The sequence below is a fragment of the Dromaius novaehollandiae genome, chromosome 22 (genome assembly GCF_036370855.1).
Source record: "Dromaius novaehollandiae isolate bDroNov1 chromosome 22, bDroNov1.hap1, whole genome shotgun sequence".
Lineage (NCBI taxonomy): Eukaryota > Metazoa > Chordata > Aves > Casuariiformes > Dromaiidae > Dromaius > Dromaius novaehollandiae.
Window position 1 is genome coordinate 2,743,793 of NC_088119.1, and position 144,179 is coordinate 2,887,971.

The following is a 144,179-nucleotide window of genomic DNA, read 5'->3' on the forward strand; positions in this document are numbered from 1 at the left end:
CGCTGGACACTAAATTTTGAGGCACTGAGTCTGCTGTGACCTCACAAGCAGAGCCAGCAGGGGACACTGGACACTAAACTATGAGGCACTGAGGCTGCTGTGACGTCACAAGCACAGCCAGCAGCCATGAGCCTGCCACTGGCCTAGGAGGCATTCAGGTTTCTGTGACCTCAGAAGCACAGCCAGCAGCCATGAGCCTGATACCGTCATAGGAGGCACTGAGGCTGCTGTGACGTCACAAGCACAGCCAGCAGCCATGAGCCTGCCACGGGCCTAGGAGGCACTGAGGCTGCTGTGACCTCACAAGCACAGCCAGCACCCAGGAGCCTGATATTGGCCTGGGAGGCACTGAGGCTGCTGTGACCTCACAAGCACAGCCAGCAGGGGGTGCTGGACACTAAACTATGAGGCACTGAGTCTGCTGTGACCTCACAAGCACAGCCAGCAGCCATGAGCATGCCACTGGCCTAGGAGGCACTGAGGCTTCTGTGACCTCAGAAGCAGAGCCAGCAGCCATGAGCCTCATACTGGCCTAGGAGGCACTGAGGCTGCTGTGACCTCACAAGCACAGCCAGCAGCCATGAGACTGCCCCTGGCTTCAGAGGCACTGAGGCTGCTGTGACCTCACAAGCACAGCCAGCAGCCATGAGCCTGACACTGGCCTGTGAGGCACTCAGGCTGCTGTGACGTCACAAGCACAGCCAGCAGCCATGAGCCTGCCACGGGCCTAGGAGGTACTCAGGCTGTTGTGACGTCACAATCACAGCCAGCAGCCATGAGCCTGATATTGGCCTGGGAGGCACGGAGGCTGCTGTGACCTCACAAGCACAGCCAGTAGGGGGCAATGGACACTAACCTACGAGGTACTGAGTCTGCTGTGACCTCACAAGCACAGCCAGCAGGGGACGCTGGACACTAAACGATGAGGCACTGAGGCTGCTGTGACCTCACAAGCAGAGCCAGCAGGGGACGCTGGACACTAAACAGTGAGGCACTGAGGCTGCTGTGACCTCACAAGCACAGCCAGCAGCCATGAGCCTGCCACTGGCCTAGGAGGCATTCAGGCTGCTGTGACCTCAGAAGCACAGCCAGCAGACATGAGCCTGATACTGGCCTGTGAGGCACTGAGGCTGCTGTGACGTCACAAGCACAGCCAGCAGCCATGAGCCTGATACTGGCCTAGGAGGCACTGAGGCTGCTGTGACCTCACAAGCACAGCCAGCAGGGGGCGCTGGACACTAACCTATGAGGCTCTGAGTCTGCTGTGACCTCACAAGCACAGCCAGCAGCCATGAGCCTGATACTGGCCTATGAGGCACTGAGGCTGCTGTGACCTCACAATCACAGCCAGCAGCCATGAGCCTGCCACTGGCCTAGGAGGCATTCAGGCTTCTATGACCTCAGAAGCACAGCCAGCAGCCATGAGCCTGATACCGGCATAGGAGGCACTGAGGCTGCTCTGACCTCACAAGCACAGCCAGCTGCCATGAGCCTGCCACGGGCCTAGGAGGCACTGAGGCTGCTCTGACGTCACAAGCACAGCCAGCAGCCAGGAGCCTGATATTGGCCTGGGAGGCACTGAGGCTGCTGTGACCTCACAAGCACAGCCAGCAGGGGGCGCTGGACACTAAACGATGAGGCACTGAGTCTGCTGTGACCTCACAAGCAGAGCCAGCAGGGGTCGCTGGACACTAAACAATGAGGCACTGAGGCTGCTGTGACCTCACAAGCACAGCCAGCAGCCATGAGCCTGCCACTGGCCTAGGAGGCATTCAGGCTGCTGTGACCTCAGAAGCACAGCCAGCAGCCATGAGCCTGATACTGGCCTAGGAGGCACTGAGGCTACTGTGACCTCACAAGCACAGCCAGCAGGGGGCACTGGACACTATCTTTTGAGGCACTGAGTCTGCTGTGACCTCACAAGCACAGCCAGCAGCCATGAGCCTGACACTGGCAGAGGAGGCACTGAGGCTGCTGTGACCTCACAAGCACAGCCAGCAGGGGGCACTGGAGATAATCTATCAGGCACTGAGTCTGCTGTGACCTCACAAGCACAGCCAGTAGGGGGCACTGGACACTAACCTATGAGGCACTGAGTCTGCTGTGACCTCACAAGCAGAGCCAGCAGGGGACGCTGGACACTAAACAATGAGGCACTGAGGCTGCTGTGAGCTCACAAGCACAGCCAGCAGCCATGAGCCTGCCACTGGCCTGGGAGGCAATGAGGCTGCTGTGACCTCACAAGCACAGCCAGCAGCCATGAGCCTGATACTGGCATGTGAGGCACTGAGGCTGCTGTGACCTCACAAGCACAGCCAGCAGCCATGAGCATGACACTGGCAGAGGAGGCACTGAGGCTGCTGTGACGTCACAAGCACAGCCAGCAGCCATGAGCCTGATACTGGCCTAGGAGGCACTGAGGCTGCTGTGACGTCACAAGCACAGCCAGCAGGGGACGCTGGACACTAAACTGTGAGGCACTGAGGCTGCTGTGACCTCACAAGCACAGCCAGCAGCCATGAGCCTGCCACGGCCTAGGAGGCACTCAGGCTGCTGTGACGTCACAAACACAGCCAGCAGCCAGGAGCCTGATATTGGCCTGGGAGGCCCTGAGGCTGCTGTGACCTCACAAGCACAGCCAGCAGCCATGAGCCTGATACTGGCCTAGGAGGCACTGAGGCTGCTGTGACGTCACAAGCACAGCCAGCAGGGCACGCTGGACACTAAACTGTGAGGCACTGAGGCTGCTGTGACCTCACAAGCACAGCCAGCAGCCATGAGCCTGATACTGGCCTGGGAGGCACTGAGGCTGCTGTGACCTCACAAGCACAGCCAGCAGGGGGCACTGGACACTAACCTATGAGGCACTGAGTCTGCTGTGACCTCAGAAGCAGAGCCAGCAGGGGACGCTGGACACTAAACGATGAGGCACTGAGGCTGCTGTGACGTCAGAAGCACAGCCAGCAGCCATGAGCCTGCCACTGGTCTAGGAGGCATTCAGGCGTCTTTGACCTCTGAAGCACAGCCAGCAGCCATGAGCCTGACACTGGCAGAGGAGGCACTGAGGCTGCTGTGACCTCACAAGCACAGCCAGCAGGGGGCACTGGAGAAAATCTATCAGGCACTGAGTCTGCTGTGACATCACAACCACAGCCAGTAGGGGGCGATGGACACTAATCTATGAGGCACTGAGGCTGCTGTGACCTCACAAGCACAGCCAGCAGCCATCAGACTGCCACTGGCAGAGGAGGCACTGAGGCTTCTGTGACCTCACAAGCACAGCCAGCAGCCATGAGCCTGCCACTGGCCTCAGAGGCACTGAGGCTGCTGTGATGTCACAAGCACAGCCAGCAGCCATGAGCCTGATACTGGCCTGTGAGGCACTGAGGCTGCTGTGACCTCACAAGCACAGCCAGCAGCCATGAGGCTGATACTGGCCTGGGAGGCACTGAGGCTGCTGTGACCTCACAAGCACAACCAGCAGCCATGAGACTGCCACTGGCCTCAGAGGCACTGAGGCTGCTGTGACCTCACAAGCACAGCCAGCAGCCATGAGCCTGCCACTGGCCTAGGAGGCATTCAGGCTGCTGTGACCTCACAAGCACAGCCAGCAGCCATGAGCCTGATACTGGCGTAGGAGGCACTGAGTCTGCTGTGACCTCACAAGCACAGCCAGCAGGGGGCGCTGCACACTGGCTTTTGAGGCACTGAGTCTGCTGTGACCTCACAAGCAGAGCCAGCAGGGGACGCTGGACACTAAACTATGAGGCACTGAGGCTGCTGTGAGCTCACAAGCACAGCCAGCAGCCATGAGCCTGCCACTGGCCTGGGAGGCAATGAGGCTGCTGTGACCTCACAAGCACAGCCAGCAGCCATGAGCCTGATACTGGCATGTGAGGCACTGAGGCTGCTGTGACCTCACAAGCACAGCCAGCAGCCATGAGCATGACACTGGCAGAGGAGGCACTGAGGCTGCTGTGACGTCACAAGCACAGCCAGCAGCCATGAGCCTGATACTGGCCTAGGAGGCACTGAGGCTGCTGTGACGTCACAAGCAGAGCCAGCAGGGGACGCTGGACACTAAACTGTGAGGCACTGAGGCTGCTGTGACCTCACAAGCACAGCCAGCAGCCATGAGCCTGCCACGGCCTAGGAGGCACTGAGGCTGCTGTGACCTCACAAGCACAGCCAGCAGCCAGGAGCCTGATATTGGCCTGGGAGGCCCTGAGGCTGCTGTGACCTCACAAGCACAGCCGATAGGGGTCGCTGGACACTAAACTATGAGGCACTGAGTCTGCTGTGACCTCACAAGCACAGCCAGCAGCCATGAGCATGCCACTGGCCTAGGAGGCACTGAGGCTTCTGTGACCTCAGAAGGAGAGCCAGCAGCCATGAGCCTGATACTGGCCCAGGAGGCACTGAGGCTGCTGTGACGTCACAAGCACAACCAGCAGCCATGAGACTGCCACTGGCTTCAGAGGCACTGAGGCTGCTGTGACCTCACAAGCACAGCCAGCAGCCATGAGCATGGCACTGGCAGAGGAGACACTGAGGCTGCTGTGACGTCACAAGCACAGCCAGTAGCCATGAGCATGGCACTGGCAGAGGAGGCACTGAGGCTGCTGTGACCTCACAAGCACAGCCAGTAGGGCTGTGCGCGATGGACACTAACCTATGAGGTACTGAGGCTGCTGTGACCTCACAAACAGGGCCAGCAGCCATGAGCCTGATACTGGCCTAGGAGGCACTGAGGCTGCTGTGACCTCACAAGCACAGCCGGCATGGGTCGCTGGACACTAAACTATGAGGCACTGAGTCTGCTGTGATATCACAAGCACAGCCAGCAGCCATGAGCATGCCACTGGCCTAGGAGGCACTGAGGCTTCTGTGACCTCAGAAGGAGAGCCAGCAGCCATGAGCCTGATACTGGCCTAGGAGGCACTGAGGCTGCTGTGACGTCACAAGCAAAACCAGCAGCCATGAGACTGCCACTGGCTTCAGAGGCACTGAGGCTGCTGTGACCTCACAAGCACAGCCAGTAGCCATGAGCATCGCACTGGCAGATGAGGCAGTGAGGCTGCTGTGACGTCACAAGCACAGCCAGTAGCCATGAGCATGGCACTGGCAGAGGAGGCACTGAGGCTGCTGTGACGTCACAAGCACAGCCAGCAGCCATGAGCATGGCACTGGCAGAGGAGGCACTGAGGCTGCTGTGACGTCACAAGCACAGCCAGTAGCCATGAGCATGGCACTGGCAGAGGAGGCACTGAGGCTGCTGTGACCTCACAATCACAGCCAGTAGGGCTGTGCGCGATGGACACTAACCTATGAGGTACTGAGGCTGCTGTGACCTCACAAGCAGGGCCAGCAGCCATGAGCCTGATACTGGCCTAGGAGGCACTGAGGCTGCTGTGACCTCACAAGCACAGCCAGCAGGGGGCAGTGGAGATAATCTATCAGGCACTGAGTCTGCTCTGATCTCACAAGCACAGCCAGCAGTGGGCGATGGACACTAAACTATGAGGCACTGAGTCTGCTGTGACCTCACAAGCAGAGCCAGCAGGGGATGCTGGACACTAAACAATGAGGCACTGAGTCTGCTGTGACCTCACAAGCACAGCCAGCAGCCATGAGCCTGCCACTGGCCTAGGAGGCATTCAGGCTGCTGTGACCTCAGAAGCACAGCCAGCAGCCATGAGCCTGATACTGGCCTAGGAGGCACTGAGGCTGCTGTGACGTCACAAGCACAGCCAGCAGCCATGAGCATGGCAGTGGCAGAGGAGTCACTGAGGCTGCTGTGACGTCAAAAGCACAGCCAGCAGCCATGAGCCTGACACTGGCCTGTGAGGCACTGAGTCTGCTGTGACCTCACAAGCAGAGCCAGCAGGGGACGCTGGACACTAAACTATGAGGCACTGAGGCTGATGTGACCTCACAATCACAGCCAGCAGCCATGAGCCTGCCACTGGCCTAGGAGGCATTCAGGCTTCTGTGACCTCACAAGCACAGCCAGCAGCCATGAGACTGCCACTGGCCTCAGAGGCACTGAGGCTTCTGTGACTTCACAAGCACAGCCAGCAGCCATGAGACTGACACAGGCCTAGGAGGCACTCAGGCTGTTGTGACGTCACAAGCACAGCCAGCAACCAGGAGCCTGATATTGGCCTGTGAGGCACTGAGTCTGCTGTGACCTCACAAGCAGAGCCAGCAGGGGACGCTGGACACTAAACTATGAAGCACTGAGGTTGATGTGACCTCACAATCACAGCCCGCAGCCATGAGCCTGCCACTGGCCTGGGAGGCAATGAGGCTGCAGTGATCTCAGAAGCACAGCCAGCAGCCATGAGCCTGATACTGGCCTGTGAGGCACTGAGGCTGCTGTGACCTCACAAGCACAGCCAGCAGCCATGAGCATGGCAGTGGCAGAGGAGGCACTGAGGCTGCTGTGACGTCACAAGCAGAGCCAGCAGGGGACGCTGGACACTAAACTGTGAGGCACTCAGGCTGCTGTGACCTCACAAGCACAGCCAGCAGCCATGAGCATGGCACCATCCACGGAGACACTGAGGCTGCTGTGACCTCACAAGCACAGCCAGCTGCCATGAGCATGGCACTGGCAGAGGAGGCACTGAGGCTGCTGTGACTTCACAAGCACAGCCAGCAGCCATGAGCCTGATACTGGCCTAGGAGGCACTGAGGCTGCTGTGACCTCACAAGCACAGCCAGCAGCCATGAGCCTGCCACGGCCTGTGAGATACTCAGGCTGCTGTGACCTCACAAGCACAGCCAGCAGCCATGAGCATGACACTGGCAGAGGAGGCACTGAGTCTGCTGTGACCTCACAAACACAGCCAGCTGCCATGAGCATGGCACTGGCAGAGGAGGCACTGAGGCTGCTGTGACCTCACAAGCACAGCCAGCAGCCATGAGCATGGCACTGTCCACGGAGACACTGAGGCTGCTGTGACCTCACAAGCACAGCCAGCAGGGGGCGCTGGAGAAAATCTATCAGGCACTGAGTCTGCGGTGACCTCACAAGCACAGCCAGTAGGGGGAGATGGACACTAACCTAGGAGGCACTGAGTCTGCTGTGACCTCACAATCACAGCCAGCAGCCATGAGACTGCCACTGGCAGAGGAGGCACTGAGGCTGCTGTGACCTCACAAGCACAGCCAGCAGCCATGAGACTGCCACTGGCCTAGGAGGCACTGAGGCTGCTGTGACCTCACAAGCACAGCCAGCAGCCAGGAGCCTGATATTGGCTGGGAGGCACTGAGGCTGCTGTGACCTCACAAGCACAGCCAGTAGGGGGCGATGGACACTAACCTATGAGGTACTGAGTCTGCTGTGACCTCACAAGCAGAGCCAGCAGGAGACGCTGGACACTAAACGATGAGGCACTGACTCTGCTGTGACCTCACAAGCAGAGCCAGCAGGGGACGCTGGACACTAAACGATGAGGCACTGAGGCTGCTGTGACCTCACAATCACAGCCAGCACCCATGAGCCTGCCACTGGACAGAGAGGCACTGAGGCTACTGTGACCTCACAAGCACAGCCAGCAGGGGACGCTGGACACTAAATTTTGAGGCACTGAGTCTGCTGTGACCTCACAAGCAGAGCCAGCAGGGGACGCTGGACACTAACCTATGAGGCACTGAGGCTGCTGTGACGTCACAAGCACAGCCAGCAGCCATGAGCCTGCCACTGGCCTATGAGGCATTCAGGTTTCTGTGACCTCAGAAGCACAGCCAGCAGCCATGAGCCTGATACCGTCATAGGAGGCACTGAGGCTGCTGTGACGTCACAAGCACAGCCAGCAGCCATGAGCCTGCCACGGGCCTAGGAGGCACTGAGGCTGCTGTGACCTCACAAGCACAGCCAGCACCCAGGAGCCTGATATTGGCCTGGGAGGCACTGAGGCTGCTGTGACCTCACAAGCACAGCCAGCAGGGGGTGCTGGACACTAAACTATGAGGCACTGAGTCTGCTGTGACCTCACAAGCACAGCCAGCAGCCATGAGCATGCCACTGGCCTAGGAGGCACTGAGGCTTCTGTGACCTCAGAAGCAGAGCCAGCAGCCATGAGCCTCATACTGGCCTAGGAGGCACTGAGGCTGCTGTGACCTCACAAGCACAGCCAGCAGCCATGAGACTGCCCCTGGCTTCAGAGGCACTGAGGCTGCTGTGACCTCACAAGCACAGCCAGCAGCCATGAGCCTGACACTGGCCTGTGAGGCACTGAGGCTGCTGTGACCTCACAAGCACAGCCAGCAGTCATGAGCCTGCCACGGGCCTAGGAGGTACTCAGGCTGTTGTGACGTCACAATCACAGCCAGCAGCCATGAGCCTGATATTGGCCTGGGAGGCACGGAGGCTGCTGTGACCTCACAAGCACAGCCAGTAGGGGGCAATGGACACTAACCTACGAGGTACTGAGTCTGCTGTGACCTCACAAGCACAGCCAGCAGGGGACGCTGGACACTAAACGATGAGGCACTGAGGCTGCTGTGACCTCACAAGCAGAGCCAGCAGGGGACGCTGGACACTAAACAGTGAGGCACTGAGGCTGCTGTGACCTCACAAGCACAGCCAGCAGCCATGAGCCTGCCACTGGCCTAGGAGGCATTCAGGCTGCTGTGACCTCAGAAGCACAGCCAGCAGACATGAGCCTGATACTGGCCTGTGAGGCACTGAGGCTGCTGTGACGTCACAAGCACAGCCAGCAGCCATGAGCCTGATACTGGCCTAGGAGGCACTGAGGCTGCTGTGACCTCACAAGCACAGCCAGCAGGGGGCGCTGGACACTAACCTATGAGGCTCTGAGTCTGCTGTGACCTCACAAGCACAGCCAGCAGCCATGAGCCTGATACTGGCCTATGAGGCACTGAGGCTGCTGTGACCTCACAATCACAGCCAGCAGCCATGACCCTGCCACTGGCCTAGGAGGCATTCAGGCTTCTATGACCTCAGAAGCACAGCCAGCAGCCATGAGCCTGATACCGGCATAGGAGGCACTGAGGCTGCTCTGACCTCACAAGCACAGCCAGCTGCCATGAGCCTGCCACGGGCCTAGGAGGCACTGAGGCTGCTCTGACGTCACAAGCACAGCCAGCAGCCAGGAGCCTGATATTGGCCTGGGAGGCACTGAGGCTGCTGTGACCTCACAAGCACAGCCAGCAGGGGGCGCTGGACACTAAACGATGAGGCACTGAGTCTGCTGTGACCTCACAAGCAGAGCCAGCAGGGGTCGCTGGACACTAAACAATGAGGCACTGAGGCTGCTGTGACCTCACAAGCACAGCCAGCAGCCATGAGCCTGCCACTGGCCTAGGAGGCATTCAGGCTGCTGTGACCTCAGAAGCACGGCCAGCAGCCATGAGCCTGATACTGGCCTAGGAGGCACTGAGGCTGGTGTGAGCTCACAAGCACAGCCAGCAGCCATGAGCATGGCAGTGGCAGAGGAGTCACTGAGGCTGCTGTGACGTCAAAAGCACAGCCAGCAGCCATGAGCCTGACACTGCCCTGTGAGGCACTGAGTCTGCTGTGACCTCACAAGCAGAGCCAGCAGGGGACGCTGGACACTAAACTATGAGGCACTGAGGCTGCTGTGACCTCACAAGCACAGCCAGCAGCCATGAGCCTGCCACTGGCCTAGGAGGCATTCAGGCTTCTGTGACCTCACAAGCACAGCCAGCAGCCATGAGACTGCCACTGGCCTCAGAGGCACTAAGGCTGCTGTGACTTCACAAGCACAGCCAGCAGCCATGAGACTGACACAGGCCTAGGAGGCACTCAGGCTGTTGTGACGTCACAAGCACAGCCAGCAGCCAGGAGCCTGATACTGGCCTGGGAGGCACTGAGGCTGCTGTGACCTCACAAGCACAGCCAGTAGGGGGCGATGGACACTAACCTAAGAGGTACTGAGGCTGCTGTGACCTCACAAGCAGAGCCAGCAGGGGACGCTGGACACTAAACTATGAAGCACTGAGGCTGATGTGACCTCACAATCACAGCCCGCAGCCATGAGCCTGCCACTGGCCTGGGAGGCAATGAGGCTGCAGTGATCTCAGAAGCACAGCCAGCAGCCATGAGCCTGATACTGGCCTGTGAGGCACTGAGGCTGCTGTGACCTCACAAGCACAGCCAGCAGCCATGAGCATGGCAGTGGCAGAGGAGGCACTGAGGCTGCTATGACGTCACAAGCACAGCCAGCAGCCATGAGCCTGATACTGGCCTGTGAGGCACTGAGGCTGCTGTGACCTCACAAGCAGAGCCAGCAGGGGACGCTGGACACTAAACTGTGAGGCACTGAGGCTGCTGTGACGTCACAAGCACAACCAGCAGCCATGAGCATGGCACCATCCACGGAGACACTGAGGCTGCTGTGACCTCACAAGCACAGCCAGCTGCCATGAGCATGGCACTGGCAGAGGAGGCACTGAGGCTGCTGTGACTTCACAAGCACAGCCAGCAGCCATGAGCCTGATACTGGCCTCGGAGGCACTGATGCTGCTGTGACCTCACAAGCACAGCCAGCAGCCATGAGCCTGCCACGGCCTGTGAGACACTGAGGCTGCTGTGACCTCACAAGCACAGCCAGCAGCCATGAGCATGACACTGGCAGAGGAGGCACTGAGGCTGCTGTGACCTCACAAGCACAGCCAGTAGGGGGCGATGGACACTAACCTAGGAGGCACTGAGTCTGCTGTGACCTCACAAGCACAGCCAGCAGCCATGAGACTGCCACTGGCAGAGGAGGCACTGAGGCTGCTGTGACCTCTCAAGCACAGCCAGCAGCCATGAGACTGCCACTGGCCTCAGAGGCACTGAGGCTTCTGTGACGTCACAAGCACAGCCAGCAGCCATGAGCCTGATATTGGCTGGGAGGCACTGAGGCTGCTGTGACCTGACAAGCACAGCCAGCAGCCATGAGCCTGATACTGGCCTATGAGGTACTGAGTCTGCTGTGACCTCACAAGCAGAGCCAGCAGGGGACGCTGGACACTAAACGATGAGGCACTGACTCTGCTGTGACCTCACAAGCAGAGCCAGCAGGGGACGCTGGACACTAAACGATGAGGCACTGAGGCTGCTGTGACCTCACAATCACAGCCAGCACCCATGAGCCTGCCACTGGCCAGAGAGGCACTGAGGCTACTGTGACCTCACAAGCACAGCCAGCAGGGGACGCTGGACACTATCTTTTGAGGCACTGAGGCTGCTGTGACCTCACAAGCACAGCCAGCAGGGGGCACTGGAGATAATCTATCAGGCACTGAGTCTGCTGTGACCTCACAAGCACAGCCAGTAGGGGGCACTGGACACTAACCTATGAGGCACTGAGTCTGCTGTGACCTCACAAGCAGAGCCAGCAGGGGACGCTGGACACTAAACAATGAGGCAATGAGGCTGCTGTGACCTCACAAGCAGAGCCAGCAGCCATGAGCCTGCCACTGGCCTGGGAGGCAATGAGGCTGCTGTGACCTCACAAGCACAGCCAGCAGCCATGAGCCTGATACTGGCATGTGAGGCACTGAGGCTGCTGTGACCTCACAAGCACAGCCAGCAGCCATGAGCATGACACTGGCAGAGGAGGCACTGAGGCTGCTGTGACGTCACAAGCACAGCCAGCAGCCATGAGCCTGATACTGGCCTAGGAGGCACTGAGGCTGCTGTGACCTCACAAGCACAGCCAGCAGGGGGCACTGGAGAAAATCTATCAGGCACTGAGTCTGCTGTGACATCACAACCACAGCCAGTAGGGGGCGATGGACACTAACCTATGAGGCACTGAGGCTGCTGTGACCTCACAAGCACAGCCAGCAGCCATCAGACTGCCACTGGCAGAGGAGGCACTGAGGCTTCTGTGACCTCACAAGCACAGCCAGCAGCCATGAGCCTGATACTGGCCTGTGAGGCACTGAGGCTGCTGTGACCTCACAAGCACAGCCAGCAGCCATGAGGCTGATACTGGCCTGTGAGGCACTGAGGCTGCTGTGACCTCACAAGCACAACCAGCAGCCATGAGACTGCCACTGGCCTCAGAGGCACTGAGGCTGCTGTGACGTCACAAGCACAGCCAGCAGCCATGAGCCTGCCACTGGCCTAGGAGGCATTCAGGCTGCTGTGACCTCACAAGCACAGCCAGCAGCCATGAGCCTGATACTGGCGTAGGAGGCACTGAGTCTGCTGTGACCTCACAAGCACAGCCAGCAGGGGGCGCTGCACACTGGCTTTTGAGGCACTGAGTCTGCTGTGACCTCACAAGCAGAGCCAGCAGGGGACGCTGGACACTAAAGAATGAGGCACTGAGGCTGCTGTGAGCTCACAAGCACAGCCAGCAGCCATGAGCCTGCCACTGGCCTGGGAGGCAATGAGGCTGCTGTGACGTCACAAGCACAGCCAGCAGCCATGAGCCTGATACTGGCCTGTGAGGCACTGAGGCTGCTGTGACCTCACAAGCACAGCCAGCAGCCATGAGCATGACACTGGCAGAGGAGGCACTGAGGCTGCTGTGACGTCACAAGCACAGCCAGCAGCCATGAGCCTGATACTGGCCTAGGAGGCACTGAGGCTGCTGTGACGTCACAAGCACAGCCAGCAGGGGACGCTGGACACTAAACTGTGAGGCACTGAGGCTGCTGTGACCTCACAAGCACAGCCAGCAGCCATGAGCCTGCCACGGCCTAGGAGGCACTGAGTCTGCTGTGACGTCACAAGCACAGCCAGCAGCCAGGAGCCTGATATTGGCCTGGGAGGCCCTGAGGCTGCTGTGACCTCACAAGCACAGCCGGCAGGGGTCGCTGGACACTAAACTATGAGTCACTGAGTCTGCTGTGACCTCACAAGCACAGCCAGCAGCCATGAGCATGCCACTGGCCTAGGAGGCACTGAGGCTTCTGTGACCTCAGAAGGAGAGCCAGCAGCCATGAGCCTGATACTGGCCCAGGAGGCACTGAGGCTGCTGTGACGTCACAAGCACAACCAGCAGCCATGAGACTGCCACTGGCTTCAGAGGCACTGAGGCTGCTGTGACCTCACAAGCACAGCCAGCAGCCATGAGCATGGCACTGGCAGAGGAGACACTGAGGCTGCTGTGACGTCACAAGCACAGCCAGTAGCCATGAGCATGGCACTGGCAGAGGAGGCACTGAGGCTGCTGTGACCTCACAAGCACAGCCAGTAGGGCTGTGCGCGATGGACACTAACCTATGAGGTACTGAGGCTGCTGTGACCTCACAAACAGGGCCAGCAGCCATGAGCCTGATACTGGCCTAGGAGGCACTGAGGCTGCTGTGACCTCACAAGCACAGCCGGCAGGGGTCGCTGGACACTAAACTATGAGGCACTGAGTCTGCTGTGATCTCACAAGCACAGCCAGCAGCCATGAGCATGCCACTGGCCTAGGAGGCACTGAGGCTTCTGTGACCTCAGAAGGAGAGCCAGCAGCCATGAGCCTGATACTGGCCTAGGAGGCACTGAGGCTGCTGTGACGTCACAAGCACAACCAGCAGCCATGAGACTGCCACTGGCTTCAGAGGCACTGAGGCTGCTGTGACCTCACAAGCACAGCCAGCAGCCATGAGCATCGCACTGGCAGAGGAGGCACTGAGGCTGCTGTGACGTCACAAGCACAGCCAGTAGCCATGAGCATGGCACTGGCAGAGGAGGCACTGAGGCTGCTGTGACCTCACAAGCACAGCCAGCAGCCATGAGCATGGCACTGGCAGAGGAGGCACTGAGGCTGCTGTGACGTCACAAGCACAGCCAGTAGCCATGAGCATGGCACTGGCAGAGGAGGCACTGAGGCTGCTGTGACCTCACAATCACAGCCAGTAGGGCTGTGCGCGATGGACACTAACCTATGAGGTACTGAGGCTGCTGTGACCTCACAAGCAGGGCCAGCAGCCATGAGCCTGATACTGGCCTAGGAGGCACTGAGGCTGCTGTGACCTCACAAGCACAGCTGGCAGGGGTCGCTGGACACTAAACTATGAGGCACTGAGTCTGCTGTGACCTCACAAGCACAGCCAGCAGCCATGAGCATGCCACTGGCCTAGGAGGCACTGAGGCTTCTGTGACCTCAGAAGGAGAGCCAGCAGCCATGAGCCTGATACTGGCCTAGGAGGCACTGAGGCTGCTGTGACGTCACAAGCACAACCAGCAGCCATGAGACTGCCACTGGCTTCAGAGGCACTGAGGCTGCTGTGACCTCACAAGCACAGCCAGTAGCCATGAGCATCGCACTGGCAGAGGAGGCACTGAGGCTGCTGTGACGTCACAAGCACAGCCAGTAGCCATGAGCATGGCACTGGCAGAGGAGGCACTGAGGCTGCTGTGACCTCACAAGCACAGCCAGCAGCCATGAGCATGGCACTGGCAGAGGAGGCACTGAGGCTGCTGTGACGTCACAAGCACAGCCAGTAGCCATGAGCATGGCACTGGCAGAGGAGGCACTGAGGCTGCTGTGACCTCACAATCACAGCCAGTAGGGCTGTGCGCGATGGACACTAACCTATGAGGTACTGAGGCTGCTGTGACCTCACAAGCAGGGCCAGCAGCCATGAGCCTGATACTGGCCTAGGAGGCACTGAGGCTGCTGTGACCTCACAAGCACAGCTGGCAGGGGTCGCTGGACACTAAACTATGAGGCACTGAGTCTGCTGTGACCTCACAAGCACAGCCAGCAGCCATGAGCATGCCACTGGCCTAGGAGGCACTGAGGCTTCTGTGACCTCAGAAGGAGAGCCAGCAGCCATGAGCCTGATACTGGCCTAGGAGGCACTGAGGCTGCTGTGACGTCACAAGCACAACCAGCAGCCATGAGACTGCCACTGGCTTCAGAGGCACTGAGGCTGCTGTGACCTCACAAGCACAGCCAGTAGCCATGAGCATCGCACTGGCAGAGGAGGCACTGAGGCTGCTGTGACGTCACAAGCACAGCCAGTAGCCATGAGCATGGCACTGGCAGAGGAGGCACTGAGGCTGCTGTGACCTCACAAGCACAGCCAGCAGCCATGAGCATGGCACTGGCAGAGGAGGCACTGAGGCTGCTGTGACCGCACAAGCACAGCCAGTAGCCATGAGCATGGCACTGGCAGAGGAGGCACTGAGTCTGCTGTGACCTCACAATCACAGCCAGTAGGGCTGTGCGCGATGGACACTAACCTATGAGGTACTGAGGCTGCTGTGACCTCACAAGCAGGGCCAGCAGCCATGAGCCTGATACTGGCCTAGGAGGCACTGAGGCTGCTGTGACCTCACAAGCACAGCCAGCAGGGGGCAATGGAGATAATCTATCAGGCACTGAGTCTGCTGTGAGCTCACAAGCACAGCCAGCAGGGGGCGATGGACACTAAACTATGAGGCACTGAGGCTGCTGTGACCTCACAAGCACAGCCAGCAGTGGACGCTGGACACTAAACTATGAGGCACTGAGGCTGCTGTGACCTCACAAGCACAGCCAGCAGCCATGAGCCTGATACTGGCCTGTGAGGCACTGAGGCTGCTGTGACCTCACAAGCACAGCCAGCAGCCATGAGACTGCCACTGGCCTGTGAGGCACTGAGGCTGCTGTGACCTCTCAAGCACAGCCAGCAGCCATGAGCATTGCACTATCCACGGAGAGACTGAGGCTGCTGTGACCTCACAAGCGGAGCCAGCACGGGGCTCTGGACAGCAACTTTTGAGGCACTGAGTCTGCTGTGACCTCACAATCACAGCCAGCAGGGGTCGCTGGACACTAAACTATGAAGCACTGAGGCTGATGTGACCTCACAATCACAGCCAGCAGCCATGAGCCTGCCACTGGCCTAGGAGGCACTGAGGCTGCTGTGATCTCAGAAGCACAGCCAGCAGCCATGAGCCTGATACTGGCCTAGGAGGCATTGAGGCTGCTGTGACCTCACAAGCACAGCCAGCAGCCATGAACCTGATACTGGCCTGTGAGGCACTGAGGTTGGTGTGACCTCACAAGCACAGCCAGCAGGGGGCACTGGACACTAAACTATGAGGCACTGAGGCTGCTGTGACCTCACAAGCAGAGCCAGCAGGGGACGCTGGACACTAAACTGTGAGGCACTGAGGCTGCTGTGACCTCACAAGCACAGCCAGCTGCCATGAGCCTGATACTGGCCTGTGAGGCACTGAGGCTGCTGTGACCTCACAAGCACAGCCAGCAGCCATGAGCATGGCAGTGGCAGAGGAGTCACTGAGGCTGCTGTGACGTCAAAAGCACAGCCAGCAACCATGAGCCTGACACTGCCCTGTGAGGCACTGAGTCTGCTGTGACCTCACAAGCAGAGCCAGCATGGGACGCTGGACACTAAACTATGAGGCACTGAGGCTTCTGTGACCTCACAATCACAGCCAGCAACCATGAGCCTGCCACTGGCCTAGGAGGCATTCAGGCTTCTGTGACCTCACAAGCACAGCCAGCAGCCATGAGACTGCCACTGGCCTCAGAGGCACTGAGGCTGCTGTGACCTCACAAGCACAGCCAGCAGCCATGAGACTGACACAGGCCTAGGAGGCACTCAGGCTGCTGTGACGTCACAAGCACAGCCAGCAGCCAGGAGCCTGATATTGGCCTGTGAGGCACTGAGGCTGCTGTGACCTCACAAGCACAGCCAGTAGGGGGCGATGGACACTAACCTAAGAGGTACTGAGGCTGCTGTGACCTCACAAGCAGAGCCAGCAGGGGACGCTGGACACTAAACTATGAAGCACTGAGGCTGATGTGACCTCACAATCACAGCCCGCAGCCATGAGCCTGCCACTGGCCTGGGAGGCAATGAGGCTGCAGTGACCTCACAAGCACAGCCAGCAGCCATGAGCCTGATACTGGCCTGTGAGGCACTGAGGCTGCTGTGACCTCACAAGCACAGCCAGCAGCCATGAGCATGGCAGTGGCAGAGGAGGCACTGAGGCTGCTGTGACGTCACAAGCACAGCCAGCAGCCATGAGCCTGATACTGGCCTAGGAGGCACTGAGTCTGCTGTGACCTCACAAGCACAGCCAGCAGCCATGAGCATGGCACCATCCACGGAGACACTGAGGCTGCTGTGACCTCACAAGCACAGCCAGCAGCCATGAGCATGGCACTGGCAGAGGAGGCACTGAGGCTGCTGTGACTTCACAAGCACAGCCAGCAGCCATGAGCCTGATACTGGCTTAGGAGGCACTGAGGCTGCTGTGACCTCACAAGCACAGCCAGCAGCCATGAGCCTGCCACGGCCTGTGAGACACTCAGGCTGCTGTGACCTCACAAGCACAGCCAGCAGCCATGAGCATGACACTGGCAGAGGAGGCACTGAGTCTGCTGTGACCTCACAAACACAGCCAGCTGCCATGAGCCTGCCACTGGACTAGGAGGCATTCAGGCTGCTGTGACCTCACAAGCACAGCCAGCAGCCATGAGCCTGATACTGGCCTAGGAGGCACTGAGGCTGCTGTGACCTCACAAGCACAGCCAGCAGCCATGAGACTGCCACTGGCCTAAGAGGCACTGAGGCTGCTGTGACCGCACAAGCACAGCCAGCAGCCATGAGCCTGACACTGGCCTGGGAGGCACTGAGGCTGGTGTGAGCTCACAAGCACAGCCAGCAGGGGGCACTGGACACTAACCTATGAGGCACTGAGGCTGCTGTGACCTCACAAGCACAGCCAGCAGCCATGAGCCTGCCACTGGCCTAGGAGGCATTCAGGCTTCTGTGACCTCAGAAGCACAGCCAGCAGCCATGAGCCTGGTACAGGTCTAGGAGGCACTGAGGCTGCTGTGACCTCACAATCACAGCCAGCAGCCATGAGCCTGCCACTGGCCTAGGAGGCATTCAGGCTTCTGTGACCTCAGAAGCATAGCCAGCAGCCATGAGCCTGATACCGGCCTATGAGGCACTGAGGCTGCTCTGACCTCACAAGCACAGCCAGCAGCCATGAGCCTGCCACGGGCCTAGGAGGCACTGAGGCTGCTGTGACCTCACAAGCACAGCCAGCAGCCATGAGCCTGATATTGGCCTGGGAGGCACTGAGGCTGCTGTGACCTCACAAGCACAGCCAGCAGGGGGCGCTGGACACTGAACGATGAGGCACTGAGTCTGCTGTGACCTCACAAGCACAGCCAGCAGGGGTCGCTGGACAATAAACTATGAGGCACTGAGTCTGCTGTGACCTCACAAGCACAGCCAGCAGCCATGAGCATGCCACTGGCCTAGGAGGCACTGAGGCTTCTGTGACCTCAGAAGCACAGCCAGCAGCCATGAGCCTGCCACTGGCCTAGGAGGCACTGAGGCTGCTGTGATCTCAGAAGCACAGCCAGCAGCCATGAGCCTGATACTGGCCTAGGAGGCATTGAGGCTGCTGTGACCTCACAAGCACAGCCAGCAGCCATGAACCTGATACTGGCCTGTGAGGCACTGAGGTTGGTGTGACCTCACAAGCACAGCCAGCAGGGGGCACTGGACACTAAACTATGAGGCACTGAGGCTGCTGTGACCTCACAAGCAGAGCCAGCAGCCATGAGCCTGCCACTGGCCTAGGAGGCATTCAGGCTGCTGTGACCTCAGAAGCACAGCCAGCAGCCATGAGCCTGATACTGGCCTAGGAGGCACTGAGGCTGCTGTGACGTCACAAGCACAGCCAGCAGCCATGAGCATGGCAGTGGCAGAGGAGTCACTGAGGCTGCTGTGACGTCAAAAGCACAGCCAGCAACCATGAGCCTGACACTGCCCTGTGAGGCACTGAGTCTGCTGTGACCTCACAAGCAGAGCCAGCATGGGACGCTGGACACTAAACTGTGAGGCACTGAGGCTGCTGTGACCTCACAATCACAGCCAGCAACCATGAGCCTGCCACTGGCCTAGGAGGCATTCAGGCTTCTGTGACCTCACAAGCACAGCCAGCAGCCATGAGACTGCCACTGGCCTCAGAGGCACTGAGGCTGCTGTGACCTCACAAGCACAGCCAGCAGCCATGAGACTGACACAGGCCTAGGAGGCACTCAGGCTGCTGTGACGTCACAAGCACAGCCAGCAGCCATGAGCCTGATATTGGCCTGTGAGGCACTGAGGCTGCTGTGACCTCACAAGCACAGCCAGTAGGGGGCGATGGACACTAACCTAAGAGGTACTGAGGCTGATGTGACCTCACAATCACAGCCCGCAGCCATGAGCCTGCCACTGGCCTGGGAGGCAATGAGGCTGCAGTGACCTCACAAGCACAGCCAGCAGCCATGAGCCTGATACTGGCCTGTGAGGCACTGAGGCTGCTGTGACCTCACAAGCACAGCCAGCAGCCATGAGCATGGCAGTGGCAGAGGAGGCACTGAGGCTGCTGTGACGTCACAAGCACAGCCAGCAGCCATGAGCCTGATACTGGCCTAGGAGGCACTGAGTCTGCTGTGACCTCACAAGCAGAGCCAGCAGGGGACGCTGGACACTAAACTGTGAGGCACTCAGGCTGCTGTGACCTCACAAGCACAGCCAGCAGCCATGAGCATGGCACCATCCACGGAGACACTGAGGCTGCTGTGACCTCACAAGCACAGCCAGCTGCCATGAGCATGGCACTGGCAGAGGAGGCACTGAGGCTGCTGTGACTTCACAAGCACAGCCAGCAGCCATGAGCCTGATACTGGCCTAGGAGGCACTGAGGCTGCTGTGACCTCACAAGCACAGCCAGCAGCCATGAGCCTGCCACGGCCTGTGAGACACTCAGGCTGCTGTGACCTCACAAGCACAGCCAGCAGCCATGAGCATGACACTGGCAGAGGAGGCACTGAGTCTGCTGTGACCTCACAAACACAGCCAGCTGCCATGAGCCTGCCACTGGACTAGGAGGCATTCAGGCTGCTGTGACCTCACAAGCACAGCCAGCAGCCATGAGCCTGATACTGGCCTAGGAGGCACTGAGGCTGCTGTGACCTCACAAGCACTGCCAGCAGCCATGAGACTGCCACTGGCCTAAGAGGCACTGAGGCTGCTGTGACCGCACAAGCACAGCCAGCAGCCATGAGCCTGACACTGGCCTGGGAGGCACTGAGGCTGGTGTGAGCTCACAAGCACAGCCAGCAGGGGGCACTGGACACTAACCTATGAGGCACTGAGGCTGCTGTGACCTCACAAGCACAGCCAGCAGCCATGAGCCTGCCACTGGCCTAGGAGGCATTCAGGCTTCTGTGACCTCAGAAGCACAGCCAGCAGCCATGAGCCTGGTACAGGTCTAGGAGGCACTGAGGCTGCTGTGACCTCACAATCACAGCCAGCAGCCATGAGCCTGCCACTGGCCTAGGAGGCATTCAGGCTTCTGTGACCTCAGAAGCATAGCCAGCAGCCATGAGCCTGATACCGGCCTATGAGGCACTGAGGCTGCTCTGACCTCACAAGCACAGCCAGCAGCCATGAGCCTGCCACGGGCCTAGGAGGCACTGAGGCTGCTGTGACCTCACAAGCACAGCCAGCAGCCATGAGCCTGATATTGGCCTGGGAGGCACTGAGGCTGCTGTGACCTCACAAGCACAGCCAGCAGGGGGCGCTGGACACTGAACGATGAGGCACTGAGTCTGCTGTGACCTCACAAGCACAGCCAGCAGGGGTCGCTGGACAATAAACTATGAGGCACTGAGTCTGCTGTGACCTCACAAGCACAGCCAGCAGCCATGAGCATGCCACTGGCCTAGGAGGCACTGAGGCTTCTGTGACCTCAGAAGCACAGCCAGCAGCCATGAGCCTGATACTGGCCTAGGAGGCCCTGAGGCTGCTGTGACCTCACAAGCACAACCAGCAGCCATGAGACTGCCCCTGGCTTCAGAGGCACTGAGGCTGCTGTGACCTCACAAGCACAGCCAGCAGCCATGAGACTGCAACTGGCCTCGGATGCACTGAGGCTGCTGTGACCTCACAAGCACAGCCAGCAGCCATGATACTGACACTGGCCTGTGAGGCACTGAGGCTGCTGTGACGTCACAAGCACAGCCAGCAGCCATGAGCCTGCCACGGGCCTAGGAGGCACTCAGGCTGTTGTGACGTCACAAGCACAGCCAGCAGCCAGGAGCCTTATATTGGCCTGGTAGGCACTGAGGCTGCTGTGACCTCACAAGCACAGCCAGCAGCCATGAGACTGCCACTGGACTAGGAGGCATTCAGGCTGCTGTGACCTCACAAGCACAGCCAGCAGCCATGAGCCTGATACTGGCCTAGGAGGCACTGAGGCTGCTGTGACCTCACAAGCAGAGCCAGCAGGGGACGCTGGACACTAAACTGTGAGGCACTGAGGCTGCTGTGACCTCACAAGCAGAGCCAGCAGCCATGAGCCTGATACTGGCCTGGGAGGCACTGAGGCTGCTGTGACCTCACAAGCACAGCCAGCAGGGGGCACTGGACACTAACCTATGAGGCACTGAGTCTGCTGTGACCTCAGAAGCAGAGCCAGCAGGGGACGCTGGACACTAAACGATGAGGCACTGAGGCTGCTGTGACCTCAGAAGCACAGCCAGCAGCCATGAGCCTGCCACTGGTCTAGGAGGCATTCAGGCGTCTTTGACCTCTGAAGCACAGCCAGCAGCCATGAGCCTGACACTGGCAGAGGAGGCACTGAGGCTGCTGTGACGTCACAAGCACAGCCAGCAGGGGGCACTGGAGAAAATCTATCAGGCACTGAGTCTGCTGTGGCATCACAACCACAGCCAGTAGGGGGCGATGGACACTAACCTATGAGGCACTGAGGCTGCTGTGACCTGACAAGCACAGCCAGCAGCCATGAGACTGCCACTGGCAGAGGAGGCACTGAGGCTTCTGTGACCTCACAAGCACAGCCAGCAGCCATGATACTGCCACTGGCCTCAGAGGCACTGAGGCTCCTGTGATGTCACAAGCACAGCCAGCAGCCATGAGCCTGATACTGGCCTGTGAGGCACTGAGGCTGCTGTGACCTCACAAGCACAGCCAGCAGCCATGAGCCTGATACTGGCCTGTGAGGCACTGAGGCTGCTGTGACCTCACAAGCACAACCAGCAGCCATGAGACTGCCACTGGCAGAGGAGGCACTGAGGCTGCTGTGACCTCACAAGCACAGCCAGCAGCCATGAGCCTGCCACTGGCCTAGGAGGCATTCAGGCTGCTGTGACCTCACAAGCACAGCCAGCAGCCATGAGCCTGATACTGGCGTAGGAGGCACTGAGTCTGCTGTGACCTCACAAGCACAGCCAGCAGGGGGCGCTGCACACTGGCTTTTGAGGCACTGAGTCTGCTGTGACCTCACAAGCAGAGCCAGCAGGGGACGCTGGACACTAAACTGTGAGGCACTGAGGCTGCTGTGACCTCACAATCACAGCCACCAGCCATGAGCCTGCCACTGGCCTAGGAGGCATTCAGGCTTCTGTGACTTCAGAAGCACAGCCAGCAGCCATGACCCTGACACTGGCCTAGGAGGCATTCAGGCTGCTGTGACCTCACAAGCACAGCCAGCAGCCATGAGCATGGCACCATCCACGGAGACACTGAGGCTGCTGTGACCTCACAAGCACAGCCAGCACCCATGAGCATGGCACTGGCAGAGGAGGCAGTGAGGCTGCTGTGACCTCACAAGCACAGCCAGCAGGGGGCACTGGACACTATCTTTTGAGGCACTGAGTCTGCTGTGACCTCACAAGCACAGCCAGCAGCCATGAGCCTGACACTGGCAGAGGAGGCACTGAGGCTGCTGTGACCTCACAAGCACAGCCAGCAGGGGGCACTGGAGATAATCTATCAGGCACTGAGTCTGCTGTGACCTCACAAGCACAGCCAGTAGGGGGCACTGGACACTAACCTATGAGGCACTGAGTCTGCTGTGACCTCACAAGCACAGCCAGTAGGGGGCACTGGACACTAAACAATGAGGCACTGAGGCTGCTGTGAGCTCACAAGCACAGCCAGCAGCCATGAGCCTGCCACTGGCCTGGGAGGCAATGAGGCTGCTGTGACCTCACAAGCACAGCCAGCAGCCATGAGCCTGATACTGGCATGTGAGGCACTGAGGCTGCTGTGACCTCACAAGCACAGCCAGCAGCCATGAGCATGGCAGTGGCAGAGGAGGCCCTGAGGCTGCTGTGACGTCACAAGCACAGCCAGCAGCCATGAGCCTGATACTGGCCTAGGAGGCACTGAGGCTGCTGTGACGTCACACGCACAGCCAGCAGGGGACGCTGGACACTAAACTGTGAGGCACTGAGGCTGCTGTGACCTCACAAGCACAGCCAGCAGCCATGAGCCTGCCACGGCCTAGGAGGCACTCAGGCTGCTGTGACGTCACAAGCACAGCCAGCAGCCAGGAGCCTGATATTGGCCTGGGAGGCACTGAGGCTGCTGTGACCTCACAAGCACAGCCGGCAGGGGTCGCTGGACACTAAACTATGAGGCACTGAGTCTGCTGTGACCTCACAAGCACAGCCAGCAGCCATGAGCATGCCACTGGCCTAGGAGGCACTGAGGCTTCTGTGACCTCAGAAGGGGAGCCAGCAGCCATGAGCCTGATACTGGCCTAGGAGGCACTGAGGCTGCTGTGACGTCACAAGCACAACCAGCAGCCATGAGACTGCCACTGGCTTCAGAGGCACTGAGGCTGCTGTGACCTCACAAGCACAGCCAGCAGCCATGAGCATGGCACTGGCAGAGGAGGCACTGAGGCTGCTGTCACGTCACAAGCACAGCCAGTAGCGATGAGCATGGCACTGGCAGAGGAGGCACTGAGGCTGCTGTGACCTCACAAGCACAGCCAGTAGGGCTGTGCGCGATGGACACTAACCTATGAGGTACTGAGGCTGCTGTGACCTCACAAACAGGGCCAGCAGCCATGAGCCTGATACTGGCCTAGGAGGCACTGAGGCTGCTGTGACCTCACAAGCACAGCCGGCAGGGGTCGCTGGACACTAAACTATGAGGCACTGAGTCTGCTGTGACCTCACAAGCCCAGCCAGCAGCCATGAGCATGCCACTGGCCTAGGAGGCACTGAGGCTTCTGTGACTTCACAAGCACAGCCAGCAGCCATGAGCCTGATACTGGCCTAGGAGGCACTGAGGCTGCTGTGACGTCACAAGCACAACCAGCAGCCATGAGACTGCCACTGGCTTCAGAGGCACTGAGGCTGCTGTGACCTCACAAGCACAGCCAGTAGCCATGAGTATCGCACTGGCAGAGGAGGCACTGAGGCTGCTGTGACGTCACAAGCACAGCCAGTAGCCATGAGCATGGCACTGGCAGAGGAGGCACTGAGGCTGCTGTGACCTCACAAGCACAGCCAGCAGCCATGAGCATGGCACTGGCAGAGGAGGCACTGAGGCTGCTGTGACGTCACAAGCACAGCCAGTAGCCATGAGCATGGCACTGGCAGAGGAGGCACTGAGGCTGCTGTGACCTCACAAGCACAGCCAGTAGGGCTGTGCGCGATGGACACTAACCTATGAGGTACTGAGGCTGCTGTGACCTCACAAGCAGGGCCAGCAGCCATGAGCCTGATACTGGCCTAGGAGGCACTGAGGCTGCTGTGACCTCACAAGCACAGCCGGCAGGGGTCGCTGGACACTAAACTATGAGGCACTGAGTCTGCTGTGACCTCACAAGCACAGCCAGCAGCCATGAGCATGCCACTGGCCTAGGAGGCACTGAGGCTTCTGTGACCTCAGAAGGAGAGCCAGCAGCCATGAGCCTGATACTGGCCTAGGAGGCACTGAGGCTGCTGTGACGTCACAAGCACAACCAGCAGCCATGAGACTGCCACTGGCTTCAGAGGCACTGAGGCTGCTGTGACCTCAGAAGCACAGCCAGTAGCCATGAGCATCGCACTGGCAGAGGAGGCACTGAGTCTGCTGTGACGTCACAAGCACAGCCAGTAGCCATGAGCATGGCACTGGCAGAGGAGGCACTGAGTCTGCTGTGACCTCACAAGCACAGCCAGCAGCCATGAGCATGGCACTGGCAGAGGAGGCACTGAGGCTGCTGTGACGTCACAAGCACAGCCAGTAGCCATGAGCATGGCACTGGCAGAGGAGGCACTGAGGCTGCTGTGACCTCACAATCACAGCCAGTAGGGCTGTGCGCGATGGACACTAACCTATGAGGTACTGAGGCTGCTGTGACCTCACAAGCAGGGCCAGCAGGGGGCAATGGAGATAATCTATCAGGCACTGAGTCTGCTGTGAGCTCACAAGCACAGCCAGCAGGGGGCGATGGACACTAAACTATGAGGCACTGAGGCTGCTGTGACCTCACAAGCACAGCCAGCAGGGGGCAATGGAGATAATCTATCAGGCACTGAGTCTGCTGTGAGCTCACAAGCACAGCCAGCAGGGGGCGATGGACACTAAACTATGAGGCACTGAGGCTGCTGTGACCTCACAAGCACAGCCAGCAGGGGACGCTGGACACTAAACTATGAGGCACTGAGGCTGCTGTGACCTCACAAGCACAGCCAGCAACCATGAGCCTGATACTGGCCTGTGAGGCACTGAGGCTGCTGTGACCTCACAAGCACAGCCAGCAGCCATGAGACTGCCACTGGCCTGAGATGCACTGAGGCTGCTGTGACCTCTCAAGCACAGCCAGCAGCCATGAGCATGGCACTATCCACGGAGACACTGGGGCTGCTGTGACCTCACAAGCGGAGCCAGCACGGGGCTCTGGACACCAACTTTTGAGGCACTGAGTCTGCTGTGACCTCACAATCACAGCCAGCAGGGGTCGCTGGACACTAAACTATGAAGCACTGAGGCTGATGTGACCTCACAATCACAGCCAGCAGCCATGAGCCTGCCACTGGCCTAGGAGGCACTGAGGCTGCTGTGATCTCAGAAGCACAGCCAGCAGCCATGAGCCTGATACTGGCCTAGGAGGCATTGAGGCTGCTGTGACCTCACAAGCACAGCCAGCAGCCATGAACCTGATACTGGCCTGTGAGGCACTGAGGTTGGTGTGACCTCACAAGCACAGCCAGCAGGGGGCACTGGACACTAAACTATGAGGCACTGAGGCTGCTGTGACCTCACAAGCAGAGCCAGCAGCCATGAGCCTGCCACTGGCCTAGGAGGCATTCAGGCTGCTGTGACCTCAGAAGCACAGCCAGCAGCCATGAGCCTGATACTGGCCTAGGAGGCACTGAGGCTGCTGTGACGTCACAAGCACAGCCAGCAGCCATGAGCATGGCAGTGGCAGAGGAGTCACTGAGGCTGCTGTGACGTCAAAAGCACAGCCAGCAACCATGAGCCTGACACTGCCCTGTGAGGCACTGAGTCTGCTGTGACCTCACAAGCAGAGCCAGCATGGGACGCTGGACACTAAACTATGAGGCACTGAGGCTGCTGTGACCTCACAAGCACAGCCAGCAACCATGAGCCTGCCACTGGCCTAGGAGGCATTCAGGCTTCTGTGACCTCACAAGCACAGCCAGCTGCCATGAGCATGGCACTGGCAGAGGAGGCACTGAGGCTGCTGTGACTTCACAAGCACAGCCAGCAGCCATGAGCCTGATACTGGCCTCGGAGGCACTGAGGCTGCTGTGACCTCACAAGCACAGCCAGCAGCCATGAGCCTGCCACGGCCTGTGAGACACTGAGGCTGCTGTGACCTCACAAGCACAGCCAGCAGCCATGAGCATGACACTGGCAGAGGAGGCACTGAGGCTGCTGTGACCTCACAAGCACAGCCAGTAGGGGGCGATGGACACTAACCTAGGAGGCACTGAGTCTGCTGTGACCTCACAATCACAGGCAGCAGCCATGAGACTGCCACTGGCAGAGGAGGCACTGAGGCTGCTGTGACCTCACAAGCACAGCCAGCAGCCATGAGACTGCCACTGGCCTCAGAGGCACTGAGGCTTCTGTGACGTCACAAGCACAGCCAGCAGCCAGCAGCCTGATATTGGCTGGGAGGCACTGAGGCTGCTGTGACCTGACAAGCACAGCCAGCAGCCATGAGCCTGATACTGGCCTATGAGGTACTGAGTCTGCTGTGACCTCACAAGCAGAGCCAGCAGGGGACGCTGGACACTAAACGATGAGGCACTGACTCTGCTGTGACCTCACAAGCAGAGCCAGCAGGGGACGCTGGACACTAAACGATGAGGCACTGAGGCTGCTGTGACCTCACAATCACAGCCAGCACCCATGAGCCTGCCACTGGCCAGAGAGGCACTGAGGCTACTGTGACCTCACAAGCACAGCCAGCAGGGGACGCTGGACACTATCTTTTGAGGCACTGAGGCTGCTGTGACCTCACAAGCACAGCCAGCAGGGGGCACTGGAGATAATCTATCAGGCACTGAGTCTGCTGTGACCTCACAAGCACAGCCAGTAGGGGGCACTGGAGATAATCTATCAGGCACTGAGTCTGCTGTGACCTCACAAGCAGAGCCAGCAGGGGACGCTGGACACTAAACAATGAGGCACTGAGGCTGCTGTGAGCTCACAAGCACAGCCAGCAGCCATGAGCCTGCCACTGGCCTGGGAGGCAATGAGGCTGCTGTGACCTCACAAGCACAGCCAGCAGCCATGAGCCTGATACTGGCATGTGAGGCACTGAGGCTGCTGTGACCTCACAAGCACAGCCAGCAGCCATGAGCATGACACTGGCAGAGGTGGCACTGAGGCTGCTGTGACGTCACAAGCACAGCCAGCAGCCATGAGCCTGATACTGGCCTAGGAGGCACTGAGGCTGCTGTGACGTCACAAGCACAGCCAGCAGGGGACGCTGGACACTAAACTGTGAGGCACTGAGGCTGCTGTGACCTCACAAGCACAGCCAGCAGCCATGAGCCTGCCACGGCCTAGGAGGCACTGAGTCTGCTGTGACGTCACAAGCACAGCCAGCAGCCAGGAGCCTGATATTGGCCTGGGAGGCCCTGAGGCTGCTGTGACCTCACAAGCACAGCCAGCAGCCATGAGCCTGATACTGGGCTAGGAGGCACTCAGGCTGCTGTGACGTCACAAGCACAGCCAGCAGGGCACGCTGGACACTAAACTGTGAGGCACTGAGGCTGCTGTGACCTCACAAGCACAGCCAGCAGCCATGAGCCTGATACTGGCCTGGGAGGCACTGAGGCTGCTGTGACCTCACAAGCACAGCCAGCAGGGGGCACTGGACACTAACCTATGAGGCACTGAGTCTGCTGTGACCTCAGAAGCAGAGCCAGCAGGGGACGCTGGACACTAAACGATGAGGCACTGAGGCTGCTGTGACGTCAGAAGCACAGCCAGCAGCCATGAGCCTGCCACTGGTCTAGGAGGCATTCAGGCGTCTTTGACCTCTGAAGCACAGCCAGCAGCCATGAGCCTGACACTGGCAGAGGAGGCACTGAGGCTGCTGTGACCTCACAAGCACAGCCAGCAGGGGGCACTGGAGAAAATCTATCAGGCACTGAGTCTGCTGTGACATCACAACCACAGCCAGTAGGGGGCGATGGACACTAACCTATGAGGCACTGAGGCTGCTGTGACCTCACAAGCACAGCCAGCAGCCATCAGACTGCCACTGGCAGAGGAGGCACTGAGGCTTCTGTGACCTCACAAGCACAGCCAGCAGCCATGAGCCTGATACTGGCCTGTGAGGCACTGAGGCTGCTGTGACCTCACAAGCACAGCCAGCAGCCATGAGGCTGATACTGGCCTGGGAGGCACTGAGGCTGCTGTGACCTCACAAGCACAACCAGCAGCCATGAGACTGCCACTGGCCTCAGAGGCACTGAGGCTGCTGTGACCTCACAAGCACAGCCAGCAGCCATGAGCCTGCCACTGGCCTAGGAGGCATTCAGGCTGCTGTGACCTCACAAGCACAGCCAGCAGCCATGAGCCTGATACTGGCGTAGGAGGCACTGAGTCTGCTGTGACCTCACAAGCACAGCCAGCAGGGGGCGCTGCACACTGGCTTTTGAGGCACTGAGTCTGCTGTGACCTCACAAGCAGAGCCAGCAGGGGACGCTGGACACTAAACAATGAGGCACTGAGGCTGCTGTGAGCTCACAAGCACAGCCAGCAGCCATGAGCCTGCCACTGGCCTGGGAGGCAATGAGGCTGCTGTGACCTCACAAGCACAGCCAGCAGCCATGAGCCTGATACTGGCATGTGAGGCACTGAGGCTGCTGTGACCTCACAAGCACAGCCAGCAGCCATGAGCATGACACTGGCAGAGGAGGCACTGAGGCTGCTGTGACGTCACAAGCACAGCCAGCAGCCATGAGCCTGATACTGGCCTAGGAGGCACTGAGGCTGCTGTGACGTCACAAGCACAGCCAGCAGGGGACGCTGGACACTAAACTGTGAGGCACTGAGGCTGCTGTGACCTCACAAGCACAGCCAGCAGCCATGAGCCTGCCACTGGCCTAGGAGGCACTGAGTCTGCTGTGACGTCACAAGCACAGCCAGCAGCCAGGAGCCTGATATTGGCCTGGGAGGCCCTGAGGCTGCTGTGACCTCACAAGCACAGCCGGCAGGGGTCGCTGGACACTAAACTATGAGGCACTGAGTCTGCTGTGACCTCACAAGCACAGCCAGCAGCCATGAGCATGCCACTGGCCTAGGAGGCACTGAGGCTTCTGTGACCTCAGAAGGAGAGCCAGCAGCCATGAGCCTGATACTGGCCCAGGAGGCACTGAGGCTGCTGTGACGTCACAAGCACAACCAGCAGCCATGAGACTGCCACTGGCTTCAGAGGCACTGAGGCTGCTGTGACCTCACAAGCACAGCCAGCAGCCATGAGCATGGCACTGGCAGAGGAGACACTGAGGCTGCTGTGACGTCACAAGCACAGCCAGTAGCCATGAGCATGGCACTGGCAGAGGAGGCACTGAGGCTGCTGTGACGTCACAAGCACAGCCAGTAGGGCTGTGCGCGATGGACACTAACCTATGAGGTACTGAGGCTGCTGTGACCTCACAAACAGGGCCAGCAGCCATGAGCCTGATACTGGCCTAGGAGGCACTGAGGCTGCTGTGACCTCACAAGCACAGCCGGCAGGGGTCGCTGGACACTAAACTATGAGGCACTGAGTCTGCTGTGATCTCACAAGCACAGCCAGCAGCCATGAGCATGCCACTGGCCTAGGAGGCACTGAGGCTTCTGTGACCTCAGAAGGAGAGCCAGCAGCCATGAGCCTGATACTGGCCTAGGAGGCACTGAGGCTGCTGTGACGTCACAAGCACAACCAGCAGCCATGAGACTGCCACTGGCTTCAGAGGCACTGAGGCTGCTGTGACCTCACAAGCACAGCCAGTAGCCATGAGCATCGCACTGGCAGAGGAGGCACTGAGGCTGCTGTGACGTCACAAGCACAGCCAGTAGCCATGAGCATGGCACTGGCAGAGGAGGCACTGAGGCTGCTGTGACCTCACAAGCACAGCCAGCAGCCATGAGCATGGCACTGGCAGAGGAGGCACTGAGGCTGCTGTGACGTCACAAGCACAGCCAGTAGCCATGAGCATGGCACTGGCAGAGGAGGCACTGAGGCTGCTGTGACCTCACAATCACAGCCAGTAGGGCTGTGCGCGATGGACACTAACCTATGAGGTACTGAGGCTGCTGTGACCTCACAAGCAGGGCCAGCAGCCATGAGCCTGATACTGGCCTAGGAGGCACTGAGGCTGCTGTGACCTCACAAGCACAGCTGGCAGGGGTCGCTGGACACTAAACTATGAGGCACTGAGTCTGCTGTGACCTCACAAGCACAGCCAGCAGCCATGAGCATGCCACTGGCCTAGGAGGCACTGAGGCTTCTGTGACCTCAGAAGGAGAGCCAGCAGCCATGAGCCTGATACTGGCCTAGGAGGCACTGAGGCTGCTGTGACGTCACAAGCACAACCAGCAGCCATGAGACTGCCACTGGCTTCAGAGGCACTGAGGCTGCTGTGACCTCACAAGCACAGCCAGTAGCCATGAGCATCGCACTGGCAGAGGAGGCACTGAGGCTGCTGTGACGTCACAAGCACAGCCAGTAGCCATGAGCATGGCACTGGCAGAGGAGGCACTGAGGCTGCTGTGACCTCACAAGCACAGCCAGCAGCCATGAGCATGGCACTGGCAGAGGAGGCACTGAGGCTGCTGTGACCGCACAAGCACAGCCAGTAGCCATGAGCATGGCACTGGCAGAGGAGGCACTGAGTCTGCTGTGACCTCACAATCACAGCCAGTAGGGCTGTGCGCGATGGACACTAACCTATGAGGTACTGAGGCTGCTGTGACCTCACAAGCAGGGCCAGCAGCCATGAGCCTGATACTGGCCTAGGAGGCACTGAGGCTGCTGTGACCTCACAAGCACAGCCAGCAGGGGGCAATGGAGATAATCTATCAGGCACTGAGTCTGCTGTGAGCTCACAAGCACAGCCAGCAGGGGGCGATGGACACTAAACTATGAGGCACTGAGGCTGCTGTGACCTCACAAGCACAGCCAGCAGTGGACGCTGGACACTAAACTATGAGGCACTGAGGCTGCTGTGACCTCACAAGCACAGCCAGCAGCCATGAGCCTGATACTGGCCTGTGAGGCACTGAGGCTGCTGTGACCTCACAAGCACAGCCAGCAGCCATGAGACTGCCACTGGCCTGTGAGGCACTGAGGCTGCTGTGACCTCTCAAGCACAGCCAGCAGCCATGAGCATTGCACTATCCACGGAGAGACTGAGGCTGCTGTGACCTCACAAGCGGAGCCAGCACGGGGCTCTGGACACCAACTTTTGAGGCACTGAGTCTGCTGTGACCTCACAATCACAGCCAGCAGGGGTCGCTGGACACTAAACTATGAAGCACTGAGGCTGATGTGACCTCACAATCACAGCCAGCAGCCATGAGCCTGCCACTGGCCTAGGAGGCATTGAGGCTGCTGTGACCTCACAAGCACAGCCAGCAGCCATGAACCTGATACTGGCCTGTGAGGCACTGAGGTTGGTGTGACCTCACAAGCACAGCCAGCAGGGGGCACTGGACACTAAACTATGAGGCCCTGAGGCTGCTGTGACCTCACAAGCACAGCCAGCAGCCATGAGCCTGCCACTGGCCTAGGAGGCATTCAGGCTGCTGTGACCTCAGAAGCACAGCCAGCAGCCATGAGCCTGATACTGGCCTAGGAGGCACTGAGGCTGCTGTGACGTCACAAGCACAGCCAGCAGCCATGAGCATGGCAGTGGCAGAGGAGTCACTTAGGCTGCTGTGACGTCAAAAGCACAGCCAGCAACCATGAGCCTGACACTGCCCTGTGAGGCACTGAGTCTGCTGTGACCTCACAAGCAGAGCCAGCATGGGACGCTGGACACTAAACTATGAGGCACTGAGGCTGCTGTGACCTCACAATCACAGCCAGCAACCATGAGCCTGCCACTGGCCTAGGAGGCATTCAGGCTTCTGTGACCTCACAAGCACAGCCAGCAGCCATGAGACTGCCACTGGCCTCAGAGGCACTGAGGCTGCTGTGACCTCACAAGCACAGCCAGCAGCCATGAGACTGACACAGGCCTAGGAGGCACTCAGGCTGCTGTGACGTCACAAGCACAGCCAGCAGCCAGGAGCCTGATATTGGCCTGTGAGGCACTGAGGCTGCTGTGACCTCACAAGCACAGCCAGTAGGGGGCGATGGACACTAACCTAAGAGGTACTGAGGCTGCTGTGACCTCACAAGCAGAGCCAGCAGGGGACGCTGGACACTAAACTATGAAGCACTGAGGCTGATGTGACCTCACAATCACAGCCCGCAGCCATGAGCCTGCCACTGGCCTGGGAGGCAATGAGGCTGCAGTGACCTCACAAGCACAGCCAGCAGCCATGAGCCTGATACTGGCCTGTGAGGCACTGAGGCTGCTGTGACCTCAAAAGCACAGCCAGCAGCCATGAGCATGGCAGTGGCAGAGGAGGCACTGAGGCTGCTGTGACGTCACAAGCACAGCCAGCAGCCATGAGCCTGATACTGGCCTAGGAGGCACTGAGTCTGCTGTGACCTCACAAGCAGAGCCAGCAGGGGACGCTGGACACTAAACTGTGAGGCACTCAGGCTTCTGTGACCTCACAAGCACAGCCAGCAGCCATGAGCATGGCACCATCCACGGAGACACTGAGGCTGCTGTGACCTCACAAGCACAGCCAGCTGCCATGAGCATGGCACTGGCAGAGGAGGCACTGAGGCTGCTGTGACTTCACAAGCACAGCCAGCAGCCATGAGCCTGATACTGGCCTAGGAGGCACTGAGGCTGCTGTGACCTCACAAGCACAGCCAGCAGCCATGAGCCTGCCACGGCCTGTGAGACACTCAGGCTGCTGTGACCTCACAAGCACAGCCAGCAGCCATGAGCATGACACTGGCAGAGGAGGCACTGAGTCTGCTGTGACCTCACAAACACAGCCAGCTGCCATAAGCCTGCCACTGGACTAGGAGGCATTCAGGCTGCTGTGACCTCACAAGCACAGCCAGCAGCCATGAGCCTGATACTGGCCTAGGAGGCACTGAGGCTGCTGTGACCTCACAAGCACAGCCAGCAGCCATGAGACTGCCACTGGCCTAAGAGGCACTGAGGCTGCTGTGACCGCACAAGCACAGCCAGCAGCCATGAGCCTGACACTGGCCTGGGAGGCACTGAGGCTGGTGTGAGCTCACAAGCACAGCCAGCAGGGGGCACTGGACACTAACCTATGAGGCACTGAGGCTGCTGTGACCTCACAAGCACAGCCAGCAGCCATGAGCCTGCCACTGGCCTAGGAGGCATTCAGGCTTCTGTGACCTCAGAAGCACAGCCAGCAGCCATGAGCCTGGTACAGGTCTAGGAGGCACTGAGGCTGCTGTGACCTCACAATCACAGCCAGCAGCCAGGAGCCTGCCACTGGCCTAGGAGGCATTCAGGCTTCTGTGACCTCAGAAGCATAGCCAGCAGCCATGAGCCTGATACCGGCCTATGAGGCACTGAGGCTGCTCTGACCTCACAAGCACAGCCAGCAGCCATGAGCCTGCCACGGGCCTAGGAGGCACTGAGGCTGCTGTGACCTCACAAGCACAGCCAGCAGCCATGAGCCTGATATTGGCCTGGGAGGCACTGAGGCTGCTGTGACCTCACAAGCACAGCCAGCAGGGGGCGCTGGACACTGAACGATGAGGCACTGAGTCTGCTGTGACCTCACAAGCACAGCCAGCAGGGGTCGCTGGACAATAAACTATGAGGCACTGAGTCTGCTGTGACCTCACAAGCACAGCCAGCAGCCATGAGCATGCCACTGGCCTAGGAGGCACTGAGGCTTCTGTGACCTCAGAAGCACAGCCAGCAGCCATGAGCCTGATACTGGCCTAGGAGGCCCTGAGGCTGCTGTGACCTCACAAGCACAACCAGCAGCCATGAGACTGCCCCTGGCTTCAGAGGCACTGAGGCTGCTGTGACCTCACAAGCACAGCCAGCAGCCATGAGACTGCAACTGGCCTCGGATGCACTGAGGCTGCTGTGACCTCACAAGCACAGCCAGCAGCCATGATACTGACACTGGCCTGTGAGGCACTGAGGCTGCTGTGACGTCACAAGCACAGCCAGCAGCCATGAGCCTGCCACGGGCCTAGGAGGCACTCAGGCTGTTGTGACGTCACAAGCACAGCCAGCAGCCAGGAGCCTGATATTGGCCTGGGAGGCCCTGAGGCTGCTGTGACCTCACAAGCACAAACAGCAGGGGGCGATGGACACTAACCTATGAGGTACTGAGGCTGCTGTGACCTCACAAGCAGAGCCAGCAGGGGACGCTGGACACTAAACGATGAGGCACTGAGGCTGCTGTGACCTCACAAGCACAGCCAGCAGCCATGAGCCTGCCACTGGACTAGGAGGCATTCAGGCTGCTGTGACCTCACAAGCACAGCCAGCAGCCATGAGCCTGATACTGGCCTAGGAGGCACTGAGGCTGCTGTGACCTCACAAGCACAGCCAGCAGCCATGAGACTGCCACTGGCCTAAGAGGCACTGAGGCTGCTGTGACCGCACAAGCACAGCCAGCAGCCATGAGCCTGATACTGGCCTGGGAGGCACTGAGGCTGGTGTGAGCTCACAAGCACAGCCAGCAGGGGGCACTGGACACTAACATATGAGGCACTGAGTCTGCTGTGACCTCACAAGCACAGCCAGCAGCCATGAGCCTGCCACTGGCCTAGGAGGCATTGAGGCTTCTGTGACCTCAGAAGCACAGCCAGCAGCCATGAGCCTGGTACAGGTCTAGGAGGCACTGAGGCTGCTGTGACCTCACAAGCACAGCCAGCAGCCAAGAGCCTGATACTGGCCTGTGAGGCACTGTGTCTGCTGTGACCTCACAAGCACAGCCAGCAGCCATGAGCCTGATACTGGCCTAGGAGGCACTGAGGCTGCTGTGACGTCACAAGCACAGCCAGCAGGGGACGCTGGACACTAAACTGTGAGGCACTGAGGCTGCTGTGACCTCACAAGCAGAGCCAGCAGCCATGAGCCTGATACTGGCCTGGGAGGCACTGAGGCTGCTGTGACCTCACAAGCACAGCCAGCAGGGGGCACTGGACACTAACCTATGAGGCACTGAGTCTGCTGTGACCTCAGAAGCAGAGCCAGCAGGGGACGCTGGACACTAAACGATGAGGCACTGAGGCTGCTGTGACCTCAGAAGCACAGCCAGCAGCCATGAGCCTGCCACTGGTCTAGGAGGCATTCAGGCGTCTTTGACCTCTGAAGCACAGCCAGCAGCCATGAGCCTGACACTGGCAGAGGAGGCACTGAGGCTGCTGTGACGTCACAAGCACAGCCAGCAGGGGGCACTGGAGAAAATCTATCAGGCACTGAGTCTGCTGTGGCATCACAACCACAGCCAGTAGGGGGCGATGGACACTAACCTATGAGGCACTGAGGCTGCTGTGACCTGACAAGCACAGCCAGCAGCCATGAGACTGCCACTGGCAGAGGAGGCACTGAGGCTTCTGTGACCTCACAAGCACAGCCAGCAGCCATGATACTGCCACTGGCCTCAGAGGCACTGAGGCTCCTGTGATGTCACAAGCACAGCCAGCAGCCATGAGCCTGATACTGGCCTGTGAGGCACTGAGGCTGCTGTGACCTCACAAGCACAGCCAGCAGCCATGAGCCTGATACTGGCCTGTGAGGCACTGAGGCTGCTGTGACCTCACAAGCACAACCAGCAGCCATGAGACTGCCACTGGCAGAGGAGGCACTGAGGCTGCTGTGACCTCACAAGCACAGCCAGCAGCCATGAGCCTGCCACTGGCCTAGGAGGCATTCAGGCTGCTGTGACCTCACAAGCACAGCCAGCAGCCATGAGCCTGATACTGGCGTAGGAGGCACTGAGTCTGCTGTGACCTCACAAGCACAGCCAGCAGGGGGCGCTGCACACTGGCTTTTGAGGCACTGAGTCTGCTGTGACCTCACAAGCAGAGCCAGCAGGGGACGCTGGACACTAAACTGTGAGGCACTGAGGCTGCTGTGACCTCACAATCACAGCCACCAGCCATGAGCCTGCCACTGGCCTAGGAGGCATTCAGGCTTCTGTGACTTCAGAAGCACAGCCAGCAGCCATGACCCTGACACTGGCCTAGGAGGCATTCAGGCTCCTGTGATCTCACAAGCACAGCCAGCAGCCATGAGCATGGCACCATCCACGGAGACACTGAGGCTGCTGTGACCTCACAAGCACAGCCAGCAGCCATGAGCATGACACTGGCAGAGGAGGCACTGAGGCTGCTGTGACGTCACAAGCACAGCCAGCAGGGGGCACTGGACACTATCTTTTGAGGCACTGAGTCTGCTGTGACCTCACAAGCACAGCCAGCAGCCATGAGCCTGACACTGGCAGAGGAGGCACTGAGGCTGCTGTGACCTCACAAGCACAGCCAGCAGGGGGCACTGGAGATAATCTATCAGGCACTGAGTCTGCTGTGACCTCACAAGCACAGCCAGTAGGGGGCACTGGACACTAACCTATGAGGCACTGAGTCTGCTGTGACCTCACAAGCACAGCCAGTAGGGGGCACTGGACACTAAACAATGAGGCACTGAGGCTGCTGTGAGCTCACAAGCACAGCCAGCAGCCATGAGCCTGCCACTGGCCTGGGAGGCAATGAGGCTGCTGTGACGTCACAAGCACAGCCAGCAGCCAGGAGCCTCATACTGGCATGTGAGGCACTGAGGCTGCTGTGACCTCACAAGCACAGCCAGCAGCCATGAGCATGGCAGTGGCAGAGGAGGCCCTGAGGCTGCTGTGACGTCACAAGCACAGCCAGCAGCCATGAGCCTGATACTGGCCTAGGAGGCACTGAGGCTGCTGTGACGTCACAAGCACAGCCAGCAGGGGACGCTGGACACTAAACTGTGAGGCACTGAGGCTGCTGTGACCTCACAAGCACAGCCAGCAGCCATGAGCCTGCCACGGCCTAGGAGGCACTCAGGCTGCTGTGACGTCACAAGCACAGCCAGCAGCCAGGAGCCTGATATTGGCCTGGGAGGCACTGAGGCTGCTGTGACCTCACAAGCACAGCCGGCAGGGGTCGCTGGACACTAAACTTTGAGGCACTGAGTCTGCTGTGACCTCACAAGCACAGCCAGCAGCCATGAGCATGCCACTGGCCTAGGAGGCACTGAGGCTTCTGTGACCTCAGAAGGGGAGCCAGCAGCCATGAGCCTGATACTGGCCTAGGAGGCACTGAGGCTGCTGTGACGTCACAAGCACAACCAGCAGCCATGAGACTGCCACTGGCTTCAGAGGCACTGAGGCTGCTGTGACCTCAGAAGCACAGCCAGTAGCCATGAGCATCGCACTGGCAGAGGAGGCACTGAGTCTGCTGTGACGTCACAAGCACAGCCAGTAGCCATGAGCATGGCACTGGCAGAGGAGGCACTGAGTCTGCTGTGACCTCACAAGCACAGCCAGCAGCCATGAGCATGGCACTGGCAGAGGAGGCACTGAGGCTGCTGTGACGTCACAAGCACAGCCAGTAGCCATGAGCATGGCACTGGCAGAGGAGGCACTGAGGCTGCTGTGACCTCACAATCACAGCCAGTAGGGCTGTGCGCGATGGACACTAACCTATGAGGTACTGAGGCTGCTGTGACCTCACAAGCAGGGCCAGCAGGGGGCAATGGAGATAATCTATCAGGCACTGAGTCTGCTGTGAGCTCACAAGCACAGCCAGCAGGGGGCGATGGACACTAAACTATGAGGCACTGAGGCTGCTGTGACCTCACAAGCACAGCCAGCAGGGGGCAATGGAGATAATCTATCAGGCACTGAGTCTGCTGTGAGCTCACAAGCACAGCCAGCAGGGGGCGATGGACACTAAACTATGAGGCACTGAGGCTGCTGTGACCTCACAAGCACAGCCAGCAGGGGACGCTGGACACTAAACTATGAGGCACTGAGGCTGCTGTGACCTCACAAGCACAGCCAGCAACCATGAGCCTGATACTGGCCTGTGAGGCACTGAGGCTGCTGTGACCTCACAAGCACAGCCAGCAGCCATGAGACTGCCACTGGCCTGAGAGGCACTGAGGCTGCTGTGACCTCTCAAGCACAGCCAGCAGCCATGAGCATGGCACTATCCACGGAGACACTGGGGCTGCTGTGACCTCACAAGCGGAGCCAGCACGGGGCTCTGGACACCAACTTTTGAGGCACTGAGTCTGCTGTGACCTCACAATCACAGCCAGCAGGGGTCGCTGGACACTAAACTATGAAGCACTGAGGCTGATGTGACCTCACAATCACAGCCAGCAGCCATGAGCCTGCCACTGGCCTAGGAGGCACTGAGGCTGCTGTGATCTCAGAAGCACAGCCAGCAGCCATGAGCCTGATACTGGCCTAGGAGGCATTGAGGCTGCTGTGACCTCACAAGCACAGCCAGCAGCCATGACCCTGGCACTGGCAGAGGAGGCACTGAGGTTGGTGTGACCTCACAAGCACAGCCAGCAGGGGGCACTGGACACTAAACTATGAGGCACTGAGGCTGCTGTGACCTCACAAGCAGAGCCAGCAGCCATGAGCCTGCCACTGGCCTAGGAGGCATTCAGGCTGCTGTGACCTCAGAAGCACAGCCAGCAGCCATGAGCCTGATACTGGCCTAGGAGGCACTGAGGCTGCTGTGACGTCACAAGCACAGCCAGCAGCCATGAGCATGGCAGTGGCAGAGGAGTCACTGAGGCTGCTGTGACGTCAAAAGCACAGCCAGCAACCATGAGCCTGACACTGCCCTGTGAGGCACTGAGTCTGCTGTGACCTCACAAGCAGAGCCAGCATGGGACGCTGGACACTAAACTATGAGGCACTGAGTCTGCTGTGACCTCACAAGCACAGCCAGCAGGGGGCACTGGAGATAATCTATCAGGCACTGAGTCTGCTGTGACCTCACAAGCACAGCCAGTAGGGGGCACTGGACACTAACCTATGAGGCACTGAGTCTGCTGTGACCTCACAAGCACAGCCAGTAGGGGGCACTGGACACTAAACAATGAGGCACTGAGGCTGCTGTGAGCTCACAAGCACAGCCAGCAGCCATGAGCCTGCCACTGGCCTGGGAGGCAATGAGGCTGCTGTGACCTCACAAGCACAGCCAGCAGCCATGAGCCTGATACTGGCATGTGAGGCACTGAGGCTGCTGTGACCTCACAAGCACAGCCAGCAGCCATGAGCATGGCAGTGGCAGAGGAGGCCCTGAGGCTGCTGTGACGTCACAAGCACAGCCAGCAGCCATGAGCCTGATACTGGCCTAGGAGGCACTGAGGCTGCTGTGACGTCACAAGCACAGCCAGCAGGGGACGCTGGACACTAAACTGTGAGGCACTGAGGCTGCTGTGACCTCACAAGCACAGCCAGCAGCCATGAGCCTGCCACGGCCTAGGAGGCACTCAGGCTGCTGTGACGTCACAAGCACAGCCAGCAGCCAGGAGCCTGATATTGGCCTGGGAGGCACTGAGGCTGCTGTGACCTCACAAGCACAGCCGGCAGGGGTCGCTGGACACTAAACTATGAGGCACTGAGTCTGCTGTGACCTCACAAGCACAGCCAGCAGCCATGAGCATGCCACTGGCCTAGGAGGCACTGAGGCTTCTGTGACCTCAGAAGGGGAGCCAGCAGCCATGAGCCTGATACTGGCCTAGGAGGCACTGAGGCTGCTGTGACGTCACAAGCACAACCAGCAGCCATGAGACTGCCACTGGCTTCAGAGGCACTGAGGCTGCTGTGACCTCACAAGCACAGCCAGTAGCCATGAGCATCGCACTGGCAGAGGAGGCACTGAGGCTGCTGTGACATCACAAGCACAGCCAGTAGCCATGAGCATGGCACTGGCAGAGGAGGCACTGAGGCTGCTGTGACCTCACAAGCACAGCCAGCAGCCATGAGCATGGCACTGGCAGAGGAGGCACTGAGGCTGCTGTGACGTCACAAGCACAGCCAGTAGCCATGAGCATGGCACTGGCAGAGGAGGCACTGAGGCTGCTGTGACCTCACAAGCACAGCCAGTAGGGCTGTGCGCGATGGACACTAACCTATGAGGTACTGAGGCTGCTGTGACCTCACAAGCAGGGCCAGCAGCCATGAGCCTGATACTGGCCTAGGAGGCACTGAGGCTGCTGTGACCTCACAAGCACAGCCGGCAGGGGTCGCTGGACACTAAACTATGAGGCACTGAGTCTGCTGTGACCTCACAAGCACAGCCAGCAGCCATGAGCATGCCACTGGCCTAGGAGGCACTGAGGCTTCTGTGACCTCAGAAGGAGAGCCAGCAGCCATGAGCCTGATACTGGCCTAGGAGGCACTGAGGCTGCTGTGACGTCACAAGCACAACCAGCAGCCATGAGACTGCCACTGGCTTCAGAGGCACTGAGGCTGCTGTGACCTCAGAAGCACAGCCAGTAGCCATGAGCATCGCACTGGCAGAGGAGGCACTGAGTCTGCTGTGACGTCACAAGCACAGCCACTAGCCATGAGCATGGCACTGGCAGAGGAGGCACTGAGGCTGCTGTGACCTCACAAGCACAGCCAGCAGCCATGAGCATGGCACTGGCAGAGGAGGCACTGAGGCTGCTGTGACCTCACAAGCACAGCCAGTAGCCATGAGCATGGCACTGGCAGAGGAGGCACTGAGGCTGCTGTGACCTCACAATCACAGCCAGTAGGGCTGTGCGCGATGGACACTAACCTATGAGGTACTGAGGCTGCTGTGACCTCACAAGCAGGGCCAGCAGGGGGCAATGGAGATAATCTATCAGGCACTGAGTCTGCTGTGAGCTCACAAGCACAGCCAGCAGGGGGCGATGGACACTAAACTATGAGGCACTGAGGCTGCTGTGACCTCACAAGCACAGCCAGCAGGGGGCAATGGAGATAATCTATCAGGCACTGAGTCTGCTGTGAGCTCACAAGTACAGCCAGCAGGGGGCGATGGACACTAAACTATGAGGCACTGAGGCTGCTGTGACCTCACAAGCACAGCCAGCAGGGGACGCTGGACACTAAACTATGAGGCACTGAGGCTGCTGTGACCTCACAAGCACAGCCAGCAACCATGAGCCTGATACTGGCCTGTGAGGCACTGAGGCTGCTGTGACCTCACAAGCACAGCCAGCAGCCATGAGACTGCCACTGGCCTGAGAGGCACTGAGGCTGCTGTGACCTCTCAAGCACAGCCAGCAGCCATGAGCATGGCACTATCCACGGAGACACTGGGGCTGCTGTGACCTCACAAGCGGAGCCAGCACGGGGCTCTGGACACCAACTTTTGAGGCACTGAGTCTGCTGTGACCTCACAATCACAGCCAGCAGGGGTCGCTGGACACTAAACTATGAAGCACTGAGGCTGATGTGACCTCACAATCACAGCCAGCAGCCATGAGCCTGCCACTGGCCTAGGAGGCACTGAGGCTGCTGTGATCTCAGAAGCACAGCCAGCAGCCATGAGCCTGATACTGGCCTAGGAGGCATTGAGGCTGCTGTGACCTCACAAGCACAGCCAGCAGCCATGAACCTGATACTGGCCTATGAGGCACTGAGGTTGGTGTGACCTCACAAGCACAGCCAGCAGGGGGCACTGGACACTAAACTATGAGGCACTGAGGCTGCTGTGACCTCACAAGCAGAGCCAGCAGCCATGAGCCTGCCACTGGCCTAGGAGGCATTCAGGCTGCTGTGACCTCAGAAGCACAGCCAGCAGCCATGAGCCTGATACTGGCCTAGGAGGCACTGAGGCTGCTGTGACGTCACAAGCACAGCCAGCAGCCATGAGCATGGCAGTGGCAGAGGAGTCCCTGAGGCTGCTGTGACGTCAAAAGCACAGCCAGCAACCATGAGCCTGACACTGCCCTGTGAGGCACTGAGTCTGCTGTGACCTCACAAGCAGAGCCAGCATGGGACGCTGGACACTAAACTATGAGGCACTGAGGCTGCTGTGACCTCACAAGCACAGCCAGCAACCATGAGCCTGCCACTGGCCTAGGAGGCATTCAGGCTTCTGTGACCTCACAAGCACAGCCAGCAGCCATGAGACTGCCACTGGCCTCAGAGGCACTGAGGCTGCTGTGACCTCACAAGCACAGCCAGCAGCCATGAGACTGACACAGGCCTAGGAGGCACTGCGTCTGCTGTGACCTCACAAGCAGAGCCAGCAGGGGACGCTGGACACTAAACTGTGAGGCACTGAGGCTGCTGTGACCTCACAAGCACAGCCAGCAGCCATGAGCATGGCACCATCCACGGAGACACTGAGGCTGCTGTGACCTCACAAGCACAGCCAGCTGCCATGAGCATGGCACTGGCAGAGGAGGCACTGAGGCTGCTGTGACTTCACAAGCACAGCCAGCAGCCATGAGCCTGATACTGGCCTAGGAGGCACTGAAGCTGCTGTGACCTCACAAGCACAGCCAGCAGCCATGAGCCTGCCACGGCCTGTGAGACACTCAGGCTGCTGTGACCTCACAAGCACAGCCAGCAGCCATGAGCATGACACTGGCAGAGGAGGCACTGAATCTGCTGTGACCTCACAAACACAGCCAGCTGCCATGAGCATGGCACTGGCAGAGGAGGCACTGAGGCTGCTGTGACCTCACAAGCACAGCCAGCAGCCATGAGCATGGCACTGTCCACGGAGACACTGAGGCTGCTGTGACCTCACAAGCACAGCCAGCAGCCATGAGCCTGACACTGGCAGAGGAGGCACTGAGGCTGCTGTGACCTCGCAAGCACAGCCAGCAGGGGGCACTGGAGAAAATCTCTCAGGCACTGAGTCTGCTGTGACCTCACAAGCACAGCCAGTAGGGGGCGATGGACACTAACCTAGGAGGCACTGAGTCTGCTGTGACCTCACAATCACAGCCAGCAGCCATGAGACTGCCACTGGCAGAGGAGGCACTGAGGCTGCTGTGACCTCACAAGCACAGCCAGCAGCCATGAGACTGCCACTGACCTCAGAGGCACTGAGGCTGCTGTGACCTCACAAGCACAGCCAGCAGCCATGAGACTGCCACTGACCTCAGAGGCACTGAGGCTGCTGTGACCTCTCAAGCACAGCCAGTAGGGGGCGATGGACACTAACCTATGAGATACTGAGTCTGCTGTGACCTCACAAGCAGAGCCAGCAGGGGACGCTGGACACTAAACGATGAGGCACTGACTCTGCTGTGACCTCACAAGCAGAGCCAGCAGGGGACGCTGGACACTAAACGATGAGGCACTGAGGCTGCTGTGACCTCACAATCACAGCCAGCACCCATGAGCCTGCCACTGGCCAGAGAGGCACTGAGGCTACTGTGACCTCACAAGCACAGCCAGCAGGGGGCGCTGGACACTAAATTTTGAGGCACTGAGTCTGCTGTGACCTCACAAGCAGAGCCAGCAGGGGACGCTGGACACTAAACTATGAGGCACTGAGGTTGCTGTGACGTCACAAGCACAGCCAGCAGCCATGAGCCTGCCACTGGTCTAGGAGGCATTCAGGTTTCTGTGACCTCAGAAGCACAGCCAGCAGCCATGAGCCTGACACCGTCATAGGAGGCACTGAGGCTGCTGTGACGTCACAAGCACAGCCAGCAGCCATGAGCCTGCCACGGGCCTGTGAGGCACTGAGGCTGCTGTGACCTCTCAAGCACAGCCAGCACCCAGGAGCCTCATATTATCCTGGGAGGCACTGAGGCTGCTGTGACCACACAAGCACAGCCAGCAGGGGGTGCTGGACACTAAACTATGAGGCACTGAGTCTGCTGTGACCTCACAAGCACAGCCAGCAGCCATGAGCATGGCACTGGCAGAGGAGGCACTGAGGCTTCTGTGATATCACAATCACAGCCAGCAGCCATGAGCATGGCAGTGGCAGAGGAGGCACTGAGGCTGCTGTGACCTCACAAGCACAGCCAGCAGCCATGAGCCTGATACTGGCCTGTGAGGCACTGAGGCTGGTGTGAGCTCACAAGCACAGCCAGCAGCCATGAGCCTGATACTGGCCTGAGAGGCACTGAGGCTGCTGTGACCTCACAAGCACAGCCAGCAGCCATGAGCCTGCCACGGCCTGTGAGACACTCAGGCTGCTGTGACCTCACAAACACAGCCAGCTGCCATGAGCATGGCACTGGCAGAGGAGGCACTGAGGCTGCTGTGACCTCAGAAGGAGAGCCAGCAGCCATGAGCCTGATACTGGCCTAGGAGGCACTGAGGCTGCTGTGACGTCACAAGCACAACCAGCAGCCATGAGACTGCCACTGGCTTCAGAGGCACTGAGGCTGCTGTGACCTCACAAGCACAGCCAGCAGCCATGAGCCTGCCACTGGCCTAGGAGGCATTCAGGCTGCTGTGACCTCACAAGCACAGCCAGCAGCCATGAGCATGGCACTGGCAGAGGAGGCACTGAGGCTGCTGTGACCGCACAAGCACAGCCAGTAGCCATGAGCATGGCACTGGCAGAGGAGGCACTGAGGCTGCTGTGACCTCACAATCACAGCCAGTAGGGCTGTGCGCGATGGACACTAACCTATGAGGTACTGAGGCTGCTGTGACCTCACAAGCAGGGCCAGCAGCCATGAGCCTGATACTGGCCTAGGAGGCACTGAGGCTGCTGTGACCTCACAAGCACAGCCAGCAGGGGGCACTGGAGATAATCTATCAGGCACTGAGTCTGCTGTGAGCTCACAAGCAGAGCCAGCAGGGGACGCTGGACACTAAACTAGGAGGCCCTGAGGCTGCTGTGACCTCACAATCACAGCCAGCAGCCATGAGCCTGCCACAGGGCTAGGAGGCATTCAGGCTTCTGTGACCTCACAAGCACAGCCAGCAGCCATGAGACTGCCACTTGTCTCAGAGGCACTGAGGCTGCTGTGACTTCACAAGCACAGCCAGCAGCCATGAGACTGACACAGGCCTAGGAGGCACTCAGGCTGTTGTGACGTCACAAGCAGAGCCAGCAGCCAGGAGCCTGATATTGGCCTGTGAGGCACTGAGGCTGCTGTGACCTCACAAGCACAGCCAGTAGGGGGCGATGGACACTAACCTAAGAGGTACTGAGGCTGCTGTGACCTCACAAGCAGAGCCAGCAGGGGACGCTGGACACTAAACTATGAAGCACTGAGGCTGATGTGACCTCACAATCACAGCCCGCAGCCATGAGCCTGCCACTGGCCTGGGAGGCAATGAGGCTGCTGTGACCTCAGAAGCACAGCCAGCAGCCATGAGCCTGATACTGGCCTAGGAGGCACTGAGGCTGCTGTGACGTCACAAGCACAGTCAGCAGCCATGAGCATGGCAGTAGCAGAGGAGTCACTGAGGCTGCTGTGATGTCACAAGCACAGCCAGCAGCCATGAGCCTGCCACTGGCCTAGGAGGCATTCAGGTTTCTGTGACCTCAGAAGCACAGCCAGCAGCCATGAGCCTGATACCGTCATAGGAGGCACTGAGGCTGCTGTGACCTCACAAGCACAGCCAGCACCCAGGAGCCTGATATTGGCCTGGGAGGCACTGAGGCTGCTGTGACCTCACAAGCACAGCCAGCAGGGGGTGCTGGACACTAAACTATGAGGCACTGAGTCTGCTGTGACCTCACAAGCACAGCCAGCAGCCATGAGCCTGATACTGGCCTGTGAGGCACTGAGTCTGCTGTGACGTCACAAGCACAGCCAGCAGCCATGAGGCTGATACTGGCCTAGGAGGCAATGAGGGTGCTGTGACCTCACAAGCACAGCCAGCAGCCATGAGCCTGATACTGGCCTACGAGGCACTGAGGCTGCTGTGACCTCACAATCACAGCCAGCAGCCATGAGCCTGCCACTGGCCTAGCAGGCATTCAGGCTTCTATGACCTCAGAAGCACAGCCAGCAGCCATGAACCTGATACCGGCATAGGAGGCACTGAGGCTGCTCTGACCTCACAAGCAGAGCCAGCAGCCATGAGCCTGCCACGGGCCTAGGAGGCACTGAGGCTGCTCTGACGTCACAAGCACAGCCAGCAGCCATGAGCCTGATATTGGCCTGGGAGGCACTGAGGCTGCTGTGACCTCACAAGCACAGCCAGCAGGGGGCGCTGGACACTAAACGATGAGGCACTGAGTCTGCTGTGACCTCACAAGCACAGCCAGCAGGGGTCGCTGGACAATAAACTATGAGGCACTGAGTCTGCTGTGACCTCACAAGCACAGCCAGCAGCCATGAGCATGCCACTGGCCTAGGAGGCACTGAGGCTTCTGTGACCTCAGAAGCAGAGCCAGCAGCCATGAGCCTGATACTGACCTAGGAGGCACTGAGGCTGCTGTGACCTCACAAGCACAACCAGCAGCCGTGAGACTGCCCCTGGCTTCAGAGGCACTGAGGCTGCTGTGACCTCACAAGCACAGCCAGCAGCCATGAGACTGCAACTGGCCTCGGATGCACTGAGGCTGCGGTGACCTCACAAGCACAGCCAGCAGCCATGATACTGACACTGGCCTGTGAGGCACTGAGGCTGCTGTGACGTCACAAGCACAGCCAGCAGCCATGAGCCTGCCACGGGCCTAGGAGGCACTCAGGCTGTTGTGACGTCACAAGCACAGCCAGCAGCCAGGAGCCTGATATTGGCCTGGGAGGCACTGAGGCTGGTGTGACCTCACAAGCACAAACAGCAGGGGGCGATGGACACTAACCTATGAGGTACTGAGGCTGCTGTGACCTCACAAGCACAGCCAGCAGGGGACGCTGGACACTAAACTGTGAGGCACTGAGGCTGCTCTGACCTCACAAGCACAGCCAGCAGCCATGAGCCTGATACTGGCCTGTGAGGCACTGAGGCTGCTGTGACCTCACTAGCACAGCCAGCAGGGGGCACTGGACACTAACCTATGAGGCACTGAGTCTCCTGTGACCTCAGAAGCAGAGCCAGCAGGGGACGCTGGACACTAAACGATGAGGCACTGAGGCTGCTGTGACCTGAGAAGCACAGCCAGCAGCCATGAGCCTGCCACTGGACTAGGAGGCATTCAGGCTGCTGTGACCTCACAAGCACAGCCAGCAGCCATGAGCCTGATACTGGCCTAGGAGGCACTGAGTCTGCTGTGACCTCACAAGCACAGCCAGCAGCCATGAGACTGCCACTGGCCTAAGAGGCACTGAGGCTGCTGTGACCGCACAAGCACAGCCAGCAGCCATGAGCATGGCACTATTCACGGAGACACTGAGTCTGCTGCGACCTCACAAGCAGAGACAGCAGGGGGCGCTGGACACCAACTTTTTAGGCACTGAGTCTGCTGTGACCTCACAATCACAGCCAGCAGGGGACGCTGGACACTAAACTATGAAGCACTGAGGCTGCTGTGACCTCACAAGCACAGCCAGCAGCCATGAGCCTGCCACTGGCCTAGGAGGCCCTGAGGGTGCTGTGACCTCAGAAGCACAGCCAGCAGCCATGAGCCTGATACTGGCCTAGGAGGCACTGAGGCTGCTGTGACCTCAGAAGCACAGCCAGCAGCCATGAGCATGGCAGTGGCAGAGGAGGCACTGAGGCTGCTGTGACGTCACAAGCAGAGCCAGCAGCCATGAGCCTGATACTGGCCTGTGAGGCACTGAGGCTGCTGTGACCTCAGAAGCACAGCCAGCAGGGGGCGCTGGACACTAACCTATGAGGCACTGAGGCTGATGTGACCTCACAAGCACAGCCAGCAGCCATGAGCATGGCATTGGCCTAGGAGGCATTCAGGCTGCTGTGACCTCAGAAGCACAGCCAGCAGCCATGAGCCTGATACTGGCCTGTGAGGCACTGAGGCTGCTGTGACCTCACAAGCACAGCCAGCAGCCATGAGACTGCCACTGGCAGAGGAGGCACTGAGGCTGCTGTGACCTCACAAGCACAGCCAGCAGCCACGAGCCTGATACAGGCCTAGGAGGCACTGAGTCTGCTGTGACCTCACAAGCAGAGCCAGCAGGGGGCGCTGCACACTAACCTATGGGGCACTGAGTCTGCTGTGACCTCACAATCACAGGCACCAGGGGACGCTGTACACTAACTTTTGAGGCACTGAGTCTGCAGTGACGTCACAAGCACAGGCAGCAGCCATGAGCCTGATACTGGCAGAGGAGGCACTCAGGCTGCTGTGACGTCACAAGCACAGCCAGCAGCCATGAGCATGGCAGTGGCCTCAGAGGCACTGAGGCTGCTGTGACCTCACAAGCACAGCCAGCAGCCAGGAGCCTGATATTGGCCTGGGAGGCACTGAGGCTGCTGTGACCTCACAAGCACAGCCACCAGGGGGCGCTGGACACTAACTTATGAGGCACTGAGTCTGTTGTGACCTCAGAAGCAGAGCCACCAGGGTACGCTGGACACTTACCTATGAGGCACGGAGGCTGCTGTGACCTCACAAGGACAGCCAGCAGCCATGAGCCTGCACTGGCCTAGGAGGCATTCAGGCTGCTGTGACCTCAGAAGCACAGCCAGCAGCCATGAGCCTGCCACGGGCCTAGGAGGCACTGAGGCTGCTGTGACCTCACAAGCACAGCCAGCAGCCATGAGCCTGCCACTGGCCTCAGAAGCACTGAGGCTGCTGTGACCTCACAAGCAGAGCCAGCAGCCATGAGCCTGCCATGGGCCTAGGAGGCACTCAGGCTGCTGTGACGTCACAAGCACAGCCAGCAGCCATGACCCTGGCACTGGCAGAGGAGGCACTGAGTCTGCTGTGACCTCACAAGCACAGCCAGTAGGGGGCGCTGCACACTAAGTTTTCCAGGCACTGACTCTGCTGTGACCTCACAAGCAGAGCCAGCACCCAGGAGCCTGATATTGGCCTGGGAGGCACTGAGGCTGCTGTGACCTCACAAGCACAGCCAGCACCCAGGAGCCTGACATTGGCCTGGGAGGCACTGAGGCTGCTGTGACCTCACAAGCACAGCCAGCAGGGGGTGCTGGACACTAAACTATGAGGCACTGAGTCAGCTGTGACCTCACAAGCACAGCCAGCAGCCATGAGCATGCCACTGGCCTAGGAGGCACTGAGGCTGCTGTGACCTCACAAGCACAACCAGCAGCCATGAGACTGCCCCTTGGCTTCAGAGGCACTGAGGCTGCTGTGACCTCACAAGCACAGCCAGCAGCCATGAGACTGCAACTGGCCTCGGATGCACTGAGGCTGCTGTGACCTCACAAGCACAGCCAGCAGCCATGATACTGACACTGGCCTGTGAGGCACTGAGGCTGCTGTGACCTCACAAGCACAGCCAGCAGCCATGAGCATGGCACGGGCCTAGGAGGCACTCAGACTGTTGTGACGTCACAAGCACAGCCAGCAGCCAGGAGCCTGATATTGGCCTGGGAGGCACTGAGGCTGCTGTGACCTCACAAGCACAAACAGCAGGGGGCGATGGACACTAACCTATGAGGTACTGAGGCTGCTGTGACCTCACAAGCAGAGCCAGCAGGGGACGCTGCACACTAAACGATGAGGCACTGAGTCTGCTGTGACCTCACAAGCAGAGCCAGCAGGGGACGCTGGACACTAAACAGTGAGGCACTGAGGCTGCTGTGACCTCACAAGCACAGCCAGCAGCCATGAGCCTGCCACTGGCCTAGGAGGCATTCAGGCTGCTGTGACCTCAGAAGCACAGCCAGCAGCCATGAGCCTGATACTGGCCTGTGAGGCACTGAGTCTGCTGTGACGTCACAAGCACAGCCAGCAGCCATGAGCCTGATACTGGCCTAGGAGGCAATGAGGGTGCTGTGACCTCACAAGCACAGCCAGCAGCCATGAGCCTGATACTGGCCTACGAGGCACTGAGGCTGCTGTGACCTCACAATCACAGCCAGCAGCCATGAGCCTGCCACTGGCCTAGCAGGCATTCAGGCTTCTATGACCTCAGAAGCACAGCCAGCAGCCATGAACCTGATACCGGCATAGGAGGCACTGAGGCTGCTCTGACCTCACAAGCACAGCCAGCAGCCATGAGCCTGCCACGGGCCTAGGAGGCACTGAGGCTGCTCTGACGTCACAAGCACAGCCAGCAGCCATGAGCCTGATATTGGCCTGGGAGGCACTGAGGCTGCTGTGACCTCACAAGCACAGCCAGCAGGGGGCGCTGGACACTAAACGATGAGGCACTGAGTCTGCTGTGACCTCACAAGCACAGCCAGCAGGGGTCGCTGGACAATAAACTATGAGGCACTGAGTCTGCTGTGACCTCACAAGCACAGCCAGCAGCCATGAGCATGCCACTGGCCTAGGAGGCACTGAGGCTTCTGTGACCTCAGAAGGAGAGCCAGCAGCCATGAGCCTGATACTGACCTAGGAGGCACTGAGGCTGCTGTGACCTCACAAGCACAACCAGCAGCCGTGAGACTGCCCCTGGCTTTAGAGGCACTGAGGCTGCTGTGACCTCACAAGCACAGCCAGCAGCCATGAGACTGCAACTGGCCTCGGATGCACTGAGGCTGCGGTGACCTCACAAGCACAGCCACCAGGGGGCGCTGGACACTAACTTATGAGGCACTGAGTCTGTTGTGACCTCAGAAGCAGAGCCACCAGGGTACGCTGGACACTTACCTATGAGGCACGGAGGCTGCTGTGACCTCACAAGGACAGCCAGCAGCCATGAGCCTGCACTGGCCTAGGAGGCATTCAGGCTGCTGTGACCTCAGAAGCACAGCCAGCAGCCATGAGCCTGCCACGGGCCTAGGAGGCACTGAGGCTGCTGTGACGTCACAAGCACAGCCAGCAGCCATGAGCCTGCCACTGGCCTCAGAAGCACTGAGGCTGCTGTGACCTCACAAGCAGAGCCAGCAGCCATGAGCCTGCCATGGGCCTAGGAGGCACTCAGGCTGCTGTGACGTCACAAGCACAGCCAGCAGCCATGACCCTGGCACTGGCAGAGGAGGCACTGAGTCTGCTGTGACCTCACAAGCACAGCCAGTAGGGGGCGCTGCACACTAAGTTTTCCAGGCACTGACTCTGCTGTGACCTCACAAGCAGAGCCAGCACCCAGGAGCCTGATATTGGCCTGGGAGGCACTGAGGCTGCTGTGACCTCACAAGCACAGCCAGCACCCAGGAGCCTGATATTGGCCTGGGAGGCACTGAGGCTGCTGTGACCTCACAAGCACAGCCAGCAGGGGGTGCTGGACACTAAACTATGAGGCACTGAGTCAGCTGTGACCTCACAAGCACAGCCAGCAGCCATGAGCATGCCACTGGCCTAGGAGGCACTGAGGCTGCTGTGACCTCACAAGCACAACCAGCAGCCATGAGACTGCCCCTTGGCTTCAGAGGCACTGAGGCTGCTGTGACCTCACAAGCACAGCCAGCAGCCATGAGACTGCAACTGGCCTCGGATGCACTGAGGCTGCTGTGACCTCACAAGCACAGCCAGCAGCCATGATACTGACACTGGCCTGTGAGGCACTGAGGCTGCTGTGACCTCACAAGCACAGCCAGCAGCCATGAGCATGGCACGGGCCTAGGAGGCACTCAGACTGTTGTGACGTCACAAGCACAGCCAGCAGCCAGGAGCCTGATATTGGCCTGGGAGGCACTGAGGCTGCTGTGACCTCACAAGCACAAACAGCAGGGGGCGATGGACACTAACCTATGAGGTACTGAGGCTGCTGTGACCTCACAAGCAGAGCCAGCAGGGGACGCTGCACACTAAACGATGAGGCACTGAGTCTGCTGTGACCTCACAAGCAGAGCCAGCAGGGGACGCTGGACACTAAACAGTGAGGCACTGAGGCTGCTGTGACCTCACAAGCACAGCCAGCAGCCATGAGCCTGCCACTGGCCTAGGAGGCATTCAGGCTGCTGTGACCTCAGAAGCACAGCCAGCAGCCATGAGCCTGATACTGGCCTGTGAGGCACTGAGTCTGCTGTGACGTCACAAGCACAGCCAGCAGCCATGAGCCTGATACTGGCCTAGGAGGCAATGAGGGTGCTGTGACCTCACAAGCACAGCCAGCAGCCATGAGCCTGATACTGGCCTACGAGGCACTGAGGCTGCTGTGACCTCACAATCACAGCTAGCAGCCATGAGCCTGCCACTGGCCTAGCAGGCATTCACTCTTCTATGACCTCAGAAGCACAGCCAGCAGCCATGAACCTGATACCGGCATAGGAGGCACTGAGGCTGCTCTGACCTCACAAGCACAGCCAGCAGCCATGAGCCTGCCACGGGCCTAGGAGGCACTGAGGCTGCTCTGACGTCACAAGCACAGCCAGCAGCCATGAGCCTGATATTGGCCTGGGAGGCACTGAGGCTGCTGTGACCTCACAAGCACAGCCAGCAGGGGGCGCTGGACACTAAACGATGAGGCACTGAGTCTGCTGTGACCTCACAAGCACAGCCAGCAGGGGTCGCTGGACAATAAACTATGAGGCACTGAGTCTGCTGTGACCTCACAAGCACAGCCAGCAGCCATGAGCATGCCACTGGCCTAGGAGGCACTGAGGCTTCTGTGACCTCAGAAGGAGAGCCAGCAGCCATGAGCCTGATACTGACCTAGGAGGCACTGAGGCTGCTGTGACCTCACAAGCACAACCAGCAGCCGTGAGACTGCCCCTGGCTTCAGAGGCACTGAGGCTGCTGTGACCTCACAAGCACAGCCAGCAGCCATGAGACTGCAACTGGCCTCGGATGCACTGAGGCTGATGTGACCTCACAAGCACAGCCAGCAGCCATGATACTGACACTGGCCTGTGAGGCACTGAGGCTGCTGTGACCTCACAAGCACAGCCAGCAGCCATGAGCATGGCACGGGCCTAGGAGGCACTCAGACTGTTGTGACGTCACAAGCAGAGCCAGCAGCCAGGAGCCTGATATTAGCCTGGGAGGCACTGAGGCTGCTGTGACCTCACAAGCACAAACAGCAGGGGGCGATGGACACTAACCTATGAGGTACTGAGGCTGCTGTGACCTCACAAGCACAGCCAGCAGGGGACGCTGGACACTAAACTGTGAGGCACTGAGGCTGCTGTGACCTCACAAGCACAGCCAGCAGCCATGAGCCTGATACTGGCCTGTGAGGCACTGAGGCTGCTGTGACCTCACTAGCACAGCCAGCAGGGGGCACTGGACACTAACCTATGAGGCACTGAGTCTCCTGTGACCTCAGAAGCAGAGCCAGCAGGGGACGCTGGACACTAAACGATGAGGCACTGAGGCTGCTGTGACCTGAGAAGCACAGCCAGCAGCCATGAGCCTGCCACTGGACTAGGAGGCATTCAGGCTGCTGTGACCTCACAAGCACAGCCAGCAGCCATGAGCCTGATACTGGCCTATGAGGCACTGAGGCTGCTGTGACCTCACAAGCACAGCCAGCAGCCATGAGACTGCCACTGGCCTAAGAGGCACTGAGGCTGCTGTGACCGCACAAGCACAGGCAGCAGCCATGAGCCTGATACTGGCCTGGGAGGCACTGAGGCTGGTGTGAGCTCACAAGCACAGCCAGCAGGGGGCACTGGACACTAAACTATGAGGCACTGAGGCTGCTGTGACCTCACAAGCACAGCCAGCAGCCATGAGCCTGCCACTGGCCTGGGAGGCATTGAGGCTTCTGTGACCTCAGAAGCACAGCCAGCAGCCATGAGCCTGGTACAGGTCTATGAGGCACTGAGGCTGCTGTGACCTCACAAGCACAGCCAGCAGCCATGAGCCTGATACTGGCCTGTGAGGCACTGAGGCTGCTGTGACCTCACAAGCAGAGCCAGCAGGGGACGCTGGACACTAAACTATGAGGTACTGAGGCTGCTGTGACGTCACAAGCACAGCCAGCAGCCATGAGCCTGCCACTGGCCTCGGAGGCATTCAGGCTGCTGTGACCTCAGAAGCACAGCCAGCAGCCATGAGCATGGCACGGGCCTAGGAGGCATTCAGGCTGCTGTGACCTCACAAGCACAGCTAGCAGCCAGGAACCTGATATTGGCCTGGGAGGCACTGAGGCTGCTGTGACCTCACAAGCACAGCCAGCAGGGGGCGCTGGACACTAACCTATGTGGCACTGAGTCTGCTGTGACCTCACAAGCACAGCCAGCATCCATGAGACTGCCACTGGCCTGAGAGACACTGAGGCTGCTGTAACGTCACAAGCACAGCCAGCAGCCATGAGCATGGCACTATCCACGGAGACACTGAGTCTGCTGTGACCTCACAAGCAGAGCCAGCAGGGGGCGCTGGACACCAACTTTTGAGGAACTGAGTCTGCTGTGACCTCGAAATCACAGCCAGCAGGGGACGCTGGACACTAAATCATGAAGCACTGAGGCTGACGTGACCTCACAATCACAGCCAGCAGCCATGAGCCTGCCACTGGCCTAGGAGGCATTCAGGCTTCTGTGACCTCAGAAGCACAGCCAGCAGCCATGAGCCTGATACTGGCCTAGGAGGCACTGAGGCTGCTGTGACCTCACAAGCACAGCCAGCAGCCATGAGCATGGCAGTGGCAGAGGAGGCACTGAGGCTGCTGTGACGTCACAAGCAGAGCCAGCAGCCATGAGCCTGATATTGGCCTGTGAGGCACTGAGGCTGCTGTGAGCTCACAAGCACAGCCAGTAGGGGGCGATGGACACTAGCCTAGAAGGCACTGAGGCTGCTGTGACCTCACAAGCACAGCCAGCAGCCATGAGCCTGCCACGGCCTAGGAGGCATTCAGGCTGCTGTGACGTCACAAGCACAGCCAGCAGCCAGGAGCCTGGTACTGGCCTCAGAGGCACTGAGGCTGCTGTGACCTCACAAGCACAGCCAGCAGGGGACGCTGGACACTAAACGATGAAGCACTGAGGCTGATGTGACCTCACAATCACAGCCAGCAGCCATGAGCCTGCCACGGGCCTAGGAGGCACTCAGGCTGCTGTGACCTCAGATGCACAGCCAGCAGCCATGAGCATGGCACTGGCAGAGGAGGCACTGAGGCTGCTGTGACCTCACAAGCACAGCCAGCAGGGGGGGCTGAACACTAACTTTTGAGGCACTGAGTCTGCTGTGACCTCACAAGCACAGCCAGCAAGGGGCGCTGGACACTAAACTATGACGCACTGAGGCTGCTGTGACCTCAGAAGCACAGCCAGCAGCCATGAGAATGGCACTATCCACAGAGTCACTGAGGCTGCTGTGACCTCACAAGCACAGCCAGCAGCCATGAGCCTGCCACTGGCCTAGGAGGCATTCAGGCCTCTGTGACCTCAGAGGCACAGCCAGCAGCCATGAGCCTGATACTGGCCTAGGAGGAACTGAGGCTGCTGTGACCTCACAAGCACAGCCAGCATCCATGAGACTGCCACTGGCCTCAGAGGCACTGAGGCTGCTGTGACCTCACAAGCACAGCCAGCAGCCATGAGCATGGCACTATTCACGGAGACACTGAGTCTGCTGCGACCTCACAAGCAGAGACAGCAGGGGGCGCTGGACACCAACTTTTTAGGCACTGAGTCTGCTGTGACCTCACAATCACAGCCAGCAGGGGACGCTGGACACTAAACTATGAGTCACTGAGGCTGCTGTGACCTCACAAGCACAGCCAGCAGCCATGAGCCTGCCACTGGCCTAGGAGGCCCTGAGGCTGCTGTGACCTCAGAAGCACAGCCAGCAGCCATGAGCCTGATACTGGCCTAGGAGGCACTGAGGCTGCTGTGACCTCAGAAGCACAGCCAGCAGCCATGAGCATGGCAGTGGCAGAGGAGGCACTGAGGCTGCTGTGACGTCACAAGCAGAGCCAGCAGCCATGAGCCTGATACTGGCCTGTGAGGCACTGAGGCTGCTGTGACCTCAGAAGCACAGCCAGCAGGGGGCGCTGGACACTAACCTATGAGGCACTGAGGCTGATGTGACCTCACAAGCACAGCCAGCAGCCATGAGCATGGCATTGGCCTAGGAGGCATTCAGGCTGCTGTGACCTCAGAAGCACAGCCAGCAGCCATGAGCCTGATACTGGCCTGTGAGGCACTGAGGCTGCTGTGACCTCACAAGCACAGCCAGCAGCCATGAGACTGCCACTGGCAGAGGAGGCACTGAGGCTGCTGTGACCTCACAAGCACAGCCAGCAGCCACGAGCCTGATACAGGCCTAGGAGGCACTGAGTCTGCTGTGACCTCACAAGCAGAGCCAGCAGGGGGCGCTGCACACTAACCTATGGGGCACTGAGTCTGCTGTGACCTCACAATCACAGGCACCAGGGGACGCTGTACACTAACTTTTGAGGCACTGAGTCTGCAGTGACGTCACAAGCACAGGCAGCAGCCATGAGCCTGATACTGGCAGAGGAGGCACTCAGGCTGCTGTGACGTCACAAGCACAGCCAGCAGCCATGAGCATGGCAGTGGCCTCAGAGGCACTGAGGCTGCTGTGACCTCACAAGCACAGCCAGCAGCCAGGAGCCTGATATTGGCCTGGGAGGCACTGAGGCTGCTGTGACCTCACAAGCACAGCCACCAGGGGGCGCTGGACACTAACTTATGAGGCACTGAGTCTGTTGTGACCTCAGAAGCAGAGCCACCAGGGTACGCTGGACACTTACCTATGAGGCACGGAGGCTGCTGTGACCTCACAAGGACAGCCAGCAGCCATGAGACTGCACTGGCCTAGGAGGCATTCAGGCTGCTGTGACCTCAGAAGCACAGCCAGCAGCCATGAGCCTGCCACGGGCCTAGGAGGCACTGAGGCTGCTGTGACCTCACAAGCACAGCCAGCAGCCATGAGCCTGCCACTGGCCTCAGAAGCACTGAGGCTGCTGTGACCTCACAAGCAGAGCCAGCAGCCATGAGCCTGCCATGGGCCTAGGAGGCACTCAGGCTGCTGTGACGTCACAAGCACAGCCAGCAGCCATGACCCTGGCACTGGCAGAGGAGGCACTGAGTCTGCTGTGACCTCACAAGCACAGCCAGTAGGGGGCGCTGCACACTAAGTTTTCCAGGCACTGACTCTGCTGTGACCTCACAAGCAGAGCCAGCAGGGGACGCTGGACACTAAAGCAGGAGGCACTGAGGCTGCTGTGACCTCACAAGCACAGCCAGCAGCCATGAGACTGCCACTGGCCTGAGAGGCACTGTGTCTGCTGTGACGTCACAAGCACAGCCAGCAGCCATGAGCATGGCACTATCCACGGAGACACCGAGTCTGCTCTGACCTCATAAGCAGGGCCAGCAGGGGACGCTGGACACGAACTTTTGAGGCACTGAGGCTGCTGTGACCTCACAAGCACAGCCAGCAGGGGTCGCTGGACACTAAACTATGAAGCACTGAGTCTGCTGTGACCTCACAAGCACAGCCAGCAGCCATGAGCCTGCCACTGGCCTAGGAGGCACTGAGGCTGCTGTGACGTCACAAGCACAGCCAGCAGCCATGAGCATGGCAGTGGCAGAGGATGCACTGAGGCTGCTGTGACCTCACAAGCACAGCCAGCAGCCATGAGCCTGATACTGGCCTGGGAGGCACTGAGGCTGCTGTGACCTCACAAGCACAGCCAGCAGGGGACGCTGGACACTAAACTATGAGGCACTGAGGCTGCTGTGACCTCAGAAGCACAGCCAGCAGCCATGAGCCTGCCACTGGCCTAGGAGGCATTCAGTCTGCTCTCACATCAGAAGCACAGCCAGCAGCCATGAGCCTGATACTGGCCTCGGAGGCACTGAGGCTGCTGTGACGTCACAAGCACAGCCAGCAGCCATGAGCATGGCAGTGGCAGAGGAGCCACTGAGGCTGCTGTGACCTCAGAAGCACAGCCAGCAGCCATGAGCCTGCCACGGGCCTAGGAGGCACTCAGGCTGCAGTGACGTCACAAGCACAGCCAGCGGCCATGAGCATGGCCCTGGCAGAGGAGGCACTGAGGCTGCTGTGACCTCACAATCACAGCCAACAGCCATGAGCCTGTCACTGGCAGAGGAGGCATTCAGGCTTCTGTGACCTCAGAAGCACAGCTAGCAGCCATGAGCCTGACACTGGTCTAGGAGGCATTCAGGCTGCTGTGACCTCACAAGCACATCCAGCAGCCATGAGCCTGCCACTGGCCTGAGAGGCACTGATTCTGCTGTGACCTCACAAGCAGAGCCAGCAGGGGACGCTGGACACTAAACTATGAGGCACTGAGGATGGTGTGACCTCACAATCACAGCCAGCAGCCATGAGCCTGCCACTGGCCTAGGAGGCATTTAGGCTTCTGTGACCTCAGAAGCACAGCCAACAGGCATGAGCCTGACACTGTCCTAGGAGACACTGACGTTGCTGTGACCTCACAGCACAGCCAGCAGCCATGAGTATGGCACTGGTAGGGGAGGCACTGAGGCAGCTGTGACCTCACAAGCACAGCCAGCAGCCAGGAGCCTGATACTGGCCTGTGAGGAACTGAGGCTGCTGTGACCTCAGAAGCACAGCCAGCAGGGGACACTGGACAATAAACTATTAGGCACTGAGGCTGCTGTGACCTCACAATCACATCCAGCAGCCATGAGCCTGCCACAGGGCTAGGAGGTATTCAGGCTTCTATGACCTCACAAGCACAGCCAGCAGCCATGAGCATGGCACTGGCAGAGGAGGCACTGAGGCTGCTGTGACCTCAGAAGCACAGCCAGCAGTCAAGGGTATCATACTGGCCTAGGAGGCACTGAGGCTGCTGTGACCTCAGAAGCACAGCCAGCAGCCAGGAGCCTGATACTGGCCTAGGAGGCACTGAGGCTGCTGTGACTTCACAAGCACGGCCAGCAGCCATGAGCCTGCCACTGGCCTAGGAGGCACTGAGGCTGCTGTGACCTCACAAGCACAGCCAGCAGCCATGAGCCTGCCACTGGACTAGGAGGTATTCAGGCTTCTGTGACCTCAGAAGCACAGCCAGCAGCCATGAGCCTGACACTGGCCTAGGAGACACTGACGTTGCTGTGAACTCACAAGCACAGCCAGCAGCCATGAGTATGGCACTGGCAGAGGAGGCACTGAGGCTGCTGTGACCTCAAAAGCACAGCCAGCAGCCATGAGCCTGATACTGGCCTGTGAGGCACTGAGGCTGCTGTGAGCTCACAAGCAGAGCCAGCAGGGGGCGCTGGACACTAACTTTTGAGGCACTGAGTCTGCTGTGACCCCGCAAGCACAACCAGCAGTGGACACTGGACACTAAACTATGAGGCACTGAGGCTGCTGTGACCTCACAATCACAGCCAGCAGCCATGAGACTGACACAGGGCTAGGAGGCAATCAGACTGCTGTGACCTCACAAGCACAGCCAGCAGCCATGAGACTGCCACTGGACTCAGAGGCACTGAGTCTGCTGTGACCTCACAAGCACAGCCAGCAGCCATGAGCATGGCACTTTCCACGGAGACACTGAGGCTGCTGTGACCTCAGAAGCACAGCCAGCAGCCATGAGCCTGACACTGGCAGAGGAGACACTGGGGCTGCTGTGACCTCACAAGCACAGCCAGCAGGGGGTGATGGACACTAAGTTTTGAGGCACTGAGTCTGCTGTGACCTCACAAGCACAGCCAGCAGCCATGAGACTGCCACGGGCCTAGGAGGCACTGAGGCTGCTGTGACCTCACAAGCACAGCCAGCAGCCATGAGCATCACACTGGCCTAGGAGGCACTGAGGCTGCTGTGACGTCACAAGCACAGCCAGCAGCCATGAGCCTGATATTGGCCTGGGAGGCACTGAGGCTGCTGTGACCTCACAAGCACAGCCAGCAGCCATGAGACTGCCCCTGGACTCAGAGGCACTGAGGTTGCTGTGACCTCACAAGCACAGCCAACAGCCATGAGCATGGCACGGGCCTAGGAGGCACTGTGTCTGCTGTGACCTCAGAAGCACAGCCAGCAGCCATGAGCATGGCACTATCCACGGAGACACTGAGGCTGGTGTGACCTCACAAGCAGAGCCAGCAGGGGGCGCTGGACTCCAACTTCTGAGGCACTGAGTCTGCTGTGACCTCACAAGCACAGCCAGCAGGGGACGCTGGACACTAAACTATGAAGCACTGAGGCTGATGTGACCTCACAATCACAGCCAGCAGCCATGAGCCTGCCACTGGCCTAGGAGGCCCTGAGGCTGCTGTGACCTCAGAAGCACAGCCATCAGCCATGAGCCTGATACTGGCCTAGGAGGCACTGAGGCTGCTTTGACCTCACAAGCACAGCCAGCAGCCATGAGCCTGGCACGGGCCTAGGAGGCACTGAGTCTGCTGTGACGTCACAAGCACAGCCAGCAGCCATGAGCATGGCACTGGCAGAGGAGGCACTGAGGCTGCTGTGACGTCACAATCACAGCCAGCAGCCATGAGCCTGATACTGGCCTAGGAGGCACTGAGGCTGCTGTGACGTCACAAGCACAGCCAGCAGCCATGAGCATGGCACTGGCAGAGGAGGCACTGAGGCTGCTGTGACCTCACAATCACAGCCAGCAGCCATGAGCCTTACACTGGCCTGTGCGGCACTGAGTCTGCTGTGACCTCACAAGCACAGCCAGCAGCCATGACCCTGGCACTGGCAGAGGATGCACTGAGGCTGCTGTGAGCTCACAAGCAGAGCCAGCAGGGGGGGCTGGACACTAACTTTTGAGGCACTGAGGCTGCTGTGACCTCACAAGCAGAGCCAGCAGGGAACGCTGGACACTAAACGATGAGGCACTGAGGCTGCTGTGACCTCACAAGCACAGCCAGCAGCCATGAGCATGGCACTATCCACGGAGACACTGAGTCTGCTGTGACCTCACAAGCAGAGCCAGCAGGGGGCGCTGGACTCCAACTTCTGAGGCACTGAGTCTGCTGTGACCTCACAAGCACAGCCAGCAGGGGACGCTGGACACTAAACTATGAAGCACTGAGGCTGATGTGACCTCACAATCACAGCCAGCAGCCATGAGCCTGCCACTGGCCTAGGAGGCCCTGAGGCTGCTGTGACCTCAGAAGCACAGCCAGCAGCCATGAGCCTGATACTGGCCTGTGAGGCACTGAGGCTGCTGTGACCTCACAAGCACAGCCAGCAGCCATGAGCATGGCACCATCCACGGAGACACTGAGGCTGCTGTGACCTCACAAGCACAGCCAGCAGCCATGAGCCTGACACTGGCAGAGGAGGCACTGAGGCTGCTGTGACCTCACAAGCACAGCCAGCAGCCATGAGCCTGACATTGGTCTAGGAGGCACTGAGGATGCTGCGACCTCACAAGCACAGCCAGCAGCCAGGAGCCTGATATTGGCCTGGGAGGCACTGAGGCTGCTGTGACGTCACAAGCACAGCCAGCAGGGGGCGATGGAGACTAACCTATGAGGCACTGAGTGTGCTGTGACGTCACAAGCACAGCCAGCAGCCATGAGCATGCCACTGGCAGAGGAGGCATTCAGGCTTCTGTGACCTCACAAGCATAGCCAGCAGCCATTAGCCTGATACTGGCCTAGGAGGCACTCAGCCTGCTGTGATCTCACAAGCACAGCCAGCAGCCATGAGTCTGATATTGGCCTAGGAGGCACTGAGTCTGCTGTGACGTCACAAGCACAGCCAGCAGCCATGCGCATGGCACTGGCAAAGGAGGCACTGAGGCTGCTGTGACCTCACAATCACAGCCAGCAGCCATGAGCCTGCCACTGGCCTAGGAGGCGTTCAGGCTTCTGTGACCTCAGAAACAAAGCTAGCAGCCATGACCCTGACACTGGTCCAGGAGGCATTCAGGCTGCTGTGACCTCAGAAGCACATCCAGCAGCCATGAGCATGATACTGGCCTGAGAGGCACTGAGGCTGCTGTGACCTCACAAGCACAGCCAGCAGGGGGTGCTGGACACTAACTTTTGAGGCACTGAGTCTGCTGTGACCTCACAAGCACAGCCAGCAGCCATGGGACTGCCACTGGCAGAGGAGGCACTGAGGCTGCTGTGACCTCACAAGCACAGCCAGCAGCCATGAGACTGCCACGGCCCTAGGAGGCACTGAGGCTGCTGTGACATCACAAGCACAGCCAGCAGCCATGAGCATGGCACTGGCAGAGGAGGCACTGAGGCTGCTGTGACCTCACAAGCACAGCCAGCAGCCATGCGCCTGCCACTGGCCTAGGAGGCGTTCAGGCTTCTGTGACCTCAGAAGCAAAGCTAGCAGCCATGACCCTTACACTGGTCCAGGAGGCATTCAGGCTGCTGTGACCTCACAAGCACATCCAGCAGCCATGAGCATGATACTGGCCTGAGAAGCACTGAGGCTGCTGTGACCTCACAAGCACAGCCAGTAGGGGGAGCTGGACACTAAATTTTGAGGCACTGAGTCTGCTGTGACCTCACAAGCACAGCCAGCAGCCATGAGACTGCCACGGCCTTAGGAGGCATTCAGGATGCTGTGACCTCACAAGCACAGCCAGCAGACAGGAGCCTGATATTGGCCTGAGAGGCACTGAGCCTGCTGTGACCTCACAAGCACAGCCAGCAGCCATGAGCCTGCCACTGGCCTAGGAGGCACTGAGGCTTCTGTGACGTCACAAGCACAGCCAGCAGCCATGAGCCTGATACTGGCCTGTGAGGCACTGAGGCTGCTGTGACGTCACAAGCACAGCCAGCAGGGTGCGCTGGAGACTAAGTTTTGAGGTACTGAGTCTGCTGTGAGCTCACAAGCAGAGCCAGCAGGGGATGCTGGACACTAAAGTATGAGGCACTGAGGCTGCTGTGACCTCACAATCACAGCCAGCAGCCATGAGCCTGCCACTGGCCTAGGAGGCATTCAGGCTGCTGTGACCTCAGAAGCACAGCCAGCACCCATGAGCATGGCACGGTCCTAGGAGGCATTCAGGCTGCTGTGACCTCACAAGCACAACCAGCATCCATGAGACTGCCACTGGCCTGAGAGGCACTGAGGCTGCTGTGACGTCACAAGCACAGCCAGCAGCCGTGAGCATGGCACTATCCACGCAGTCACTGAGTCTGCTGTGACCTCACAAGCAGAGCCAGCAGGGGGCGCTGGACTCCAACTTTTGAGGCACTGAGTCTGCTGTGACTTCACAAGCCGAGCCAGCAGGGGACACTGGACACTAAACTATGAAGCACTGAGGCTGATGTGACCTCACAATCACAGCCAGTAGCCATGAGCCTGCCACTGGCCTAGGAGGCACTGAGGCTGCTGTGACCTCAGAAGCACAGCCAGCAGCCATGAGCATGGCACTATCCACGGAGACACTGAGTCTGCTACGACCTCACAAGCAGAGGCAGCAGGGGGCGCTGGACACCAACTTTTGAGGCACTGAGTCTGCTGTGACCTCACAATCACAGCCAGCAGGGGACGCTGGACACTAAGCTATGAAGCACTGAGGCTGGTGTGACCTCACAAGCACAGCCAGCAGCCATGAGCCTGCCACTGGCCTAGGAGGCACTGAGGCTGCTGTGACCTCAGAAGCACAGCCAGCATCCATGAGCCTGATACTGGCCTAGGAGGCACTGAGGCTGCTGTGACCTCACAAGCACAGCCAGCAGCCATGAGCATGGCACTGGCAGAGGAGGCACTGAGGCTGCTGTGACCTCACAAGCACAGCCAGCAGCCATGAGCCTGCCACGGGCCTAGGAGGCACTCAGGCTGCTGTGACATCACAAGCACAGCCAGCAGCCATGAGCCTGATACTGGCCTAGGAGGCACTGAGGCTGCTGTGACCTCACAATCACAGCCAGTAGGGGGTGCTGCACCCTAACTTTTGAGGCACTGAGTCTGGTGTGACCTCAGAAGCAGAGCCAGCAGGGGGCGCTGGACACTAAACTATGAGGCACTGAGGATGGTGTGACCTCACAAGAACAGCCAGCAGCCATGAGCCTGCCACTGGCCTAGGAGGCATTCAGGCCTCTGTGACCTCAGAAGCACAGTCAGCAGCCATGAACCTGACACTGTCCTAGGAGACACTGACGTTGCTGTGACCTCAGAAGCACAGCCAGCAGCCATGAGTATGGCACTGGCAGAGGAGGCACTGAAGCTGCTGTGACGTCACAAGCACAGCCAGCAGCCATGAGCCCGCCACTGGCCTGTGAGGCACTGAGGCTGCTGTGAGCTCACAAGCAGAGCCAGCAGGGGACGCTGGACACTAACTTTTGAGGCACTGAGTCTGCTGTGACCCCGCAAGCACAGCCAGCAGCCATGAGACTGACACAGGGCTAGGAGGCATTCAGACTGCTGTGACCTCACAAGCACAGCCAGCAGCCATGAGACTGCCACTGGACTCAGAGGCAGTGAGTCTGCTGTGACCTCACAAGCACAGCCAGCAGCCATGAGCATGGCACTATCCACGGAGACACTGAGGCTGCTGTGACCTCAGAAGCATAGCCAGCAGCCATGAGCCTGACACTGGCAGAGGAGACACTGGGGCTGCTGTGACCTCACAAGCACAGCCAGCAGGGAGTGATGGACACTAAGTTTTGAGGCACTGAGTCTGCTGTGACCTCACAAGCACAGCCAGCAGCCATGAGACTGCCACTGGCCTAGGAGGCACTGAGGCTGCTGTGACCTCACAAGCACAGCCAGCAGCCATGAGCATCACACTGGCCTAGGAGGCACTGAGGCTGCTGTGACGTCACAAGCACAGCCAGCAGCCATGAGCCTGATATTGGCCTGTGAGGCACTGAGGCTGCTGTGACCTCACAAGCAGAGCCAGCAGGGGGCGCTGGACTCCAACTTCTGAGGCACTGAGTCTGCTGTGACCTCACAAGCACAGCCAGCAGGGGACGCTGGACACTAAACTATGAAGCACTGAGGCTGCTGTGACGTCACAATGACAGCCAGCAGCCATGAGCCTGCCACTGGCCTAGGAGGCCCTGAGGCTGCTGTGACCTCAGAAGCACAGCCAGCAGCCATGAGCCTGATACTGGCCTAGGAGGCACTGAGGCTGCTGTGACCTCACAAGCACAGCCAGCAGCCATGAGCATGGCACGGGCCTAGGAGGCACTGAGTCTGCTGTGACGTCACAAGCACAGCCAGCAGCCTTGAGCCTGATACTGGCCTGTGAGGCACTGAGGCTGCTTTGACCTCACAAGCACAGCCAGCAGGGGACGCTGCACACTAAACTATGAGGCACTGAGGCTGCTGTGACCTCAGAAGCACAGCCAGCAGCCATGAGCCTGCCACTGGCCTAGGGGGCATTCAGGTTTCTGTGACCTCAGAAGCACAGCCAGCAGCCATGAGCCTGATACTGGCCTAGGAGGCATTCAGGTTTCTGTGACCTCAGAAGCACAGCCAGCAGCTATGAGCCTGATACTGGCCTGGGAGGCACTGAGGCTGCTGTGACCTCACAAGCACAGCCAGCAGCCATTAGCCTGATACTGGCCTAGGAGGAACGGAGGCTGCTGTGACCTCACAAGCACAGCCAGCAGCCATGAGCATGGCACTGGCAGAGGAGGCACTGAGGCTGCTGTGACCTCAGAAGCACAGCCAGCAGCCATGAGCCTGCCACGGGCCTAGGAGGCACTCAGGCTGCTGTGACGTCACAAGCACAGCCAGCAGCCATGAGCATGGCACTGGCAGAGGAGGCACTGAGGCTGCTGTGACGTCACAATGACAGCCAGCAGCCATGAGCCTGCCACGGGCCTCGGAGGCACTCAGGCTGCTGTGACGTCACAATCACAGCCAGCAGCCATGAGCATGGCACTGGCAGAGGAGGCACTGAGGCTGCTGTGACCTCAGAAGCACAGCCAGCAGCCATGAGCCTGCCACTGGCCTCAGAAGCACTGAAGCTGCTGTGACCTCACAAGCACAGCCAGCAGCCATGAGCCTGCCACGGGTCTAGGAGGCACTGTGTCTGCTGTGACGTCACAAGCACAGCCAGCAGCCATGACCCTGGCCCTGGCAGAAGAGGCACTGAGTCTGCTGTGACCTCACAAGCACAGCCAGTAGGGGGCGCTGCACACTAACTTTTGAGGCACTGAGTCTGCTGTGACCTCACAAGCAGAGCCAGCAGGGGACGCTGGACACTAAACTAGGAGGCCCTGAGGCTGCTGTGACCTCACAAACACAGCCAGCAGCCATGAGACTGCCACTGGGCTGAGAGGCACTGAGGCTGCTGTGACCTCACAAGCACAGCCAGCAGCCATGAGCATGGCAGTGGCAGGGGAGGCACTGAGGCTGCTGTGACCTCACAAGCACAGCCAGCAGGGGACGCTGGACAGTAAACTATGAGGCACTGAGGCTGCTGTGACCTCAGAAGCACAGCCAGCAGCCATGAGCCTGACACCGGCATAGGAGGCACTCAGGCTGCTGTGACCTCACAAGCACAGCCAGCAGCCATGAGCATGGCAGTGTCAGAGGAGGCACTGAGGCTGCTGTGACCTCACAAGCAGAGCCAGCAGGGGACGCTGGACACTAAACTATGAGGCACTGAGGCCGCTGTGACTTCACAATGACAGCCAGCAGCCATGAGCCCGCCACTGGCCTAGGAGGCATTCAGCCTGCTGTGACCTCAGAAGCACAGCCAGCAGCTATGAGCCTGATACTGGCCTGGGAGGCACTGAGGCTGCTGTGACCTCACAAGCACAGCCAGCAGCCATGAGCATGGCAGTGGCAGAGGAGGCACTGAGGCTGCTGTGACCTCACAAGCACAGCCAGCAGCCATGAGCCTGCCACGGGCCTAGGAGGCACTCAGGCTGCTGTGACGTCACAAGCACAGCCAGCAGCCATGACCCTGGCACTGGCAGAGGAGGCACTGAGGCTGCTGTGACCTCACAAGCACAGCCAGCAGGGGGCGCTGCAGACTAACTTTTGAGGCACTGAGGCTGGTGTGACCTCAGAAGCACAGCCAGCAGCCATGAGCCTGACACTGGCCTAGGAGGCATTCAGGCTGCTGTGACGTCACAAGCACAGCCAGCAGATATGAGCCTGACACTGGCCTAGGAGGCACTGAGGCTGCTTTGACCTCAGAAGCACAGCCAGCAGCCATGAGCATGGCAGTGGCAGAGAAGGCACTGAGGCTGCTGTGACCTCACAAGCAGAGCCAGCATGGGGCGTTGGACACTAAATTTTGAGGCACTGAGTCTGCTGTGACCTCACAAGCAGAGCCAGCAGCCATGAGACTGCCACGGCCCTAGGAGGCATTCAGGCTGCTGTGATGTCACAAGCACAGCCAGCAGACAGGAGCCTGATATTGGCCTGAGAGGCACTGAGCCTGCTGTGACCTCACAAGCACAGCCAGCAGCCATGAGCCTGATACTGGCCTGTGAGGCACTGAGGCTGCTGTGATTTCACAAGCAGAGCCAGCAGGGGGCGCTGGAGACTAAGTTTTGAGGCACTGAGTCTGCTGTGACCTCACAAGCAGAGCCAGCAGGTAATGCTGGACACTAAAGTATGAGGCACTGAGGCTGCTGTGACCTCACAATCACAGCCAGCAGCCATGAGCCTGCCACTGGCCTAAGAGGCATTCAGGCTGCTGTGACCTCAGAAGCACAGCCAGCACCCATGAGCATGGCACGGTCCTAGGAGGCATTCAGGCTGCTGTGACCTCACAAGCACAGCTAGCAGCCAGGAACCTGATATTGGCCTGGGAGGCAATGAGGCTGCTGTGACCTCACAAGCACAGCCAGCAGGGGGTGGTGGACACTAACATATGAGGCACAGAGTCTGCTGTGACCTCACAAGCACAGCCAGCAGCCATGAGACTGCCACTGGCCTGAGAGGCACTGAGGCTGCTGTGACGTCACAAACACAGCCAGCAGCCATGAGCATGGCACTATCCACGGAGACACTGAGTCTGCTGTGACCTCACAAGCAGAGCCAGCAGGGGGCGCTGGACACCAACATTTGAGGCACTGAGTCTACTGTGACTTCACAAGCAGAGCCAGCAGGGGACACTGGACACTAAACTATGAAGCACTGAGGCTGATGTGACCTCACAATCACAGCCAGTAGCCATGAGCCTGCCACTGGCCTAGGAGGCACTGAGGCTGCTGTGACCTCAGAAGCACAGCCAGCAGCCATGAGCATGGCACTGGCAGAGGAGGCACTGAGGCTGCTGTGACCTCACAAGCACAGCCAGCAGGGGGCGTTGAACACTAACTTTTGAGGCACTGAGTCTGCTGTGACCTCACAAGCACAGCCAGCAGGGGACGCTGGACACTAAACTAGGAGGCACTGAGGCTGCTGTGACCTCACAAGCACAGCCAGCAGCCATGAGCATGGCACTATCCACGGAGACACTGAGTCTGCTGCGACCTCACAAGCAGAGGCAGCAGGGGGCGCTGGACACCAACTTTTGAGGGACTGAGTCTGCTGTGACCTCACAATCACAGCCAGCAGGGGTCGCTGGACACTAAACTATGAAGCACTGAGGCTGCTGTGACCTCACAATCACAGCCAGCAGCCATGAGCCTGCCACTGGCCTAGGAGGCCCTGAGGCTGCTGTGACCACACAAGCACAGCCAGCAGCCATGAGCCTGCCACTGGCCTAGGAGGCCCTGAGGCTGCTGTGACCTCAGAAGCACAGCCAGCAGCCATGAGCCTTATACTGGCCTAGGAGGCACTGAGGCTGCTGTGACCTCACAAGCACAGCCAGCAGCCATGAGCATGGCACTGGCAGAGGAGGCACTGAGGCTGCTGTGACGTCACAATCACAGCCAGCAGCCATGAGCATGGCACTGGCAGAGGAGGCACTGAGGCTGCTGTGACGTCACAATGACAGCCAGCAACCATGAGCCTGCCACGGGCCTCGGAGGCACTCAGGCTGCTATGACGTCACAAGCACAGCCAGCAGCCATGAGCATGGCAGTGGCAGAGGAGGCACTGAGGCTGCTGTGACCTCACAAGCACAGCCAGCAGCCATGAGCCTGCCACGGGCCTAGGAGGCACTCAGGCTGCTGTGACGTCACAAGCACAGCCAGCAGCCATGAGCATGGCACTGGCAGAGGAGGCACTGAGTCTGCTGTGACCTCACAAGCACAGCCAGCAGCCATGAGCCTGCACTGGCCTAGGAGGCATTCAGGCTGCTGTGACCTCAGAAGCACAGCCAGCAGCCATGAGCCTGCCACGGGCCTAGGAGGCACTGAGGCTGCTGTGACCTCACAAGCACAGCCAGCAGCCATGAGCCTGCCACTGGCCTCAGAAGCACTGAGGCTGCTGTGACCTCACAAGCACAGCCAGCAGCCATGAGCCTGTCACGGGCCTAGGAGGCACTCAGGCTGCTGTGACCTCACAAGCACAGCCAGTAGGGGGCGCTGCACACTAACTTTTGAGGCACTGAGGCTGCTGTGACCTCACAAGCAGAGCCAGCAGCCATGAGCCTGACACTGGCCTGAGAGGCACTGAGGCTGCTGTGACCTCAGAAGCACAGCCAGCAGCCATGAGCATGGCAGTTGCAGAGGAGGCACTGAGGCTGCTGTGACCTCACAAGCACAGCCAGCAGGGGACACTGGACACTAAACTATGAGGCACTGAGGCTGCTGTGACCTCAGAAGCACAGCCAGCAGCCATGAGCCTGCCACTGGCCTAAGAGGCACTGAGGCTGCTGTGACCTCACAAGCACAGCCAGCAGCCATGAGCATGGCAGTGGCAGAGGAGGCACTGAGGCTGCTGTGACCTCACAAGCACAGCCAGCAGGGGACGCTGGACACTAAACGATGAGGCACTGAGGCCGCTGTGACCTCAGAAGCACAGCCAGCAGCCATGAGCCCGCCACTGGCCTAGGAGGCATTCAGCCTGCTGTGACCTCAGAAGCACAGCCAGCAGCTATGAGCCTGATACTGGCCTGGGAGGCACTGAGGCTGCTGTGACCTCACAAGCACAGCCAGCAGCCATGAGCATGGCAGTGGCAGAGGAGGCACTCAGGCTGCTGTGACGTCACAAGCACAGCCAGCAGCCATGAGCATGGCACTGGCAGAGGAGGCACTGAGGCTGCTGTGACCTCACAAGCACAGCCAGCAGGGGGCGCTGCAGACTAACTTTTGAGGCACTGAGGCTGGTGTGACCTCAGAAGCAGAGCCAGCAGCCATGAGCCTGACACTGGCCTACGAGGCATTGAGGCTGCTGTGACCTCACAATCACAGCCAGCAGCCATGAGCCTGACACTGGTCTAGGAGGCATTCAGGCTGCTGTGACGTCACAAGCACAGCCAGCAGCCATGAGCCTGATACTGGCCTAGGAGGCACTGAGGCTGCTTTGACCTCACAGGCACAGCCAGTAGGGGACGCAGCACACTAACCTATGAGGCACTGAGTCTGCTGTGACCTCACAAGCAGAGCCACCAGGGGACGCTGGACACTAAACGATGAGGCACTGAGGCTGCTGTGACCTCACAAACACAGCCAGCAGCCATGAGACTGCCACTGGCCTGAGAGGCACTGAGGCTGCTGTGACCTCAGAAGCACAGCCAGCAGCCATGAGCATGGCAGTGGCAGAGGAGGCACTGAGGTTGCTGTGACCTCACAAGCACAGCCAGCAGGGGACGCTGGACACTAAACTATGAGGCACTGAGGCTGCTGTGACCTCAGAAGCACAGCCAGCAGCCATGAGCCTGCCACTGGCATAGGAGGCACTCAGGCTGCTGTGACCTCACAAGCACAGCCAGCAGCCATGAGCATGGCAGTGTCAGAGGAGGCACTGAGGCTGCTGTGACCTCACAAGCAGAGCCAGGAGGGGACGCTGGACACTAAACTATGAGGCACTGAGGCTGCTGTGACCTCAGAAGCACAGCCAGCAGCCATGAGCCTGACACTGGCCTAGGAGGCATTCAGCCTGCTGTGACCTCAGAAGCACAGCCAGCAGCTATGAGCCTGATACTGGCCTGGGAGGCACTGAGGCTGCTGTGACCTCACAAGCACAGCCAGCAGCCATGAGCATGGCAGTGGCAGAGGAGGCACTGAGGCTGCTGTGACCTCACAAGCACAGCCAGCAGCCATGAGCCTGCCACGGGCCTAGGAGGCACTCAGGCTGCTGTGACGTCACAAGCACAGCCAGCAGCCATGAGCATGGCACTGGCAGAGGAGGCACTGAGTCTGCTGTGACCTCACAAGCACAGCCAGCAGGGGGCGCTGCAGACTTACTTATGAGGCACTGAAGCTGGTGTGACCTCACAAGCAGAGCCAGCAGCCATGAGCCTGACACTGGCCTAGGAGGCATTCAGGCTGCTGTGACGTCACAAGCACAGCCAGCAGCCATGAGCCTGACACTGGCCTAGGAGGCACTGAGGCTGCTGTGACCTCACAAGCACAGCCAGCAGCCATGAGCATGGCAGTGGCAGAGGAGGCACTGAGGCTGCTGTGACCTCACAAGCAGAGCCAGCATGGGGCGCTGGACACTAAACTATGAGGCACTGAGTCTGCTGTGACCTCACAAGCACAGCCAGCAGCCATGAGCCTGCCACTGGCCTAGGAGGCATTCAGGCTGCTGTGACCTCAGAAGCACAGCCAGCAGCCATGAGCATGGCACTATCCACGGAGACACTGAGTCTGCTGTGACCTCACAAGCACAGCCAGCAGGGGGCGTTGGACACCAACTTTTGAGGCACTGAGTCTGCTGTGACTTCACAAGCAGAGCCAGCAGGGGACACTGGACACTAAACTATGAAGCACTGAGGCTGATGTGACCTCACAATCACAGCCAGTAGCCATGAGCCTGCCACTGGCCTAGGAGGCACTGAGGCTGCTGTGACCTCAGAAGCACAGCCAGCAGCCATGAGCATGGCACTGGCAGAGGAGGCACTGAGGCTGCTGTGACCTCACAAGCACAGCCAGCAGGGGGCGTTGAACACTAACTTTTGAGGCACTGAGTCTGCTGTGACCTCACAAGCACAGCCAGCAGGGGACGCTGGACACTAAACGATGAGGCACTGAGGCTGCTGTGACCTCACAAGCACAGCCAGCAGCCATGAGCATGGCACTATCCACGGAGACACTGAGTCTGCTGCGACCTCACAAACAGAGGCAGCAGGGGGCGCTGGACACCAACTTTTGAGGCACTGAGTATGCTGTGACCTCACAATCACAGCCAGCAGGGGACGCTGGACACTAAACTATGAAGCACTGAGGCTGATGTGACCTCACAAGCACAGCCAGCAGCCATGAGCCTGCCACTGGCCTAGGAGGCCCTGAGGCTGCTGTGACCTCAGAAGCACAGCCAGCAGCCATGAGCCTGATACTGGCCTAGGAGGCACTGAGGCTGCTGTGACCTCACAAGCACAGCCAGCAGCCATGAGCATGGCACTGGCAGAGGAGGCACTGAGGCTGCTGTGACCTCACAAGCACAGCCAGCAGCCATGAGCCTGCCACGGGCCTAGGAGGCACTGAGGCTGCTGTGACCTCACAAGCACAGCCAGCAGCCATGAGCATGGCAGTGGCAGAGGAGGCACTGAGGCTGCTGTGACCTCACAAGCACAGCCAGCAGCCATGAGCCTGCCACGGGCCTAGGAGGCACTCAGGCTGCTGTGACGTCACAAGCACAGCCAGCAGCCATGAGCATGGCACTGGCAGAGGAGGCACTGAGGCTGCTGTGACGTCACAAGCACAGCCAGCAGCCATGACCCTGGCACTGGCAGAAGAGGCACTGAGTCTGCTGTGACCTCACAAGCACAGCCAGTAGGGGGCGCTGCACACTAACTTTTGAGGCACTGAGTCTGCTGTGACCTCACAAGCAGAGCCAGCAGGGGACGCTGGACACTAAACTAGGAGGCACTGAGGCTGCTGTGACCTCACAAACACAGCCAGCAGCCATGAGACTGCCACTGGCCTGAGAGGCACTGAGGCTGCTGTGACCTCACAAGCACAGCCAGCAGCCATGAGCATGGCAGTGGCAGAGGAGGCACTGAGTCTGCTGTGACCTCACAAGCACAGCCAGCAGGGGACGCTGGACACTAAACTATGAGGCACTGAGGCTGCTGTGACCTCAGAAGCACAGCCAGCAGCCATGAGCCTGCCACTGGCATAGGAGGCACTCAGGCTGCTGTGACCTCACAAGCACAGCCAGCAGCCATGAGCATGGCAGTGGCAGAGGAGGCACTGAGGCTGCTGTGACCTCACAAGCAGAGCCAGCAGGGGACGCTGGACACTAAACTATGAGGCACTGAGGCTGCTGTGACGTCACAATGACAGCCAGCAGCCATGAGCCCGCCACTGGCCTAGGAGGCATTCAGCCTGCTGTGACCTCAGAAGCACAGCCAGCAGCTATGAGCCTGATACTGGCCTGGGAGGCAGTGAGGCTGCTGTGACCTCACAAGCACAGCCAGCAGCCATGAGCATGGCAGTGGCAGAGGAGGCACTGAGGCTGCTGTGACCTCACAAGCACAGCCAGCAGCCATGAGCCTGCCACGGGCCTAGGAGGCACTCAGGCTGCTGTGAAGTCACAAGCACAGCCAGCAGCCATGAGCATGGCACTGGCAGAGGAGGCACTGAGGCTGCTGTGACCTCACAAGAACAGCCAGCAGGGGGCGCTGCAGACTAACTTTTGAGGCACTGAGGCTGGTGTGACCTCAGAAGCAGAGCCAGCAGCCATGAGCCTGACACTGGCCTAGGAGGCATTCAGGCTGCTGTGACCTCACAATCACAGCCAGCAGCCATGAGCCTGACACTGGTCTAGGAGGCATTCAGGCTGCTGTGACCTCACAAGCACAACCAGCAGCCATGAGCCTGATACTGGCCTAGGACGCACTGAGGCTGCTGTGACGTCACAATCACAGCCAGCAGCCATGAGCATGGCACTGGCAGAGGAGGCACTGAGGCTGCTGTGACCTCACAAGCAGAGCCAGCAGGGGACGCTGGACACTAAACTATGAGGCACTGAGGCTGCTGTGACCTCAGAAGCACAGCCAGCAGCCATGAGCCCGCCACTGGCCTAGGAGGCATTCAGCCTGCTGTGACCTCAGAAGCACACCCAGCAGCTATGAGCCTGATACTGGCCTGGGAGGCACTGAGGCTGCTGTGACCTCACAAGCACAGCCAGCAGCCATGAGCATGGCAGTGGCAGAGGAGGCACTGAGGCTGCTGTGACCTCACAAGCACAGCCAGCAGCCATGAGCCTGCCACGGGCCTAGGAGGCACTCAGGCTGCTGTGACGTCACAAGCACAGCCAGCAGCCATGAGCATGGCACTGGCAGAGGAGGCACTGAGGCTGCTGTGACCTCACAAGCACAGCCAGCAGGGGGCGCTGCAGACTAACTTTTGAGGCACTGAGGCTGGTGTGACCTCACAAGCAGAGCCAGCAGCCATGAGCCTGACACTGGCCTAGGAGGCATTCAGGCTGCTGTGACGTCACAAGCACAGCCAGCAGCCATGAGCATGGCACTGGCCTCAGAGGCACTGAGGCTGCTGTGACCTCACAAGCACAGCCAGCAGCCATGAACATGGCAGTGGCAGAGGAGGCACTGAGGCTGCTGTGACCTCACAAGCAGAGCCAGCATGGGGCGCTGGACACTAAATTTTGAGGCACTGAGTCTGCTGTGACCTCACAAGCAGAGGCAGCAGCCATGAGACTGCCACGGCCCTAGGAGGCATTCAGGCTGCTGTGACCTCACAAGCACAGCCAGCAGACAGGAGCCTGATATTGGCCTGAGAGGCACTGAGCCTGCTGTGACCTCACAAGCACAGCCAGCAGCCATGAGCATGGCACTATCCACGGAGACACTGAGTCTGCTGTGACCTCACAAGCACAGCCAGCAGCCATGAGCCTGATACTGGCCTGTGAGGCACTGAGGGTGCTGTGACGTCACAAGCACAGCCAGCAGGGGGCGCTGGAGACTAAGTTTTGAGGCACTGAGTCTGCTGTGACCTCACAAGCAGAGCCAGCAGGTAATGCTGGACACTAAAGTATGAGGCACTGAGGCTGCTGTGACCTCACAATCACAGCCAGCAGCCATGAGCCTGCCACTGGCCTAGGAGGCATTCAGGCTGCTGTGACCTCAGAAGCACAGCCAGCACCCATGAGCATGGCACGGTCCTAGGAGGAATTCAGGCTGCTGTGACCTCACAAGCACAGCTAGCAGCCAGGAACCTGATATTGGCCTGGGAGGCAATGAGGCTGCTGTGACCTCACAAGCACAGCCAGGAGGGGGCGGTGGACACTAATATATGAGGCACAGAGTCTGCTGTGACCTCACAAGCACAGCCAGCAGCCATGAGACTGCCAGTGGCCTGAGCGGCACTGAGGCTGCTGTGACGTCACAAGCACAGCCAGCAGCCATGAGCATGGCACTATCCACGGAGACACTGAGTCTGCTGTGACCTCACAAGCAGAGCCAGCAGGGGGCGCTGGACACCAACTTTTGAGGCACTGAGTCTGCTGTGACCTCACAAGCAGAGCCAGCAGGGGACACTGTGCACTAAACTATGAAGCACTGAGGCTGATGTGACCTCACAATCACAGCCAGCAGCCATGAGCCTGCCACTGGCCTAGGAGGCACTGAGGCTGCTGTGACCTCAGAAGCACAGCCAGCAGCCATGAGCATGGCACTGGCAGAGGAGGCACTGAGGCTGCTGTGACCTCACAAGCACAGCCAGCAGGGGACGCTGGACACTAAACTAGGAGGCACTGAGGCTGCTGTGACCTCACAAACACAGCCAGCAGCCATGAGCATGGCACTATCCACGGAGACACTGAGGCTGGTGTGACCTCACAAGCAGAGGCAGCAGGGGGCGCTGGACACCAACTTTTGAGGCACTGAGTCTGCTGTGACCTCACAATCACAGCCAGCAGGGGACGCTGGACACTAAACTATGAAGCACTGAGGCTGATGTGACCTCACAAGCACAGCCAGCAGCCATGAGCCTGCCACTGGCCTAGGAGGCACTGAGGCTGCTGTGACCTCAGAAGCACAGCCAGCAGCCATGAGCCTGATACTGGCCTAGGAGGCACTGAGGCTGCTGTGACCTCACAAGCACAGCCAGCAGCCATGAGCATGGCACTGGCAGAGGAGGCACTGAGGCTGCTGTGACGTCACAATCACAGCCAGCAGCCATGAGCCTGCCACGGGCCTAGGAGGCACTCAGGCTGCTGTGACGTCACAAGCACAGCCAGCAGCCATGAGCATGGCACTGGCAGAGGAGGCACTGAGGCTGCTGTGACCTCACAATGACAGCCAGCAGCCATGAGCCTGCCCCGGGCCTCGGAGGCACTCAGGCTGCTGTGACGTCACAAACACAGCCAGCAGCCATGAGCATGGCACTGGCAGAGGAGGCACTGAGGCTGCTGTGACCTCACAAGCACAGCCAGCAGCCATGAGCCAGCACTGGCCTAGGAGGCATTCAGGCTGCTGTGACCTCACAAGCACAGCCAGCAGCCATGAGCCTGCCACGGGCCTAGGAGGCACTGAGGCTGCTGTGACCTCACAAGCACAGCCAGCAGCCATGAGTCTGATACTGGCCTGGGAGGCACTGAGGCTGCTGTGACCTCACAAGCACAGCCAGCAGCCATGAGCCTGCCACGGGTCTAGGAGGCACTCAGGCTGCTGTGACGTCACAAGCACAGCCAGCAGCCATGACCCTGGCACTGGCAGAAGAGGCACTGAGTCTGCTGTGACCTCACAAGCACAGCCAGTAGGGGGCGCTGCACACTAACTGTTGAGGCACTGAGTCTGCTGTGACCTCACAAGCAGAGCCAGCAGGGGACGCTGGACACTAAACTAGGAGGCACTGAGGCTGCTGTGACCTCACAAACACAGCCAGCAGCCATGAGACTGTCACTGGCCTGAGAGGCACTGAGGCTGCTGTGACCTCACAAGCACAGCCAGCAGCCATGAGCATGGCAGTGGCAGAGGAGGCACTGAGGCTGCTGTGACCTCACAAGCACAGCCAGCAGGGGACGCTGGACACTAAACTATGAGGCACTGAGGCTGCTGTGACCTCAGAAGCACAGCCAGCAGCCATGAGCCTGCCACTGGCATAGGAGGCACTCAGGCTGCTGTGACCTCACAAGCACAGCCAGCAGGCATGAGCATGGCAGTGTCAGAGGAGGCACTGAGGCTGCTGTGACCTCACAAGCAGAGCCAGCAGGGGACGCTGGACACTAAACTGTGAGGCACTGATGCTGCTGTGACGTCACAATGACAGCCAGCAGCCATGAGCCCGCCACTGGCCTAGGAGGCATTCAGCCTGCTGTGACCTCAGAAGCACAGCCAGCAGCTATGAGCCTGATACTGGCCTGGGAGGCAGTGAGGCTGCTGTGACCTCACAAGCACAGCCAGCAGCCATGAGCATGGCAGTGGCAGAGGAGGCACTGAGGCTGCTGTGACCTCACAAGCACAGCCAGCAGCCATGAGCCTGCCACGGGCCTAGGAGGCACTCAGGGTGCTGTGACGTCACAAGCACAGGCAGCAGCCATGAGCATGGCACTGGCAGAGGAGGCACTGAGGCTGCTGTGACCTCACAAGCACAGCCAGCAGGGGGCGCTGCAGACTAACTTTTGAGGCACTGAGGCTGGTGTGACCTCAGAAGCAGAGCCAGCAGCCATGAGCCTGACACTGGCCTAGGAGGCATTCAGGCTGCTGTGACCTCACAATCACAGCCAGCAGCCATGAGCCTGACACTGGTCTAGGAGGCTTTCAGGCTGCTGTGACGTCACAAGCACAGCCAGCAGCCATGAGCCTGATACTGGCCTAGGAGGCACTGAGGCTGCTGTGACCTCACAAGCAGAGCCAGCAGCCATGAACCTGATACTGGCCTGTGAGGCACTGAGGCTGCTGTGACCTCACAAGCAGAGCCAGCATGGGGCGCTGGACACTAAATTTTGAGGCACTGAGTCTGCTGTGACCTCACAAGCAGAGCCAGCAGCCATGAGACTGCCACGGCCCTAGGAGGCATTCAGGCTGCTGTGATGTCACAAGCACAGCCAGCAGACAGGAGCCTGATATTGGCCTGAGAGGCACTGAGCCTGCTGTGACCTCACAAGCACAGCCAACAGCCATGAGCATGGCACTATCCACGGAGACACTGAGTCTGCTGTGACCTCACAAGCACAGCCAGCAGCCATGAGCCTGAAACTGGCCTGTGAGGCACTGAGGCTGCTGTGACGTCACAAGCACAACCAGCAGGGGGCGCTGGAGACTAAGTTTTGAGGCACTGAGTCTGCTGTGACCTCACAAGCAGAGCCAGCAGGTAATGCTGGACACTAAAGTATGAGTCACTGAGGCTGCTGTGACCTCATAATCACAGCCAGCAGCCATGAGCCTGCCACTGGCCTAGGAGGCATTCAGGCTGCTGTGACCTCAGAAGCACAGCCAGCACCCATGAGCATGGCACGGTCCTAGGAGGCATTCAGGCTGCTGTGACCTCACAAGCACAGCTAGCAGCCAGGAACCTGATATTGGCCTGGGAGGCAATGAGGCTGCTGTGACCTCACAAGCACAGCCAGCAGGGGGCGGTGGACACTAACATATGAGGCACAGAGTCTGCTGTGACCTCACAAGCACAGCCAGCAGCCATGAGAATGGCACTATCCACGGAGACACTGAGTCTGCTGTGACCTCACAAGCAGAGCCAGCAGGGGGCGCTGGACACCAACTTTTGAGGCCCTGAGTCTGCTGTGACTTCACAAGCAGAGCCAGCAGGGGACACTGGACACTAAACTATGAAGCACTGAGGCTGATGTGACCTCACAATCACAGCCAGTAGCCATGAGCCTGCCACTGGCCTAGGAGGCACTGAGGCTGCTGTGACCTCAGAAGCACAGCCAGCAGCCATGAGCATGGCACTGGCAGAGGAGGCACTGAGGCTGCTGTGACCTCAGAAGCACAGCCAGCAGGGGGCGTTGAACACTAACTTTTGAGGCACTGAGTCTGCTGTGACCTCACAAGCACAGCCAGCAGGGGACGCTGGACACTAAACTAGGAGGCACTGAGGCTGCTGTGACCTCACAAGCACAGCCAGCAGCCATGAGCATGGCACTATCCACGGAGACACTGAGTCTGCTGCGACCTCACAAGCAGAGGCAGCAGGGGGCGCTGGACACGAACTTTTGAGGCACTGAGTCTGCTGTGACCTCACAATCACAGCCAGCAGGGGACGCTGGACACTAAACTATGAAGCACTGAGGCTGCTGTGACCTCACAAGCACAGCCAGCAGCCATGAGCCTGCCACTGGCCTAGGAGGCCCTGAGGCTGCTGTGACCTCAGAAGCACAGCCAGCAGCCATGAGGCTGATACTGGCCTAGGAGGCACTGAGGCTGCTGTGACCTCACAAGCACAGCCAGCAGCCATGAGCATGGCACTGGCAGAGGAGGCACTGAGGCTGCTGTGACGTCACAATGACACCCAGCAGCCATGAGCCTGCCACGGGCCTCGGAGGCACTCAGGCTGCTGTGACGTCACAAGCACAGCCAGCAGCCATGAGCATGGCACTGGCAGAGGAGGCACTGAGGCTGCTGTGACCTCACAAGCACAGCCAGCAGCCATGAGCCTGCACTGGCCTAGGAGGCATTCAGGCTGCTGTGACCTCAGAAGCACAGCCAGCAGCCATGAGCCTGCCACGGGCCTAGGAGGCACTGAGGCTGCTGTGACGTCACAAGCACAGGCAGCAGCCATGAGCCTGCCACTGGCCTCAGAAGCACTGAGGCTGCTGTGACCTCACAAGCACAGCCAGTAGCCATGACCCTGGCACTGGCAGAACAGGCACTGAGTCTGCTGTGACCTCACAAGCACAGCCAGTAGGGGGCGCTGCACACTAACTTTTGAGGCACTGAGTATGCTGTGACCTCACAAGCAGAGCCAGCAGGGGACGCTGGACACTAAACTAGGAGGCACTGAGGCTGCTGTGACCTCACAAACAAAGCCAGCAGCCATGAGACTGCCACTGGGCTGAGAGGCACTGAGGCTGCTGTGACCTCACAAGCACAGCCAGCAGCCATGAGCATGGCACTGGCAGAGGAGGCACTGAGGCTGCTGTGACCTCACAAGCACAGCCAGCAGGGTACGCTGGACACTAAACTATGAGGCACTGAGGCTGCTGTGACCTCAGAAACACAGCCAGCAGGCATAAGCCCGCCACTGGCTTAGGAGGCATTCAGCCTGCTGTGACCTCAGAAGCACAGCCAGCAGGTATGAGCCTGATACTGGCCTGGGAGGCACTGAGGCTGCTGTGACCTCACAAGCACAGCAAGCAGCCATGAGCATGGCACTGGCAGAGGAGGCACTGAGGCTGCTGTGACCTCACAAGCACAGCCAGCAGGGGGCGCTGCAGACTAACTTTTGAGGCACTGAGGCTGGTGTGACCTCAGAAGCACAGCCAGCAGCCATGAGCCTGACACTGGCCTAGGAGGCACTGAGGCTGCTGTGACCTCACAAGCACAGCCAGCAGCCATGAGCATGGCAGTGGCAGAGGAGGCACTGAGGCTGCTGTGACGCCACAATGACAGCCAGCAGCCAGGCGCCTGCCACGGGCCTAGGAGGCACTCAGGTTTCTGTGACCTCACAAGCACAGCCAGCAGCCATGAGCATGGCACTGGCAGAGGAGGCACTGAGGCTGCTGTGACCTCACAAGCACAGCCAGTAGGGGGCGCTGGACACTAACCTTTGAGGCACTGAGTCTGCTGTGACCTCACAAACAGAGCTAGCAGCCATGAGACTGCCACGGCCCTAGGAGGCATTCAGGCTGCTGTGATGTCACAAGCACAGCCAGCAGACAGGAGCCTGATATTGGCCTGAGAGGCACTGAGGCTGCTGTGACCTCACAAGCACAGCCAGCAGCCATGAGCATGGCACTATCCACGGAGACACTGAGTCTGCTGTGACCTCACAAGCACAGCCAGCAGCCATGAGCCTGAAACTGGCCTGTGAGGCACTGAGTCTGCTGTGACGTCACAAGCACAACCAGCAGGGGGCGCTGGAGACTAAGTTTTGAGGCACTGAGTCTGCTGTGACCTCACAAGCAGAGCCAGCAGGTAATGCTGGACACTAAAGTATGAGGCACTGAGGCTGCTGTGACCTCACAATCACAGCCAGCAGCCATGAGCCTGCCACTGGCCTAGGAGGCATTCAGGCTGCTGTGACCTCAGAAGCACAGCCAGCACCCATGAGCATGGCACGGTCCTAGGAGGCATTCAGGCTGCTGTGACCTCACAAGCACAGCTAGCAGCCAGGAACCTGATATTGGCCTGGGAGGCAATGAGGCTGCTGTGACCTCACAAGCACAGCCAGCAGGGGGCGGTGGACACTAACATATGAGGCACAGAGTCTGCTGTGACCTCACAAGCACAGCCAGCAGCCATGAGACTGCCACTGGCCTGAGAGGCACTGAGGCTGCTGTGACCTCACAAGCACAGCCAGCAGCCATGAGCATGGCACTATCCACGGAGACACTGAGTCTGCTGTGACCTCACAAGCAGAGCCAGCAGGGGGCGCTGGACACCAACTTTTGAGGCCCTGAGTCTGCTGTGACTTCACAAGCAGAGCCAGCAGGGGACACTGGACACTAAACTATGAAGCACTGAGGCTGATGTGACCTCACAATCACAGCCAGTAGCCATGAGCCTGCCACTGGCCTAGGAGGCCCTGAGGGTGCTGTGACCTCAGAAGCACAGCCAGCAGCCATGAGCATGGCACTGGCAGAGGAGGCACTGAGGCTGCTGTGACCTCAGAAGCACAGCCAGCAGGTGGCGTTGAACACTAACTTTTGAGGCACTGAGTCTGCTGTGACCTCACAAGCACAGCCAGCAGGGGACGCTGGACACTAAACTAGGAGGCACTGAGGCTGCTGTGACCTCACAAGCACAGCCAGCAGCCATGAGCATGGCACTATCCACGGAGACACTGAGTCTGCTGCGACCTCACAAGCAGAGGCAGCAGGGGGCGCTGGACACCAACTTTTGAGGCACTGAGTCTGCTGTGACCTCACAAGCACAGCCAGCAGCCATGAGCCTGCCACTGGCCTAGGAGGCCCTGAGGCTGCTGTGACCTCAGAAGCACAGCCAGCAGCCATGAGCCTGATACTGGCCTAGGAGGCACTGAGTCTGCTGTGACCTCACAAGCACAGCCAGCAGCCATGAGCATGGCACTGGCAGAGGAGGCACTGAGGCTGCTGTGACGTCACAATCACAGCCAGCAGCCATGAGCCTGCCACGGGCCTAGGAGGCACTCAGGCTGCTGTGACCTCACAAGCACAGCCAGCAGCCATGAGCATGGCAGTGGCAGAAGAGGCACTGAGGCTGCTGTGACGTCACAATGACACCCAGCAGCCATGAGCCTGCCACGGGCCTCGGAGGCACTCAGGCTGCTGTGACGTCACAAGCACAGCCAGCAGCCATGAGCATGGCACTGGCAGAGGAGGCACTGAGGCTGCTGTGACCTCACAAGCACAGCCAGCAGCCATGAGCCTGCACTGGCCTAGGAGGCATTCAGGCTGCTGTGACCTCAGAAGCACAGCCAGCAGCCATGAGCCTGCCACGGGCCTAGGAGGCACTGAGGCTGCTGTGACGTCACAAGCACAGGCAGCAGCCATGAGCCTGCCACTGGCCTCAGAAGCACTGAGGCTACTGTGACCTCACAAGCACAGCCAGCAGCCATGACCCTGGCACTGGCAGAACAGGCACTGAGTCTGCTGTGACCTCACAAGCACAGCCAGTAGGGGGCGCTGCACACTAACTTTTGAGGCACTGAGTCTGCTGTGACCTCACAAGCAGAGCCAGCAGGGGACGTTGGATACTAAACTAGGAGGCACTGAGGCTGCTGTGACCTCACAAACACAGCCAGCAGCCATGAGACTGCCACTGGGCTGAGAGGCACTGAGGCTGCTGTGACCTCACAAGCACAGCCAGCAGCCATGAGCATGGCAGTGGCAGAGGAGGCACTGAGGCTGCTGTGACCTCACAAGCACAGCCAGCAGGGGACGCTGGACACTAAACTATGAGGCACTGAGGCTGCTGTGACCTCAGAAACACAGCCAGCAGGCATAAGCCCGCCACTGGCTTAGGAGGCATTCAGCCTGCTGTGACCTCAGAAGCACAGCCAGCAGGTATGAGCCTGATACTGGCCTGGGAGGCACTGAGGTTGCTGTGACCTCACAAGCACAGCCAGCAGCCATGAGCATGGCACTGGCAGAGGAGGCACTGAGGCTGCTGTGACCTCACAAGCACAGCCAGCAGGGGGCGCTGCAGACTAACTTTTGAGGCACTGAGGCTGGTGTGACCTCAGAAGCACAGCCAGCAGCCATGAGCCTGACACTGGCCTAGGAGGCACTGAGGCTGCTGTGACCTCACAAGCACAGCCAGCAGCCATGAGCATGGCAGTGGCAGAGGAGGCACTGAGGGTGCTGTGACGCCACAATGACAGCCAGCAGCCAGGCGCCTGCCACGGGCCTAGGAGGCACTCAGGTTTCTGTGACCTCACAAGCACAGCCAGCAGCCATGAGCATGGCACTGGCAGAGGAGGCACTGAGGCTGCTGTGACCTCACAAGCACAGCCAGCAGGGGGCGCTGGACACTAACCTTTGAGGCACTGAGTCTGCTGTGACCTCACAAGCAGAGCCAGCAGCCATGAGACTGCCACGGCCCTAGGAGGCATTCAGGCTGCTGTGATGTCACAAGCACAGCCAGCAGACAGGAGCCTGATATTGGCCTGAGAGGCACTGAGCCTGCTGTGACCTCACAAGCACAGCCAGCAGCCATGAGCATGGCACTATCCACGGAGACACTGAGTCTGCTGTGACCTCACAAGCACAGCCAGCAGCCATGAGCCTGATACTGGCCTGTGAGGCACTGAGGCTGCTGTGACGTCACAAGCACAGCCAGCAGGGGGCGCTGGAGACTAAGTTTTGAGGCACTGAGTCTGCTGTGACCTCACAAGCAGAGCCAGCAGGTAATGTTGGACACTAAAGCATGAGGCACTGAGGCTGCTGTGACCTCACAATCACAGCCAGCAGCCATGAGCCTGCCACTGGCCTAGGAGGCATTCAGGCTGCTGTGACCTCAGAAGCACAGCCAGCACCCATGAGCATGGCACGGTCCTAGGAGGCATTCAGGCTGCTGTGACCTGACAAGCACAGCTAGCAGCCAGGAACCTGATATTGGCCTGGGAGGCAATGAGGCTGCTGTGACCTCACAAGCACAGCCAGCAGCCATGAGCCTGATACTGGCCTGTGAGGCACTGAGGCTGCTGTGACGTAACAAGCACAGCCAGCAGGGGGCGCTGGAGACTAAGTTTTGAGGCACTGAGTCTGCTGTGACCTCACAAGCAGAGCCAGCAGGTAATGCTGGACACTAAAGCATGAGGCACTGAGGCTGCTGTGACCTCACAATCACAGCCAGCAGCCATGAGCCTGCCACTGGCCTAGGAGGCATTCAGGCTGCTGTGACCTCAGAAGCACAGCCAGCACCCATGAGCATGGCACGGTCCTAGGAGGCATTCAGGCTGCTGTGACCTCACAAGCACAGCTAGCAGCCAGGAACCTGATATTGGCCTGGGAGGCAATGAGGCTGCTGTGACCTCACAAGCACAGCCAGCAGGGGGCGGTGGACACTAAACTGTGAGGCACAGAGTCTGCTGTGACCTCACAAGCACAGCCAGCAGCCATGAGACTGCCACTGGCCTGAGAGGCACTGAGGCTGCTGTGACCTCACAAGCACAGCCAGCAGCCATGAGCATGGCACTATCCACGGAGACACTGAGTCTGCTGTGACCTCACAAGAAGAGCCAGCAGGGGGCGCTGGACACCAACTTTTGAGACACTGAGTCTGCTGTGACTTCACAAGCAGAGCCAGCAGGGGACACTGGACACTTAAATATGAAGCACTGAGGCTGATGTTACCTCACAATCACAGCCAGTAGCCATGAGCCTGCCACTGGCCTAGGAGGCACTGAGGCTGCTGTGACCTCAGAAGCACAGCCAGCAGCCATGAGCATGGCACTGGCAGAGGAGGCACTGAGGCTGCTGTGACCTCAGAAGCACAGCCAGCAGGGGGCGTTGAACACTAACTTTTGAGGCACTGAGTCTGCTGTGACCTCACAAGCACAGCCAGCAGGGGACGCTGGACACTAAACTAGGAGGCACTGAGGCTGCTATGACCTCACAAGCACAGCCAGCAGCCATGAGCATGGCACTATCCACGGAGACAATGAGTCTGCTGCGACCTCACAAGCAGAGGCAGCAGGGGGCGCTGGACACCAACTTTTGAGGCACTGAGTCTGCTGTGACCTCACAATCACAGCCAGCAGGGGACGCTGGACACTAAACTATGAAGCACTGAGGCTGCTGTGACCTCACAAGCACAGCCAGCAGCCATGAGCCTGCCACTGGCCTAGGAGGCCCTGAGGCTTCTGTGACCTCAGAAGCACAGCCAGCAGCCATGAGCCTGATACTGGCCTGGGAGGCACTGAGGCTGCTGTGACCTCACAAGCACAGCCAGCAGCCATGAGCATGGCACTGGCAGAGGAGGCACTGAGGCTGCTGTGACGTCACAATCACAGCCCTAGCCATGAGCCTGCCACGGGCCTAGGAGGCACTCAGGCTGCTGTGACGTCACAAGCACAGCCAGCAGCCATGAGCATGGCACTGGCAGAGGAGGCACTGAGGCTGCTGTGACGTCACAATCACAGCCAGCAGCCATGAGCCTGCCACGGGCCTCGGAGGCACTCAGGGTGCTGTGACGTCACAAGCACAGCCAGCAGCCATGAGCATGGCACTGGCAGAGGAGGCACTGAGGCTGCTGTGACCTCACAAGCACAGCCAGCAGCCATGAGCCTGCACTGGCCTAGGAGGCATTCAGGCTGCTGTGACCTCACAAGCACAGCCAGCAGCCATGAGCCTGCCACGGGCCTAGGAGGCACTGAGGCTGCTGTGACGTCACAAGCACAGCCAGCAGCCATGAGCCTGCCACTGGCCTCAGAAGCACTGAGGCTGCTGTGACCTCACAAGCACAGCCAGCAGCCATGAGCCTGCCACTGGCCTAGGAGGCACTCAGGCTGCTGTGACGTCACAAGCACAGCCAGCAGCCATGACCCTGGCACTGGCATAAGAGGCACTGAGTTTGCTGTGACCTCACAAGCACAGCCAGTAGGGGTTGCTGCACACTAACTTTTGAGGCACTGAGTCTGCTGTGACCTCACAAGCAGAGCCAGCAGGGGACGCTGGACACTAAACTAGGAGGCACTGAGGCTGCTGTGACCTCACAAGCACAGCCAGCAGCCATGAGCCTGCCACTGGCCTAGGAGGCATTCAGGCTGCTGTGACCTCACAAGCACAGCCAGCAGCCATGAGCCTGATACTGGCCTCAGAGGCACTGAGGCTGCTGTGACCTCACAAGCACACCCAGCAGCCATGAGCATGGCAGTGGCAGAGGAGGCACTGGGGCTGCTGTGACGTCACAAGCACAGCCAGGAGGGGACGCTGGACACTAACTTTTGGGGCACTGAGTCTGCTGTGACCTCAGAAGCACAGCCAGCAGCCATGAGACTGAAACTGGCCTAGGAGGCATTCAGGCTGCTGTGACCTCACAAGCACAACCAGCAGCCATGAGCCTGCTACTGGCCTAGGAGGCACTGAGGCTGCTGTGACCTCACAAGCACAGCCAGCAGCCATGAGCCTGCCCCTGGACTCAGAGGCACTGAGGCTGCTGTGACCTGAGAAGCACAGCCAGCAGCCATGAGCATGGCACTATCCACAGAGTCACTGAGGCTGCTGTGACCTCAGAAGCACAGCCAGCAGCCATGAGCCTGACACTGGCAGAGGAGGCATTGGGGCTGCTGTGACCTCACAAGCACAGCCAGCAGGGGACGCTGGACACTAAGTTTTGAGGCACTGAGTCTGCTGTGACCTCACAAGCACAGCCAGCAGCCATGAGCCTGCCACTGGCCTAGGAGGCACTGAGGCTGCTGTGACCTCACAAGCACAGCCAGCAGCCATGAGCCTGATACTGGCCTCGGAGGCACTGAGGCTGCTGTGACCTCAGAAGCACAGCCAGCAGCCATGAGCATGGCACGGGCCTAGGAGGCACTGTGTCTGCTGTGACGTCACAAGCACAGCCAGCAGCCAGGAGCCTGATATTGGTCTGGGAGGCACTGAGTCTGCTGTGACCTCACAAGCAGAGCCAGCAGGGGGCGCTGGACACTAACCTATGAGGCACTGAGTCTGCTGTGACAAAACAAGCAGAGCCAGCAGGGGACGCTGGACACTAAATTATGAGGCACTGAGGCTGCTGTGACCTCACAAGCACAGCCAGCAGCCATGAGCCTGACACTGGCCTAGGAGGCCCTGAGGCTGCTGTGACCTCACAAGCACAGCCAGCAGCCATGAGCCTGATACTGGCCAAGGAGGCACTGAGTCTGCTGTGACCTCACAGGCACAGCCAGCAGCCATGAGCATGGCACTGGCAGAGGAGGCACTGAGGCTGCTGTGACGTCACAAGCACAGCCAGCAGGGTACGCTGTACACTAAATTTTGAGGCACTGAGTCTGCTGTGACCTCACAAGCACAGCCAGCTGGGGGCGCTGGACACTAACCTATGAGGCACTGAGTCTGCTGTGACAAAACAAGCAGAGCCAGCAATGGACGCTGGACACTAAACTGTGAGGCATTCAGGCTGCTGTGACCTCACAAGCACAGCCAGCAGCCATGAGCCTGCCACTGGCCTAGGAGGCATTCAGGTTTCTGTGACCTCAGAAGCACAGCCAGCAGCCATGAGCCTGATACTGGCCTAGGAGGCACTGAGGCTGCTGTGACCTCACAAGCACAGCCAGCAGCCATGAGCCTGACACTGGCCTAGGAGGCATTCAGGTTTCTGTGACCTCACAAGCACAGCCAGCAGCCATGAGCCTGATACTGGCCTAGGAGGTACTGAGGCTGCTGTGACCTCACAATCAGAGCCAGCAGGGGGCGCTGCACACTAACCTATGAGGCACTGAGTCTGCTGTGACCTCACAAGCACAGCCAGCAGGGGACGCTGGACACTAAATTATGAGGCACTGAGGCTGCTGTGACGTCACAAGCACAGCCAGCAGCCATGAGCCTGCCACGGGCCTAGGAGGCACTCAGGCTGCTGTGACCTCACAAGCACAGCCATCAGCCATGAGCCTGATACTGGCCTAGGAGGCACTGAGTCTGCTGTGACCTCACAAGCACAGCCAGCAGCCATGAGCATGGCACTGGCAGAGGAGGCACTGAGGCTGCTGTGACGTCACAAGCACAGCCAGCAGGGGACGCTCTACACTAACTTTTGGGGCACTGAGTCTGCTGTGACCTCACAAGCACAGCCAGCAGCCATGAGCCTGATACTGGCCTAGGAGGCATTCAGGCTGCTGTGACCTCACAAGCACAACCAGCAGCCATGAGCCTGATACTGGCCTAGGAGGCACTGAGGCTGCTGTGACCTCACAAGCACAGCCAGCAGCCATGAGCATGGCACTGGCAGAGGAGGCACTGAGGCTGCTGTGACGTCACAATGACAGCCAGCAGCCATGAGCCTGCCACAGGGCTAGGAGGCACTGAGGCTGCTGTGACCTCACAAGCACAGCCAGCAGCCATGAGCCTGCCACAGGGCTAGGAGGCATTCAGGCTGCTGTGACCTCACAAGCACAGCCAGCAGCCATGAGACTGCCCCTGGACTCAGAGGCACTGAGGCTGCTGTGACCTGAGAAGCACAGCCAGCAGCCATGAGCATGGCACTATCCACAGAGTCACTGAGGCTGCTGTGACCTCAGAAGCACAGGCAGCAGCCATGAGCCTGACAGTGCCAGAGGAGGCACTGGGGCTGCTGTGACCTCACAAGCACAGCCAGCAGGGGACGCTGGACACTAAGTTTTGAGGCACTGAGTCTGCTGTGACCTCACAAGCACAGCCAGCAGCCATGAGCCTGCCACTGGCCTAGGAGGCACTGAGGCTGCTGTGACCTCACAAGCACAGCCAGCAGCCATGAGCCTGATACAGGCCTCGGAGGCACTGAGGCTGCTGTGACCTCACAAGCACAGCCAGCAGCCACGAGCATGGCACGGGCCCAGGAGGCACTGTGTCTGCTGTGACCTCACAAGCACAGCCAGCAGCCATGAGCCTGATATTGGCCTGGGAGGCACTGAGTCTGCTGTGACCTCACAAGCAGAGCCAGCAGGGGGCGCTGGACACTAACCTATGAGGCACTGAGTCTGCTGTGACCAAACAAGCAGAGCCAGCAATGGACGCGGGATACTAAACTGTGAGGCACTGAGGCTGCTGTGACCTCACAAGCACAGCCAGCAGCCATGAGCCTGCCACGGGCCTAGGAGGCATTCAGGCTGCTGTGATGTCACAAGCACAGCCAGCAGCCATGAGCATGGCACTGGCAGAGGAGGCACTGAGGCTGCTGTGACGTCACAAGCACAGCCAGCAGCCATGAGCCTGCCACGGGCCTAGGAGGCACACAGGCTGCTGTGACGTCACAAGCACAACCAGCAGCCATGAGCCTGATAGTGGCGTGGGAGGCACTGAGGCTGCTGTGACCTCACAAGCAGAGCCACCAGGGGGCGATGGACACTAACCTATGAGGCACTGAGTCTGCTGTGACCTCACAAGCACAGCCAGCAGGGGACGCTGGACACTAAACTATGAAGCACTGAGGCTGCTGTGACGTCACAAGCACAGCCAGCAGCCATGAGCCTGCCACGGGCCTAGGAGGCACTCAGGCTGCTGTGACGTCACAAGCAGAGCCAGCAGCCATGAGCATGGCACTGGCAGAGGAGGCACTGAGGCTGCTGTGACCTCACAGTGACAGCTAGCAGCCATGAGCCTGCCACGGGCCTAGGAGGCACTGAGGCTGCTGTGACCTGAGAAACACAGCCAGCAGCCATGAGCATGGCACTGGCAGAGGAGGCACTGAGGCTGCTGTGACGTCACAAGCACAGCCAGCAGGGGACGCTGTACACTAACTTTTGGGGCACTGAGTCTGCTGTGACCTCACAAGCACAGCCAGCAGCCATGAGCCTGACACTGGCCTAGGAGGCATTCAGGCTGCTATGACCTCACAAGCACAACCAGCAGCCATGAGCCTGATACTGGCCTAGGAGGCACTGAGGCTGCTGTGACCTCACAAGCACAGCCAGCAGCCATGAGCCTGCCACAGGGCTAGGAGGCACTGAGGCTGCTGTGACCTGAGAAGCACAGCCAGCAGCCATGAGCATGGCACTATCCACAGAGTCACTGAGGCTGCTGTGACGTCAGAAGCACAGCCAGCAGCCATGAGCCTGACAGTGGCAGAGGAGGCACTGGGGCTGCTGTGCCCTCACAAGCACAGCCAGCAGGGGACGCTGGACACCAAGTTTTGAGGCACTGAGTCTGCTGTGACCTCACAAGCACACCCAGCAGCCATGAGCCTGACACTGGCCTAGGAGGCACTGAGGCTGCTGTGACCTCACAAGCACAGCCAGCAGCCATGAGCCTGATACTGGCCTAGGAGGCACTGAGGCTGCTGTGACCTCACAAGCACAGCCAGCAGCCATGAGCATGGCAGTGGCAGAGGAGGCACTGAGGCTGCTGTGACGTCACAATCACAGCCAGCAGGCATGAGCCTGCCAAGGGCCTAGGAGGCACTCAGGCTGCTGTGACGTCACAAGCACAGCCAGCAGCCATGAGCATGGCAGTGGCAGAGGAGGCACTGAGGCTGCTGTGAGGTCACAATGACAGCCAGCAGCCAAGAGCCTGCCACGGGCCTAGGAGGCACTGAGGCTGCTGTGACGTCACAAGCACAGCCAGCAGCCATGAGCATGGCACTGGCAGAGGAGGCACTGAGGCTGCTGTGACGTCACAAGCACAGCCAGCAGCCAGGAGCCTGACACTGGCCTGGGAGGCACTGACGCTGCTGTGACCTGAGAAGCACAGCCAGCAGCCAGGAGCATGGCACTATCCACAGAGTCACTGAGGCTGCTGTGACCTCAGAAGCACAGCCAGCAGCCATGAGCCTGACACTGGCAGAGGAGGCATTGGGGCTGCTGTGACCTCACAAGCACAGCCAGCAGGGGACGCTGGACACTAAGTTTTGAGGCACTGAGTCTGCTGTGACCTCACAAGCACAGCCAGCAGCCATGAGCCTGCCACTGGCCTAGGAGGCACTGAGTCTGCTGTGACCTCACAAGCACAGCCAGCAGCCATGAGCCTGATACTGGCCTCGGAGGCACTGAGGCTGCTGTGACCTCACAAGCACAGCCAGCAGCCATGAGCATGGCACGGGCCTAGGAGGCACTGAGTGTGCTGTGACGTCACAAGCACAGCCAGCAGCCATGAGCATGGCACTGGCAGAGGAGGCACTGAGGCTGCTGTGACGTCACAAGCACAGCCAGCAGCCATGAGCCTGCCACGGGCCTAGGAGGCACTCAGGCTGCTGTGACGTCACAAGCAGAGCCAGCAGCCATGAGCATGGCACTGGCAGAGGAGGCACTGAGGCTGCTGTGACCTGAGAAGCACAGCCAGCAGCCATGAGCATGGCACTATCCACAGAGTCACTGAGGCTGCTGTGACCTCAGAAGCACAGCCAGCAGCCATGAGCCTGCGACTGGTCTAGGAGGCATTCAGGCCTCTGTGACCTCAGAAGCACAGCCAGTAGCAATGAGCCTGATACTGGCCTAGGAGGAACTGAGGCTGCTGTGACCTCACAAGCACAGCCAGCAGCCATGAGACTGCCACTGGCCTGAGAGGCACTGAGGCTGCTGTGACCTCACAAGCACAGCCAGCAGCCATGAGCATGGCACTATCCACGGAGACACTGAGTCTGCTGTGACCTCACAAGAACAGCCAGCAGGGGACGCTGGACACTAAACTAGGAGGCACTGAGGCTGCTGTGACCTCACAAGCATAGCCAGCAGCCATGAGACTGCCACTGGCCTGAGAGGCACTGAGGCTGCTGTGACCTCACAAGCACAGCCAGCAGCCATGAGCATGGCACTATCCATGGAGACACCGAGTCTGCTGTGACCTCACAAGCAGGGCCAGCAGCCATGAGCATGGCATTGGCAGAGGAGGCACTGAGGCTGCTGTGACCTCACAAGCACAGCCAGCAGCCATGAGCCTGATACTGGCCTGAGAGGCACTGAGGCTGCTGTGACCTCACAAGCAGGGCCAGCAGCCATGAGCATGGCAGTGGAAGAGGAGGCACTGAGGCTGCTGTGACCTCACAAGCACAGCCAGCAGCCATGAGCCTGATACTGGCCTGAGAGGCACTGAGGCTGCTGTGACCTCACAAGCACAGCCGGCAGGGGACGCTGGACACTAAACTGTGAGGCACTGAGGCTGCTGTGACCTCAGAAGCACAGCCAGCAGCCATGAGCCTGCCACTGGCCTAGGAGGCATTCAGCCTGCTGTGACCTCAGAAGCACAGCCAGCAGCTATGAGCCTGATACTGGCCTGGGAGGCACTCAGGCTGCTGTTACATCACAAGCACAGCCAGCAGCCATGAGCATGGCACTGGCAGAGGAGGCACTGAGGCTGCTGTGACCTCAAAAGCACAGCCAGCAGCCATGAGCCTGCTACGGGCCTAGGAGGCACTCAGGCTGCAGTGACGTCACAAACACAGCCAGCGGCCATGAGCAAGATACTGGCAGAGGAGGCACTGAGGCTGCTGTGACCTCACAAGCACAGCCAGCAGGGGGCGCTGCAGACTAACTTTTGTGGCACTGAGGCTGCTGTGACGTCACAATGACAGCCAGCAGCCATGAGCATGGCACTGGCAGAGGAGGCACTGAGGCTGCTGTGACCTCACAATCACAGCCAGCAGCCATGAGCCTGCCACTGGCCTAGGAGGCATTCAGGCTTCTGTGACCTCAGAAGCACAGCTAGCAGCCAGGAGCCTGACACTGGTCTAGGAGGCACTGAGGCTGCTGTGACGTCACAAGCACAGCCAGCAGCCATGAGCCTGATACTGGCCTGAGAGGCACTGAGTCTGCTGTGACCTCACAAGCACAGCCAGTAGGGGGTGCTGCACCCTAAATTTTGAGGCACTGAGTCTGGTGTGACCTCACAAGCAGAGCCAGCAGGGGACGCTGGACACTAAACTATGCGGCACTGAGGATGGTGTGACCTCACAATCACAGCCAGCAGCCATGAGCCTGCCACTGGCCTAGGAGGCATTCAGGCTGCTGTGACCTCAGAAGCACAGCCAGCAGCCATGAGCCTGATACTGGCCTAGGAGGCACTGAGGCTGCTGTGACCTCACAAGCACAGCCAGCAGCCATGAGCATGGCAGTGGCAGAGGAGGCACTGAGGCTGCTGTGACCTCACAAGCACAGCCAGCAGCCATGAGCCTGCTACGGGCCTAGGAGGCACTGAGGCTGCTGTGAGCTCACAAGCAGAGCCAGCAGGGGGCGCTGGACACTAACTTTTGAGGCACTGAGTCTGCTGTGACCTCACAAGCACAGCCAGCAGCCATGAGCATGGCACTATCCACGGAGACACTGAGTCTGCTGTGACCTCACAAGAACAGCCAGCAGGGGACGCTGGACACTAAACTATGAAGCACTGAGGCTGATGTGACCTCACAATCACAGCCAGCAGCCATGAGCATGGCACTGGCAGAGGAGGCACTGTGGCTGCTGTGACGTCACAATGACAGCCAGCAGCCATGAGCCTGCCACGGGCCTAGGAGGCACTCAGGCTGCTGTGATGTCACAAGCACAGCCAGCAGCCATGAGCATGGCACTGGCAGAGGAGGCACTGAGGCTGCTGTGACGTCACAAGCTCAGCCAGCAGCCATGAGCCTGCCACGGGCCTAGGAGGCACTCAGGCTGCTGTGACGTCACAAGCACAGCCAGCAGCCATGAGCCTGATAGTGGCCTGGGAGGCACTGAGGCTGCTGTGACCTCACAAGCACAGCCAGCAGGGGACGCTGGACACTAAACTGTGAGGCACTGAGTCTGCTGTGACCTCAGAAGCACAGCCAGCAGCCATGAGCCTGCCACTGGCCTAGGAGGCATTCAGCCTGCTGTGACCTCAGAAGCACAGCCAGCAGCTATGAGCCTGATACTGGCCTGGGAGGCACTCAGGCTGCTGTTACATCACAAGCACAGCCAGCAGCCATGAGCATGGCACTGGCAGAGGAGGCACTGAGGCTGCTGTGACCTCAAAAGCACAGCCAGCAGCCATGAGCCTGCTACGGGCCTAGGAGGCACTCAGGCTGCAGTGACGTCACAAGCACAGCCAGCAGGGGGCGCTGCAGACTAACTTTTGTGGCACTGAGGCTGCTGTGACGTCACAATGACAGCCAGCAGCCATGAGCATGGCACTGGCCTAGGAGGCATTCAGGCTGCTGTGACCACACAAGCACAGCCAGCAGCCATGAGCATGGCACTGGTCTAGGAGGCACTGAGGCTGCTGTGACGTCACAAGCACAGCCAGCAGCCATGAGCCTGATACTGGCCTGAGAGGCACTGAGTCTGCTGTGACCTCACAAGCACAGCCGGTAGGGGGTGCTGCACCCTAAATTTTGAGGCACTGAGTCTGCTGTGACCTCACAAGCAGAGCCAGCAGGGGACGCTGGACACTTAACTATGCGGCACTGAGGATGGTGTGACCTCACAAGCACAGCCAGCAGCCATGAGCCTGCCACTGGCCTAGGAGGCATTCAGGCTGCTGTGACCTCAGAAGCACAGCCAGCAGCCATGAGCCTGATACTGGCCTAGGAGGCACTGAGGCTGCTGTGACCTCACAAGCACAGCCAGCAGCCATGAGCATGGCAGTGGCAGAGGAGGCACTGAGGCTGCTGTGACCTCACAAGCACAGCCAGCAGCCATGAGACTGATACTGGCCTGTGAGGCACTGAGGCTGCTGTGAGCTCACAAGCAGAGCCAGCAGGGGGCGCTGGACACTAACTTCTGAGGCACTGAGTCTGCTGTGACCTCGCAAGCACAGCCAGCAGGGGACACTGGACACTAAACTACGAGGCACTGAGGCTGCTGTGACCTCACAATCACAGCCAGCAGCCATGAGCCTGCCACCGGGCTAGGAGGCATTCAGGCTTCTGTGACCTCACAAGCACAGCCAGCAGCCATGAGACTGATACTGGCCTAGGAGGCACTGAGGCTGCTGTGACCTCACAAGCACAGCCAGCAGCCATGAGCATCATACTGGCCTAGCAGGCACTGAGGCTGCTGTGACGTCACAAGCACAGCCAGCAGCCAGGAGCCTGATATTGGCCTGGGAGGCACTGAGGCTGCTGTGATCCCGCAAGCACAGCCAGTAGGGGGCGATGGAGACTAACCTTTGAGGCACTGAGGCTGCTGTGACCTCACAAGCAGAGCCAGCAGGGGACGCTGGACACTAAACTATGAGGCACTGAGGCTGCTGTGACCTCACAAGCACAGCCAGCAGCCATGAGCATGGCACTGGCCTGTGAGGCACTGAGGCTGCAGTGACCTCACAAGCACAGCCAGCAGCCAGGAGCATGGCACTGGCCTCAGAGGCACTGAGGCTGCTGTGACCTCACAAGCACAGCCAGGAGGGGGCGCTGCAGACTAACTTTTGAGGCACTGAGTCTGCTGTGACCTCACAAGCAGAGCCAGCAGGGGAAGCTGGACACTAAAATATGAGGCCCTGAGTCTGCTGTGACCTCACAAGCACAGTCAGCAGGGGACGCTGGACACTAACTTTTGAGGCACTGAGTCTGCTGTGACCTCACAAGCAGAGCCAGCAGGGGACGCTGGACACTAAACTATGAGGCACTGAGGCTGCTGTGACCTCACAAGCACAGCCAGCAGCCATGAGCCTGCCACTGGCCTAGGAGGCATTCAGGCTTCTGTGAACTCAGAAACACAGCCAGCAGCCATGAGCCTGATACTGGCCTAGGAGACACTGAGGCTGCTGTGACCTCACAAGCACAGCCAGCAGCCATGAACCTGAAACGGGCAGAGGAGGCACTGAGGCTGCTGTGACCTCACAAGTACAGCCAGCAATGGGGGGCTGGACACTAACTTTTGAGGCACTGAGTCTGATGTGACCTCACAAACAGAGCCAGCAGGGGACGCTGGACACTAACCTATGAGGCACTGAACCTGCTATAACCTCACAAGCACAGCCAGCAGCCATGAGCCTGCCACTGGCCTGTGAGGCATTCAGGTTTCTGTGACCTCACAAGCACAGCCAGCAGCCATGAGCATTGCAGTGGCAGAGGAGGCACTGAGGCTGCTGTGACCTCACAAGCACAGCCAGCAGGGGACGCTGGACACTAAACGATGAGGCACTGAGGCTGCTGTGACCTCACAAGCACAGCCAGCAGCCATGAGCCTGCCACTGGCCTAGGAGGCACTGAGGCTGGTGTGACCTCACAAGCACAGCCAGCAGCCATGAGCCTGATACTGGTCTCGGAGGCACTGAGTCTGCTGTGACCTCACAAGCACAGCTAGCAGCCATGAGCATGGCACGGGCCTAGGAGGCACTCAGGCTGCTATGACGTCACAAGCACAGCCAGCAGCCATGAGCATGGCACTATCCACGGAGACACTGTCTGCTGTGACCTCACAAGCAGAGCCAGCAGGGGGCGCTGGACACCAGCTTTTGAGGCACTGAGGCTGCTGTGACCTCACAATCACAGCCAGCAGGGGACGCTGCACACTAAATTATAAAGCACTGAGGCTGACGTGACCTCACAATCACAGCCAGCAGCCATGAGCCTGCCACTGGCCTAGGAGGCACTGAGTCTGCTGTGACCTCACAATCACAGCCAGCAGCCATGAGCCTGCCACTGGCCTAGGAGGCATTCAGGTTTCTGTGACCTCAGAAGCACAGCCAGCAGCCATGAGCCTGATACTGGCCTAGGAGGCACTGAGGCTGCTGTGACCTCACAAGCACAGCCAGCAGCCATGAGCATGGCACTGGCAGAGGAGGCACTGAGGCTGCTGTGACGTCACAAGCAGAGCCAGCAGCCAGGAGCCTGATACTGGCCTGTGAGGCACTGAGGCTGCTGTGACCTCACAAGCACAGCCAGTAGGGGGCGATGGACACTAGCCTAGGAGGCACTGAGGCTGCTGTGACCTCACAAGCACAGCCAGCAGCCATGAGCCTGACATTGGTCTAGGAGGCATTCAGGCTGCTGTGACCTCACAAGCACAGCCAGCAGCCAGGAGCCTGATATTGGCCTGGGAGGCACTGAGGCTGCTGTGACGTCACAAGCACAGCCAGCAGGGGGCGATGGACACTAACCTATGAGGCACTGAGGCTGCTGTGACCTCACAAGCAGAGCCAGCAGGGGACGCTGGACACTAAACTATGAGGCGCTGAGGCTGCTGTGACCTCACAAGCATAGCCAGCAGCCATTAGCCTGATACTGGCCTAGGAGGCACTCAGGCTGCTGTGATCTCACAAGCACAGCCAGCAGCCATGAGTCTGATATTAGCCTAGGAGGCACTGAGGCTGCTGTGACCTCAGAAGCAGAGCCAGCAGGGGGCGCTGCACACTAACCTATGAGGCATTCAGGTTTCTGTGACCTCACAAGCACAGCCAGCAGCCATGAGCCTGATACTGGCCTAGGAGGCACTGAGGTTGCTGTGACCTCACAATCACAGCCAGCAACCATGAGCCTGATAGTGGCCTGTGAGGCACTGAGGCTGCTGTGACCTCACAGTCACAGCCAGCAGCCATGAGCATGGCAGTGGCAGAGGAGGCACTGAGACTGCTGTGACCTCACAAGCACAACCAGCAGCCATGAGCCTGATACTGGCCTAGGAGGCACTGAGGCTGCTGTGACCTCACAAGCACAGCCAGCAGCCATGAGCATGGCACTGGCAGAGGAGGCACTGAGGCTGCTGTGACCTCACAATCACAGCCAGCAGCCATGAGCCTGCCACAGGCCTAGGAGGCACTGAGGCTGCTGTGACGTCACAAGCACAGCCAGCAACCTTGAGCATGGCACTGGCAGAGGAGGCCGTGAGTCTGCTGTGACGTCACAATGACAGCCAGCAGCCATGAGCCTGCCACGGGCAGAGGAGGCACTGAGGCTGCTGTGACGTCACAAGCACAGCCAGCAGCCATGAGCATGGCACTGGCCTCGGAGGCACTGAGGCTGCTGTGACGTCACAAGCACAGCCAGCAGCCATGAGCCTGACACTGGCCTGGGAGGCACTGAGGCTGGTGTGACCTCACAAGCACAGCCAGTAGGGGGCGATGGACACTAAGTTTTGAGGCACTGAGTCTGCTGTGACCTCACAAGCAGAGCCAGCAGGGAACGCTGGACACTAAACGATGAGGCACTGAGGCTGCTGTGACCTCACAAGGACAGCCAGCAGCCATGAGCCTGCCACTGGCCGAGGAGGCAATCAGGCTGCTATGACCTCACAAGCACAGCCAGCAGCCATGAGACTGCCCCTGGACTCAGAGGCACTGAGGCTGCTGTGATGTCACAAGCACAGCCAGCAGCCATGAGACTGCCCCTGGACTCAGAGGCACTGAGGCTGCTGTGACGTCACAAGCACAGCCAGCAGCCATGAGCCTGACACTAGCCTGGGAGGTACTGAGGCTGGTGTGACCTCACAAGCACAGCCAGCAGCCGTGAGCCTGCCACTGGCCTAGGAGGCACTGAGGCTGCTGTGACCTCACAAGCACAGCCAGCAGCCATGAGCATGGCACTGTCCACAGAGGCACTGAGGCTGCTGTGACCTGAGAAGCACAGCCAGCAGCCATTAGCATGGCACTGGCAGAGGAGGCACTGAGGCTGCTGTGACCTCACAAGCACAGCCAGCAGCCATGAGCCTGACACTGGCCTGGGAGGCACTGAGGCTGGTGTGACCTCACAAGCATAGCCAGCAGCCATGACCCTGGCACTGGCAGAGGAGGCACTGTGTCTGCTGTGACCTCACAAGCACAGCCAGCAGGGGGCGCTGGACACTAACCTATGAGGCACTGAGTCTGCTGTGACCAAACAAGCAGAGCCAGCAATGGACGCTGGACACTAAACTGTGAGGCACTGAGGCTGCTGTGACCTCACAAGCACAGCCAGCAGCCATGAGCCTGCCACTGGCCGAGGAGGCATTCAGGCTGCTGTGACCTCACAAGCACAGCCAGCAGCCATGAGACTGCCCCTGGACTCAGAGGCACTGAGTCTGCTGTGACGTCACAAGCACAGCCAGCAGCCATGAGCCTGACACTGGCAGAGGAGGCACTGGGGCTGCTGTGACCTCACAGGCACAGCCAGCAGGAGACGCTGGACACTAATTTTTGAGGCACTGAGTCTGCTGTGACCTCACAAGCACAGCCAGCAGCCATGAGCCTGCCACTGGCCTAGGAGGCACTGAGGCTGCTGTGACCTCAGAAGCACAGCCAGCAGCCATGAGCCTGATACTGGCCTAGGAGGCACTGAGGCTGCTGTGACCTCACAATCACAGCCAGCAGCCATGAGCATGGCACGGGCCTAGGAGGCACTGTGTCTGCTGTGACGTCACAAGCACAGCCAGCAGCCATGAGCATGGCACTATCCACGGAGACACTGAGTCTGCTGTGACCTCACAAGCAGAGCCAGCAGGGGGCGCTGGACTCCAATTTCTGAGGCACTGAGTCTGCTGTGACCTCACAAGCACAGCCATCAGGGGACGCTGGACACTAAACTGTGAAGCACGGAGGCTGCTGTGACCTCACAATCACAGCCAGCAGCCATGAGCCTGCCACTGGCCTAGGAGGCATTCAGGCTGCTGTGACCTCACAAGCACAACCAGCAGCCATGAGCCTGATACTGGCCTAGGAGGCACTGAGGCTGCTGTGACCTCACAAGCACAGCCAGCAGCAATGAGCCTGCCACGGGCCTAGGAGGCACTCAGGCTGCTATGACGTCACAAGCACAGCCAGCAGCCATGAGCACGGCACTGGCAGAGGAGGCACTGCTGCTGCTGTGATGTCACAATCACAGCCAGGAGCCAGGAGCCTGCAACAGACCTAGGAGGCACTGAGGCTGCTGTGACGTCACAATGACAGCCAGCAGCCATGAGCCTGATACTGGCCTAGGAGGAACTGAGGCTGCTGTGACCTCACAAGCACAGCCAGCAGCCATGAGCCTGACACTGGCAGAGGAGGCACTGGGGCTGCTGTGACCTCACAGGCACAGCCAGCAGGGGACGCTGGACGCTAACTTTTGAGGCACTGAGTCTGCTGTGACCTCACAAGCAGAGCCAGCAGGGGGCGCTGGATTCCATTTCTGAGGCACTGAGTCTGCTGTGACCTCACAATCAGAGCCAGCAGGGGATGCTGGACACTAAATTATGAGGCACTGAGGCTGATGTGACCTCACAATCACAGCCAGCAGCCATGAGCCTGATACTGGCCTAGGAGGCACTGAGGCTGCTGTGACCTCACAAGCACAGCCAGCAGCCATGAGCCTGATACTGGCCTAGGAGGCACTGAGGCTGCTGTGACCTCACAAGCACAGCCAGCAGCCATGAGCATGGCACTGGCAGAGGAAGCACTGAGGCTGCTGTGACCTCACAAGCACAGCCAGCAGCCATGAGCCTGATACTGGCCTGTGAGGCACTGAGGCTGCTGTGACCTCACAAGCACAGCCAGCAGGGGGCGCTGCACACTAACCTATGAGGCACTGAGTCTGCTGTGACCTCACAAGCAGAGCCAGCAGGGGACGCTGGACACTAAACTATGAGGCACTGAGGCTGCTGTGACCTCACAAGCACAGCCAGCAGCCATGAGCCTGCCACTGGCCTAGGAGGCATGCAGATTTCTGTGACCTCAGAAGCACAGCCAGCAGCCATGAGCCTGATTCTGGCCTAGGATGCACTGAGTCTGCTGTGACCTCACAAGCACAGCCAGCAGCCATGAGCATGGCACTGGCAGAGGAGGCACTGAGGCTGCTGTGACCTCACAATCACAGCCAGCAGCCATGAGCCTGATACTGGCCTGTGAGGCACTGTGTCTGCTGTGACGTCACAAGCACAGCCAGCAGCCATGAGCCTGCCACAGGGCTAGGAGGCATTCAGGCTGCTGTGACCTCACAAGCGCAGCCAGCAGCCATGAGACTGCCCCTGGACTCAGAGGCACTGAGGCTGCTGTGACCTGAGAAGCACAGCCAGCAGCCATGAGCATGGCACTATCCACAGAGTCACTGAGGCTGCTGTGACCTCAGAAACACAGGCAGCAGCCATGAGCCTGACAGTGGCAGAGGAGGCACTGGGGCTGCTGTGACCTCACAAGCACAGCCAGCAGGGGACGCTGGACACTAACTTTTGGGGCACTGAGTCTGCTGTGACCTCACAAGCACAGCCAGCAGCCATGCGCCTGCCACTGTCCACAGAGGCACTGAGGCTGCTGTGACCTCACAAGCACAGCCAGCAGCCATGAGCCTGATACTGGCCTAGGAGGCACTGAGTCTGCTGTGACCTCACAAGCACAGCCAGCAGGGGGCACTGGACACTAACCTACGAGGCACTGAGTCTGCTGTGACCAAACAAGCAGAGCCAGCAATGGACGCTGGACACTTAACTGTGAGGCACTGAGGCTGCTGTGACCTCAGAAGCACAGCCAGCAGCCATGAGCCTGCCACTGGCCTAGGAGGCATTCAGGCTGCTGTGACCTCACAAGCACAGCCAGTAGCCATGAGCCTGATACTGGCTTCAGAGGCACTGAGGCTGCTGTGACCTCACAAGCACAGCCAGCAGCCATGAGACTGCCACTGGCCTGAGAGGCACTGAGGCTGCTGTGACCTCACAAGCACAGCCAGCAGCCATGAGCATGGTACTATCCACGGAGACACTGAGTCTGCTGCGACCTCACAAGCAGAGCCAGCAGGGGCCGCTGGACACCAACTTTTGAGGCACTGAGTCTGCTGTGACCTCACAATCACAGCCAACAGGGGACGCTGGACACTAAACTATGAAGCACTGAGGCTGCTGTGACCTCACAATCACAGCCAGCAGCCAGGAGCCTGCCACTGGCCAGAGAGGCACTGAGGCTGCTGTGACCTCACAAGCACAGCCAGCAGCCATGAGCCTGATACTGGCCTAGGAGGCACTGAGGCTGCTGTGACCTCACAAACACAGCCAGCAGCCATGAGTATGGCACTGGCAGAGGAGGCACTGAGGCTGCTGTGACGTCAGAAGCACAGCCAGCAGCCATGAGCCTGATACTGGCCTGAGAGGCACTGAGGCTGCTGTGACCTCACAAGCACAGCCAGCAGCCATGAGACTGCCACTGGCCTGAGAGGCACTGAGGCTGCTGTGACCTCACAAGCACAGCCAGCAGCCATGAGCATGGTACTATCCACGGAGACACTGAGTCTGCTGCGACCTCACAAGCAGAGCCAGCAGGGGCCGCTGGACACCAACTTTTTAGGCACTGAGGCTGCTGTGACCTCACAAGCACAGCCAGCAGGGGGCGCTGCACACTAACCTATGAGGCACTGAGTCTGCTGTGACCTCACAATCAGAGCCAGCAGGGGACGCTGGACACTAACTTTTGAGGCACTGAGGCTGCTGTGACCTCACAAGCACAGCCAGCAGCCATGAGCCTGACACTGGCCTAGGAGGCACTGAGGCTGCTGTGACCTCACAAGCACAGCCAGCAGGGGGCGCTGCACACTAACCTATGAGGCACTGAGTCTGCTGTGACCTCACAACCAGAGCCAGCAGGGGACGCTGGACACCAACTTTTGAGGCACTGAGTCTGCTGTGGCCTCACAAGCACAGCCAACAGGGGACGCTGGACACTAAACTAGGAAGCACTGAGGCTGATGTGACCTCACAATCACAGCCAGCAGCCATGAGCCTGCCACAGGGCTAGGAGGCATTCAGGCTGCTGTGACCTCACAAGCACAGCCAGCAGCCATGAGACTGCCCCTGGACTCAGAGGCACTGAGTCTGCTGTGACCTCACAAGCACAGCCAGCAGCCATGAGCCTGCCACTGGCCTGGGAGGCATTGAGGCTGCTGTGACCTCACAAAAACAGCCAGCAGCCATGAGCATGGCACTGGCAGAGGAGGCACTGAGGCTGCTGTGACGTCAGAAGCACAGCCAGCAGCCATGTGCCTGATACTGGCCTGAGAGGCACTGAGTCTGCTGTGACTTCACAAACAGAGCCAGCAGGGGACGCTGGACACTAAACGATGAGGCACTGAGGCTACTGTGACCTCACAAGCACAGCCAGCAGCCATGAGCCTGCCACTGGCCTAGGAGGCATTCAGGTTTCTGTGACCTCAGAAGCACAGCCAGCAGCCATGAGCCTGATACTGGCCTAGGAGGCACTGAGGCTGCTGTGACCTCACAAGCACAGCCAGCAGCCATGAGCATGGCACTGGCAGAGGAGGCACTGAGGCTGCTGTGACCTCACAAGCACAGCCAGCAGCCATGAGCCTGATACTGGCCTGTGAGGCACTGAGGCTGCTGTGACCTCACCAGCACAGCCAGCAGGGGACGCTGGACACTAACTTTTGGGGCACTGAGTCTGCTGTGACCTCACAAGCACAGCCAGCAGCCATGAGCCTGACACTGGCCTAGGAGGCATTCAGGCTGCTGTGACCTCACAAGCACAACCAGCCGCCATGAGCCTGATACGGGCCTCGGAGGCACTGAGGCTGCTGTGACCTCACAAGCAGAGCCAGCAGCCATGAGCATGGCACTGGCAGAGGAGGCACTGAGGCTGCTGTGACGTGACAATGACAGCCAGCAGCCATGAGCCTGCCACGGGCCTAGGAGGCACTCAGGCTGCTGTGACGTCACAAGCACAGCCAGCAGCCATGAGCCTGCCACAGGGCTAGGAGGCATTCAGGCTGCTGTGACCTCACAAGCACAGCCAGCAGCCATGAGACTGCCCCTGGACTCAGAGGCACTGAGTCTGCTGTGACCTCACAAGCACAGCCAGCAGCCATGAGCCTGCCACTGGCCTAGGAGGCACTGAGGCTGCTGTGACCTGAGAAGCACAGCCAGCAGCCATGAGCCTGATACTGGCCTCGGAGGCACTGAGGCTGCTGTGACCTCACAAGCACAGCCAGCAGCCATGAGCATGGCACGGGCCTAGGAGGCACTGTGTCTGCTGTGACGTCACAAGCACAGCCAGCAGCCATGAGCCTGATAGTGGCCTGGGAGGCACTGAGTCTGCTGTGACCTCACAAGCAGAGCCAGCAGGGGGCGGTGGACACTAACCTATGAGGCACTGAGTCTGCTGTGACCAAACAAGCAGAGCCAGCAATTGACGCTGGACACTAAACTGTGAGGCACTGAGGCTGCTATAACCTCACAAGCACAGGCAGCAGCCATGAGCCTGCCACTGGCCTAGGAGGCATTCAGGCTGCTGTGACCTCACAAGCACAGCCAGCAGCCATGAGCCTGATACTGTCCTAGGAGGCACTGAGGCTGCTGTGACCTCACAAGCACAGCCAGCAGCCATGAGCATGGCACTGGCACAGGAGGCACTGAGGCTGCTGTGACGTCACAAGCACAGCCAGCAGCCATGAGCATGGCACTGGCAGAGGAGGCACTGAGGCTGCTGTGACCTCACAAGCACAGCCAGCAGCCATGAGACTGCCCCTGCACCCAGAGGCACTGAGGCTGCTGTGACCTCAGAAGCACAGCCAGCAGCCATGAGCCTGACACTCGCAGAGGAGGCACTGGGGCTGCTGTGACCTCACAAGCACAGCCAGCAGGGGACGCTGGACACTAACTTTTGGGGTACTGAGTCTGCTGTGACCTCACAAGCACAGCCAGCAGCCATGCGCCTTCCACTGGCCTAGGAGGCACTGAGGCTGCTGTGACCGCACAAGCACAGCCAGCAGCCATGAGCATGGCACTGGCAGAGGAGGCACTGAGGCTGCTGTGACGTCACAAGCTCAGCCAGCAGCCATGAGCCTGCCACGGGCCTAGGAGGCACTGAGGCTGCTGTGACGTCACAAGCACAGCCAGCAGCCATGAGCATGGCACTGGCAGAGGAGGCACTGGGGCTGCTGTGACCTCACAAGCACAGCCAGCAGGGGACGCTGGACACTAACTTTTGGGGCACTGAGTCTCCTGTGACCTCACAAGCACAGCCAGCAGCCATGAGCCTGACACTGGCCTCGGAGGCATTCAGGCTGCTGTGACCTCACAAGCACAGCCAGCAGCCATGAGCCTGATACTGGCCTAGGAGGCACTGAGGCTGCTGTGATGTCACAATGACAGCCAGCAGCCATGAGCCTGCCACGGGCCTAGGAGGCACTGAGGCTGCTGTGACGTCACAAGCACAGCCAGCAGCCATGAGCCTGATACTGGCCTGTGAGGCACTGAGGCTGCTGTGACCTCACAAAAACAGCCAGCAGGGGACGCTGCACACTAACCTATGAGGCACTGAGTCTGCTGTGACCTCACAAGCACAGCCAGCAGCCATGAGCCTGACACTGGCCTAGGAGGCATTCAGGCTGCTGTGACCTCACAAGCACAACCAGCAGCCATGAGCCTGATACTGTCCTAGGAGGCACTGAGGCTGCTGTGACCTCACAAGCACAGCCAGCAGCCATGAGCATGGCAGTGGCAGAGGAGGCACTGAGGCTGCTGTGACGTCACAATGACAGCCAGCAGCCATGAGCCTGCCACGGGCCTAGGAGGCACTCAGGCTGCTGTGACGTCACAAGCACAGCCAGCAGCCATGAGCCTGCCACAGGGCTAGGAGGCATTCAGGCTGCTGTGACCTCACAAGCACAGCCAGCAGCCATTAGACTGCCCTGGACTCAGAGGCACTGAGGCTGCTGTGACCTGAGAAGCACAGCCAGCAGCCATGAGTATGGCACTATCCACAGAGTCACTGAGGCTGCTGTGACCTCAGAAGCACAGCCAGCAGCCATGAGCCTGACAGTGGCAGAGGAGGCACTGGGGCTGTTGTGACCTCACAAGCACAGCCAGCAGGGGACGCTGGACACTAACATTTGGGGCACTGAGGCTGCTGTGACCTCACAAGCACAGCCAGCAGCCATGAGCCTGCCACTGGCCTGGGAGGCACTGAGGCTGCTGTGACCTCAGAAGCACAGCCAGCAGCCATGAGCCTGATACTGGCCTAGGAGGCACTGAGGCTGCTGTGACCTCACAAGCACAGCCAGCAGCCATGAGCATGGCACGGGCCGAGGAGGCACTGTGTCTGCTGTGACGTCACAAGCACAGCCAGCAGCCATGAGCCTGATATTGGCCTGGGAGGCACTGAGGCTGCTGTGACCTCACAAGCAGAGCCAGCAGGGGGCGCTGGACACTAACCTATGAGGCACTGAGTCTGCTGTGACCAAACAAGCAGAGCCAGCAATGGACGCTGGACACTAAACTGTGAGGCACTGAGGCTGCTATAACCTCACAAGCACAGCCAGCAGCCATGAGCATGGCACTGGCCTAGGAGTCACTGAGGCTGCTGTGACCTCACAAGCACAGCCAGCAGCCATGAGCATGGCACTATCCACGGAGACACTGAGTCTGCTGCGACCTCACAAGCAGAGCCAGCAGGGGCCGCTGGACACCAACTTTTGAGGCACTGAGTCTGCTGTGACCTCACAAGCACAGCCAGCAGCCATGAGCCTGCCACTGGCCGAGGAGGCATTCAGGCTGCTGTGACCTCACAAGCACAGCCAGCAGCCATGAGCCTGCCACTGGCCTAGGAGGCACTGATGCTGGTGTGACCTCACAAGCACAGCCAGCAGCCATGAGCCTGATACTGGCCTAGGAGGCACTGAGGCTGCTGTGACCTCACAAGCACAGCCAGCAGGGGGCACTGGACACTATCTTTTGAGGCACTGAGTCTGCTGTGACCTCACAAGCACAGCCAGCAGCCATGAGCCTGACACTGGCAGAGGAGGCACTGAGGCTGCTGTGACGTCAAAAGCACAGCCAGCAGCCATGAGCCTGATACTGGCCTGGGAGGCACTGAGGCTGCTGTGACCTCACAAGCAGAGCCAGCAGGGGGCGCTGGACACTAACCTATGAGGTACTGAGGCTGCTGTGACCTCACAAGCACAGCCAGCAGCCATGAGCCTGATACTGGCGTAGGAGGCACTGAGGCTGCTGTGACCTCACAAGCACAGCCAGCAGCCATGAGCATGGCAATGGCAGAGGAGGCACTGAGGCTGCTGTGACGTCACAAGCACAGCCAGCGGCCATGAGCCTGCCACAGGGCTAGGAGGCATTCAGGCTGCTGCGACCTCACAAGCACAGCCAGCAGCCATGAGACTGACCCTGGACTCAGAGACACTGAGGCTGCTTTGACCTGAGAAGCACAGCCAGCAGCCATGAGCATGGCACGGGCCTAGGAGGCAATGTGTCTGCTGTGACGTCACAAGCACAGCCAGCAGCCATGAGCCTGATATTGGCCTGGGAGGCACTGAGTCTGCTGTGACCTCACAAGCACAGCCAGCAGCCATGAGCCTGCCACTGGCCTAGGAGGCACTGAGGCTGCTGTGACCTGAGAAGCACAGCCAGCAGCCATGAGCCTGATACTGGCCTCGGAGGCACTGAGGCTGCTGTGACGTCACAAGCACAGCCAGCAGCCATGAGCCTGATACTGGCCTGTGAGGCACTGAGGCTGCTGTGACCTCACAAGCACAGCCAGCAGGGGGCACTGGAGACTAAATTATGACGCACTGAGGCTGCTGTGACCTCACAAGCACAGCCAGCAGCCATGAGCCTGATACTGGCCGAGGAGGCACTGAGGCTGCTGTGACCTCACAAGCACAGCCAGCAGCCATGAGCCTGCCACTGGCCTAGGAGGCACTCAGGCTGCTGTGACCTCACAAGCACAGCCAGCAGCCATGAGCCTGCCACAGGGCTAGGAGGCATTCAGGCTGCTGTGACCTCACAAGCACAGCCAGCAGCCATGAGACTGCCCCTGGACTCAGAGGCACTGAGGCTGCTGTGACCTCACAAGCACAGCCAGCAGCCATGAGCATGGCACTATCCACAGAGTCACTGAGGCTGCTGTGACCTCAGAAGCACAGCCAGCAGCCATGAGCCTGACAGTGGCAGAGGAGGCACTGGGGCTGCTGTGACCTCACAAGCACAGCCAGCAGGGGACGCTGGACACTGAGCTTTGAGGCACTGAGTCTGCTGTGACCTCACAAGCAGAGCCAGCAGCCATCAGCCTGATACTGGCCTCGGAGGCACTGAGGCTGCTGTGACCTCACAAGCACAGCCAGCAGCCATGAGCATGGCACGGACCTAGGAGGCACTGTGTCTGCTGTGACGTCACAAGCACAGCCAGCAGCCATGAGCCTGATATTGGCCTGGGAGGCACTGAGTCTGCTGTGACCTCACAAGCAGAGCCAGCAGGGGGCGCTGGACACTAACCTATGAGGCACTGAGTCTGCTGTGACCAAACAAGCAGAGCCAGCAATGGACGCTGGACACTAAACTGTGAGGCACTGAGGCTGCTATAACCTCACAAGCACAGCCAGCAGCCATGAGCATGGCAGTGGCAGAGGAGGCACTGAGGCTGCTGTGACGTCACAATCACAGCCAGCAGCCATGAGCCTGCCACGGGCCTAGGAGGCACTCAGGCTGCTGTGACGTCACAAGCACAGCCAGCAGCCATGAGCATGGCACTGGCAGAGGAGGCACTGAGGCTGCTGTGACGTCACAAGCACAGCCAGCAGCCATGAGCATGTCACTATCCACAGAGTCACTGAGGCTGCTGTGACCTCAGAAGCACAGCCAGCAGCCATGACCCTGGCACTGGCAGAGGAGGCACTGAGTCTGCTGTGACCTCACAAGCAGAGCCAGCAGGGGGAGCTGGACACTAACCTATGAGGCACTGAGTCTGCTGTGACCAAACAAGCAGAGCCAGCAATGGACGCTGGACACTAAACTGTGAGGCACTCAGGCTGCTGTGACGTCACAAGCACAGCCAGCAGCCATGAGCCTGCCACTGGCCTAGGAGGAACTCAGGCTGCTGTGACGTCACAAGCACAGCCAGCAGCCATGAGCATGGCACTGGCAGATGAGGCACTGAGGCTGCTGTGACGTCACAATGACAGCCAGCAGCCATGAGCATGTGACTATCCACAGAGTCACTGAGGCTGCGGTGACGTCACAAGCACAGCCAGCAGCCATGAGCATGGCACTGGCAGAGGAGGCACTGGGGCTGCTGTGACCTCACAATGACAGCCAGCAGCCATGAGCCTGCCACGGGCCTAGGAGGCACTCAGGCTGCTGTGACGTCACAAGCACAGCCAGCAGCCATGAGCATGGCACTGGCCTAGGAGGCACTGGGGCTGCTGTGACCTCACAAGCACAGCCAGCAGGGGACGCTGGACACTAACTTTTGGGGCACTGAGCCTGCTGTGACCTCACAAGCACAGCCAGCAGCCATGAGCCTGCTACTGGCCTAGGAGGCACTGAGGCTGCTGTGACCTCACGAGCACAGCCAGCAGCCATGAGCATGGCACTGGCAGAGGAGGCACTGAGGCTGCTGTGACGTCACAAGCACAGCCAGCGGCCATGAGCCTGCCACAGGGCTAGGAGGCATTCAGGCTGCTGCGACCTCACAAGCACAGCCAGCAGCCATGAGACTGCCCCTGGACTCAGAGACACTGAGGCTGCTTTGACCTGAGAAGCACAGCCAGCAGCCATGAGCATGGCACTATCCACAGAGTCACTGAGGCTGCTGTGACCTCACAAGCACAGCCAGCAGCCATGAGCATGGCACGGGCCTAGGAGGCAATGTGTCTGCTGTGACGTCACAAGCACAGCCAGCAGCCATGAGCCTGATATTGGCCTGGGAGGCACTGAGTCTGCTGTGACCTCACAAGCACAGCCAGCAGCCATGAGCCTGCCACTGGCCTAGGAGGCACTGAGGCTGCTCTGACCTGAGAAGCACAGCCAGCAGCCATGAGCCTGATACTGGCCTCGGAGGCACTGAGTCTGCTGTGACCTCACAAGCACAGCCAGCAGCCATGAGCCTGATATTGGCCTGTGAGGCACTGAGTCTGCTGTGACCTCACAAGCACAGCCAGCAGGGGGCGCTAGACACTAAACTGTGAGGCACTGAGGCTGCTATAACCTCACAAGCACAGCCAGCAGCCATGAGCCTGCCACTGGCCTAGGAGGAACTGAGGCTGCTGTGACCTCACAAGCACAGCCAGCAGCCATGAGACTGCCACTGGCCTGAGAGGCACTGAGGCTGCTGTGACCTCACAAGCAGAGCCAGCAGGGGGCGCTGGACACCAACTTTTGAGGCACTGAGTCTGCTGTGACCTCACAAGCACAGCCAACAGGGGACGCTGGACACTAACTTTTGAGGCACTGATGCTGCTGTGACCTCACAAGCACAGCCAGCAGGGGGCGCTGCACACTAACCTATGAGTCACTGAGTCTGCTGTGACCTCACAATCAGAGCCAGCAGGGGATGCTGGACACTAACTTTTGAGGCACTGAGTCTGCTGTGACCTCACAAGCACAGCCAGCAGCCATGAGCCTGACACTGGCCTAGGAGGCATTCAGGCTGCTGTGACCTCACAAGCACAGCCAGCAGCCATGAGCCTGATACTGTCCTAGGAGGCACTGAGGCTGCTGTGACCTCACAAGCACAGCCAGCAGCCATGAGCATGGCACTGGCAGAGGAGGCACTGAGGCTGCTGTGACGTCACAATCACAGCCAGCAGCCATGAGCCTGCCACGGGCCTAGGAGGCACTCAGGCTGCTTTGACGTCACAAGCACAGCCAGCAGCCATGAGCATGGCACTGGCAGAGGAGGCACTGGGGCTGCTGTGACCTCACAATCAGAACCAGCAGGGGATGCTGGACACTAACTTTTGGGGCACTGAGTCTGCTGTGACCTCACAAGCACAGCCAGCAGCCATGAGCCTGCCACTGGCCTAGGAGGCATTCAGGCTGCTGTGACCTCACAAGCACAACCAGCCGCCATGAGCCTGATACTGGCCTAGGAGGCACTGAGGCTGCTGTGACCTCACAAGCACAGCCAGCAGCCATGAGCATGGCAGTGGCAGAGGAGGCACTGAGGCTGCTGTGACCTCACAATGACAGCCAGCAGCCATGAGCCTGCCACGGGCCTAGGAGGCACTCAGGCTGCTGTGACGTCACAAGCACAGCCAGCAGCCATGAGCCTGCCACAGGGCTAGGAGGCATTCAGGCTGCTGTGACCTCACAAGCACAGCCAGCAGCCATGAGACTGCCCCTGGACTCAGAGGCACTGAGTCTGCTGTGACCTCACAAGCACAGCCAGCAGCCATGAGCATGGCACTGGCCTAGGAGGCACTGAGGCTGCTGTGACCTCACAAGCACAGCCAGCAGCCATGAGCCTGATACTGGCCTCGGAGGCACTGAGGCTGCTGTGACCTCACAAGCACAGCCAGCAGCCATGAGCCTGATACTGGCCTCGGAGGCACTGTGTCTGCTGTGACCTCACAAACACAGCCAGCAGCCATGAGCATGGCACTGGCAGAGGAGGCACTGAGGCTGCTGTGACCTCACAAGCACAGCCAGCAGCCATGAGCCTGATACTGGCCTGAGAGGCACTGAGTCTGCTGTGACCTCACAAGCAGAGCCAGCAGGGGACGCTGGACACTAAACGATGAGGCACTGAGGCTGCTGTGACCTCACAAGCACAGCCAGCAGCCATGAGCCTGCCACTGGCCTAGGAGGCATTCAGGCTGCTGTGACCTCACAAGCACAGCCAGCAGCCATGAGCCTGATACTGGCCTAGGAGGCACTGAGGCTGCTGTGACCTCACAAGCACAGCCAGCAGCCATGAGCATGGCACTGGCAGAGGAGGCACTGAGGCTGCTGTGACGTCACAAGCACAGCCAGCAGCCATGAGCCTGATACTGGCCTGTGAGGCACTGAGGCTGCTGTGACCTCACAAGCACAGCCAGCAGGGGGCGCTGCACACTAACCTATGAGGCACTGAGTCTGCTGTGACCTCACAATCAGAGCCAGCAGGGGACGCTGGACACTAACTTTTGAGGCACTGAGGCTGCTGTGACCTCACAAGCACAGCCAGCAGCCATGAGCCTGACACTGGCCTAGGAGGCATTCAGGCTGCTGTGACCTCACAAGCACAGCCAGCAGCCATGAGCCTGATACTGGCCTCAGAGGCACTGAGGCTGCTGTGACCTCACAAGCACAGCCAGCAGCCATGAGCATGGCACTGGCAGAGGAGGCACTGAGGCTGCTGTGACGTCACAATGACAGCCAGCAGCCATGAGCCTGCCACGGGCCTAGGAGGCACTCAGGCTGCTTTGACGTCACAAGCACAGCCAGCAGCCATGAGCATGGCACTGGCAGAGGAGGCACTGGGGCTGCTGTGACCTCACAATCAGAGCCAGCAGGGGACGCTGGACACTAACTTTTGGGGCACTGAGTCTGCTGTCACCTCACAACCACAGCCAGCAGCCATGAGCCTGACACTGGCCTAGGAGGCATTCAGGCTGCTGTGACCTCACAAGCACAACCAGCCGCCATGAGCCTGATACTGGCCTAGGAGGCACTGAGGCTGCTGTGACCTCACAAGCACAGCCAGCAGCCATGAGCATGGCACTGGCAGAGGAGGCACTCAGGCTGCTGTGACGTCACAATGACAGCCAGCAGCCATGAGCCTGCCACGGGCCTAGGAGGCACTCAGGTTGCTGTGACGTCACAAGCACAGCCAGCAGCCATGAGCCTGCCACAGGGCTAGGAGGCATTCAGGCTGCTGTGACCTCACAAGCACAGCCAGAAGCCATGAGACTGCCCCTGGTCTCAGAGGCACTGAGGCTGCTGTGAACTGAGAAGCACAGCCAGCAGCCATGAGCCTGCCACTGGCCTAGGAGGCACTGAGGCTGCTGTGACCTGAGAAGCACAGCCAGCAGCCATGAGCCTGATACTGGCCTCGGAGGCACTGAGGCTGCTGTGACCTCACAAGCACAGCCAGCAGCCATGAGCATGGCACGGGCCTAGGAGGCACTGAGGCTGCTGTGACGTCACAATGACAGCCAGCAGCCATGAGCCTGATATTGGCCTGGGAGGCACTGAGGCTGCTGTGACCTCACAAGCAGAGCCAGCAGGGGGCGCTGGACACTAACCTATGAGGCACTGAGTCTGCTGTCACCAAACAAGCAGAGCCAGCAATGGACGCTGGACACTAAACTGTGAGGCTCTGAGGCTGCTATAACCTCACAAGCACAGCGAGCAGCCATGAGCCTGACACTGGCCTAGGAGGCATTCAGGCTGCTGTGACCTCACAAGCACAACCAGCAGCCATGAGCCTGATACTGGCCTAGGAGGCACTGAGGCTGCTGTGACCTCACAAGCACAGCCAGCAGCCATGAGCATGGCACTGGCACAGGAGGCACTGAGGCTGCTGTGACGTCACAATGACAGCCAGCAGCCATGAGCCTGCCACGGGCCTAGGAGGCACTCAGGCTGCTGTGATGTCACAAGCACAGCCAGCAGCCATGAGCATGGCACTGGCAGAGGAGGCACTGAGGCTGCTGTGACCTCACAAGCACAGCCAGTAGCCATGAGCCTGCCCCTGGACCCAGAGGCACTGAGGCTGCTGTGACCTGAGAAGCACAGCCAGCAGCCATGAGCATGGCACTATCCACAGAGTCACTGAGGCTGCTGTGACCTCAGAAGCACAGCCAGCAGCCATGAGCCTGACAGTGGCAGAGGAGGCACTGGGGCTGCTGTGACCTCACAAGCACAGCCGGCAGGGGACGCTAGACACTAACTTTTGGGGCACTGAGTCTGCTGTGACCTCACAAGCACAGCCAGCAGCCATGCGCCTGCCACTGGCCTAGGAGGCACTGAGGCTGCTGTGACCTCACAAGCACAGCCAGCAGCCATGAGCCTGATACTGGCCTAGGAGGCACTGAGGCTGCTGTGACCTCACAAGCAGAGCCAGCAGGGGGCGCTGGACACTAACCTATGAGGCACTGAGTCTGCTGTGACCAAACAAGCAGAGCCAGCAATGGACGCTGGACACTAAACTGTGAGGCACTGAGGCTGCTGTGACCTCACAATCACAGCCAGCAGCCATGAGCCTGCCACTGGCCTAGGAGGCATTCAGGCTGCTGTGACCTCACAAGCACAACCAGCAGCCATGAGCCTGATACTGGCCTAGGAGGAACTGAGGCTGCTGTGACCTCACAAGCACAGCCAGCAGCCATGAGAGTGCCACTGGCCTGAGAGGCACTGAGGCTGCTGTGACCTCACAAGCACAGCCAGCAGCCATGAGCATGGTACTATCCACGGAGACACTGAGTCTGCTGCGACCTCACAAGCAGAGCCAGCAGGGGGCGCTGGACACCAACTTTTGAGGCACTGAGTCTGCTGTGACCTCACAGGCACAGCCAGCAGGGGACACTGGACACTAAACTATGAAGCACTGAGTCTGCTGTGACCTCACAATCACAGCCAGCAGCCATGAGCCTGCCACTGGCCAGAGAGGCACTGAGGCTGCTGTGACGTCACAAGCACAGCCAGCAGCCATGAGCCTGATACTGGCCTGGGAGGCACTGAGGCTGCTGTGACCTCACAAGCACAGCCAGCAGGGGGCGCTGCACACTAACCTATGAGGCACTGAGTCTGCTGTGACCTCACAAGCAGAGCCAGCAGGGGACGCTGGACACTAAACGATGAGGCACTGAGGCTGCTGTGACCTCACAAGCACAGGCAGCAGCCATGAGCCTGCCACTGGCCTAGGAGGCATTCAGGTTTCTGTGACCTCAGAAGCACAGCCAGCAGCCATGAGCCTGATACTGGCCTAGGAGGCACTGAGGCTGCTGTGACCTCACAAGCACAGCCAGCAGCCATGAGCATGGCAGTGGCAGGTGAGGCACTGAGTCTGCTGTGACCTCACAAGCACAGCCAGCAGGGGGCGCTGCACACTAACCTATGAGGCACTGAGTCTGCTGTGACCTCACAATCAGAGCTAGCAGGGGACGCTGGACACTAAATTATGAGGCACTGAGGCTGCTGTGACCTCACAAGCACAGGCAGCAGCCATGAGCCTGCCACTGGCCTAGGAGGCATTCAGGCTGCTGTGACGTCACAAGCACAGCCAGCAGCCATGAGCCTGATAATGGCCTCAGAGGCACTGAGGCTGCTGTGACCGCACAAGCACAGCCAGCAGCCATGAGCATGGCACTGGCAGAGGAGGCACTGAGGCTGCTGTGACGTCACAAGCTCAGCCAGCAGCCATGAGCCTGCCACGGGCCTAGGAGGCACTCAGGCTGCTGTGACGTCACAAGCACAGCCAGCAGCCATGAGCATGGAACTGGCAGAGGAGGCACTGGGGCTCCTGTGACCTCACAAGCACAGCCAGCAGGGGACGCTGGACACTAACTTTTGGGGCACTGAGTCTGCTGTGACCTCACAAGCACAGCCAGCAGCCATGAGCCTGACACTGGCCTCGGAGGCATTCAGGCTGCTGTGACCTCACAAGCACAGCCAGCAGCCATGAGCATGGCACTGGCAGAGGAGGCACTGACGCTGCTGTGATGTCACAATGACAGCCAGCAGCCATGAGCCTGCCACGGGCCTAGGAGGCACTGAGGCTGCTGTGACCTCACAAGCACAGGCAGCAGCCATGAGCCTGCCACAGGGCTAGGAGGCATTCAGGCTGCTGTGACCTCACAAGCACAGCCAGCAGCCATGAGCCTGATACTGGCCTGTGAGGCACTGAGGCTGCTGTGACCTCACAAGCAGAGCCAGCAGGGGGCGCTGCACACTAACCTATGAGGCACTGAGTCTGCTGTGACCTCACAGGCACAGCCAGCAGGGGACGCTGGACACTAAACTATGAAGCACTGAGGCTGATGTGACCTCACAATCACAGCCAGCAGCCATGAGCCTGCCACTGGCCAGAGAGGCACTGAGGCTGCTGTGACGTCACAAGCACAGCCAGCAGCCATGAGCCTGATACTGGCCTAGGAGGAACTGAGGCTGCTGTGACCTCACAAGCACCGCCAGCAGGGGGCACTGCACACTAACCTATGAGGCACTGAGTCTGCTGTGACCTCACAAGCAGAGCCAGCAGGGGACGCTGGACACTAAACGATGAGGCACTGAGGCTGCTGTGACCTCACAAGCACAGCCAGCAGCCATGAGCCTGCCACTGGCCTAGGAGGCATTCAGATTTCTGTGACCTCACAAGCACAGCCAGCAGCCATGAGCCTGATACTGGCCTAGGAGGCACTGAGGCTGCTGTGACGTCACAATGACAGCCAGCAGCCATGAGCATGGCAGTGGCAGAGGAGGCACTGAGTCTGCTGTGACCTCACAAGCACAGCCAGCAGGGGGCGCTGCACACTAACCTATGAGGCACTGAGTCTGCTGTGACCTCACAAGCACAGCCAGCAGGGGACGCTGGACACTAAATTATGAGGCACTGAGGCTGCTGTGACCTCACAAGCACAGCCAGCAGCCATGAGCCTGCCACTGGCCTAGGAGGCATTCAGGCTGCTGTGACGTCACAAGCACAGCCAGCAGCCATGAGCCTGATACTGTCCTAGGAGGCACTGAGGCTGCTGTGACCGCACAAGCACAGCCAGCAGCCATGAGCATGGCACTGGCAGAGGAGGCACTGAGGCTGCTGTGACGTCACAAGCTCAGCCAGCAGCCATGAGCCTGCCACGGGCCTAGGAGGCACTGAGGCTGCTGTGACGTCACAAGCACAGCCAGCAGCCATGAGCATGGAACTGGCCTAGGAGGCACTGGGGCTGCTGTGACCTCACAAGCACAGCCAGCAGGGGACGCTGGACACTAACTTTTGGGGCACTGAGTCTGCTGTGACCTCACAAGCACAGCCAGCAGCCGTGAGCCTGACGCTGGCCTCGGAGGCATTCAGGCTGCTGTGACCTCACAAGCACAGCCAGCAGCCATGAGCCTGATACTGGCCTAGGAGGCACTGACGCTGCTGTGACCTCACAATGACAGCCAGCAGCCATGAGCCTGCCACGGGCCTAGGAGGCACTCAGGCTGCTGTGACGTCACAAGCACAGCCAGCAGCCATGAGCCTGCAACAGGGCTAGGAGGCATTCAGGCTGCTGTGACCTCACAAGCACAGCCAGCAGCCTTGAGCCTGATACTGGCCTGTGAGGCACTGAGGCTGCTGTGACCTCACAAGCAGAGCCAGCAGGGGGCGCTGCACACTAACCTATGAGGCACTGAGGCTGCTGTGACCTCACAAGCACAGCCAGCAGCCATGAGCCTGACACTGGCCTAGGAGGCATTCAGGCTGCTGTGACCTCACAAGCACAACCAGCAGCCATGAGCCTGATACTGGCCTCTGAGGCACTGAGGCTGCTGTGACCTCACAAGCACAGCCAGCAGCCATGAGCATGGCAGTGGCAGAGGAGGCACTGAGGCTGCTGTGACGTCACAATGACAGCCAGCAGCCATGAGCCTGCCACGGGCCCAGGACTCACTCAGGATGCTGTGACGTCACAAGCACAGCCAGCAGCCATGAGCCTGCCACAGGGCTCGGAGGCATTCAGGCTGCTGTGACCTCACAAGCACAGCCAGCAGCCATGAGACTGCCCCTGGACTCAGAGGCACTGATGCTGCTGTGACCTGAGAAGCACAGCCAGCAGCCATGAGCATGGCACTATCCACAGAGTCACTGAGGCTGCTGTGACCTCAGAAGCACAGGCAGCAGCCATGAGCCTGACAGTGGCAGAGGAGGCACTGGGGCTGCTGTGACCTCACAAGCACAGCCAGCAGGGGACGCTGGACACTAATATTTGGGGCACTGAGTCTGCTGTGACCTCACAAGCACAGCCAGCAGCCATGAGCCTGCCACTGGCCTGGGAGGCCCTGAGGCTGCTGTGACCTCAGAAGCACAGCCAGCAGCCATGAGCCTGATACTGGCCTAGGAGGCACTGAGGCTGCTGTGACCTCACAAGCACAGCCAGCAGCCATGAGCATGGCACTGGCCTAGGAGGCACTGAGGCTGCTGTGACCTCACAAGCAGAGCCAGCAGGGGGCGCTGGACACTAACCTATGAGGCACTGAGTCTGCTGTGACCAAACAAGCAGAGCCAGCAATGGACGCTGGACACTAAACTGTGAGGCACTGAGGCTGCTATAACCTCACAAGCACAGCCAGCAGCCATGAGCGTGCCACTGGCCTAGGAGGCACTGAGGCTGGTGTGACCTCACAAGCACAGCCAGCAGCCATGAGCATGGCACTATCCACGGAGACACTGAGTCTGCTGCGACCTCACAAGCAGAGCCAGCAGGGGGCGCTGGACATCAACTTTTGAGGCACTGAGACTGCTGTGACCTCACAAGCACAGCCAGCAGGGGACGCTGGACACTCAGCTATGAAGCACTGAGACTGATGTGACCTCACAATCACAGCCAGCAGCCATGAGCCTGCCACGGGCCTAGGAGGCACTCAGGCTGCTGTGAGCTCAGAAGCACAGCCAGCAGCCATGAGCCTGATACTGGCCTAGGAGGCACTGAGGCTGCTGTGACCTCACAAGCACAGCCAGCAGCCATGAGCCTGATACTGGCCTGTGAGGCACTGAGGCTGCTGTGACCTCACAAGCACAGCCAGCAGGGGGCGCTGCACACTAACCTATGAGGCACTGAGTCTGCTGTGACCTCACAAGCAGAGCCAGCAGGGGACGCTGGACACTAAACGATGAGGCACTGAGGCTGCTGTGACCTCACAAGCACAGCCAGCAGCCATGAGCCTGCCACTGGCCTAGGAGGCATTCAGATTTCTGTGACCTCACAAGCACAGCCAGCAGCCATGAGCCTGATACTGGCCTAGGAGGCACTGAGGCTGCTGTGACGTCACAATGACAGCCAGCAGCCATGAGCATGGCAGTGGCAGAGGAGGCACTGAGTCTGCTGTGACCTCACAAGCACAGCCAGCAGGGGGCGCTGCACACTAACCTATGAGGCACTGAGTCTGCTGTGACCTCACAAGCACAGCCAGCAGGGGACGCTGGACACTAAATTATGAGGCACTGAGGCTGCTGTGACCTCACAAGCACAGCCAGCAGCCATGAGCCTGCCACTGGCCTAGGAGGCATTCAGGCTGCTGTGACGTCACAAGCACAGCCAGCAGCCATGAGCCTGATACTGTCCTAGGAGGCACTGAGGCTGCTGTGACCGCACAAGCACAGCCAGCAGCCATGAGCATGGCACTGGCAGAGGAGGCACTGAGGCTGCTGTGACGTCACAAGCTCAGCCAGCAGCCATGAGCCTGCCACGGGCCTAGGAGGCACTCAGGCTGCTGTGACGTCACAAGCACAGCCAGCAGCCATGAGCATGGAACTGGCCTAGGAGGCACTGGGGCTGCTGTGACCTCACAAGCACAGCCAGCAGGGGACGCTGGACACTAACTTTTGGGGCACTGAGTCTGCTGTGACCTCACAAGCACAGCCAGCAGCCGTGAGCCTGACGCTGGCCTCGGAGGCATTCAGGCTGCTGTGACCTCACAAGCACAGCCAGCAGCCATGAGCCTGATACTGGCCTAGGAGGCACTGAGGCTGCTGTGACCTCACAAGCACAGCCAGCAGCCATGAGCATGGCACTGGCAGAGGAGGCACTGAGGCTGCTGTGACGTCACAAGCACAGCCAGCAGCCATGAGCCTGCCACAGGGCTAGGAGGCATTCAGGCTGCTGTGACCTCACAAGCACAGCCAGCAGCCTTGAGCCTGATACTGGCCTGTGAGGCACTGAGGCTGCTGTGACCTCACAAGCAGAGCCAGCAGGGGGCGCTGCACACTAACCTATGAGGCACTGAGTCTGCTGTGACCTCACAAGCACAGCCAGCAGCCATGAGCCTGACACTGGCCTAGGAGGCATTCAGGCTGCTGTGACCTCACAAGCACAACCAGCAGCCATGAGCCTGATACTGGCCTCTGAGGCACTGAGGCTGCTGTGACCTCACAAGCACAGCCAGCAGCCATGAGCATGGCAGTGGCAGAGGAGGCACTGAGGCTGCTGTGACGTCACAATGACAGCCAGCAGCCATGAGCCTGCCACGGGCCCAGGACTCACTCAGGATGCTGTGACGTCACAAGCACAGCCAGCAGCCATGAGCCTGCCACAGGGCTCGGAGGCATTCAGGCTGCTGTGACCTCACAAGCACAGCCAGCAGCCATGAGACTGCCCCTGGACTCAGAGGCACTGATGCTGCTGTGACCTGAGAAGCACAGCCAGCAGCCATGAGCATGGCACTATCCACAGAGTCACTGAGGCTGCTGTGACCTCAGAAGCACAGGCAGCAGCCATGAGCCTGACAGTGGCAGAGGAGGCACTGGGGCTGCTGTGACCTCACAAGCACAGCCAGCAGGGGACGCTGGACACTAATATTTGGGGCACTGAGTCTGCTGTGACCTCACAAGCACAGCCAGCAGCCATGAGCCTGATACTGGCCTGGGAGGCCCTGAGGCTGCTGTGACCTCAGAAGCACAGCCAGCAGCCATGAGCCTGATACTGGCCTAGGAGGCACTGAGGCTGCTGTGACCTCACAAGCACAGCCAGCAGCCATGAGCATGGCACGGGCCTAGGAGGCACTGTGTCTGCTGTGACGTCACAAGCACAGCCAGCAGCCATGAGCCTGCCACTGGCCTGGGAGGCCCTGAGGCTGCTGTGACCTCAGAAGCACAGCCAGCAGCCATGAGCCTGATACTGGCCTAGGAGGCACTGAGGCTGCTGTGACCTCACAAGCACAGCCAGCAGCCATGAGCATGGCACTGGCCTAGGAGGCACTGAGGCTGCTGTGACCTCACAAGCAGAGCCAGCAGGGGGCGCTGGACACTAACCTATGAGGCACTGAGTCTGCTGTGACCAAACAGGCAGAGCCAGCAATGGACGCTGGACACTAAACTGTGAGGCACTGAGGCTGCTATAACCTCACAAGCACAGCCAGCAGCCATGAGCGTGCCACTGGCCTAGGAGGCACTGAGGCTGGTGTGACCTCACAAGCACAGCCAGCAGCCATGAGCATGGCACTATCCACGGAGACACTGAGTCTGCTGCGACCTCACAAGCAGAGCCAGCAGGGGGCGCTGGACATCAACTTTTGAGGCACTGAGACTGCTGTGACCTCACAAGCACAGCCAGCAGGGGACGCTGGACACTAAACTATGAAGCACTGAGGCTGATGTGACCTCACAATCACAGCCAGCAACGATGAGCCTGCCACTGGCCAGAGAGGCACTGAGGCTGCTGTGACGTCACAAGCACAGCCAGCAGCCATGAGCCTGATACTGGCCTGTGAGGCACTGAGGCTGCTGTGACCTCACAAGCACAGCCAGCACGGGGCGCTGCACACTAACCTATGAGGCACTGAGTCTGCTGTGACCTCACAATCAGAGCCAGCAGGGGACGCTGGACACCAACTTTTGAGGCACTGAGTCTGCTGTGACCAAACAAGCAGAGCCAGCAATGGACGCTGGACACTAAACTGTGAGGCACTGAGGCTGCTATAACCTCACAAGCACAGCCAGCAGCCATGAGCCTGCCACTGGCCTAGGAGGCATTCAGGCTGCTGTGACCTCACAAGCACAACCAGCAGCCATGAGCCTGATACTGGCCTAGGAGGAACTGAGGCTGCTGTGACCTCACAAGCACAGCCAGCAGCCATGAGAGTGCCACTGGCCTGAGAGGCACTGAGGCTGCTGTGACCTCACAAGCACAGCCAGCAGCCATGAGCATGGTACTATCCACGGAGACACTGAGTCTGCTGCGACCTCACAAGCAGAGCCAGCAGGGGGCGCTGGACACCAACTTTTGAGGCACTGAGTCTGCTGTGACCTCACAGGCACAGCCAGCAGGGGACGCTGGACACTAAACTATGAAGCACTGAGGCTGATGTGACCTCACAATCACAGCCAGCAACGATGAGCCTGCCACTGGCCAGAGAGGCACTGAGGCTGCTGTGACGTCACAAGCACAGCCAGCAGCCATGAGCCTGATACTGGCCTGGGAGGCACTGAGGCTGCTGTGACCTCACAAGCACAGCCAGCAGGGGGCGCTGCACACTAACCTATGAGGCACTGAGTCTGCTGTGACCTCACAAGCAGAGCCAGCAGGGGACGCTGGACACTAAACGATGAGGCACTGAGGCTGCTGTGACCTCACAAGCACAGCCAGCAGGGGACGCTGGACACTCAGCTATGAAGCACTGAGACTGATGTGACCTCACAAGCACAGCCAGCAGCCATGAGCATGGCACTGGCCTGTGAGGCACTGAGGCTGCTGTGACCTCACAAGCACAGCCAGCAGCCAGGAGCATGGCACTGGCCTCAGAGGCACTGAGGCTGCTGTGACCTCACAAGCACAGCCAGGAGGGGGCGCTGCAGACTAACTTTTGAGGCACTGAGTCTGCTGTGACCTCACAAGCAGAGCCAGCAGGGGAAGCTGGACACTAAAATATGAGGCCCTGAGTCTGCTGTGACCTCACAAGCACAGTCAGCAGGGGACGCTGGACACTAACTTTTGAGGCACTGAGTCTGCTGTGACCTCACAAGCAGAGCCAGCAGGGGACGCTGGACACTAAACTATGAGGCACTGAGGCTGCTGTGACCTCACAAGCACAGCCAGCAGCCATGAGCCTGCCACTGGCCTAGGAGGCATTCAGGCTTCTGTGAACTCAGAAACACAGCCAGCAGCCATGAGCCTGATACTGGCCTAGGAGACACTGAGGCTGCTGTGACCTCACAAGCACAGCCAGCAGCCATGAACCTGAAACGGGCAGAGGAGGCACTGAGGCTGCTGTGACCTCACAAGTACAGCCAGCAATGGGGGGCTGGACACTAACTTTTGAGGCACTGAGTCTGATGTGACCTCACAAACAGAGCCAGCAGGGGACGCTGGACACTAACCTATGAGGCACTGAACCTGCTATAACCTCACAAGCACAGCCAGCAGCCATGAGCCTGCCACTGGCCTGTGAGGCATTCAGGTTTCTGTGACCTCACAAGCACAGCCAGCAGCCATGAGCATTGCAGTGGCAGAGGAGGCACTGAGGCTGCTGTGACCTCACAAGCACAGCCAGCAGGGGACGCTGGACACTAAACGATGAGGCACTGAGGCTGCTGTGACCTCACAAGCACAGCCAGCAGCCATGAGCCTGCCACTGGCCTAGGAGGCACTGAGGCTGGTGTGACCTCACAAGCACAGCCAGCAGCCATGAGCCTGATACTGGTCTCGGAGGCACTGAGTCTGCTGTGACCTCACAAGCACAGCTAGCAGCCATGAGCATGGCACGGGCCTAGGAGGCACTGAGGCTGCTGTGACGTCACAAGCACAGCCAGCAGCCATGAGCATGGCACTATCCACGGAGACACTGTCTGCTGTGACCTCACAAGCAGAGCCAGCAGGGGGCGCTGGACACCAGCTTTTGAGGCACTGAGGCTGCTGTGACCTCACAATCACAGCCAGCAGGGGACGCTGCACACTAAATTATAAAGCACTGAGGCTGACGTGACCTCACAATCACAGCCAGCAGCCATGAGCCTGCCACTGGCCTAGGAGGCACTGAGTCTGCTGTGACCTCACAATCACAGCCAGCAGCCATGAGCCTGCCACTGGCCTAGGAGGCATTCAGGTTTCTGTGACCTCAGAAGCACAGCCAGCAGCCATGAGCCTGATACTGGCCTAGGAGGCACTGAGGCTGCTGTGACCTCACAAGCACAGCCAGCAGCCATGAGCATGGCACTGGCAGAGGAGGCACTGAGGCTGCTGTGACGTCACAAGCAGAGCCAGCAGCCAGGAGCCTGATACTGGCCTGTGAGGCACTGAGGCTGCTGTGACCTCACAAGCACAGCCAGTAGGGGGCGATGGACACTAGCCTAGGAGGCACTGAGGCTGCTGTGACCTCACAAGCACAGCCAGCAGCCATGAGCCTGACATTGGTCTAGGAGGCATTCAGGCTGCTGTGACCTCACAAGCACAGCCAGCAGCCAGGAGCCTGATATTGGCCTGGGAGGCACTGAGGCTGCTGTGACGTCACAAGCACAGCCAGCAGGGGGCGATGGACACTAACCTATGAGGCACTGAGGCTGCTGTGACCTCACAAGCAGAGCCAGCAGGGGACGCTGGACACTAAACTATGAGGCGCTGAGGCTGCTGTGACCTCACAAGCATAGCCAGCAGCCATTAGCCTGATACTGGCCTAGGAGGCACTCAGGCTGCTGTGATCTCACAAGCACAGCCAGCAGCCATGAGTCTGATATTAGCCTAGGAGGCACTGAGGCTGCTGTGACCTCAGAAGCAGAGCCAGCAGGGGGCGCTGCACACTAACCTATGAGGCATTCAGGTTTCTGTGACCTCACAAGCACAGCCAGCAGCCATGAGCCTGATACTGGCCTAGGAGGCACTGAGGTTGCTGTGACCTCACAATCACAGCCAGCAACCATGAGCCTGATAGTGGCCTGTGAGGCACTGAGGCTGCTGTGACCTCACAATCACAGCCAGCAGCCATGAGCATGGCAGTGGCAGAGGAGGCACTGAGACTGCTGTGACCTCACAAGCACAACCAGCAGCCATGAGCCTGATACTGGCCTAGGAGGCACTGAGGCTGCTGTGACCTCACAAGAACAGCCAGCAGCCATGAGCATGGCACTGGCAGAGGAGGCACTGAGGCTGCTGTGACCTCACAATCACAGCCAGCAGCCATGAGCCTGCCACAGGCCTAGGAGGCACTGAGGCTGCTGTGACGTCACAAGCACAGCCAACAACCTTGAGCATGGCACTGGCAGAGGAGGCCGTGAGTCTGCTGTGACGTCACAATGACAGCCAGCAGCCATGAGCCTGCCACGGGCAGAGGAGGCACTGAGGCTGCTGTGACGTCACAAGCACAGCCAGCAGCCATGAGCATGGCACTGGCAGAGGAGGCACTGAGGCTGCTGTGACGTCACAAGCACAGCCAGCAGCCATGAGCCTGACACTGGCCTGGGAGGCACTGAGGCTGGTGTGACCTCACAAGCACAGCCAGTAGGGGGCGATGGACACTAAGTTTTGAGGCACTGAGTCTGCTGTGACCTCACAAGCAGAGCCAGCAGGGAACGCTGGACACTAAACGATGAGGCACTGAGGCTGCTGTGACCTCACAAGGACAGCCAGCAGCCATGAGCCTGCCACTGGCCGAGGAGGCAATCAGGCCGCTATGACCTCACAAGCACAGCCAGCAGCCATGAGACTGCCCCTGGACTCAGAGGCACTGAGGCTGCTGTGATGTCACAAGCACAGCCAGCAGCCATGAGACTGCCCCTGGACTCAGAGGCACTGAGGCTGCTGTGACGTCACAAGCACAGCCAGCAGCCATGAGCCTGACACTAGCCTGGGAGGTACTGAGGCTGGTGTGACCTCACAAGCACAGCCAGCAGCCGTGAGCCTGCCACTGGCCTAGGAGGCACTGAGGCTGCTGTGACCTCACAAGCACAGCCAGCAGCCATGAGCATGGCACTGTCCACAGAGGCACTGAGGCTGCTGTGACCTGAGAAGCACAGCCAGCAGCCATTAGCATGGCACTGGCAGAGGAGGCACTGAGGCTGCTGTGACCTCACAAGCACAGCCAGCAGCCATGAGCCTGACACTGGCCTGGGAGGCACTGAGGCTGGTGTGACCTCACAAGCATAGCCAGCAGCCATGACCCTGGCACTGGCAGAGGAGGCACTGTGTCTGCTGTGACCTCACAAGCACAGCCAGCAGGGGGCGCTGCACACTAACCTATGAGGCACTGAGTCTGCTGTGACCAAACAAGCAGAGCCAGCAATGGACGCTGGACACTAAACTGTGAGGCACTGAGGCTGCTGTGACCTCACAAGCACAGCCAGCAGCCATGAGCCTGCCACTGGCCGAGGAGGCATTCAGGCTGCTGTGACCTCACAAGCACAGCCAGCAGCCATGAGACTGCCCCTGGACTCAGAGGCACTGAGTCTGCTGTGACGTCACAAGCACAGCCAGCAGCCATGAGCCTGACACTGGCAGAGGAGGCACTGGGGCTGCTGTGACCTCACAGGCACAGCCAGCAGGAGACGCTGGACACTAATTTTTGAGGCACTGAGTCTGCTGTGACCTCACAAGCACAGCCAGCAGCCATGAGCCTGCCACTGGCCTAGGAGGCACTGAGGCTGCTGTGACCTCAGAAGCACAGCCAGCAGCCATGAGCCTGATACTGGCCTAGGAGGCACTGAGGCTGCTGTGACCTCACAATCACAGCCAGCAGCCATGAGCATGGCACGGGCCTAGGAGGCACTGTGTCTGCTGTGACGTCACAAGCACAGCCAGCAGCCATGAGCATGGCACTATCCACGGAGACACTGAGTCTGCTGTGACCTCACAAGCAGAGCCAGCAGGGGGCGCTGGACTCCAATTTCTGAGGCACTGAGTCTGCTGTGACCTCACAAGCACAGCCATCAGGGGACGCTGGACACTAAACTGTGAAGCACGGAGGCTGCTGTGACCTCACAATCACAGCCAGCAGCCATGAGCCTGCCACTGGCCTAGGAGGCATTCAGGCTGCTGTGACCTCACAAGCACAACCAGCAGCCATGAGCCTGATACTGGCCTAGGAGGCACTGAGGCTGCTGTGACCTCACAAGCACAGCCAGCAGCAATGAGCCTGCCACGGGCCTAGGAGGCACTCAGGCTGCTATGACGTCACAAGCACAGCCAGCAGCCATGAGCACGGCACTGGCAGAGGAGGCACTGCTGCTGCTGTGATGTCACAATCACAGCCAGGAGCCAGGAGCCTGCAACAGACCTAGGAGGCACTGAGGCTGCTGTGACGTCACAATGACAGCCAGCAGCCATGAGCCTGATACTGGCCTAGGAGGAACTGAGGCTGCTGTGACCTCACAAGCACAGCCAGCAGCCATGAGCCTGACACTGGCAGAGGAGGCACTGGGGCTGCTGTGACCTCACAGGCACAGCCAGCAGGGGACGCTGGACGCTAACTTTTGAGGCACTGAGTCTGCTGTGACCTCACAAGCAGAGCCAGCAGGGGGCGCTGGATTCCATTTCTGAGGCACTGAGTCTGCTGTGACCTCACAATCAGAGCCAGCAGGGGATCCTGGACACTAAATTATGAGGCACTGAGGCTGATGTGACCTCACAATCACAGCCAGCAGCCATGAGCCTGATACTGGCCTAGGAGGCACTGAGGCTGCTGTGACCTCACAAGCACAGCCAGCAGCCATGAGCCTGATACTGGCCTAGGAGGCACTGAGGCTGCTGTGACCTCACAAGCACAGCCAGCAGCCATGAGCATGGCACTGGCAGAGGAAGCACTGAGGCTGCTGTGACCTCACAAGCACAGCCAGCAGCCATGAGCCTGATACTGGCCTGTGAGGCACTGAGGCTGCTGTGACCTCACAAGCACAGCCAGCAGGGGGCGCTGCACACTAACCTATGAGGCACTGAGTCTGCTGTGACCTCACAAGCAGAGCCAGCAGGGGACGCTGGACACTAAACTATGAGGCACTGAGGCTGCTGTGACCTCACAAGCACAGCCAGCAGCCATGAGCCTGCCACTGGCCTAGGAGGCATGCAGATTTCTGTGACCTCAGAAGCACAGCCAGCAGCCATGAGCCTGATTCTGGCCTAGGATGCACTGAGTCTGCTGTGACCTCACAAGCACAGCCAGCAGCCATGAGCATGGCACTGGCAGAGGAGGCACTGAGGCTGCTGTGACCTCACAATCACAGCCAGCAGCCATGAGCCTGCTACGCGCCTCGGAGGCACTGTGTCTGCTGTGACGTCACAAGCACAGCCAGCAGCCATGAGCCTGCCACAGGGCTAGGAGGCATTCAGGCTGCTGTGACCTCACAAGCGCAGCCAGCAGCCATGAGACTGCCCCTGGACTCAGAGGCACTGAGGCTGCTGTGACCTGAGAAGCACAGCCAGCAGCCATGAGCATGGCACTATCCACAGAGTCACTGAGGCTGCTGTGACCTCAGAAACACAGGCAGCAGCCATGAGCCTGACAGTGGCAGAGGAGGCACTGGGGCTGCTGTGACCTCACAAGCACAGCCAGCAGGGGACGCTGGACACTAACTTTTGGGGCACTGAGTCTGCTGTGACCTCACAAGCACAGCCAGCAGCCATGCGCCTGCCACTGTCCACAGAGGCACTGAGGCTGCTGTGACCTCACAAGCACAGCCAGCAGCCATGAGCCTGATACTGGCCTAGGAGGCACTGAGTCTGCTGTGACCTCACAAGCACAGCCAGCAGGGGGCACTGGACACTAACCTACGAGGCACTGAGTCTGCTGTGACCAAACAAGCAGAGCCAGCAATGGACGCTGGACACTTAACTGTGAGGCACTGAGGCTGCTGTGACCTCAGAAGCACAGCCAGCAGCCATGAGCCTGCCACTGGCCTAGGAGGCATTCAGGCTGCTGTGACCTCACAAGCACAGCCAGTAGCCATGAGCCTGATACTGGCTTCAGAGGCACTGAGGCTGCTGTGACCTCACAAGCACAGCCAGCAGCCATGAGACTGCCACTGGCCTGAGAGGCACTGAGGCTGCTGTGACCTCACAAGCACAGCCAGCAGCCATGAGCATGGTACTATCCACGGAGACACTGAGTCTGCTGCGACCTCACAAGCAGAGCCAGCAGGGGCCGCTGGACACCAACTTTTGAGGCACTGAGTCTGCTGTGACCTCACAATCACAGCCAACAGGGGACGCTGGACACTAAACTATGAAGCACTGAGGCTGCTGTGACCTCACAATCACAGCCAGCAGCCAGGAGCCTGCCACTGGCCAGAGAGGCACTGAGGCTGCTGTGACCTCACAAGCACAGCCAGCAGCCATGAGCCTGATACTGGCCTAGGAGGCACTGAGGCTGCTGTGACCTCACAAACACAGCCAGCAGCCATGAGTATGGCACTGGCAGAGGAGGCACTGAGGCTGCTGTGACGTCAGAAGCACAGCCAGCAGCCATGAGCCTGATACTGGCCTGAGAGGCACTGAGGCTGCTGTGACCTCACAAGCACAGCCAGCAGCCATGAGACTGCCACTGGCCTGAGAGGCACTGAGGCTGCTGTGACCTCACAAGCACAGCCAGCAGCCATGAGCATGGTACTATCCACGGAGACACTGAGTCTGCTGCGACCTCACAAGCAGAGCCAGCAGGGGCCGCTGGACACCAACTTTTTAGGCACTGAGGCTGCTGTGACCTCACAAGCACAGCCAGCAGGGGGCGCTGCACACTAACCTATGAGGCACTGAGTCTGCTGTGACCTCACAATCAGAGCCAGCAGGGGACGCTGGACACTAACTTTTGAGGCACTGAGGCTGCTGTGACCTCACAAGCACAGCCAGCAGCCATGAGCCTGACACTGGCCTAGGAGGCACTGAGGCTGCTGTGACCTCACAAGCACAGCCAGCAGGGGGCGCTGCACACTAACCTATGAGGCACTGAGTCTGCTGTGACCTCACAACCAGAGCCAGCAGGGGACGCTGGACACCAACTTTTGAGGCACTGAGTCTGCTGTGGCCTCACAAGCACAGCCAACAGGGGACGCTGGACACTAAACTAGGAAGCACTGAGGCTGATGTGACCTCACAATCACAGCCAGCAGCCATGAGCCTGCCACAGGGCTAGGAGGCATTCAGGCTGCTGTGACCTCACAAGCACAGCCAGCAGCCATGAGACTGCCCCTGGACTCAGAGGCACTGAGTCTGCTGTGACCTCACAAGCACAGCCAGCAGCCATGAGCCTGCCACTGGCCTGGGAGGCATTGAGGCTGCTGTGACCTCACAAAAACAGCCAGCAGCCATGAGCATGGCACTGGCAGAGGAGGCACTGAGGCTGCTGTGACGTCAGAAGCACAGCCAGCAGCCATGTGCCTGATACTGGCCTGAGAGGCACTGAGTCTGCTGTGACTTCACAAACAGAGCCAGCAGGGGACGCTGGACACTAAACGATGAGGCACTGAGGCTACTGTGACCTCACAAGCACAGCCAGCAGCCATGAGCCTGCCACTGGCCTAGGAGGCATTCAGGTTTCTGTGACCTCAGAAGCACAGCCAGCAGCCATGAGCCTGATACTGGCCTAGGAGGCACTGAGTCTGCTGTGACCTCACAAGCACAGCCAGCAGCCATGAGCATGGCACTGGCAGAGGAGGCACTGAGGCTGCTGTGACCTCACAAGCACAGCCAGCAGCCATGAGCCTGATACTGGCCTGTGAGGCACTGAGGCTGCTGTGACCTCACCAGCACAGCCAGCAGGGGACGCTGGACACTAACTTTTGGGGCACTGAGTCTGCTGTGACCTCACAAGCACAGCCAGCAGCCATGAGCCTGACACTGGCCTAGGAGGCATTCAGGCTGCTGTGACCTCACAAGCACAACCAGCCGCCATGAGCCTGATACGGGCCTAGGAGGCACTGAGGCTGCTGTGACCTCACAAGCAGAGCCAGCAGCCATGAGCATGGCACTGGCAGAGGAGGCACTGAGGCTGCTGTGACGTGACAATGACAGCCAGCAGCCATGAGCCTGCCACGGGCCTAGGAGGCACTCAGGCTGCTGTGACGTCACAAGCACAGCCAGCAGCCATGAGCCTGCCACAGGGCTAGGAGGCATTCAGGCTGCTGTGACCTCACAAGCACAGCCAGCAGCCATGAGACTGCCCCTGGACTCAGAGGCACTGAGTCTGCTGTGACCTCACAAGCACAGCCAGCAGCCATGAGCCTGCCACTGGCCTAGGAGGCACTGAGGCTGCTGTGACCTGAGAAGCACAGCCAGCAGCCATGAGCCTGATACTGGCCTCGGAGGCACTGAGGCTGCTGTGACCTCACAAGCACAGCCAGCAGCCATGAGCATGGCACGGGCCTAGGAGGCACTGTGTCTGCTGTGACGTCACAAGCACAGCCAGCAGCCATGAGCCTGATAGTGGCCTGGGAGGCACTGAGTCTGCTGTGACCTCACAAGCAGAGCCAGCAGGGGGCGGTGGACACTAACCTATGAGGCACTGAGTCTGCTGTGACCAAACAAGCAGAGCCAGCAATGGACGCTGGACACTAAACTGTGAGGCACTGAGGCTGCTATAACCTCACAAGCACAGGCAGCAGCCATGAGCCTGCCACTGGCCTAGGAGGCATTCAGGCTGCTGTGACCTCACAAGCACAGCCAGCAGCCATGAGCCTGATACTGTCCTAGGAGGCACTGAGGCTGCTGTGACGTCACAAGCACAGCCAGCAGCCATGAGCATGGCACTGGCACAGGAGGCACTGAGGCTGCTGTGACGTCACAAGCACAGCCAGCAGCCATGAGCATGGCACTGGCAGAGGAGGCACTGAGGCTGCTGTGACCTCACAAGCACAGCCAGCAGCCATGAGACTGCCCCTGCACCCAGAGGCACTGAGGCTGCTGTGACCTCAGAAGCACAGCCAGCAGCCATGAGCCTGACACTCGCAGAGGAGGCACTGGGGCTGCTGTGACCTCACAAGCACAGCCAGCAGGGGACGCTGGACACTAACTTTTGGGGTACTGAGTCTGCTGTGACCTCACAAGCACAGCCAGCAGCCATGCGCCTTCCACTGGCCTAGGAGGCACTGAGGCTGCTGTGACCGCACAAGCACAGCCAGCAGCCATGAGCATGGCACTGGCAGAGGAGGCACTGAGGCTGCTGTGACGTCACAAGCTCAGCCAGCAGCCATGAGCCTGCCACGGGCCTAGGAGGCACTGAGGCTGCTGTGACGTCACAAGCACAGCCAGCAGCCATGAGCATGGCACTGGCAGAGGAGGCACTGGGGCTGCTGTGACCTCACAAGCACAGCCAGCAGGGGACGCTGGACACTAACTTTTGGGGCACTGAGTCTCCTGTGACCTCACAAGCACAGCCAGCAGCCATGAGCCTGACACTGGCCTCGGAGGCATTCAGGCTGCTGTGACCTCACAAGCACAGCCAGCAGCCATGAGCCTGATACTGGCCTAGGAGGCACTGAGGCTGCTGTGATGTCACAATGACAGCCAGCAGCCATGAGCCTGCCACGGGCCTAGGAGGCACTGAGGCTGCTGTGACGTCACAAGCACAGCCAGCAGCCATGAGCCTGATACTGGCCTGTGAGGCACTGAGGCTGCTGTGACCTCACAAAAACAGCCAGCAGGGGACGCTGCACACTAACCTATGAGGCACTGAGTCTGCTGTGACCTCACAAGCACAGCCAGCAGCCATGAGCCTGACACTGGCCTAGGAGGCATTCAGGCTGCTGTGACCTCACAAGCACAACCAGCAGCCATGAGCCTGATACTGTCCTAGGAGGCACTGAGGCTGCTGTGACCTCACAAGCACAGCCAGCAGCCATGAGCATGGCAGTGGCAGAGGAGGCACTGAGGCTGCTGTGACGTCACAATGACAGCCAGCAGCCATGAGCCTGCCACGGGCCTAGGAGGCACTCAGGCTGCTGTGACGTCACAAGCACAGCCAGCAGCCATGAGCCTGCCACAGGGCTAGGAGGCATTCAGGCTGCTGTGACCTCACAAGCACAGCCAGCAGCCATTAGACTGCCCTGGACTCAGAGGCACTGAGGCTGCTGTGACCTGAGAAGCACAGCCAGCAGCCATGAGTATGGCACTATCCACAGAGTCACTGAGGCTGCTGTGACCTCAGAAGCACAGCCAGCAGCCATGAGCCTGACAGTGGCAGAGGAGGCACTGGGGCTGCTGTGACCTCACAAGCACAGCCAGCAGGGGACGCTGGACACTAACATTTGGGGCACTGAGGCTGCTGTGACCTCACAAGCACAGCCAGCAGCCATGAGCCTGCCACTGGCCTGGGAGGCACTGAGGCTGCTGTGACCTCAGAAGCACAGCCAGCAGCCATGAGCCTGATACTGGCCTAGGAGGCACTGAGGCTGCTGTGACCTCACAAGCACAGCCAGCAGCCATGAGCATGGCACGGGCCGAGGAGGCACTGTGTCTGCTGTGACGTCACAAGCACAGCCAGCAGCCATGAGCCTGATATTGGCCTGGGAGGCACTGAGGCTGCTGTGACCTCACAAGCAGAGCCAGCAGGGGGCGCTGGACACTAACCTATGAGGCACTGAGTCTGCTGTGACCAAACAAGCAGAGCCAGCAATGGACGCTGGACACTAAACTGTGAGGCACTGAGGCTGCTATAACCTCACAAGCACAGCCAGCAGCCATGAGCATGGCACTGGCCTAGGAGTCACTGAGGCTGCTGTGACCTCACAAGCACAGCCAGCAGCCATGAGCATGGCACTATCCACGGAGACACTGAGTCTGCTGCGACCTCACAAGCAGAGCCAGCAGGGGCCGCTGGACACCAACTTTTGAGGCACTGAGTCTGCTGTGACCTCACAAGCACAGCCAGCAGGGGACGCTGGACACTCAGCTATGAAGCACTGAGACTGATGTGACCTCACAATGACAGCCAGCAGCCATGAGCCTGCCACGGGCCTAGGAGGCACTCAGGCTGCTGTGACGTCACAAGCACAGCCAGCAGCCATGAGCATGGCACTGGCAGAGGAGGCACTGGGGCTGCTGTGACCTCACAAGCACAGCCAGCAGGGGACGCTGGACACTAACTTTTGGGGCACTGAGCCTGCTGTGACCTCACAAGCACAGCCAGCAGCCATGAGCCTGCCACTGGCCGAGGAGGCATTCAGGCTGCTGTGACCTCACAAGCACAGCCAGCAGCCATGACCCTGCCACTGGCCTAGGAGGCACTGATGCTGGTGTGACCTCACAAGCACAGCCAGCAGCCATGAGCCTGATACTGGCCTAGGAGGCACTGAGGCTGCTGTGACCTCACAAGCACAGCCAGCAGGGGGCACTGGACACTATCTTTTGAGGCACTGAGTCTGCTGTGACCTCACAAGCACAGCCAGCAGCCATGAGCCTGACACTGGCAGAGGAGGCACTGAGGCTGCTGTGACGTCAAAAGCACAGCCAGCAGCCATGAGCCTGATACTGGCCTGGGAGGCACTGAGGCTGCTGTGACCTCACAAGCAGAGCCAGCAGGGGGCGCTGGACACTAACCTATGAGGTACTGAGGCTGCTGTGACCTCACAAGCACAGCCAGCAGCCATGAGCCTGATACTGGCGTAGGAGGCACTGAGGCTGCTGTGACCTCACAAGCACAGCCAGCAGCCATGAGCATGGCAATGGCAGAGGAGGCACTGAGGCTGCTGTGACGTCACAAGCACAGCCAGCGGCCATGAGCCTGCCACAGGGCTAGGAGGCATTCAGGCTGCTGCGACCTCACAAGCACAGCCAGCAGCCATGAGACTGACCCTGGACTCAGAGACACTGAGGCTGCTTTGACCTGAGAAGCACAGCCAGCAGCCATGAGCATGGCACGGGCCTAGGAGGCAATGTGTCTGCTGTGACGTCACAAGCACAGCCAGCAGCCATGAGCCTGATATTGGCCTGGGAGGCACTGAGTCTGCTGTGACCCCACAAGCACAGCCAGCAGCCATGAGCCTGCCACTGGCCTAGGAGGCACTGAGGCTGCTGTGACCTGAGAAGCACAGCCAGCAGCCATGAGCCTGATACTGGCCTCGGAGGCACTGAGGCTGCTGTGACGTCACAAGCACAGCCAGCAGCCATGAGCCTGATACTGGCCTGTGAGGCACTGAGGCTGCTGTGACCTCACAAGCACAGCCAGCAGGGGGCACTGGAGACTAAATTATGACGCACTGAGGCTGCTGTGACCTCACAAGCACAGCCAGCAGCCATGAGCCTGATACTGGCCGAGGAGGCACTGAGGCTGCTGTGACCTCACAAGCACAGCCAGCAGCCATGAGCCTGCCACTGGCCTAGGAGGCACTCACGCTGCTGTGACCTCACAAGCACAGCCAGCAGCCATGAGCCTGCCACAGGGCTAGGAGGCATTCAGGCTGCTGTGACCTCACAAGCACAGCCAGCAGCCATGAGACTGCCCCTGGACTCAGAGGCACTGAGGCTGCTGTGACCTCACAAGCACAGCCAGCAGCCATGAGCATGGCACTATCCACAGAGTCACTTAGGCTGCTGTGACCTCAGAAGCACAGCCAGCAGCCATGAGCCTGACAGTGGCAGAGGAGGCACTGGGGCTGCTGTGACCTCACAAGCACAGCCAGCAGGGGACGCTGGACACTGAGCTTTGAGGCACTGAGTCTGCTGTGACCTCACAAGCAGAGCCAGCAGCCATCAGCCTGATACTGGCCTCGGAGGCACTGAGGCTGCTGTGACCTCACAAGCACAGCCAGCAGCCATGAGCATGGCACGGACCTAGGAGGCACTGTGTCTGCTGTGACGTCACAAGCACAGCCAGCAGCCATGAGCCTGATATTGGCCTGGGAGGCACTGAGTCTGCTGTGACCTCACAAGCAGAGCCAGCAGGGGGCGCTGGACACTAACCTATGAGGCACTGAGTCTGCTGTGACCAAACAAGCAGAGCCAGCAATGGACGCTGGACACTAAACTGTGAGGCACTGAGGCTGCTATAACCTCACAAGCACAGCCAGCAGCCATGAGCATGGCAGTGGCAGAGGAGGCACTGAGGCTGCTGTGACGTCACAATCACAGCCAGCAGCCATGAGCCTGCCACGGGCCTAGGAGGCACTCAGGCTGCTGTGACGTCACAAGCACAGCCAGCAGCCATGAGCATGGCACTGGCAGAGGAGGCACTGAGGCTGCTGTGACGTCACAAGCACAGCCAGCAGCCATGAGCATGTCACTATCCACAGAGTCACTGAGGCTGCTGTGACCTCAGAAGCACAGCCAGCAGCCATGACCCTGGCACTGGCAGAGGAGGCACTGAGTCTGCTGTGACCTCACAAGCAGAGCCAGCAGGGGGCGCTGGACACTAACCTATGAGGCACTGAGTCTGCTGTGACCAAACAAGCAGAGCCAGCAATGGACGCTGGACACTAAACTGTGAGGCACTCAGGCTGCTGTGACGTCACAAGCACAGCCAGCAGCCATGAGCCTGCCACTGGCCTAGGAGGAACTCAGGCTGCTGTGACGTCACAAGCACAGCCAGCAGCCATGAGCATGGCACTGGCAGATGAGGCACTGAGGCTGCTGTGACGTCACAATGACAGCCAGCAGCCATGAGCATGTGACTATCCACAGAGTCACTGAGGCTGCGGTGACGTCACAAGCACAGCCAGCAGCCATGAGCATGGCACTGGCAGAGGAGGCACTGGGGCTGCTGTGACCTCACAATGACAGCCAGCAGCCATGAGCCTGCCACGGGCCTAGGAGGCACTCAGGCTGCTGTGACGTCACAAGCACAGCCAGCAGCCATGAGCATGGCACTGGCCTAGGAGGCACTGGGGCTGCTGTGACCTCACAAGCACAGCCAGCAGGGGACGCTGGACACTAACTTTTGGGGCACTGAGCCTGCTGTGACCTCACAAGCACAGCCAGCAGCCATGAGCCTGCTACTGGCCTAGGAGGCACTGAGGCTGCTGTGACCTCACGAGCACAGCCAGCAGCCATGAGCATGGCACTGGCAGAGGAGGCACTGAGGCTGCTGTGACGTCACAAGCACAGCCAGCGGCCATGAGCCTGCCACAGGGCTAGGAGGCATTCAGGCTGCTGCGACCTCACAAGCACAGCCAGCAGCCATGAGACTGCCCCTGGACTCAGAGACACTGAGGCTGCTTTGACCTGAGAAGCACAGCCAGCAGCCATGAGCATGGCACTATCCACAGAGTCACTGAGGCTGCTGTGACCTCACAAGCACAGCCAGCAGCCATGAGCATGGCACGGGCCTAGGAGGCAATGTGTCTGCTGTGACGTCACAAGCACAGCCAGCAGCCATGAGCCTGATATTGGCCTGGGAGGCACTGAGTCTGCTGTGACCTCACAAGCACAGCCAGCAGCCATGAGCCTGCCACTGGCCTAGGAGGCACTGAGGCTGCTCTGACCTGAGAAGCACAGCCAGCAGCCATGAGCCTGATACTGGCCTCGGAGGCACTGAGTCTGCTGTGACCTCACAAGCACAGCCAGCAGCCATGAGCCTGATATTGGCCTGTGAGGCACTGAGTCTGCTGTGACCTCACAAGCACAGCCAGCAGGGGGCGCTAGACACTAAACTGTGAGGCACTGAGGCTGCTATAACCTCACAAGCACAGCCAGCAGCCATGAGCCTGCCACTGGCCTAGGAGGAACTGAGGCTGCTGTGACGTCACAAGCACAGCCAGCAGCCATGAGACTGCCACTGGCCTGAGAGGCACTGAGGCTGCTGTGACCTCACAAGCAGAGCCAGCAGGGGGCGCTGGACACCAACTTTTGAGGCACTGAGTCTGCTGTGACCTCACAAGCACAGCCAACAGGGGACGCTGGACACTAACTTTTGAGGCACTGATGCTGCTGTGACCTCACAAGCACAGCCAGCAGGGGGCGCTGCACACTAACCTATGAGTCACTGAGTCTGCTGTGACCTCACAATCAGAGCCAGCAGGGGATGCTGGACACTAACTTTTGAGGCACTGAGTCTGCTGTGACCTCACAAGCACAGCCAGCAGCCATGAGCCTGACACTGGCCTAGGAGGCATTCAGGCTGCTGTGACCTCACAAGCACAGCCAGCAGCCATGAGCCTGATACTGTCCTAGGAGGCACTGAGGCTGCTGTGACCTCACAAGCACAGCCAGCAGCCATGAGCATGGCACTGGCAGAGGAGGCACTGAGGCTGCTGTGACGTCACAATCACAGCCAGCAGCCATGAGCCTGCCACGGGCCTAGGAGGCACTCAGGCTGCTTTGACGTCACAAGCACAGCCAGCAGCCATGAGCATGGCACTGGCAGAGGAGGCACTGGGGCTGCTGTGACCTCACAATCAGAACCAGCAGGGGATGCTGGACACTAACTTTTGGGGCACTGAGTCTGCTGTGACCTCACAAGCACAGCCAGCAGCCATGAGCCTGCCACTGGCCTAGGAGGCATTCAGGCTGCTGTGACCTCACAAGCACAACCAGCCGCCATGAGCCTGATACTGGCCTAGGAGGCACTGAGGCTGCTGTGACCTCACAAGCACAGCCAGCAGCCATGAGCATGGCAGTGGCAGAGGAGGCACTGAGGCTGCTGTGACGTCACAATGACAGCCAGCAGCCATGAGCCTGCCACGGGCCTAGGAGGCACTCAGGCTGCTGTGACCTCACAAGCACAGCCAGCAGCCATGAGCCTGCCACAGGGCTAGGAGGCATTCAGGCTGCTGTGACCTCACAAGCACAGCCAGCAGCCATGAGACTGCCCCTGGACTCAGAGGCACTGAGTCTGCTGTGACCTCACAAGCACAGCCAGCAGCCATGAGCATGGCACTGGCCTAGGAGGCACTGAGGCTGCTGTGACCTCACAAGCACAGCCAGCAGCCATGAGCCTGATACTGGCCTCGGAGGCACTGAGGCTGCTGTGACCTCACAAGCACAGCCAGCAGCCATGAGCCTGATACTGGCCTCGGAGGCACTGTGTCTGCTGTGACATCACAAGCACAGCCAGCAGCCATGAGCATGGCAGTGGCAGAGGAGGCACTGAGGCTGCTGTGACCTCACAAGCACAGCCAGCAGCCATGAGCATGGCACTGGCAGAGGAGGCACTGAGGCTGCTGTGACGTCACAAGCACAGCCAGCAGCCATGAGCATGTCACTATCCACAGAGTCACTGAGGCTGCTGTGACCTCAGAAGCACAGCCAGCAGCCATGACCCTGGCAATGGCAGAGGAGGCACTGAGTCTGCTGTGACCTCACAAGCAGAGCCAGCAGGGGGCGCTGGACACTAACCTATGAGGCACTGAGTCTGCTGTGACCAAACAAGCAGAGCCAGCAATGGACGCTGAACACTAAACTGTGAGGCACTGAGGCTGCTATAACCTCACAAGCACAGCCAGCAGCCATGAGCCTGCCACTGGCCTAGGAGGCACTGAGGCTGCTGTGACCTCACAAGCACAGGCAGCAGCCATGAGACTGCCACTGGCCTGAGAGGCACTGAGGCTGCTGTGACCTCACAAGCACAGCCAGCAGCCATGAGCATGGCACTATCCACGGAGACACTGAGTCTGCTGCGACCTCACAAGCAGAGCCAGCAGGGGGCGCTGGACACGAACTTTTGAGGCACTGAGTCTGCTGTGACCTCACAAGCACAGCCAAGAGGGGACGCTGGACACTAAACTAGGAAGCACTGAGGCTGATGTGACCTCACAATCACAGCCAGCAGCCATGAGCCTGCCACTGGCCAGAGAGGCACTGAGGCTGCTGTGACCTCAGAAGCACAGCCAGCAGCCATGAGCCTGATACTGGCCTAGGAGGCACTGAGGCTGCTGTGACCTCACAAACACAGCCAGCAGCCATGAGCATGGCACTGGCAGAGGAGGCACTGTGTCTGCTGTGACCTCACAAGCACAGCCAGCAGCAATGAGCCTGATACTGGCCTGAGAGGCACTGAGTCTGCTGTGACCTCACAAGCAGAGCCAGCAGGGGACGCTGGACACTAAACGATGAGGCACTGAGGCTGCTGTGACCTCACAAGCACAGCCAGCAGCCATGAGCCTGCCACTGGCCTAGGAGGCATTCAGGTTTCTGTGACCTCAGAAGCACAGCCAGCAGCCATGAGCCTGATACTGGCCTAGGAGGCACTGAGGCTGCTGTGACCTCACAAGCACAGCCAGCAGCCATGAGCATGGCACTGGCAGAGGAGGCACTGAGGCTGCTGTGACGTCACAAGCACAGCCAGCAGCCATGAGCCTGATACTGGCCTGTGAGGCACTGAGGCTGCTGTGACCTCACAAGCACAGCCAGCAGGGGGCGCTGCACACTAACCTATGAGGCACTGAGTCTGCTGTGACCTCACAATCAGAGCCAGCAGGGGACGCTGGACACTAACTTTTGAGGCACTGAGTCTGCTGTGACCTCACAAGCACAGCCAGCAGCCATGAGCCTGACACTGGCCTAGGAGGCATTCAGGCTGCTGTGACCTCACAAGCACAGCCAGCAGCCATGAGCCTGATACTGGCCTGTGAGGCACTGTGTCTGCTGTGACCTCACAAGCACAGCCAGCAGCCATGAGCATGGCACTGGCAGAGGAGGCACTGAGGCTGCTGTGACGTCACAATCACAGCCAGCAGCCATGAGCCTGCCACGGGCCTAGGAGGCACTCAGGCTGCTTTGACGTCACAAGCACAGCCAGCAGCCATGAGCATGGCACTGGCAGAGGAGGCACTGGGGCTGCTGTGACCTCACAATCAGAGCCAGCAGGGGACTCTGGACACTAACTTTTGGGGCACTGAGTCTGCTGTGACCTCACAAGCACAGCCAGCAGCCATGAGCCTGCCACTGGCCTAGGAGGCATTCAGGCTGCTGTGACCTCACAAGCACAACCAGCCGCCATGAGCCTGATACTGGCCTAGGAGGCACTGAGGCTGCTGTGACCTCACAAGCACAGCCAGCAGCCATGAGCATGGCAGTGGCAGAGGAGGCACTGAGGCTGCTGTGACCTCACAATGACAGCCAGCAGCCATGAGCCTGCCACGGGCCTAGGAGGCACTCAGGCTGCTGTGACGTCACAAGCACAGCCAGCAGCCATGAGCCTGCCACAGGGCTAGGAGGCATTCAGGCTGCTGTGACCTCACAAGCACAGCCAGAAGCCATGAGACTGCCCCTGGTCTCAGAGGCACTGAGGCTGCTGTGACCTCACAAGCACAGCCAGCAGCCATGAGCCTGCCACTGGCCTAGGAGGCACTGAGGCTGCTGTGACCTCACAAGCACAGCCAGCAGCCATGAGCCTGATACTGGCCTCGGAGGCACTGAGGCTGCTGTGACCTCACAAGCACAGCCAGCAGCCATGAGCATGGCACGGGCCTAGGAGGCACTGAGGCTGCTGTGACGTCACAATGACAGCCAGCAGCCATGAGCCTGATATTGGCCTGGGAGGCACTGAGGCTGCTGTGACCTCACAAGCAGAGCCAGCAGGGGGCGCTGGACACTAACCTATGAGGCACTGAGTCTGCTGTCACCAAACAAGCAGAGCCAGCAATGGACGCTGGACACTAAACTGTGAGGCTCTGAGGCTGCTATAACCTCACAAGCACAGCGAGCAGCCATGAGCCTGACACTGGCCTAGGAGGCATTCAGGCTGCTGTGACCTCACAAGCACAACCAGCAGCCATGAGCCTGATACTGGCCTAGGAGGCACTGAGGCTGCTGTGACCTCACAAGCACAGCCAGCAGCCATGAGCATGGCACTGGCACAGGAGGCACTGAGGCTGCTGTGACGTCACAATGACAGCCAGCAGCCATGAGCCTGCCACGGGCCTAGGAGGCACTCAGGCTGCTGTGATGTCACAAGCACAGCCAGCAGCCATGAGCATGGCACTGGCAGAGGAGGCACTGAGGCTGCTGTGACCTCACAAGCACAGCCAGTAGCCATGAGCCTGCCCCTGGACCCAGAGGCACTGAGGCTGCTGTGACCTGAGAAGCACAGCCAGCAGCCATGAGCATGGCACTATCCACAGAGTCACTGAGGCTGCTGTGACCTCAGAAGCACAGCCAGCAGCCATGAGCCTGACAGTGGCAGAGGAGGCACTGGGGCTGCTGTGACCTCACAAGCACAGCCGGCAGGGGACGCTAGACACTAACTTTTGGGGCACTGAGTCTGCTGTGACCTCACAAGCACAGCCAGCAGCCATGCGCCTGCCACTGGCCTAGGAGGCACTGAGGCTGCTGTGACCTCACAAGCACAGCCAGCAGCCATGAGCCTGATACTGGCCTAGGAGGCACTGAGGCTGCTGTGACCTCACAAGCAGAGCCAGCAGGGGGCGCTGGACACTAACCTATGAGGCACTGAGTCTGCTGTGACCAAACAAGCAGAGCCAGCAATGGACGCTGGACACTAAACTGTGAGGCACTGAGGCTGCTGTGACCTCACAATCACAGCCAGCAGCCATGAGCCTGCCACTGGCCTAGGAGGCATTCAGGCTGCTGTGACCTCACAAGCACAACCAGCAGCCATGAGCCTGATACTGGCCTAGGAGGAACTGAGGCTGCTGTGACCTCACAAGCACAGCCAGCAGCCATGAGAGTGCCACTGGCCTGAGAGGCACTGAGGCTGCTGTGACCTCACAAGCACAGCCAGCAGCCATGAGCATGGTACTATCCACGGAGACACTGAGTCTGCTGCGACCTCACAAGCAGAGCCAGCAGGGGGCGCTGGACACCAACTTTTGAGGCACTGAGTCTGCTGTGACCTCACAGGCACAGCCAGCAGGGGACACTGGACACTAAACTATGAAGCACTGAGGCTGCTGTGACCTCACAATCACAGCCAGCAGCCATGAGCCTGCCACTGGCCAGAGAGGCACTGAGGCTGCTGTGACGTCACAAGCACAGCCAGCAGCCATGAGCCTGATACTGGCCTGGGAGGCACTGAGGCTGCTGTGACCTCACAAGCACAGCCAGCAGGGGGCGCTGCACACTAACCTATGAGGCACTGAGTCTGCTGTGACCTCACAAGCAGAGCCAGCAGGGGACGCTGGACACTAAACGATGAGGCACTGAGGCTGCTGTGACCTCACAAGCACAGGCAGCAGCCATGAGCCTGCCACTGGCCTAGGAGGCATTCAGGTTTCTGTGACCTCAGAAGCACAGCCAGCAGCCATGAGCCTGATACTGGCCTAGGAGGCACTGAGGCTGCTGTGACCTCACAAGCACAGCCAGCAGCCATGAGCATGGCAGTGGCAGGTGAGGCACTGAGTCTGCTGTGACCTCACAAGCACAGCCAGCAGGGGGCGCTGCACACTAACCTATGAGGCACTGAGTCTGCTGTGACCTCACAATCAGAGCTAGCAGGGGACGCTGGACACTAAATTATGAGGCACTGAGGCTGCTGTGACCTCACAAGCACAGGCAGCAGCCATGAGCCTGCCACTGGCCTAGGAGGCATTCAGGCTGCTGTGACGTCACAAGCACAGCCAGCAGCCATGAGCCTGATAATGGCCTCAGAGGCACTGAGGCTGCTGTGACCGCACAAGCACAGCCAGCAGCCATGAGCATGGCACTGGCAGAGGAGGCACTGAGGCTGCTGTGACGTCACAAGCTCAGCCAGCAGCCATGAGCCTGCCACGGGCCTAGGAGGCACTCAGGCTGCTGTGACGTCACAAGCACAGCCAGCAGCCATGAGCATGGAACTGGCAGAGGAGGCACTGGGGCTCCTGTGACCTCACAAGCACAGCCAGCAGGGGACGCTGGACACTAACTTTTGGGGCACTGAGTCTGCTGTGACCTCACAAGCACAGCCAGCAGCCATGAGCCTGACACTGGCCTCGGAGGCATTCAGGCTGCTGTGACCTCACAAGCACAGCCAGCAGCCATGAGCATGGCACTGGCAGAGGAGGCACTGACGCTGCTGTGATGTCACAATGACAGCCAGCAGCCATGAGCCTGCCACGGGCCTAGGAGGCACTGAGGCTGCTGTGACCTCACAAGCACAGGCAGCAGCCATGAGCCTGCCACAGGGCTAGGAGGCATTCAGGCTGCTGTGACCTCACAAGCACAGCCAGCAGCCATGAGCCTGATACTGGCCTGTGAGGCACTGAGGCTGCTGTGACCTCACAAGCAGAGCCAGCAGGGGGCGCTGCACACTAACCTATGAGGCACTGAGTCTGCTGTGACCTCACAGGCACAGCCAGCAGGGGACGCTGGACACTAAACTATGAAGCACTGAGGCTGATGTGACCTCACAATCACAGCCAGCAGCCATGAGCCTGCCACTGGCCAGAGAGGCACTGAGGCTGCTGTGACGTCACAAGCACAGCCAGCAGCCATGAGCCTGATACTGGCCTAGGAGGAACTGAGGCTGCTGTGACCTCACAAGCACAGCCAGCAGGGGGCACTGCACACTAACCTATGAGGCACTGAGTCTGCTGTGACCTCACAAGCAGAGCCAGCAGGGGACGCTGGACACTAAACGATGAGGCACTGAGGCTGCTGTGACCTCACAAGCACAGCCAGCAGCCATGAGCCTGCCACTGGCCTAGGAGGCATTCAGATTTCTGTGACCTCACAAGCACAGCCAGCAGCCATGAGCCTGATACTGGCCTAGGAGGCACTGAGGCTGCTGTGACGTCACAATGACAGCCAGCAGCCATGAGCATGGCAGTG